The 137,060-nt window shown below is 45.3% G+C and overlaps 1 protein-coding gene across 3 annotated transcripts; it reads left to right on the forward strand.

The window, feature by feature from the left end:
• Positions 1–10,907: 10,907 nt before the first annotated feature.
• Positions 10,908–120,916, forward strand: SEC14L1 (SEC14 like lipid binding 1). Of its 3 annotated transcripts, XM_075903576.2 has the most exons (17): positions 10,908–11,057; positions 14,439–14,530; positions 77,964–78,113; positions 78,210–78,341; positions 85,437–85,565; positions 85,793–86,027; positions 89,129–89,238; positions 90,755–90,944; positions 102,262–102,350; positions 103,469–103,539; positions 105,242–105,413; positions 105,684–105,818; positions 111,518–111,652; positions 114,802–115,053; positions 115,178–115,356; positions 117,856–117,957; positions 120,369–120,916. In XM_075903576.2, exons 2-17 carry the CDS (start codon positions 14,468–14,470, stop codon positions 120,382–120,384), a joined length of 2,160 nt encoding a protein of 719 aa, XP_075759691.1. In that variant the 5' UTR covers positions 10,908–11,057; positions 14,439–14,467; the 3' UTR covers positions 120,385–120,916. The 3 variants fall into 3 exon arrangements, with proteins under 3 accessions (XP_075759691.1, XP_089628087.1, XP_075759692.1); XM_089771961.1 differs by having other exon boundaries at positions 117,856–120,916; XM_075903577.2 differs by lacking the exons at positions 10,908–11,057; positions 14,439–14,530 and adding an exon at positions 50,280–50,411.
• Positions 120,917–137,060: the final 16,144 nt, after the last annotated feature.

Below are 137,060 nucleotides of genomic sequence, written 5' to 3' on the forward strand. Positions count from 1 at the left end.
CTATAACCTCAGCTGTGCGGAATGCAATGCCATCCACAGCCTCAGAAACAACTCTGACATTATAATTAAAGAGGCTGATAAAGAAGGTCCTGTTGTCATCATGAATAGGTCTGACTACCAAAAGGAGGCTGCCAGACAACTCTCCAATACCACATTCTAGAGGCCACTTTCCTCAGATCGCACTGAGGAATACACTAAGGCTGTGTCGACACTGCACCCCTTTTCCAGAAAAGGGATGCAGATTAGACCAGTCGGAATTGCAAATCCATGGGGGATTTAAATATCCCCCGTGGCATTTGCATTTTCATGGCTGCCGCTTTTTTCCGGCTTGGGGATAAGCCGGAGAAAAGCGCCAGTCTAGACGTGATTCTCCAGAAAATAAACCCTTTTCCGGAGGATCTTTTATTCCTACTTGAATAGGAATAGACTGGCGCTTTTCTCCGGCTTATCCCCAAGTCAGAAAAAAGCGGCAGCCATGTAAATGCAAATGCCGCGAGGGATATTCAAGTCCCCCACAGATTTTGCTATTCCGATGTGTCTAATCTGCATCCCTTTTCCGGAAAAGGGGTGCAGTGTAGACACAGCCTAAGGGTACATCTACACTAGCCCCCTAGTTCGAACTAGGGAGGCTAATGAGGGCGACCGAAATTGCTAATGAAGTGCGGGATTTAAATATCCTGCGCTTGATTAGCATGTTCCCAGCCGGTCGTCATTTTGAAAATTTACTAGCCTGAAGTAACTGCCCGTGTCTACACACGGCAGAGAAGCACGATTCCAAGATAAACCCCTTAGTTTGAATTAACAGTTAAACCACGAAGCATAAGGAAGCGGTCAACAAAGGCGTTCCCTGTCGACTGATCTGCGTCTTGACTGCCGTGCTGTACTGACGATCAGCTGAGTCGGCACAGCACAGCGGCCATTTTTATTTTAATGAAGCCGGGGATATTTAAATCCCCGCTTCATTGACTATGTCAGGTAGCCTATTTTACATGCCTCTGTCGGCAGAGGCATGTAGTCTAGACATACCCTAAGGTGCCACAGGACTCCTTGTCACTTTTTCAACCACTGGTCTGCATTGAGGAGGAGAAACACAATTTGTGACCTGTGCTTGCAATATAGACTCTTGTTTTGTGATACAGACAGACAACACCCTCCCCCACCCACCTCCACCCTAGGAATCAGTACAATTTAGTTTAACCAGTTAAGGATCAACCTCCACTAAGAAGCTGTTTTAGCTGTTCTTGTGAGAGATCATATTAGAATACAGGTCTGTCTAGATAGTATCTAGATTTAGCAGCAATAAAATCCAGCTTTTAGAGGATGGCATTTCTGGGCTCCATGCAATTTAAGTAACTTCAGCCTGTTAGTGAAAATCTCCCATGTCTCTCATCCCATGCGGGAGACTCGATCTTGTTCAGTTCAGGGAGAGACTGGGCTAGACGTGGAACACAACAAGCCGTTCCAGACATAGGTTATATTTGGGTCACTTGTTTAGCACAGTGCCAAAATTACACAGAGGGAGGGCCCTGGTTTTATTTGCCTCACTGCAGTGTGGATGGAAGGAAGGAAGGAAGGAAGGAAGGAAGGAAGGAAGGAAGGAAGGAAATTAAACTCAACCCATGAAATCTGCTAAGCCAGCAAGTTGGGTATTTTCAGTGAGACATGATCAGACTTAATTTGACAATGATTTCTTAAATATTTTAACAGCTGCTGGAATAAACTGATCATTTCCAAGTAATGACCTAAATTCCACTAGCTGTAAACTTCATTAGAAAGTGTATTTGTGTGCCTGCCAGGAACAAGGCACTCTGTGATTTCATTGATCTGGCCAAGCCTGTATGCTCAATAAATGCTACCTTTGGCAAATTTTAAAGAGCACATCGCAGCACACTACTATCAGAGCCACATGGCTTTGTGTGTGTGGGGCGGGGTGTTTCTTTCCCCCTAGTAAGAATATATGATTTGTTCACTACCGTTATGTCTAAACTATGTTTTATTTTCGAAAGAGGATATGCAAATTCTGTGGGAATTTGTATATCTTCTTCTGATCTTACTTTTGAAAGCTGGTCTTTTGAAAGTGAAAGTAGTCTGGATGCATTTTGGGGGGGAGGGAACCCTTTTTGAAAAACTGCTCTTCCTTAAAAAATGAAGTTTATGCAGTTTTTCGAAAAAGTGTTGTGTTTTTTTTCCCGAAAAACATGCGTCCAGACTACTTTCACTTTCAAAAGACCCGCTTTTGAAAGTGAGATCAGAAGAAGATATACAAATTCCCACTGAATTTGCATATCCCCTTTCGAAAATAAAGTGTAGTTTAGGCGTACTCTAACTGTGCTGTGAAATAGAAGAGTTGAGCCATCCCACTGGCTCTGTGGACTGTGACACAACAGTCACAAAGATAAATGTAGCTTGTGATCATCTTAACCCAGTTGGAGACTCTTCTGTCCCATTCAAGTCGCTCTCCCTTTCTCTCAGACCTAGTGTTACAGGGACACAGGAGAGGTAGCCACAGTTCTCTGTAGGCTATCTGGTCGCACAGCTCTGAGACTTGACCATCAAGGTGCCTCAGGGCCTCTTCCTAGCCCAAAGGACATCTCTCCCGCCCCACACACCCCGCAGCATCATTTCTATTTCTCAGCCTAGGAATCATGGGACTCAGCCTTGCATCCACTGGTGATTACACCTTTCTGTGATCTCTGCCAGCTTCTGCAGCAGTCTGCACTTTTTTATCTAGATCTAGGCCAGGGGCAGGGAACCTAAGGTCCAGGGACCAGATGCAACCCCCAGGTTGCCTGTATTTGCCCCCTCAAAGCTCAGAGTCCTCCCCCCCAGCATCGAGGAGCCCATGCTGGTGTTCCAGCCTCCCCACCTCCCGCTACCCAACCATAGGGCTGGGGCATACAAGATCTACTAGGCTGGGTTCCCCCTAGGCTCTGGGGTGCAAGAGGAATGTGGAGAGTGTCTTTCAGTGAGGGGTTTTTTTGTTTGTTTTTTTTCTTTGCTTCATACTTGTGTGCAGCCCCCAACTGATTTTTCTATGGGTCAGAGGCCCCCAACCCATAAAAGGTTCCCAATCCCTGATCTAGGCCAGCATTTTCAGAAGTGGACTCTGATTTTGGGTGCCTTTATTTTTGAGCAGCCAGCTCAAGATACCTTCTTGGGCCTGATTTCCAGAAGCACTAGGATGCCCATAGTTCCCATTAACTGGAATGGTGGGTGTTCAGCACACCCAAGGTGTGGTTTTTATGTTATGAATGCCTGTGCACTGAAAGTTATTATGGAACCTACATTTCACACAGGCCTCCAAACAGTCTTCAGAAGAAGCTTGCTTTCTGTTACTCCTGAGCTGGGGTTTGAGGGAAAGGCTCTGGAATCCAGTGTGCTGACCAATGAGATTCTAGTGACAGTGAGATACAGAAACTAGAAATTCCATTTTGTTTTTGGTAACCTGTTTATGATTGTGATCTTCCCTATGTAGGGCAACCATTTTGTAGCAGAGAACACAAAATAGAGACATCGAGACAGAGCAATTAAGGGTCATCAGAACTAAAGAGCTCTGCCCTCCAATGGGTTGAATGGCTTTCTCTTCACAGAAGTTGATGGGAGAAAAAGCAGCTGGAGCCTGGATCATCCCCAGCTTGAAGCATATAGGAAAAGAGGACAGAGTCAGTATTAAAAAAGGTACAAGTCTAATCAAGGGAGGACTGTCTCTCACCATGTGTAGGAGACCAGGCCAAGAATGTAGGGAGAGTCCAGACCAAATCCAGGACTAACAGGAATGGTGAGCTCAGGCTTAGACAGACATGTTGAGGAGTTTGGTGTTTTCTATAAAGCTGTACTTCCCTCTTATGCTTTTTTTAGAATAAACTGTGAATAAGCAATTTCTGTGCTAAGCCTACATGCTTTGCTTTTCAATCACCTTGAAAAGTGGAACTAAAAAAACTAGAGTTTCCACAACCAGTTGGACTTGAAGGCAGTGGCAGATATAAGGCAGGGCGAGCGGGACAACTGCCCAGGGCCCCGCGCTGCAATAGGCCCCGTGCCAAGCCGCTGCACGGGGCCCAAACGGCCACTTGAGCTGTTTGCTCCCGTTCAGCGGCCCGGCTGAGCGACGCAGAACTCAATCGAATGCCACGGCGGGAGGCGAAGGGGGGCTGGGCAGTGATGTACACAGGCAGGGTGCAGGAGGTAAAGGGTGTGACAGAGGCTCCAGGTCCTGCTCCCTGGCTGTGTACATCACCGCCCCGCCTCCCTTCGTCTCCCACCGTGGCATTCGGTTGAGTTCTGCGCCGCTCAGCCAGGACGCCGTGTGGGGCCCAAACGGCCATTTCGGCTCCACGAGTAAGAGGCAGGAAGGGGAGGACTAAGGAGAAGAGAAAGAGAGAGTGAGGCAGGAGGAGAAGAGAAAGAGAAAGTGAGGCAGGAGAGGGAGGGGAAAAGAAAGAGAGAGTGAGGCAGGAGGGGGAGAAGACTTGAATACAAATGAATATTTTTAATTATTAATGCAGAATTTTGTTTAAGAATGACTTACAATACAATTAAAATAAAAATTATCCAACTAAATTAAGTTTCTATTAAATTTACCCAATTCACATTTAATATAAAAATAGCCTTCAAATTTGCGCATTTGACGCCTTTTTTCTATTTTTTCTCCAAAGGAGGCCCCCGCAAAATTGTGCTGCCCTAGGCCCCGCAAAACTCTCATCTGCCCCTGCTTGAAGGAAACCATCCCCATTCCAATGTGGGGCTAGGGAGGGCTGTGGTACTGGTTTCAGCTCCTAATTAGTTGGATTTTGGGGTTCCACTGCTCAAGAAGGATGCCAGACACAGCTTCTATAGTGGGAGTGTGCCCAAGAAACTCAAAGCTTGGGAAAGTGACCAGTTACTATGGCAGAAGAAATGCACAGGATTGAATCCAATCACAACGTAGTAGTGACCCCAGAGAGACTGGACTGGTTTAGGCTACCTCCAGCGTCCTAATCTCATTGCAGGAGCTCATATGAGGAGGACCCTTTCCAGTCAATCCAGTCTGTTGGGCTGTTGAACATATTACCCTGGTTCCTTTTATATTGTGACTTCTTAGGTACCCTCTGCCACCTTTTACATTCTTAGAAGTGTAATATTCCCATATCTATTATAAAGGCCTTTGAGAATCAATCTCTCTTTGTTCTAGGTGGATATAGCTCTCTTGTGCAGTTGGATTGAGGATAATGTGTTTCCTCTTCCCACCCTGAGGGTATGTCTACACTACCCTCCTAGTTCGAACTAGGAGGGTAATGTAGACATACCGCACTTGCAAATGAAGCCCGGGATTTGAATTTCCCGGGCTTCATTTGCATAAGCCGGGTGCCGCCATTTTTAAATCCCCGCTCGTTCGAACCCCGTGCCGCGCAGCTACACGCAGCATGAACTAGGTAGTTCGAACTAGGCTTCCTAGTTCGAACTACCGTTACTCCTCATTCCACGAGGAGTAACGGTAGTTCGAACTAGGAAGCCTAGTTCGAACTACCTAGTTCGTGCCGCATATAGCCGCGCGGCACGGGGTTCGAATGAGCGGGGATTTAAAAATGGCGGAGCCCCGCTTATGCAAATGAAGCCCGGGAAATTCAAATCCCGGGCTTCATTTGCAAGTGCGGTATGTCTACATTACCCTGCTAGTTCGAACTAGCGGGGTAGTGTAGACATACCCTGAGAGATGTTTGGCAGATGAGCCTGCCCACACATTCACATTGTTATTTCTATTACAGGAGTGTCTACAGTCCCTGATCTAACCTTGGACTCCTTGGGTAAGGGATATTACAAAGGCCAAATAATAGTCTCTGCCCTGAAAACTTTGCTATATGAATAAGTTGGTTGGCATGAAGTCTCTGTGCACAAATTACATGCAGCCTTGTAAGAAATCATTTGGCCAAAAATGGAAAAAATGCCATTAATTGCCTCAGTCTCATCATGATGGGCAGGCTAGCAGTTTTATGTCAGGGCTGATAAATTTTCATGAGAAATTCACAAGGCTAAATGAAAGGAAGACTACCAAAGCAGCAGCTTTTGTGCTCACTCTCTCATCTCCCAACTCAGAAACCCTGGCTATGTCTACACTGCAGGCTTCTTGCACAAGAACTGTTTTGCACAAGAGTTCATGCGCAAAAGGTCTTGCACAAGAGCGCGTCCACACTGCCATGTGCTTTTGTGAAGTTCTGGAACAGCCTTCCAAGGGAAGTAGCGGGGGCAAAAGATCTATCTGGCTTCAAGATTAAGGATCTAAACTCCATGAATCTATCTAGCTCTTTTTTGAACTCTGTTAAAGTCCTAGCCTTCATCGCATCCTCTTGCAAGGAGTTCCACAGGTTGACTATGTGCTGAGTGAAGAAAAACTTCCTTTTGTTTCTTTTAAACCTGCTGCTTATTAATTTCATTTGGTGACCCCTAGTTCTTTTATTGTGGGAATAAGTAAATAACTTTTCCTTCTTCTCTGTTCCTGTACCAGTCATTATTTTATAGACCTCTATCATATCCCCCCTTAGTCTCCTCTTTTCTAAGAAAAAAAGTCCAAGTCTTTTTTAATCTCTCTTCATATGAGACCCGTTCCAAACCCCTAATCATTTTTGTTGCCCTTTTTTGAACCTTTTCCAATGCCAATAAATCTTTTTTGAGATGAGGTAACCACATCTGTATGCAGTACTGAAGATGTGGGTCTACCATGGTTTTATATAGCGGCAATAAGATATTTTCTGTCTTATTCTCTATCCCTTTTTTAATGACTCCTAACATTCTATTTGCTTTTTTGACTGCCTCTGCACACTGAATGGATGTTTTCAGCGAACTATCCACAATGACTCCAAGATTGTTCTCTTAAGTAGCTGTAGCTAAATTAGTCCCCATCATATAGTATGTATAGTTGGGATAATTTTTTCCAGCATGCATTACTTTACATTTATCAACAGTAAATTTCATTTGCCATTTTGTTGTCCAATCACTTAGTATGGTGAGATCTTTTTGAAGCTCTTCACAGTCTGCTTTTGCCTTAACTATCTTGAGCAGTTTGGTATCATCTACAAATTTTGTCACCTCACTGTTTAGCCCTTTCTCTAGATCAGTGTTTCCCAATTTAATTTGGCCGAGGAACCCTTTTCAGCTTTTCAGAATTTCAAGGAACCCCTAGGTTTGTCAAGCAAAAAAAAAAAAAAAAGCATGAAAATCACATTCCTTCCCCAAGACCCCCACCCCCCTTCCTTGAGGCATCATCAGCTTTGTTCCCCTCCTTTCCATCACTTGCTATCCCCAGCCCTTATACACTCTCACTGGGTTGAGACAGGAAGTGAGGGGTGGGAATGAGGGATTTGGATGTGGGAAGGGGTAAGAAGTTCAAGCTCTGGGAGGGAATTTGGATGCAGGAGAAGGGGATGTTGGCTCGGGGAGGGGGCTCCAGGCTAGGGAGTGTTGGGTTCAGGTGGAAGGTTGGAGTGCTGAGCAAGCCATGGGCTTGTGGATGTGAGGGTGCTGGAGTTTGGGCTGGATATGTGAGGCACTCAGGGCAAGAAGGTTGTGAGTATGACGGGCTCAGGACACAGATTTGCCATATGTAGATGGTGCAGGAGTGTTGCAGCAGAAGACGGAGGATGGGGGGATGCAGGAGTTTTGGGGATGTAAGAGGCCCAGGACAGGGAGTTCCAGTGTATGATAGGCTCAGATTTGGGGTCAGGTGGTGCAGGAGTGTTATGATGCTGCAGTGAGATGGGGGTTTGGCCCCAATTGGGGGCTTGTTGGCCAGGCTTCATTTTTAACTAAAATATTATGTCAAACTCAAAAAGTTTTAGCATTGTCTTTATGAGAGGGGTGAGGAACCTGTTTTGAGTCAAGGGTCACTGACCCACAGAAAAGTCTGTTGGGGCCACACAAGTGAGATGCAAAAAAACCCCAACAACCCTCCAAAGACCCCCAAGCCTCACTAATGTGGTCCCAAATGTGCTGGTGGGAGCAGCGGACAGAGTTCTCATGTATGAAATCAGGGCTTCTTGCGCAAGAACTATGATGCTCGTGCTCAGGAATAAGCCCTTTTGTGCAACTGTTCTTGCGCAAGAGGGCAGTGTAGACAGGCAACATGAATTTCTTGCGCAAGAAAGCCCTATGGTTAAAATGGCCATTGGCATTTTCTCGGGCAAGAGAGCGTCCACACTGCCATAGATGCTCTTGTGCAAATGCACAGCTCGCACATGGCAGTGTGGACGTATTCTTGCACAAGAACTCTTGCGCAAGATGTTTTTGCGCAAGAAACCGCCAGTGTAGACATAGCCTAAGAGTTTCCTCGCATGAGCAAAATGAATTTTGTGTTGTGCACCAGTACTGAGTTCATATGGCTTGTTTGGATGTGCCACTGTGGCACCCAAGTTATTAATAAATATTTGTAAACCTTTACCTTTTCTTTCTGCTGTCATGTCTCCACCCCTTGTTCCATCAGTTCCCCTGGTGCCTGCTGCCTCCCAACTCCTCACCTTCCTCTGCTGTCCTGACTCCTGCCCTTCTCACAGCCCTCAGCTCTCCTGCAACCTACTCCCCCTCCATCAGCCCTTCTCTTCTCCCTGTGCCCACTCCTCCAGTAGCCCCATTCTGATCATGTGAGCTACCCCTCCTCATCCCCTCTTCTAACACCTCTTTCTACAAACCTGCCCTGCATCTCTCCTCTGGTTGTGGTCCCTCTCCTGCAGGTGTCTGCCCTTCTGCTTCACCCCCAGAATCCCCTGGCACTTGCACCTTCTCTTACACCTGCACCCTCCTGTTGCCTCCCGGGCCGTGACATTACATCACACCCGGGCATCTCCCCGCCTACTGGTTTGAGCACGCCGTGCAGGGCAGCAGCAACCAGCAAGGAGAAGCTCAGTGAAGGTTGCGCATGGCAGGGACGGGCACGGGGACAGGGGAGAGATGCTCTGGGACCGGGGTGGGAGGACACGTGGGGGGGCCGGGGCCCACTCCAGTTCCAAATATTGGTGGAGCATGGGCACCATGAGCCTATACAACTCGCTGCCCATGCCTCTGCTGGCTAGCCAGCTCTCTCTCTTTCAGAGGGGGTGGGGGAGTGCCAGCTCCTTGCGCCACCCCTAGTTTTGCTTCGCAGAACCCCAGGGTTCCCTGGAGCACCAATTGGGAAACACTGCTCTAGATCATTTATAAATAAGTTGAATAGGATGGGTCCCAGGACATACTGCTACACAGTGACATGGAAGCACAATAGTTCTATTCCAATCAATTTATAATTACCTAACTCCCAGTCCACTGAGACTAACTTCTTCATGGTGGCAGGAAGTGGGTTCTTTCTGCTGCTGTAGATTAACCGCACAGTGTGCCAGAAGAGGGCAGTGGGACTGGGTTAGAGCAGTTTGCTGAGCTCCTCCCTTGGTGAGTGTGGGAAGGGGAGCGACCCCTTCTGCTGCATTGTGCCAGGCTTCTCAATAGGATTGTTGAGACGGCTGCTGCCCCCCTCCCCCACTCTCCACACAGACACATTTGGCACCTGGGGTGGCTGCCCTATGAATGAGGCAGCTCTGTCTGAAGATCTAAAGTGAAGATTTGTGAATTTTCAGGTCTCATCAGTCCCAGTGCCTGTAATACAATTTACTCTGTTCTGAGGGTGGGATCAGGGCAGTTCCTCCAGGGACCCAGAGCAAGCTCCCCACCTCAGACCTTCTTCCTACCCTGTTCTGCCCACGCCTTATCTCCACTACTTCCAACCCACCCCCATCCACATTCCCAGCTCTTCTCAGCCCAGTTCAGCCTCGTCCCTACCCTTGATGAAGCCCCATTCTGCCAACAGCTGTGGATTACCTGGGCAGCCTGGCGGGGGGGAGGAGGGTCTGAGGGAGGCAACCTGGATCAGCTCCACCCACACTTAGGCTATGTCTACACTGGCGGTTTCTTGCACAAGAGTGCTTGTGCAAGAACTCTTGCGCAAGAACACATCCATACTGCCATGTGCCACATGTGCTTTTGCGCAAGAGCATCCATGGCAGTGTGGACGCTCTATGGCGCAACAAAGCTCTGATGGCCATTTTACACCTGTTAGAAAAGAGTGTAGCTCTTGCGCAAGAAGTCCTCTCTTGCCACGCTTTACTGTAGATCTTCTTGTGCAAGAGCGAGTGGGCAGTGTAGACGCTCTGCGGAAGAACCGCCCTTCTTGCGCAATAACCTGCTAGTATAGATATAGCCTTACTGTGGTGGAAAGAAGTTGAAAGCAGGCTGGGCCACTCTTCTTTGCACTGTCAGTAGAGTGGAGTGGAGTGACTTGGCTGGGAGTGGTGTTGGCTGCTGTGTGCATCACTCTCCTTCCCGGACTTCCGCTGCTGCACTGAGTGTGGGAGGAGGCGGGGGCGGGGGCGTGCAAGGAATACTCCTGCTGCCACCCTGTGTCAGTCAATCCTCTAGGCTGCCCTAAATCCTGCAGGCGCCCATCACTATGGGGGACCGTCCCAGTCAGGGGATGATATGGGTGGGAGCCATGGGGCTACCCCAAACCATCCTATGGACGGGATACCTCTGGATTGGGCTCACCCCTGTATTATTAGTATTCCTACAGTGTATTTACATGCTGGCTAATTATGGGGACACACACAGGGGTAGCCTGGGGGTGAGCCACTGGAGCGCGCCCTCCCTTCCGCTAGCACGGCTCAGCACTGCTGCATGTGCTTCCAGCCTAAGGCCTCAAGGCAGGAGAGAGACAACTGTAGCCTCCAGGAATCATACCAGCGCATGCGCAAGAGCTGATACCCGAGGTAAGATCGTCACTCAGCCTGGCTCGTTAGCTGCACACGCGCAAATATGCAAAAGCTGATAGCTCCGTCCCCTGCCTAGTTTGGCCTAGATCGCGCGTGCGCAGTACTTCAGAGGGGCTTCCCGAGGCTACGCATGCGCACGAGTTGGCAGGTGGCCAAGCTACTCCTTTTCCCCTGTCACTAGTAACAACAGGCGGCTACTGCCTCCCCTCCCCCCCCTCCACTCCGCCGGAACCGGCCGGCGGCGGCGGCGGCGCCGACATGAGACCAGAACCCAGGCGGCTTTTGTGACAGGAGGTGAGTAGGTGGCACTGAGCGGCGCTCCCCGAGTCGCCTTCCCTGTTGCTCGCCGTCTCCCTTCTCGCACCTCACCCCGACCCCGTCATCCTCGTCCCCCCGCGCTCCCTCATCCCTGTACCCCTCCCCCCCACATCCCATTCCGTCATCGGTCGCCCCCTTTCTTCCCGCATCGCCTCTACTCGTCCTGTGCCCCTGCCTCCCCCCCATACCCTTACATCTGCGCCCGCTGCTGCTTCCCAGACCCTGCCGACCCCCTTTTACTTTCCCGGTGCCCTGTTTTCTCCCCCCCCCGTCCCCTTTTTACTCCTTTACCCCCTTCATGCTGCTTCGCTCTGGTTGGATCCCTGAAATCTTATAGGTTTCTTACTGTACTTTCTGCCAGGCCCCCGCCCTGTTTATAACTTCCCCATACAATCTGTTTACTGCTTCCCCCTGCTTTCTTCTGTTCCCCAGTCCCTCTCAGCTTCCCCATTTATCCCCTGCTCTCTGTTATGCATTCATGCTGCTCTCTTGTGCTTCCATCTTCATTCTGTAAGGGAAACAAAGGTACACTCTCTCCCCTTCTTTTCTGATTGCTTCTGTCACTTCTTCCTCTCCTCTTTTTTTTCCTCTCCTGCCTTGTTTTGGGTAATCTCTTGCCTTCCTCCTTGCTCTACCATTGAACATTATAAACAAGAAACTTCTTTCTCCAGCTTTTTCTGTCTAGCTCTAGCAAGTGTTCTATCTCCCCCCTCCTGCTTCTGGAAGGGGGAAATATATCCACATCTACAGAAAACAGTCCCTGCCCAAGGGGGAAACATACTGATACCTTCACCAATTTAAAGATTATTCTTATCTTCCTTTTAAGAGAGCTTCTTCACTATACACAGAAGCACTAAAATGTCAGATATAAACTATTACTTTGAAAATCTTTCCAAGCTTTTGCTAAAATTGAGATACTTTTTTTCCTCTCTTGAGAGATTTTCAGTTTGATGGGAAAGTAGCTGTCTTTTGAAAAATTTATGTCTGTTGATTTATACCTACATTTTGTTTTGGAAAGGTGCTTTGATAAAGTCACAAAGACACTTTTCATTTAGGGCAATTTTTTCTCAAATGTCTATTTTGAGAATAGATGAAGAATCTTCCTCATCTGTGCAATTTATTTTACTGTTCTCTAGGTTTTGTGGCTTTCAGTCATTTGTCAAATAGTTAAGTGTCTTTTGTTTCAGGTGAAGCCCTCCCACAGATTCGTCTTCACGATCTTATCAAACATTTGCTAGTTTAAAACTTAAAAACTCTTGAAAGAGGCTGTTAACATTCCTTTGATATTTTGAAAGTGGTTCAGTGGAGAGGCAATGAATGATATATTTGAATTGTTAATTAAATCTATAACAATAGAAACTGTTTTCCATGGGCTTTAAAAGGTACTACTTTGAGAGTTATTATGTACATGAGATTGCCATGTTCGTTCTTTGAAAAACAGACTAAGAACTCTCTTAGCTGGTGTCCGGGAGACCTCTGTTTTATGTCTAGTCTCTATGGAGATTTGTAAATTTTGCCTTTTCTTTTAAATCTAGATATTAAGTCAGTTCAACTAATCAGGAAAACATATATTTTACAGAATTCCAATCTGTAATGTGAATTGGTACTGAAATTCTCCACAGAAAATGCATTTGTAATTAAGAGTTAAAAAATAAAATCTATTTATTAGTGCACTTTCAGATATTTTATTTTAAAATAAATCAAAATTCATCTCTTGAATAGAATCGTTTGCCAGACTTTCTCCTCATTTTTTTTTATCGTCTGTTGCTTCACATTTCTGTTAAGTGAGACTTCTGTCCTCTGTACTGTTACTTCCACAAACTCATCAACTTCAAATTAATATAATCACTGTAAGAGTGTATTGTTATTAAGGGCAAATGTGACTGTGTTTATTCAAATAAATTAAAATTGCATGTATGTCTTAAATCTGGCTGTCAGACAATATTTTCTTTCTTTAGTACTGAAACTAGTCTTTTTAATTACAAGTAATTTATTCAAGGAACAAAATGCAGGACAATGTAGCACTTTAAAGACTAACAAGATGGTTTATTAGATGATGAGCTTTCGTGGGCCAGACCCACTTCCTCAGATCAAATAGTGGAAGAAAGTAGTCACAACCATATATACCAAAGGATACAATGATTGTGACTACTTTCTTCCACTATTTGATCTGAGGAAGTGGGTCTGGCCCACGAAAGCTCATCATCTAATAAACCATCTTGTTAGTCTTTAAAGTGCTACATTGTCCTGCATTTTGCTTCAACTACCCCAGACTAACACGGCTACATTTCTATCATTATTCAAGGAAGAACTTGATGAACCAAATTCATTGCTGGTGTAAGTGGATGTAATTGGTTTTGTTTATGCCAGCAGTGAATTTGTCCATGTGTGTATTTAACATATCCATAGTTTACTTAAGATTTATTTCCTCTTACTTCATCAACAAATTGGTTGTTCCATCAGTGCTTTGTATTCCTTTCATGCCTGAAAATAATGAAGATTACACTAATTCTAGAAGCTTCAGGGGGTAGCCGAATTAGTCTGTACAGAAAAAAACAACAAATGGTCTGGTAGCACTTTATAGACTAACAAAACATGTAGATGGTATCATGAGCTTTCGTGGGCACAGCCCACTTCTTCAGATGATCAGTCATCTGAAGAAGTGGAATGTGCCCACAGAAGCTCATGATACCATCTACATGTTTTGTTAGTCTATAAAGTGCTACCAGACTATTTGTTCTTTTTTTAAACTAATTCTGTTTAGTCACAATACATTATTTCAGAGGAAAAAGCAGAAATTTGAAACTTTTGGGATTTTCAACATTATTAGTCTACGCAATTCAGGGCTTTGTTTCTTAATTGTTTTAAATTGTCCTTTCCAGTTATTGTCCTTTCATGTTATGAGATTTGCTGAGTTTTGTACAATGGTAGAGAACCGTATGACTAACCTGGACAGATCGTTTTGCATCTCATAGCATTTGCCTATATTCTCAATGCTTTGAAGAATATAGTGGTTTTTGAAGTGTCCCAACAGCATGTTGCTAAAATGGTAGAATGAGAATATACTAATTTGCTGCTTTTTTCAGGGACTGCTTAAAATATAGTATTTGTTGTTTAAATACATAGAGTTGCTCATACCCGACAGTATGGTTGGAAGTGAACTTGCATTTTACACTCTTATCAAATAATTTTATAGTGGCATATAAAATTTACTTCAGATATAAGCTCAGCAGAAAAGTTTTAGCTCAATACTGAACATGAGATGGGGTAAGAGACCTCTCCTGTAAGCTAAGAACATTGAACAGTAAAACTGGCCTCCCACATTTGACAATGACATTTCTAAAATTTGTTTTTCAGGTCTGACTAGGTCTTATTAGTCCGCAACCATGGTGCAGAAATATCAGTCACCTGTGCGGGTGTATAAGCACCCTTTTGAGTTAATTATGACTGTAAGTATCAATTCTTAAACTGTAATTTCTTAATTTGAATATTATTACTTGTATTGCTAAAATGCTGTCAAAGCTTCTTTTGATAGACCATATACATAATACAGAATCACTGACCTGAAGAACCTATAGCCAAAGAAGACAAGCTAAATATAAGTGGTAGGAGGGCGAGGAAAATGCCAAACATTCTTCCCCAAAGCCTAGCCCTAATTTTGCTAGTTATTTTAAGATTTGCAGCAGAGGTGTGTCTGGAGGAGCAGGTGTTTGTCAGGCTGCTACATGTGGAAGAAGATACAAATGTGTTTGCGAGAAGCTGAGATGAACTGTTGAGGCTGACATCTTTGGCAGAGAGAAGGGACAAAAAAACAATAAGCCATTAGCAGACAATAGAGGCAGAGCTGTGAAGAGCACTAAGTGAATATGAAAATTTTAAATTTGTTACAGTAGAAGAGGTTGATTCGGTCAGAACAGTAGGCAAGAAGTATTCTTTTAGCAATTCTGTTTTGAAATTATTAATAGAGATTGGGGCTAGAAGTGTAAAGGAAGGAAGGGAGGTGAAAAGAAACACTATATAAGCTCCAGAAGTGTATGGTCACTAATCTATGTGTAGTTTATACAAATGCAAACTATCAGCACTGAAGAGTGACTCTGACCAATGTTCCCACTTTAAAAGTAACGGAAGTAGATCTCTGATACTTCTGTATACACTTAGTCAAAACCACAGTTGTTCAAGTTCTCCTGAAATAGAAAAAGGATGTGAGGAACAGTTATGTCAACGTCTTCCCTCTTTGGCCCTATGAAAAAATAGTCATAAGAAAATCTAAATAAAGTGTACATTATCTCATAATCCACTGAAGACCTAATTTTTGCATGTTTGAAATGAACAATTTTAACCTGAATGATGTATTTAAGTATCTGTATTACAAACACTGTAATGATAATGCAAAGTTCCTTTAAGGAAGTTATTTAAATAGGTTGGCACCGCGTTGGCACCGCACAATGATGAGACAGTACAGGACTCTATTGTTTAACATGTAATAAACAGTAGTTATTGGATAGGAAAATTACAGAGTTGGGTGTGTTTTACTTTGCTCACATGAGTGGGCCATTACCTTCTTTGGATAGGTTCCTGGGAGTGATTTATATGTTGATACATTTTGATGGGAACCAATATATGCTTAGTAGCTTGTAATGCTATTTACATGAAATACCACAGCTATTCATGAAATGTTTTTTAACATTCTCTTAAACTCAGTAGTTATATATTTAATACTGAATGTGTTTTTTATCCAAATACACTTGTTCCTGTTTTAGACTTACATGTACAAGATGATTTTTCAGCCAAAATTCTATTGTGTACTTTGTCAGTTGAATTAAGGAGTTGTTACATTTCTAGTGTGCTGGGGGAATATGTTTGATCCCTCTAACACAGGGATGGGGAACCTCAGGCCCACGGGTCGAATGCAGCCTCCAGCTTGCCTGGATCTAGCCACCAACCCTCAGCATTGGGGAGCCCACACTGGTGCTGCAGCCCCTGTGCCACCCACTTGCAGGGCTGGAGCACACAAAATCTACTAGCCTGGGCCCCCATACACTCTGATGTGCAAAGGGGAATGTGTGGAGTGTCTTTTCCTTCTCAATCAGAGGCTCCACACTTGTATGCAGCCCCCAACTGACTTTTCTGTGGGTCAACGGCCCTCGACCCAAAAGATGTTCTCCACCTCTGGTCTAACATAATTCAGAAACGCTTTAAGTCAGAACAATTACCATCATCATATCTTGCCAACATTATTAAAACTGCTGTATTAAAATTAGCTTTATGCTTTCAAACTATTTTTTGTTTGTGGGGATATTTGTGTCTGAAGTATGCTGTTCTTTTTAAAAGCAAATTCCTCTAAGATCTTGCAACATCTAAGTTTTGGTTTTCTCGAGAAGAAAAAACTCACAGTATACAAGCAGTTGAAATAATAGTAGCTGGAGAATAAGAACTGTATGTGAACTAAAACATATAATATGAAATAATGAGTTGAACACAGTACATGTGACTCCAAATGTAGACTTGTGATTGCATACTTCATTTGTTTCAGGCATGAACTTCATTCATAGGGCAGTAATTTTTCAGAAGAGCTTTAATTGAATGGACAAAACACAAAAGCTCATGATACGATCTACATGTTTTGTTAAAATGCTACCAGACTATTTGGTTTTTTTTAGTTTATCTTGTACAGACTAACTTGGCTACCCCCTAAAGATTATACCTGTGCACCTTCAGCACCTTTTTAGTTATATCATTGGCTTTAAATGTGTTTACATCACTGGAAAATTGGTAAAGTCAAAAGGTAAAGAGAGGTGTTGTTGTAGGAAATGGTAAGTAGTGCTTTTTGTAAGTTAGAGTCTAATTCTTTGTAGATTCTTTTTCTGTCAGAGAGAAAATCTTTGGAATTCACCATCAGAGTTTGTGAATAATCGAATAAAGTTCGTGAGACTGTTCAGCATATTCCACTTTATGCTGAAATGAATATGTTCTGCACATGTTCATCACCCAACTTCCAAGTGGTAGCAACTATTTCAAAACAAAACGTCTTTTAAATATAGCAGCAAAACTGTTCCTCATTCCACACACAATTCTAGTATATGCCAAGTTTAAATTTCACCTCCTCCTCTCTCCCCCCTCCCCCCCGAAAACAGTTTTGTAAAGCCATATAAAATATGTTTTTTAGGCTTGCAGCCTTTTGCAACTTTTTGAAAAAAATTGCTGGGAATAGATCATGAGTGCCACAAGACACTCAGAAACACCCCCAAAATAATGAAGTAACAAAAGGTATCTAGAATAGAACAGCTTTTTCAGTGTGGCAGCATGCTATTTATTTCCAGGGGTTGATTATTTTAAAGAGGAAATAATGGAAACGTTGTGATCTTTGTAGTAAGGGCTCTTATACCATTGATATTTGAAAGTCGTCTGAAAACATTGAAAATCCCCAGCTTTTTCTTGCAAGGCATATATGAAACTGAGCTAAGTTCTGTTCATATTGAATAGTTGGGAACGGAGGATGGGACAGTGCAAGGTGCTAACTGGTGCATGTATTCCTGATTTGACTGCAGAAAGGTGTCTTCGTTGTAGTTCCACTCAAATATTCAAAATCTGTGGTGTCCAACATGCTAGTCACTAGCCACATGTGGCTATTTCACTGGTTGAATATGACTAGTTGGCTTGAACAATGTGGTTATTTGGCTGGTTGTGTGTGACTAGTTCACTATAGCATTAGCCATTAACACTATAGTGGCTACTGTTTCAGAACTACAGGCAGTCCCCGAGTTACGCAGATCCGACTTATGTCAGATCCGCAATTACGAACGGGGCCGTTCCTCTCCCTGGTCTCCAGCAGACCAGGGAGAGGAAGCAAAGCGGCGGAACACGTGGGCAGCGGACAGGGTTGTCCGCTGCCCACGCGCTCCGCGGCTTGGCTCTGCTTTGCTCTGCTTTGCCCCCCCCGTCCTCCTGGTCTGCAGACCGGGGGGGGGCAAAGCAGAGCCAAGCCGCGGAGCGCGCTGCCAGCTGACAGCCCAGACGCGTCTGGACTGTCCGCTGCCCGCGTGCTCCACGGCTTTGCTCTCCTTTGCCCCCCCCCCGTCCCCCTGGTCTGCAGACCAGGGGGACGGGGGGGCAAAGCAGAGCCAAGCTGCGGAGTGTGCGGTCAGCTGACAGCCCAGACACGTCTGGGCTGGCAGCTGGCAGCGCGCTCCGCGGCTTGGCTCTGCTTTGCCCCTCCCCCCCCGGTCTGCAGACCAGGGGGACGGGGGGGTAAAGCAGAGCAAAGCCGCGGAGCACGCAGGCAGCGGACAGCCCAGACGCGTCTGGGCTGTCCGCTGCCCGCGTGTTCCGCGGCTTTGCTCCCCATCCCCCTGGTCTGCAGACCAGGGGGACGCGGAGCAAAGCAGAGCAAAGCCACGAAGCCCAAGGGCAGCAGGACAGCCACGGCGTGTCTGGGCTGTCCCGCTGCCCCCGTGCTCCGTGGCTTTGCTCCGGACACCTGTGGTACAGCAGCTGGGGCGCTGCCAGTTGGTCCCGTAGCGCCGCTCTGGGCGCTACTGGACCAACCGGGCAGCACCCCAGCTGTTCTGCCCCAGGCGTCCTGATTCAGCCACTGCTGGTCAGATTCAGCAGCGGCTGAATCAGGACGCCTGGGGCAGAGCAGTTTGGGTGCTGCTGGGTTGGTCCCCTGCCCCGGGCTTCCTGGAATCAGCCGCTGATCAGTTTCAGCAGCAGCTGACTTGGGGATGCCTGGGGTTCTTAAGTTGAATCTGTATGTAAGTCAGAACTGGCATCCATATTCAGCCGCTGTTGAAACTGATCAGTTTCAGCAGCGGCTGAATCTAGACGCCAGTTCCGACTTACATACAGATTCAACTTAAGAACAAACCTACAGTCCCTATCTTGTACGTAACCCGGGGACTGCCTGTAGTTGGACACCACGGCTCTAAACCTAAGTATACAATGAAGGCCTACAGCTCTCCTTCTAACTGGAACTAGTTACATTAAGTCCTAATATCAGCTCCAGGATGGAGACACTACGTAGAACTTCTTTTCCACTGAAGCCACCTGAGTGAATGTTTTTTGTTGCATGATGAACTATTAATGTGAAAGCTTCCTATCCTCCCAACTTAAGTTACAAATAAATAATGGAAAGTGATAAGAAATATAGTGTGATAGTAGAATCATGTTCCCCTTAACACGATTCTGATACACCATAGTAAAATTTGCTTCTTTTACTGAGGTGCCTGAAACAATCACATCCAAAGAAATAAAAATAAAAATAAATAATTTTACTTTCCTTTGATCCAGGATTGGTATGGTAAGCTCTCACCAACACTATTGTGTGGCAAATACTCTGTCTTGGTAAATGAACAAATGTATTCTGTAATTAGAAAAGTATTAGGGATTGAAGTGGAGCAGGGTGGCTGCCCACTGACCCCTCCCCAAGTCCGCCAGGGAGACTAATGAGGCCCCAGCGATCAAAGGAGCCAGAAGCCTCCCATGTGCACCCAAAGGAGGAGCTGGACCCAGGAGAAGCTGAAGAATGGCCTGGGTTGCCGGGCCCACAACTGGACAATTGTCTGGAAGGACTGCTTCCCTAGCCAGAGGTTCTAGAGTGATGGAGCCCAGAGGACCTGTGTTGGACCCAAGTACAGTGTGAGGGAGAGTGTGGAAAGAGCCCAGTGGTAGCCGACCTTCATTTAGCTGGGCCAGAGCCAGGTCAGCATGTTGTGGTGCAGATCCGTGCTGACCCAGCAGCAGACTGCTCTGCTGCTACTAGGGACCTGGGCTGGGACTCAGTAGAGTGGGTGGGCAAGCTATGGATGTGAAGGGTAAGAAGAAAAGTTTCTATAGGCATGTTAGCAATAAGAGGGTGATTAGAGAGGGTTTGGGGCCCTTCTTGGATGAGGGAGGTAACCTAGTGACCGATGATGTGGGAAAAGCTGAAGTACTCAATGCTTTCTTTGCCTCTGTCTTCACAGACAAGGTCAGCTCCCAGACTACTGCACTAGGCAACACAGTATAGAAAGGAGGTGGGCAGTCCTTGGAGGAGAATGAACAGGTTAAGAACTATTTAGAAAAACTAAACATACACAAATCCGTGGGTCTGGATTTAATGCATCCGAGGGTACTGAGGGAGTTGGCAAATGTAATTGCAGAGCCTTTGGCCATTATCTTTGAAAACTTGTGGAAATCGGGAGAGATCCCGGATGATTGGAAAAAGGCAAATGTAATGCCCATCTTTAAAAAAAGAGAAGTACAATCCAGGGAACTACAGCCCAGTCAGCCTTACGTCAGTCCCCAGAAAAATCATGGAGGTGATCCTCAAGGAATCCATTTTGAAGCCCTTGGAAGAGAGGAAAGTAATCAGGAATAGTCAACATGGATTCACCAAGCACAAGTCATGCCTGACCAATCTGACTAGTTTCTATGATGAGGTAACTGGCTCTGTGGATATGGGAAAGTGGGTGGATGTGATATACTTTGACTTTAGCAAAGCTTTTGATACAGTCTCCCACAATATTTGTGCCAGCAAGTTAAGGAAGAATGGATTGGATAAATGGACTGTAAGATGGACAGGAAACTGGCTAGACTGTCAGGCCCAACAGGTAGTGATCAACGGCTCGATGTCAGGTTGGTGATCGGTTTCTACCAGAGCGTCCCAAGGATAAGTTTTAGGGCCGGTTTTGTTCAACATCTTTATTAATGACCTGGATGGGGGTGGACTGCACCTTCAGCAATTTTGCAGATGACACTAAGCTGGGGGAGAGGTAGATACACTGGAGGGCAGAGATAAGGTCCAGAGTGACCTAGACAGATCTGAGGATTGGGCCAAAAGCAATCTGATGAGGTTCAACAAGGACAAGTATAGAGTCTTGCACTTGGGACGGAAGAATTCCAAGCATTGTTACAGGCCGGGGACCGACTGGCTAAGTAGCAGTTCTGCAGAAAGGACCTGGGGATTATAGTGGATGAGAAGCTGGATATGAGTCAACAGAGTGCCCTTGTAGCCAAGAAGGCTAATGTCATGTTAGGTTGCATTAGGAGGAGCATTACCAGCAGATCTAGAGAAGTGATTATTCCCCTTTATTCGGCTCTGATGAGGCCACATCTGGAGTACTGTGTCCAGTTGTGGGCCCCCCACTATAGAAAGGATATGGACACATTGGAGAGGGTCCAGTGGAGGGCATCCAAAATGGTTACAGGGCTGGAGCACATGGCCTACAAGTAGAGACTGAGGTATTTGGGTTTGTTTAGACTGAAGAAGAGAATAGTGAGGGGGCTTTGATATCAGCCTTCAACTTCCTGAAGGGAGGTTCCAAAGAGGCTTGAGAGAGGCTGTTCTCAGTAGTGATGGATGGCAGAACAAGGAACAGTGGTCTCAAGCTACAGTGTGGGAGGTTTAGGTTGGATATTAGGAAAGACTAGGAGAGTGGTGAAGTACTGGAATGGGCTACCTAGGGAGATAGTGGAATCTCTGTCCCTCGACGTTTTTGAATCTTGGCTTTACAAGCCCTGGCTGGGTTGATTTAGTTGGGATTGGTCCTGCTTTGAGCAAGGGGCTAGACTAGATGACCTCCCGAGGTCTCTTCCAGCCCTATGATTCTATGATTCTGCGTCCCCCCTGCCACCTCACTCCTGGGGTACGTCTAGACTACATGCCTCTGGCGACAGAGGCATGTAGATTAGACTACCCGGCATAGGAAAATGAAGCGGCGATTTCAATAATCGCCGCTTAATTTAAATTCACATGGCTGCCGCGCTGAGCCGATCAGCTGTTTGTCGGCTCAGCGCGGTAGTCTGGACGTTCCGCGGTCGACATCAAAGGCATTTGTTGACCTCCCAGGTATGCCTCCTAGGATGAGCTGTGGCAGTCCGCTGAGGCACTCCCAGGTATGCCTCCTAGGATGAGGCATACCTGGGAGGTCGACAAATGCCTTTGATGTCGACCGCGGAACGTCCAGACTACCGCGCTGAGCCGACAAACAGCTGATCGGCTCAGCGCGGCAGCCATGTGAATTTAAATGAAGCGGTGATTATTGAAATCGCCGCTTCATTTTCCTATGCCGGGTAGTCTAATCTACATGCCTCTGTCGCCAGAGGCATGTAGTCTAGATGTACCCTTAGATGGCAGTCTTCCCCCTTGGCTGTTCCAGAGCAACTCGCATCTACTGGACTCCTGCCTGAGCAAGGGGATCTGGCTGGGTGTGCCAAGTAAGACTGTATGTGGCTCCCACTCTGAATAAGGGCTTGGGCTCTGAACTGTTTATTTGCCTGAGAACAGCTAGCTGAGACTAGCGGGCTGCCACAGCTAATTCTGTGAAAAGACTAAGCTGGGTGTAGTACGGTGGAGTGGCCACTCACTGACCCCAAAAGGGAGTAGCCCTTCCCTGAGCTCTACAGGGCTACACATGGTGGACAATGTGGGCATGACCCAACCCCTGACAAAATGTTATCCGTTACCCAGTAGAAGCGGGGCGGGAGTAAGAGAGGGAGACGTGGATCTTGAAAAAAATTTTAAATACTAGACTGAGAGTCAGCAGCAGCAACACCAGCAATTGATACAGCAGCTGGGTACACAAGATATTGATGTGAGAAATGGGCACCCAGCAGTAGCAGTTTCTACAAAGTCTGGCCACCCAACAACAGGAACTCCAGCTACAAGGATTCCAGCAGCTGGCCACCATTGGATACTAACCCAACGGACAATCAACTGGGGCTGCAGAAAACTCCGCAGTACCAGCCACACCTGAACAGCTCTCCAAGATGGGGCCGGACAGTGACCCCCAAAGCCTTTCTGGAGACATTCGAGCATGTTGTGGTGATGGTGGGATGGCTGTGAAGGCAGTGGGCCACTTTCCTGGCTCCGTACTTATCTGGGTGGGCCCAGATAGCCTATCAAGGAGGCCCAAGATTATGGATCGTTGATGGTGATCCTGGATGCCCTAGATATCACGCTAGAGACCTTCTGGCACTGGACTACAAATTATCCGACTGTGGTCCGATGTCGGACGGTAGCTCAGGAAGTTATGTTTCCCCCACCAGTGGCTTTGCCCAGAATGGAACTCCGCTGACAAATTGTTGAGCAGATCGCCCTGGTGCAATTCATTCAGGTCCTCCCATTGCAGAGCTGTGTGTGGGTCCTTCAGCATTGCCCGGTGACGCTCAATGCTGCCATCACCCTCATGGAGGACTATCTGGCAGCTGACAGGCCCATTGGGTTAGGGGTTCGTACCCCTCTCCCTCCGAGCAGGCCCATAGCCCCAGCAGCCTCTCAGAGGCCCTGCGAAAAACCTAACCATTGTTCTGATGCCCCAAGGCCTGGGATCTGAGCCCCAGAGGGGAGTCGCCTGACCAGCATCGAGGGACAGGGGGCTCTGGAGATGCCCTGACCGGGAAGTGGTGAGGGATGGTAGAACCGACATCTGGATTCAGATACCCGACCGGCCCGCTCAGAGCTTGGTCCCTGCTTTTCGTGTAGCAGGGATTGTTCTGACATGGACTGCATCTTTGGACAGGTGTGCACTGCGGAGTCTCGGGCCCGCATACCAGGCCCACCCAAGCTGACAGTACTAATGGAAGTGGGGACACGGGAAATGGTCACCCTTTTAGACTCTGGCTGTGGATAAACCCTTGTTATTCCAGTCTGGTGGTGACCAATGGGAAGCTCTGACTCTAGTTTATTCATGACGACGTAAAGGCCCACCCCCAGACTCGAGTGGCCCTGACCATAAACAGTGTGTAACATAGGATATGGTGGTGGGAGGGGCCCCATTCTAGCCTAACCTGTTATCCTTCACCGAGACTGGCTGGGGTTTACAGATCTCCTCCATGAAACCAGTCTCGGGAGCCCCGTCATGCAGGACATCCTGGAGGAAAGTGGGGCTAGCCGTAGCTGGTCTGCAGTCCGCGGCTGGAGGCTCACCACTGAAGGTGAAGAAGAAAAGGAGGGAACTGAAGGAGCAGAGGTGTGGAGCCAGTCTGATTGCTCCCCTGGGGAAGACTTAGGGACCGCCCTAAGATCAGCAGGAGGATCCGTCTTTGGCTGTCACCAACCCCATTTAGAGATGGTGTCGGATCACCTTTATCGTGTGGACCAGGACCCACAGACACTAGAAGTCTGGTCCCACCTAGTGATTCCCTCACTGTCACTGGAAAGCCATTGAGACTCACCCATGACATCACTGCCACGAGACACCTGGGCCAAGACAAGACCCTGGTGTGGGACCTGTCACGGTTCTTCTGGCCCAGTGTTTACCAAAAGGTAAAGGGCTATTGCTGCTCATGCCCTGAGTGCCAGTTAGCGGTCAATGCCAGGGTTCCGTGGGCCCTTCTGGTACCCATGCCAGTGGTCGGTACTCCATTTGAATGTGAATGTGGTGCGCCCCCTCCAGAGGAGCAAAGCAGGGTTCAAATACATCCTGGTCCTGGAAAACTATGCCACTTCCTTCCCGGAGGCTATCCCACTGCAGAATGCCATGGTCCATATCATCGCCTCTGAGTTAGTGAAGGTCTTTGCTAGAGTGGGCCTTCCCTGGGAGCTGCTCCCAGACCAAGGGACTAATTTTACCTCCTGGTTACTCTGGCAGGTTTGTGTGCTCCTGGGCATTCAGAAGCTCCAAACCTCAGTGTACCATCCTCAGACTGATGGCCTAGTGGAGCATTTTAATTGAACACTAAAGGGGATGTTGAGGACGTTTCCCCCCAGCCAAACTACAGCAGTGGGATCTGTTGCTTCCCCCCTCGTTGCAAGCCATCCGGGAGGTACCTCAATCATCGACCCAGTTCTCCCCATTTGAGTTCCTCTCAGAGGCTAATCTCAGAGGCTGTTGGACTTAATGCGGGAGACCTGGGAGAAGACTCTGTCAGCCTCCCAGGGGCTTCTCCACTATATTTTACAGTTACAGGAGCAACTGGATAGGGCCTGAGAGAACCTCCAGGCAGCTCAGGCTAACCAAGAACGGTATTATAACCAGGGAGCCCAGGAGAGGATTTTTGAGCCGGGAGACCGGGTACTCGTTCTCCTCCCTTCGGAGGAATCTAAACTCCTCATTTGGTGACAGGGCCCATATGAGGTCATATGCCTGGTGAGCCCAGTGACATATGAGGTACAGCAGCCCGACTGAAAGAAAAAGAAGATTTACCACCTAAATCTCCTGAAGCCTCTCCCCTTCTGCGGTAGGGGTTGATTCCTTATCTCCCATATCCAGAGCAGCGTAATGGTTCTCCATTACCATGGTGGGAGGGTTAGGAGCAGGGGTGGAGCACTACCTGGTGCCAGAAGTGGCCAGCTGCCAGTGTCCCTCCTCCTCTTCCCCGAGACATTTCCTCCTCCACCAGTGGTGTTTCAGCGGTCTTTTATAGTAGGATAGCTACCTCAGCCTCAGCTGTGCCCCCCCTTGAATATTCTCCAGGAACTGCTTGTGCATTCGTATACTCCTCAGCCTACTTACCTCCTCCTGTAGCTCTCCCACCTGCTTCCTGAGAGATTCCACCAGCAGGCACTTTACACATTGGACAATTCCCCCACCCTCCACCCCCCACCAGCCTGGATTTCAGTCAGTGGGAATTGCAAGCCACAGTCCCTGGAAAACCACACCAGAATCTGGGTAGAGACATCCATAGTCAGGCGGTCTGTCTGGCTGCAAGTGCAAGCAGAGGAGACAAGAGCAATGCTGGCAGTGGTGTTGCGGTTCTTCCTAACCATAGTAGTCCTCCTTTAAAACTTCCTCTTAAACTCTCCTGTCTGCAGCCCCCTGTGTACTTGATTCCCCTGGTTGCTCTGCCTCTGGCTTTTAAAGCCTGCTCACCTGGGTTGAAAAAGCTACTAAAAGGTTAAAAAACTACTGGGGGGAAGCTGTTCTAGATTTCATTTTAACAAATAGGAACTGGTTGAGAATTTGAAAGCGGAAGGAAGTTTGGGTGAAAGTGATCATGAAATCACAGAGTTGTAGAAGAGAGGGCAGCAAAATGGAGACAATGGATTTTAGGAAGGCAGATTTTGGTAAGCTCAGAGAGGTGAGGTCCCATGGGAAGCAAGACTAAGAGGAAAAACAACTGAAAAGAGTTGGCAGTTTTTCCAAGGGACATTGTTAAGGGCCCGAAACCAAACTATTCCGTTTCATAGGAAAGATAGAAACTATGGTAAGAGACCACCTTGGCTTAACCAGGAGATCTTGCATGATCTAAAAATCAAAAAGGAATCCTATAAAACTAGGACAAATTACAAAGGATGAATATAAGCAAACAATACAGGTATACAGGGCAAGATTAGAAAAGCAAAGGCATAAAACAAACTCAAACTAGCTACAGACATAAAGGGACAAAAAGACTTTCTATAAATATATTAGAAGCAAGAGGAAGACCAGGGACAGAGTAGGCCCATTGCTCAGTGAGGAAGGAGAAACACTAACAGGAAACTTGGGAATGGCAGAGGTGCTTAATAATTTTTGTTTCAGTCTTCACCAAGAAGTCTGATGATGAAGGAATGCCTAACATAGTGAATACTAGTGGGAATGGGGTAGGTTAGAAGATAAAATAAAAAAAGAACAAGTTAAAAATCACTTAGAAAAGTTAGATGTCTGCAAGTCACCAGGGCCTGATGAAATGGATCCTAGAATCCTCAAGGAGCTGATAGAGGAGGTATCTGAGCCTTTAGCTATCATCTTTGGAAAATCATGGAAGACAGGAGAGATTCCAGAAGACTGGAAAAGGGCAAATATAGTGCCCATCTATAAAAAGAGAAATAAGAACAACCCAGGAAACTACAGACCAGTCAGTTTAATTTCTGTGCCAGGAAAGATAATGGAGCAAGTAATTAAGGAATTTGTCTGCAAACACCTGTAAGATAATAAGGTGATAGGTAACAGCCAGCATGGATTTGTAAAGAACAAATCATGTCAAACCAATCTGATAGCTTTCTTTGATAGGATAATGAGTCTTGTGGATAAGGGAGAAATGGTGGATTTGGTATACCTAGACTTTAGTAAGGCATTTGATACATTCTCATATGATCTTATCAATAAATTAGGCAAATACAACTTAGATGGGGCTGCTATAAGGTGGGAGCGTAACTGGCTGGATAACCGGTCTCAGGGAGTAGTTTAAAACATTTCACAATCCTGCTGGAAGGGCATAACAAGTAGGGTTCTGCAGGGGTCTATTTCTGGGACCAGTTCTGTTCAATATCTTCATCAACGATTTAGATATTGGCATAGAGAGTACACTTATTAAGTTTCATATGATATGAAGCTGGGAGAGGTTGCAACTGCTTTTGAAGATAGGGTCATAATTCAAAATGATCAGGACAAACTGGAGATATGGTCCGATGAAGTTTAATAAGGACAAATGCAGAGTACTCAACTTAGGAAGGAAGGATCAATCAGTTTCACACATGCAGAATAGGAAACGACTGTCTAGGAAGAAGTACTGCAGAAAGGAATCTAGGGGTCATAGTGGACCTCAAGGTAAATATGAGCCAGCAGTGTGATGCTGTTGCAAAAAAAGCAAACGTGATTCTGGGACACGTTAACAGGAGTGTTGTGAGCAAGACGCGAGAAGTCATTCTTCCGCTCTACACTGTGCTGGTTAGGCCTCAGTTGGAGTATTGTGTCCTGTTCTGGGCACCACATTTCAAGAAAGATATGGAGAAATTGGAGACGGTCCAGAGAAGAGCAACAAGAATAATTAAAAGTCTAGAGAACATGATCTATGAGGGAAGACTGAGAGATTTGGGCTTGTGTAGTTTGGAAAGGTGAAGCCTGAGAGGGAATATGATAGTGGTTTTCAAGTATCTAAAAGGGTGTCACAAGGAGGAGGGAGAAAAATTGTTCTCCTCGGCCTCTGAGGATAGGACAAGAAGCAATGGGCTTAAACTGCAGCAAGAGAGGTTTAGGTTGGACATTAGGAAAAACTTCCTAATTGTCAGGGCGGTTAATCACTGGAATAGATTGCCTAGCGAGGTTGTGGAATCTCCATCTCTGGAGGTATTTAAGAGCAGGTTAGACAGACATCTGTCAGGGATGGTCTAGACGATACTGGTTCCTGCCCTGAGGACAGGGGACTGCAGTCTATGACCTCTCGAGGTCCCTTCCAGTTCTAAGTGTTCTATTATTCTAAGCCGTGGAGGGAATGCGAGGGGCTGATGATCATTCCATATGCACCAGAACCCAGGTGCCTGACCCAACAAGAGAAGAAAAACTGCAGCTGGGCAATACACTGACAGAGGATTAGCAAAAGCAAGCACATCAACTGTTGGAGGCCTTTCAGAATACCTTCATCACACTCCCCAGATGGACCGTGGCGGTATCGCACACGATTCAGACAACCCCTGGCCTGGTCTTCTGAGAGCTTAACCAGCCTCTATGGCAATAGATGTGGGGAACTGTAGAAAAAGAGGACCAGGAAATGCTAGAGTTCAAATGCATCAAGTGGTCAAAAACGGCGAAGTCCCGTCATACTTGTACCAAAGCTCGATGAGAGTATACTATTCTATATACTTTAGAAAAGTAAATGCCATATCAAAGTTTGATGCTTATTCGATGCCCTGAACTGTAGAACTCCTAGATCGCCTGGGAATTGCTAATTATATTACCACCCTCGATCTGACAAAGGGATATTGGCAAATTCCCCTAGACCCGGAGTCCCGGGAGAAAACGGCCTTCACCAAACCTCTCTAGGCTATTCTACTTCGTCCAGATACACTTTGGCCTCCATGGTGCCCCTGCGACATGATGGATGACCTCCTAAGCCTCCATACATAATACACTGCTGCCTGCCTGGATGATGACATCATTTACGGTTACAAATGGGAAGAACATCTCCTACAAGTGGCAGCGGTACTTTGAACTCTTTGGGAAGCGGGCCTAACTGCCAATCTGAAGAAGTGCCAAATTGGATGGCAGGAGACCACCTGCCTCAGATACCAGTTTGGACATGGCCTCATGTGCCCCCTTGTAGACAAGGTCCACGCCATTCAGAGCTACCCAGTACCTACGACAAAGCGGAAGGTGCGGCAGTTCCTTGGACTAGCCAGATATTACCACTGCTTCGTTCCCCAATTTGTGGTCATTGCTGCACTCCTCATTGCCTTCTTAACCAAAGACAGTCCACAATGCATGCGGTGGTTACCGGAGTGTGAGGCAGCATTCCAGAATCTTAAAGATTGCCTCTGTCGAGAACCGGTACTATTCAGTCTTAACTTTGACCACCACTTTGTGGTACAGAAAGATGCCTCAGAGGTAGGACTAGGGGCTGTTCTTTCCTAGACCATAGCTAAAGAGGAGCACCCACTCCTATATATCAGTAGAAAGTACGCATTCACGATTCATCACCACCTGGGAAAAGAGAATACCAATGCGGATTGTTTGTCGTGCATAGGAAAGGGTTAAGAGTCCAGCCCCGATAACTGGGAGCTGGAGTTGAGGAGGGGTGTGTGTAATGGGACAGTGTGGCTGCCCTCTGACCCCAAGGTAGAGGAGCCCCTCCCTGAGCCTTGGTGGGCAGCACCTGGCCCTAGCAACCCACCTGACTGGAAGCTTATCCCACTCTGTGATTGTCTGTCCCCTCGGCTGTTCCAGAATTACAGAATTGTTTGTTTATTTGCTCCTCCCTGAACCAAGGACCTGGACTAAGAACTGTTTATCTGCTTGCTGCCCTGCCCTGAGTTTGGGCTCTGAACTGTTTGCCTGATCTATGGATAGCAATGGATTCAGGCTGGGGAATATCCAGCCCCCTCTTCTTGCATATTTGGAGGCTCTCGTTGAAGAGAACTTATGGAGTAAGCTATGGGAAAGTCAGGCATCTTGTGGATCCTCTGACTTGAGTGGCCATAGAGCGAGGCTGTATAAAAATGATACATAAAGTACTCCTGACAATGGGATAGAATTAGTCTCTGTGGTGAATCTTTGATTTCTCCCAGCTCCAGACCTCTTTATATCTTCCCATTTCCTGGTCATGCTACTTGTTTTGGGGGCTGCATTTTCATTGTAATGTATTGCATTAGGCTTTAATTGAACTACTATGATCTCAAAGAATATTATTGTAAAGAGTCATAGATATTTTATTTAAAAGTTTTCTCTTTTGCTAACTCCAAATAATTATAGACGTCAAGATTTAAAATGATTGTTATAATCTATTCTGACCTTCAAACAGGCCAGAGAAATTTATCCAAAGATTTTTGTTTCTAGCACAATAACTTTTGGTTAAACCAGAGCATATTTAACATCAGCTTATTGAAAAGTAACATGAAGAGAAAGTCATATTCATCAAACCAAGTATGATTCTTCACCACCTCTGTATGTTGTTCTCCTCCTTCTCATGTCCCAATTTACATAATGCCAAAAGTAGCTGAAATGAGGGAAATTACTGGTTTTCAGCCTTTTTTCAAGTTAACAAAGAAAAAAACAGAAGAAGTTGCTTTCAAAACCCTTCTAGAATAATAATGCTCATTAGTAGATCTTTTGAAGTTGAAGAGTTAAATTTTCTTATGTAAGTTATGTACAGTATACAGCTTAGTCTTTATAATGACAACATTAGAATGATGGAGTCCTTCAAATATACTACTCTTGGCACATGAGGCTAAGAGATCAGTATTTAAGATGGAAAAATATAAGCTGTGATGCTGGCTAGATGACATGAGTTAGTGTTCCTTTGAGTTTAAATGCCAAATAAATTTAAACGTTATAAAAATAGCTGCTTCGTGATGGTTTGGGGGTTTACCGAGACTGGTAAAGGGTTGTCACTGGCTGCCCTGTAATCTTGTGTGAGTCTGTGCTGTGTATCTTTGGCTCAGAGCCCTGACAAACCAACAGCACACCTAGTACAGTGATCTCATTGAGGCTTGCACCAGTCTGGTGCAAGAATGAGACTCGCAGCCTCTCCAATCCCTAGCCAGTTTAAAACTGTGTCTTCTGCAGAGCTCATCAAACCCTCTCACTATAGCACTTTCAAAACCTTGTGTAGAAAAACAAGATATTGAAGTGTTACCAAGTAAAAGGATTTGGAATAGAAATGATTGCAAACACAAAAAAGTAGTTTTTTGTTCACGGTAATTTTCTTTCCCCAATTGTTCTTACAACATGGCCAGCTCTAATAGTGAGTTGGAGTGGTGTGCTAAGCTGGTCAGAGTCAATGCTAGGTACTGAGGACCATCTTGGCCTCGGGCATTGGGATGCTCTTAGCATCACATTTTGATATTCAGCAAATATTCTGCAGGATGAGTTTGTGCAGAAGGAAACATATGCCATGTTTTAAGGAAATTAATATTCTAGATTTCAACACCAAAGGTGCTGATTATTTAGAAAAATTATGGAAGTTTATTACATTTACATTCTGTCTATAAATATGTACCATTCACACTTCCAAATTTCATTTTAAAAATTAACTTTATATCCTAATTCGGTGGCTGTACATGATTAGTGTGCATCAGACCTACATTGGTACTGTATGTTAATATTGACTGTATATATTTTTACAAATTTATTATTTTTATGAAAACTGGATTGAGAACTAAAGGCTAGGTTTTCAAAAGTGCTGAGCACTTTTAAGTGGAAACAGGCGTTCAAAAGAAGTGTGCTCCTCTTTGGGCATCTAGATGAAGTGGACAGAGGTTCATAAGTGTTTGGTGTCCGTTGGTTCCCATTGATAACATTGAAGGCTGCTGAGTGTTGAGCACTTCAGAAAAATCTGCCTATAAACTCTTTCCACAGTCATTCAGTTTCAAGAATTAAATTACCATTCCCATTAATTGTTGAATGTTTTTAGTTTCTCTTAAAACAAAAATCAGAGTTCGTTTCATGACGCTTTAAGGATGAAATCCTTTCTAGCTGATAATAAATTGTAGTTGTGGCAAAAAAACCTCCTTTTAGCACAGTAGTCCGAAAGCACCTTAAAACTCATTGAGCATAAAACTGGACAAACTAATGGAGCAATGTTCAACTGCAACATTTTAGTAAATATGTGTGCATTTGAGTTTTCTGACAAGATGACTTGCCTGCTTTTCTTAGTTTATTTTTAATAGATCTGTGTTAGAGACTTTTGCCCATAAGGTTCTGAGTTTAAATGAATGAATTACAAAAGTGAAATAGAATTCCACAAAGTATAAATATACTTCCCTGTTAAAGTTCTCCATACCTATGTCTTCTCTTTTAGATTTGTAAACTAAAATATAATCCATGTTTGACAGTTCACCATCTCCCCATGGTTTATGAAATGGACTTAAATGTACATAGCTCACAGGTGCTTTGAGCAATTACTTCATGTAACCTATCAATCTTCATGTCTTAATCCACTGCATCTGTTTATCTTATATTGGTGTATGTATCATTCTTGTGTGTAAAATTAGACATATGGAGTAGGGAATACTTTATGGGTTTTAAATGTGTGAATGAAAGTCATCAAGGGAGGCCTGGGCAATCATATGCAAATAGCCTTTTGACCTTAAGTCTTGGCAGTGGTTGGTTTGGGGGAAGTCACATGTCCACCCAAACTGGTCATGTGACTTCCCATGCAAAAAGGGAATCTTTAAAAACAATAGGAAAGTAGGAGTCTTTTATCTTTGGCTGGCACAGCCAAAGGAAGGAACAAAAGATCCCAGGGTGAGAGAGAACCTTGGTTTTGAAGGCTTTGCTGGAAAAGAGACAGTTTTAGGGTGAGTTTGTAATGAGTTTGTGTTCTGAGGTTTCAGTGTTAGCGTTAGCTCAACATTTTCTGTTATTTTGAGTTTGTAAACTACTTTGCTCTGCCTGATCTTACTTATACCCACTTAAATCCTACTGCTTGTACTTAATAAAATCATTTTTACTTACTTTTCAAGCTCAGTGTAAATTACCTGGGGGAGCAATCGGTGTGTACATTTCCCCTTTTCATTTCTAACGTGGGCTAACACAAATAAGTCATTGGGGGGTTTTGATCCCATTTGGGGAATGGTATCCTGGGGAGATGGGCCGTAAACTGCACTTTGTTTGGACCTGAAGAGATTCAGTGTCTATACTGCTTCTAATGAGAATCTAAGGAGGGCGTTGATCTCAGCTTGCCTGTGGGAGACCAGGGAGCTGGCCCAGCAGGAAAGAGCAGGTAGGAGCCCCAGAGAGCAGGAAGGCGAGTGGCCTTGTCAGGATTCCGTGAGGCACCCCCAAAGGGTCTTCTGTGACCTCACCCTGTCACACCACAGTTCTGCAGTTGTATTGTTTTCCTATTCCTTTCTGGTTTGTCAGCAAATCATCCCTTTTCTTGTAAAGGAATATCAGTCAATTTGAAATATAGTTGATTTTAATTCATTTTTTTAAAGAAAAGTACTTGTGGGTATTATACCTGCCCTTAAATCCCATGCCAATTTTATTGTCTTAGTCATGTTTTCTTTTAAAAAATTGTTTTCACTGTTTTGTGAAATAGCCACTGAAAAGATGGAAACTGGTTAACAGATAATAAAAGGGAAACAGTAAAAATGGCCATACACAACATTATTTCATAGAATTATAGGGTTTGAAAAGACCTCACAAAGTCATTGAACCCAACCCCATGCTAAAAGCAGGGCCAATCCCAACTAAATTATCCCAACCAGGACGATGTCAGCTGGGATGATTCAGTTGGGGTTGGTCCTGCTTTGTACAGAGGTTTGGACTAAATGACCTCCCTTCCAACCCTATGGGTATGTCTACATTACAGCACTAATTCGAACAAACTTAGTTCGAATTAGTTAATTTGAACTAAGCTAATCGAATTAACGCATCTAGACTTAAAAACTAGTTCAAATTAGCGTTTTTCTAGTCCTGGCTTGGAGTGCCCTGAGTGCCCACACTCGACACATCAAAGCACTTGGCCATCAGCCCTGCTGCACTTGCCGCAGGCTGCCATCCGGAGGGGGGGGGGTCAATCAAGGGGCTTCAGGAGAGCTCCCACCCCAAGGAGCCCGCAGAGCCAGCCCAGTCCTCCCCATCGGGGGCTCGGACCCCATTCCTCCCTCACCTCCTTCCACTTACCCCTCCCTAGCCCCCCTTTCTTATGTACAAAATAAAGGACACGTGTGTTCAAAAATAGAAACTCTCTTTATTGAACAAAACTCGGGGAGACTGGGAAAAGGAGGTGGGAGAGGGGAAGAGAGAGGGTGGAAGAGGGGAGGGTAACTAAAATGATCAGGGGTTTGGAACAGGTCCCATATGAAGAGAGGCTAAAGAGACTGGGACTTTTCAGCTTAGAAAAGAGAAGACTGAGGGGGGATAAGATAGAGGTCTGTAAAAGCATGAGTGGTGTGGAGAGGGTGCATAAAGAAAAGTTCTTCATTAGTTCCCATAATATAAGGACTAAAGGACACCAAATGAAATGAATGGGTATCAGGCTTCAAACTAACAACAGAAAGTTCTTCTTCACAAAGCATATAGTCAACCTGTGGAACTCCTTGCTGCAGGAGGCTGTGAAGGCTAGAACTAGAACAGAGTTTAAAGAGAAGTGAGATAAAGTCTTGGAGGTTGGGTCCATGGAGTGGTATTAGCCAGGGGATAGAAATGGTGTCCCTCGCCTCTGTTTGTGGAAGGCTGGAGATGGATGGCACCAGACAAATGGCTTGGTCATTGTCTTCGGTCCATCCCCTCCAGGGTACCTAGTGTTGGCCGCTGTTGACAGAGAGGCTACTGGGCTAGATGGACCTTTGGTCTGACCCAGTGCGGCCATTCTAAGCTCAGGGCTCAGGGTCGGGGGGCCTCAGTGGACCACCTTGATTTTCATGCAAACCTGCTCCTGGGTGGCCAGGCTGGCAGCTCTCCTGCCCTAGACGGCCACTTTCCTGTTCCTAGAGCGGAGGTCGTGGATGAGGTCCACGATGTCTACACTAGACCAGGCGAGCGCCCGCCTCTTGCGGACCTGGGCAGGCTCCCGGGAGCCGCCAGCCTGGTCCCGGGAAGAGGCGGAGGGCTGGGTGGCAGCGGGTGGCTGGCTCTTGCCGTGCCAGGTGCAGGGTCTGCTGGCTGGGTGCTGGCAGGCTTGCACCTGGCACGGGCACCATAGCCAGCCCGTGCCCCTTTAAGGGCTCCGGGGCCGGGAGTGGGGCAGACGAGTTTCCCTGGTGGTGCCCAGAGTAGCCACCAGGGAAAGCTGGGGAGGGCTAGCCTCCCACTAGTTCGAATTAAGGGCTTTGTAGCCACTTGTGTAGCTACACAGCCCTTAATTCGAACTAGTTAATTCGAACTAGGCGTTAGTCCTCGTGGAATGAGGTTTACCTAGTTCGAATTAAGCGCTCCGCTAGTTCGAATTAAGTTTGAACTAGCGGTTCGCGTGTGTAGCGCCTATCAAAGTTAATTCAAACTAACGGCTGTTAGTTCGAATTAACTTTGTAGTGTAGATATACCCTATGGTTCTATGACTTGTAAGTCTTCCAAACTAGGGCTTTGTCAAGCCAAGACTTAAAAATCTCTAGGGATGGAGATTCCACCACCTCCCTAGGTAACCCATTCCAGTGCTTCACCACCCTCCAAGTGAAATCATTTTTCCTAATATCCAGCCTAGACCTCCACCACTGCAACTTGAGACCTTTGCTCCTCATTCTGTCACAACTGAGAACATCCTTATTCCATCCTCCCTGAAATCTCTCTTCAAGACGTTGAAGGCTGCTATCAAATCTTCCCCACCTCCTCTTCTCTTCTGTAGACTAAATAAGCCCAAATCCCTCAGCCTCTCCTTATAATTCATGTGTTCCAGCCCCTCATCATTTTTGTTGCCTTTCATTGGACTCTCTCCAATGCATCCACATCCTTCTTGTAATGTGGCCCCAGAATTGGATGCAATACTGCAGATATGGCCTCATTATGCTGCATAAAGAATAATAATCGCTTGCGTAGATCCCCACCCCAAGATTCTGTTAGCCTTCTTGGCTACAAGGGCACACTGTTGAGTCAAATCCAGCTTCTCGTTCATTGTAACACATAGGTCCTTTTCTGCAGAACTGTTGCTTAGGCAGTCAGTCCCCATCCTGTAACAGTGTATGTGATTCTTCCATCTCAAATGCAGGACTCTGCATTTGTCCTTGTTGAACATTGTCAGATTTCTTTTGGCCCAATCCTTATATTTGTCTTGGTCACTCTGGACCGTATCCCTACCTTCCAGCATATCTACTTCTCCCCCTAGCTTAGTGTCATATATGAACTTGCTGAGGGTGCAGTCTGTCCTCTCATCCAGGTCTTTCAAGTGCACAGACTAGATAGAGAAATAACTCATTCTCCAAATTCTGTTTTTCAGTCTGTTATAGTAATCTAGTATATAATTTGTAACAGTAGGTTTAAAAACATGTAAGTGTGGGTCCTTTTATTTAACTCTTTTATGAAATTGTGGTTTTTGTAATTTTTTTATTAAAAATATGGGCTTGACTACACAGGGAAATTTGCTATTAGAAATATTATAGTATTATACTTCCTCTTGTGGACAGTCTTTTTCTGGAGTAAAAATGTCTTTTTCTGGTTTAGCTTGTGTTTTTTTGGCAAGTCTACATTGGGGAGTTATTTCATGATAATCAACTTATTTCAAAATAACAAGGGAAACACCCATACTACCAAACCTGTTATTTTGAAGTAATGGGCTTGTTATTTTAAAATAATAACTCCTGCTTGTAAAGAGGAATAAGCTTGCTTCAAAATAGTTATTTCAGGAATTACTGTTTGGCTACGTCTAGACTGGCATGATTTTCCGGAAATGCTTTTAACGGAAAAGTTTTCCGTTAAAAGCATTTTTGGAAAAGAGCGTCTAGATTGGCACGGACGCTTTTCCGCAAAAGCACTTTTTGCGGAAAAGTGTCCGTGGCCAATCTAGACGTGCTTTTCCGCAAAAAAGCCCCGATCGCCATTTTCGCGATCGGGGCTTTTTTGCGGAAAACAAATCTGAGCTGTCTACTCTGGCCCTTTTGCGCAAAAGATTTGCACTTTTGCCGGAACGGAAGCAGCATAGTATTTCCGCAAAAAGCACTGATTTCTTACAGTAGGAAGTCACTGCTTTTGCGCAAATTCAAGTGTAGACAGCTGGCAAGTTTTTCCGGAAAAGTGGCTGATTTTCCAGAAAAACTGGCCAGTCTAGACACAGCCTTTCAAAATAACTTATTTCAGAATAACCCGGTAATGTGGACATAGACTTTGTGTTGTCGTTGATGGTTTCTCGCTTCACAAATGAGAAAATGCATTCTAAAAATAAATGAATAGCGTATTTTTAGTAACTTGTATAGAATGAACAGCAGTTAAAATATATGCGGATACTTGTAATTTTAGTGATGCAAAACAGCTGTAAACTGAGTTTGATTGGCTGGTATGTACTAGGTCTTCTGTGCTGCTCTGATGCAAAAGTGAATCTGCCCTTAAGGTTTTTTAATTTTTAAGTTAATACAACAGATTCAAATTAGTAGATGTATCCCATAGAAACAGGAGGGAATGCTTGAATTCCTTTCCCAAAGGTACCCCAAGCTCTTTTTCCACAAAAGAGCTTGAAAAAAAGGGGGGGGGGAACCAAGCTGCAGTCTCTATTAGCTGACTGCTCAGTCTAGGCAGGCAGACACATACAGACAGGCCTCCTGTTACTTTCCAGGACTCAAGAATCAAATCACCACCTTAAACAAGTGATTTTTATTACAAAACAGATGATGTCCTTGATAAAGCATACTTGATTGCTGGGTGTTGCAGAGCAACTAAGTAAAACAAATTAAAACACAGAGAAAATCTCTGGGAGCAGTTCTTATTATAGTGAATGGGGGAGGGGAGGCATGGATTCACACAGAGAAGTTCATGATAATCCTGCCTGGTCTTAAATCATTCTGGGAATGTCTACACTACAGAGTTAGTTCGAACTAACGGACGTTAGTTCGAACTAACTTTCCTAGGCGCTACACTAGCGCTCCGCTAGTTCGAACTTAATTCGAACTAGCGGAGCGCTTAGTTCGAACTAGGTAATCCTCATTTTACGAGGATTAAGCCTAGTTCGAACTAGCTAGTTCGAATTAAGGGGTGTGTAGCTCCTTAATTCGAACTAGTGGGAGGCTAGCCCTCCCCAGCTTTCCCTGGTGGCCACTCTGGTCAACACCAGGGAAACTCGTCTGCCCCCCTCCCGGCCCCGGAGCCCTTAAAGGGGCACGGGCTGGCTACAGTGCCCGTGCCAGGTGCAAGCCTGCCAGCACCCAGCCAGCAGACCCTGCACCTGGCACGGATCGAGCCAGCCACCCGATGCCCCCCAGCCCTCCCCCTCTTCCCGGGACCAGGCTGGCGGCTCCCGGGAGCTTGCCCGGGACCGCAAGAGGCGGGCACCCGCCTGGGCTAGTGCGGACATCGTGGACTTTGTCCATGATCTCCGCACTAGGCACAGGAAAGTGGCCGTCTAGGGCAGGAGAGCTGCCAGCCTGGCCACCCAAGAGCAGGTGTGCATGAAAATCAAGGAGGTCCACTGAGACCCCCGACCCTGAGCCCTGAGCTTACAATGGCCGTCCTGGGTCAGACCAAAGGTCCATCTAGCCCAGTAGCCTGTCTGCCGACAGCGGCCAACCCTAGGGACCCTGGAGGGGATGGACCGAAGACAGTGACCAAGCCATTTGTCTCGTGCCATCCATCTCCAGCCTTCCACAAACCTTGGGCAGGGACACCACTCCTACCCCCTGGCTAATAGCACTCCATGGACCCAACCTCCATGACTTGATCTCACGTCCCTTTAAACTCTGTTCCAGTTCTAGCCTTCACAGCCTCCTGCAGCAAGGAGTTCCACAGGTTGACTCTTTGCTTTGTGAAGAAGAACTTTCTGTTACTAGTTTGAAGCCTGCTACCCATTTCTTTCCTTTGGTGTCCTCTAGTCCTTCTTTATGGGAACTAATGAAGAACTTTTCTGTATGCACCCTTTCCACCCCACTCATGCTTTTAGAGACCTCTATCCTGTCCCCCCTTCGTCTCCTCTTTTCTAAGCTGAAAAGTCCCAGTCTCTGTAGCTTCTCTTCATATGGGACCTGTTCCCAACCCCTGATCATTGTAGTTACCCTCCCCTCTCCCAGCCTCTCTCTTCCCCTCTCCCACCTCCTTTTCCCAGTCTCCCCCAGTTTTGTTCAATAAAGCAGATTCCATTTTTGAACACAATTGTCCTTTATTTTGTACATCAAGAAAAGGGGCTAGGGAAGGGTAAATGGAAGGAGGTGAGGGAGGAATGGGGTACGAGCCCCCAATGGGGAGGACTGGGCTGGCTCTGCGGGCTTCTGGGTGTGGAAGCTCTCCTGCAGCCCCCCAATTGCCTCCTCTCCCCAGATGGCAGCCTGCAGTCTGATGGCCGAGTGCTGTGATGTGCCCAGTGTGGGCACTCCGGGCACTCCAAGCCAGGACTGGTTTTCAAGCGGGGCACCCCTGAGAACTGTCTGTCCGGGGTGGGGGTCGGGTCCCTTTAAGCACAGCCCTCGGCTAGCCTGAGACAGCATCTCCACGCTCTAAGTCCTCCTCTGATGCCCTGCCAGCACTGCTTCCGGCCATCCTTAAGCCCAGTTCAGGGTCCACTTAATGTGGACATGCTAGTTCGAATTAGCAAAACGCTAATTCGAACTAGTTTTTAGTTCTAGACGCGTTACTTCGAATTAGCTTAGTTCGAATTACCTAATTCGAACTAAGTAAGTTCGAATTAGCGCTGTAGTGTAGACATACCCTCTGTGTCTCTCAACTCCTGGTTTAAATCTCCCACACAAAGAAAACAGGCAAGGTATCTTATATGATTCAAATTTCATCACTCTATACCCATTGGTGGTTCTGGCTCCTTCCCAACATTCTTGCTAGCTACCTAACTTTAACCCCTTAGTCACCAGGTGCTGGCCAGCACTCCTCCTATCCATCACATGCCCCCCCCCCCCAAATCAAAGACAGTGCTGGACAGGCTGGCCCACATTGTCTATGATTTCTTCCTGGAGATCCAGGATAAAACATAGTTAATAAAGTATATGCATACTACATTAATACTGAGTACACAAAGAACTAAACATTATTCCCCAAATGTGTGAAATACAATGACTTGGATATAGGGAGAGATTTAACTGCTTTAGTCTAGGAAATTTTCACAGGAGAGTGTATCATCCATTTTGTTAGAAGCACCTGAGATGTGTTGTATGTCAAAGTCAAAGTCTTGGAGAGCCAATCTCTACCAAAGGACTTTCTTGTTAGTCTTTTTGACTGAATGAAACTACTGCAGAGCAGAATGGTCAGTCTGCAAATCAAAGTGTTGACCCCAAATATGGTCACAGCTTCTCTAGAACATACACAATGGCATAGCAGTCTTTCTCTGAGACAGACCAATGACTTTCCCTCTTAGTTTTTTGCTGAGAAACATGACAGGGTAATGTTTGGCCCTGTCTGCATCAGAACTGCTCCCAGACCATGCTTGGACATGTCTGTGGTGACGACGAAAAGCTTGTCATGGTCTGGGGCCCTTAGTACAGGGTTAGACATAAGGGCAGCCTTAAGCTATTTAAAAGCTTCCTGGGAGCGGCAATCTGACTGTAGTGTGGTACAAATCACCTGTAATATCTGGTCAAGCCTAAGAAGGGTTGGACCTGTTTCTTTGACTTAGGGATAGGTCAGTTTTGGATAGCTTCTACCTTATCCTGTTGGGGGCTGATAGTTCCTTGACCCACCTGGTGTCCAAAGTAAGTCACCCTGTTTAGTCCAATTTGACATTTTTTGGCCTTAACCGTTAGACCTGTTATGTGTTGGAAGACAGTTTGGAGGTGTTCTAGGTGTTCTGCTCATGAATCTGAGAATACAGCCACATCATCCAGATAAGCCACTGCAAATTCTCCAGATCTGGTTAGTAGATTATCCACAAGCCTTTGGAAGGTTGCAGGTACATTGCGCAGCCCAAAAGGGAGAACATTAAACTCATACAGCCCCATATGGAAAATGAAGGCTGAGCTTCCCTTAGCTGCTACAAGAGGTACCAGCCAGTACCCCTTGGTTAAGTCTAGGGTGGAGATGAACTGGGCATGCCCCACTTTCTCCAATAGCTCATCTGTGTGTGGCATTGGATAGTTGTTTGGGCGAGTTACAGCATTCAGCTTCCAGTAGTCCATGCAAAAGTGGATTTCTCCATCCAGTTTGGGGAATAGGAGTGCCAGAGAAGCCCATGTGCTCTTTGAAGGGCAAATTACACCCATTTCTAGCATGTCCTTGATCTCCTTCTCTTTAGCTGCTTTGGCCGAAGGAGCCGTTCGGTAGGGTTGGGGTCTCACTGGGTGAGCATCACCTGTGTCAATGGAGTAAAACACCTATTTGTTCCATCCCGGGGTGACTGAGAACATTGGGGTAAACCTGGTGCACAGCTCCAACGATATGCATTCTACTTCACCCTTGCCTTTTCCATTGTAGTAGGCTCCCTCGAGCCACTCTGCGTTTTCCTTCTCCTGGGTAGTAAACTGAAGAACCTTGAATTCTCAGGAATAAAAGGGCTTCAGAGAATTAACGTGATATATCTTAGGCTTAAGGTCAGGGTCAGGAAATGCTATGAGGTAATTAACTGCTCCTAGGTGCTCTTGGACTGTGAATGGTCTGTCCCATGATGCTTCGATCTTATTGGCCTAGGGCACCTTGAAGACCATGACTTGCTCACCTACCTTGAAGGATCGCTCTCTGGTATGTTTATCATACCAGGCCTTCTGCTCTTGCTGAGGATCCTGTAAGTTCTTTTGAGCGAGGGTTAGAGAGTCTCTAATATTTTGTAGATTGTGTACAAAATCCAAAATATTAGTTCCTGATGGAGGCAGCAAGGGGGAAGGGGCAACTAGTCAAGGGACTAGTTGACTAGTCGCTTACATGCCTAGCTTTTATATCCTATCCTTATTTTTGTAAAAGATGTTAATTATGTAAGATTTTAAAAAGTGTGTGTGCGTTAATGGCCTCTCAGATCTTTCAGAACTGTGGGAAGCATAGTGCAATGCTTACATTTGTTTGGGCCACAATAGGAGGGCAATGATTAGTTTCCTGACATGAATAGTTTGTTTTCCAAGTGATTTATTTTTCTTTATTCAGTGGAAAAGGTGAATGCCATCAATGTTGGATTAGGTTCAGAAACATCAGTCACCAATATCCTCAGATATTGCTTTTTAATGTACACAGCAAAAACATATAATTTTATAATTCATTGGGCTGTAGCTTAAAGCCCTCAATGCTGAATTCATGAAATTACATATTTCTGGAAAGATGTTTCATGATCTGCATAATGCAGAGATTGAATTCTGTTCATTATGTCAATGTGAACTGTTTCTTTTGAACTCATTTATTCTCTGTGTGACTAAATTGAGCCCACCTTTCTCTGAAAAAAACCATGAAGATTACATACAATTTTTTTTCACTGTTTTTTAAAAGTAAACCAAAGCTGAAGGAATGTTGAAAGTGTTACTTTTGAACTAACTTTGTACTAGGTATATTTCCTGTTTGTACATAAGGAAGGTAACAGACATAGAAGTTGCTACACATGATCAGATCAGTAGTCTGCTGGCATGCAGTTGGCAGCAGCTAGAACTTGATAAATATCCCATAACATACCTAAGTCATCTGTGTAGTCCAATACATATATGGAGAGGAATGGGTTAGGATTTCTTCCTACATTCTGATTGGCATTCTAATGTAGCATGAGATTGAATCCTCTTGTGACACTTTCTTAGCTTGCATAGCTAGCTGCATGTTAACTTCTGTGTAAGCCCTCCAGTATCTATTTTGCTCCATTCTCTTGCTGTTCCATTGAGACCAGTGGACTGGCAGGATTTAACTTGTATGTTCAGCTGCATACAAGTGTTCTACCTGGCACTTCTGACAGCAGTTGTAGGGACTAATGGTCAATTTCCTAGTCCTCTTTTTACAGTTTGTTTTGAATTTTTCCATTGACAATAGATTCTGTAAGTATACTATTTATAATGTAAATCAGTGGTTCTCAAACTTTTTGGGCTCTGGAGCTCTTTACATGTGTAAAAATTTATGTGGAGCCCCAGTGGGTCCACTGATTGTGTGTGTTGTACATATCGATGTTTCCAGTTTGTCAACCTCATGGAGCCCCTGGAGATGTCTCATGGAGCCCTGAGGCTCCACAGAGCACAGTTTGAGAAACACTGATGTAAATTATTGGTATTACAATAGCACTCATAGGCCTGTGCCTCTAAGCTAAATTTAGACCTATGTGCATGCGGTTCATTTTACTACTTTGTACTCTTCTTTCATTGACCCGCGTTTGGGGGAAGGGAGTGTAAATAAAGCAGGAGATTTTATTCTGTTTTCAACTCCACCAATGATTCTGATGCTTAATGTAAATCTCTTAACCTCTCTGAGCCAAACCACGTAAAATGGTTTTAATATTTACCTAAAAGGAATACATTGAGCCTTACCCTATAGCTGTCTTAGTAAATAATAAAAAAACAAATTAACAAATGATGACATTTTCACATACCGTCCTGTGATGGGGTGTACCAGCCCTGCCCTGAACTAACAGTGTTTAGCAAGGTTATCCAGGCTGAAGCAGTCCTGCCTTCACAGCCCTGCCAGGCATGCTCAGACTGTAGCCCAGGTTTAAAAGCCTGGGGAGAGGCTCAGTCTGGGCTGCCAGAGGAGAAGGACGTCAGGTTGGAGCTCCTGAACAGCAGCAGCCAGCCGCCCAAGGGGCAAGCTTTGGAGGCTCCAACACCTGTTGGAGCATAACCACTTCAGGCCATTAGGGAAATATGGCCCCGGAAGAGTCAGAAGACCCAGCTACCATGTGGGAAGTTGGCCCATTGGATCAGGTAGGAAGTGGCCCAGGGAGGGTGCAGGAGCAGCCTTTCTCACCCAGAGATCCTCGGCATGTTTCAGTTGGATTCCCAGTCGAGGGAGTGGTAGACCATTCTGCCACTCACAGGGCCCTGGGGTGGGACCTGGTGGGTAGGGTGGGTCCAATTCCCCCTACTGGGGCACAGCCCCCAGCCCTGTGACTCTGGCTATTGGGCCATCTGTCCCTGCCTTAAAGGGCCGGTGATTGACTTTGATACTGACTGGTCATTGGGCTACCCAGCCGTGCTTTACAGGGCCTACAAGTAACTGATTTATGGACTCCGGCCATTGGGCTATCCAACCCTGCTTTAAATGGCTGGCGAGCAACTTTGTTTTACTATCTCTGGTGGTTAGGCCATCTAGCCCCAAGGGGAGGGTCCAGATTATGGGTGGTTTACCGCTTACGCAGGGTGTGCCGTGGGCTCAGATAGCCCAGGGAGACGGGACCCTATACCCTGGGAAGGGGGAAGGAAGGACTGCCCTGCGACAAGTCCCAATGAGTTAATATAAAAGTTGATACATTCTAAAATAAACATGGATCAATAAATGTATTGTAAGAATCTTCCGTTCTAAAAGTGTGCCTCTGATCATCGCATATCAAACAGATTCTAGAAAATGCAATTTTAGAACTACTTAAAATTTTGACTAGTGATATAAATGTAGCCGTGTTAGTCTGGTGTAGCTGAAACAAAATACAGGACTATGTAGCACTTTAAAGACTAACAAGATGGTTTATTAGATGATGAGCTTTCGTGGGCCAGACCCACTTCCTTTGATCTGAGGAAGTGGGTCTGGCCCACGAAAGCTCATCATCTAATAAACCATCTTGTTAGTCTTTAAAGTGCTACATAGTCCTGTATTTTGTTAAAATTTTGAGTTAGCAGCACTAGATCAGCAAAGAGTATTTGATGTTTCCAAAAAATAGATTCCCCTGTGGACATAGAGTAGGATAATGGCTGAATTTTAAAATAGTTTTGTGACTGTAAAGATTCATGTCATAGGACATTCAACCCATGTTGCTTACAGCTCAGTTTAATGAAAAGGATGAGATAAATATCAAAGCTAACCTGTAAACAAATAATTGTTTTATGATAATGACAATGCCACAGTGTGAATTTCTTAGGAAGATGAATGTTGGCAATGCATAACATTGTGATTTTGTTTAACTTAAAAAATAGACAAGTAAAATAATTTCATGGGTTTCATGCCTTTAATTCAATACATGCAGTTTAAAATCACAGTGGGACTAAACATTGCTATATTACGTAAAAGTGGGTATGTCTACACTACCCCCCTAGTTCGAACTAGGGGGGTAATGTATGCATACCGAACTTACTAATGAAGCCCGGGATTTGAATTTCCCGGGCTTCATTAGCATAAAGCCGGTGCCGCCATTTTTAAAAGCCGGCTAGTGCGAACCCCGTGCCGCGTGTAGCGGGAGAAGGGGGTCGGGAGCGGGAGCGCCGGCCCCGGGCGCCCGGCGCTTGCCTGGGGAGCGCCGGTCCCGGGCGCGCGGCGCTTGGTGTGGGGAGCGCCGGCCCCAGATGCATGGCGCTTGGCGCGGGGAGTGCCCGCCCCCGGCGCGCGGCGCTTGGCAGGGGGAGCGCCGGTGCTTGCCTGGGGAGTGCCGGTCCCAGGCGCGCGGCGCTTGGCGCGGGGAGCACGCGCCCCCGGCGTGCGGCACTTGGTGGGGGGAGCGCCGGGGCGCGCGGCGCTTGCCTGGGGAGCACCGTGCGCCCGGGGCCGGCGCTCCCCGCGCCAAGCGCTGCGCGCCCGGGGCCGGCGCTCCCCGCGCCAAGCGCTGCGCGCCCGGGGCCGGCGCTCCCCAGCCAAGCGCTGCGCACCCGGGGCCGGCACTCCCCCCGCCAAGTGCGCGGGCTGGGCCCGGCCCCGGGGCCCCGGGCGCGGCGGGGGGAGCGCCGGCCCCGGGCGCGCGGCGTTTGGCGGGGGGAGCGCCGGCCCCGGGCGCGCGGCGTTTGGCGGGGGGAGCGCCGGCCCCGGGCGTGCGGCGTTTGGTGGGGGGAGCGCCGGCCCCGGGCGTGCGGCGTTTGGTGGGGGGAGCGCCGGCCCCGGGCGCGCGGCGTTTGGCGGGGGGAGCGCCGGCCCCGGGCACGTAGCCCTTGGAGGGGGCACCGGCCCTAGGCGCGTGGCTATGGGGGGGGGGCACCCCCGGGCGTGCAAGTGTCCCCGCCCCCTCTGGCGCCTGGCGGGAGAACGGCCACGCCCCCTGGTTCTGTAAGTGGGTGGGTAGAAAAGACCCCATCATGGCTCCAACAAGAAGAAGGAAATTTGAAGCCAGTTTCAAGCTGAAAGTTGTAAAGTTTGCCAAGGAACATAATAACTGTGCTGCTGCAAGGCAATATGGAGTAACAGAAAAGATGGTCCGAGACTGGAAAGCAAATGAAGATGCATTAAAGAGTATGTCAAGTAGTAAGTGTGCATTAAGAAGAGGTACCCCACATTGGTCAGAACTTGAAAAGCACATAGCAGACATGGTGCATGAGCATCATCAAAATGGTTATGTAGTGACACGAAACAAAATACGTATGTTTGCACTTCAGTGGGGCAAATCTAACCCAGATCACAGCAAAGGATTTAAGGCCACTGTATCCTGGTGTACTAGGTTCATGGAAAGGCATAATCTGGTACTGAGGCAAAAGACCAAAATTGCACAAAAATTACCTGCAGATCTCGACGGAAAAGTAAGTCTTTTCCATCGATATGTAATACAACAGCGCAAGAAACATGGCTATGCGTTAAGTCAGATCGGAAATATGGATGAAACTCCTATGAATTTTGATATGGTTGGAAATAAAACTGTTAATCCAAAAGGTGCAAAAACAGTGTTAATTAAAACAACAGGACATGAGAAATCCAGTTTTACAGTGGTACTAGCATGTACAGCTGATGGCGCCAAACTAAGACCAATGATTATTTTTAAAAGAAAAACAATGCCGAAAATCAAGTTCCCTGTTGGAGTTTTTGTACATGTGAATGAAAAAGGCTGGATGGATGAAGAAGGGGTAAAGCTATGGCTTGATAATGTATGGAGTAGGCCACCAGGTGGACTTCGTCAAGAACGTAGCCTACTGGTGTGGGATATGTTCAGGGCTCATTTAAGTACCAGCACAAAGAAAAGGCTGGCAAGAATAAACACAGATGTGGCAGTTATTCCTGCAGGATTGACATCATTGGTACAGCCACTGGATGTGTGCCTAAACAAGTCATTTAAAGATCGCATTCGAGAACAGTGGAATGAGTGGATGGTTAGCGGCGAAAAGTCATTCACAAAAGGAGGAAACATGCGTGCGCCACAATTGGATGTTTTGTGTTACTTTGTCATAAAAGCCTGGAATGATATTGGTGCAGAAACAGTAATCAAGTCTTTCAAGAAGTGTGGCATATCAAATTCTTTGGCTGGTATGGAGGACGACTTCTTGTGGCAAGATGAAGGGGAAGCCAAAGCTGAAGCCACACCATCCGATTCGGAATTAGATCCATATGATGACTGTCTTACAAATGTACCACAAGATGTCATTGATGAACTTATGATGTCAGAGGATGAACATGATGAGGATTTTGAAGGATTTTAAGTACCTGCAAGTCAAAACCATTTTAATTAAAATTATTTAAATCAAATCTGATGTTATTAAATGGTGTTGCCTCAGAAAGGGGGGTAGTCTTATACGGCGAGTATAGGCCAAAACCTATGTTTTAACTGGAAAATTAGGGGGTCGTCTTATACGCCCAGTCGTCTTATACGCCAGAAAATACGGTATATGATTCCCCAGAATGAGATGCCATTCTCAAAAATTATGTAGATGTTCAAGATATGACTGTGTGTACTCTCTGAGTGCCACTTGGCTCTTGCTATATGGAACTTGATTATGCTCATATAAATTCATGTAGGTTCCTTGGTCTACTACAATATACTACAGAACTGTGATCCTCCCTCTTTTTAATACATGAGGAATAAAATAGCTAATGGTGTTGGCATTTAAATTATCGTCACCAAGGCATCTGTGTTAATATTTTACAGATGAACACAGCTGTTAAAAGCCTCCTGGAGATACTGCTTCAGCTCTCTGCAGTCTTTCTTAGTAACTGCAGGACCATTCATTATTTAAGTTGTTTCTTAGTAGACCTATTTGCATCACTTACAGAAATGACCCAGCTGAAGAGAACTGTTGGTGCCTATCACACAGCAGAGCTAGGGATGTGGGTTTCCAGCCAATGGGAGTGTGGAGCTAGTATTCAGGGCAGTATGTCTATGTCCCCCTGAACTCCCCTGCTTAGCCGTGTGCTTCTAGGGCACATGATGTAAGAATAGATAGGGACTCCTCATTGGTTTTCAAAGTGCGGGTTGCAGCCCAGCTTTAGCTAGCCACCAGGGTTCCTGGGTGCTGAGCAAGGGGAACTAATGCTTTACATTCACAACACAAAGTTTAAAAATACTGACTTACAGTCAGCTCACAGTTTTTAGTGTTTTTTTTTAATAAACGTAATAGCTAGAGATTTATTTATTTCTCTTAAATAAAGGCTGAGATTCTGATGGATAAGAGTAATTTGAGAGATGTTATGTTATACCAGCTCAGTTTAAGTTCTCTCTTCATTGCACATTAGGAATGTGACTGTTTAACTGGTGCACCCAGCCAGAACTGCCTTTGTCTGTGGCAGGCCTGGGCACCTCCCATGCAGGGATTGCTGTAGGGTAGTTGGTACAGACCTTGCCTGCCCTGAGGGGCCACTACAGCGCCTCCCCCCTCCCTCCCCACCTACCTTCTCTTTAATTGGTTAAGTGGTTAAACAATATGTTAACTCGTAAACCCAGGTGCAGATGACCATTTTGCGGGGCCCAAGACAGCCCAATTTTGCGGGGGCCCCCCTTTGCCATGGCGCATGCATGGGGCTTCTTGAAGCACGGGGCCCGGGGCGGTGGCCCACTCACCCTGCCCTATATCCGCCCCTGCATAAACCAATTAATCAGGATTTTACATCCCTATTGCACATGCTTCGTGTATTCTGAACCCAGGAACACAAGAACAGATTACCTAAGTACAACACAATATAACTTGACTATAACAATATTCCCATTTGTTATATGAATCTAATAATTTGTTACAGTAGCATGTCCAGTCTTTTGTATGGTGGACACCGTTGCACAGACATTTTTTGAATCACACTCCTAGGGAGTGTCTACACAGCAAAGTTATTTCGGAATAACGGCCGTTTTTCTGAAATAACTATGTGAGTCACTACATAGCAATTCCATTATTTTGAAATAACAGATGGCTTATATTTTGATGTCTCTAAACCTCATTCTATAAAGAATAACACCTATTCCAAAATAGCTATTTCAAAATAAGGTGTGTGTAGACGCTCCACTTCTGCTATTTCAAAATAGCCCCTCACCAGCGCCATTCTAATTTATTCCTCCTGGGGCTCTAAAGTAAGATAGCATGTCTACATTAGGAAGCTTGCCTCAGACTAATTTTGAGACTTCCCTGCAGTGTAGACGTGCTATTTTGAAATATGTTTTTTCGGAATAACTATTCCGGAATAATTTATTCCAAAATAACTGTGCAGTGTAGACGTAGCCCTACAGACCAGGCCCTTATTTCCACTCTGAATATGACTGAAGCATGCAAGTGTGTTCCTAAGAGCTCTAAAGTGACTTCTTTTTGTTGTTGTTCTGAAAGTCAATATTCAATAAAGATGCAAGATTCATGGATTGAAAGGCTGAAGACTGTTCTCCACCAAGCAAGTATTATACAGACAGCAGCTTATAAATATATGGTAGTATCTTTTAAAAAGTATTTTTGAGAGATCTCAAATAAGTGCATGAAAGACCATTTCATTGAAAGTTTATGTAGGTTTCCTGCTGCTTTCATGATTATGAGTGACAAATGTGCTATGTAGGTGGATGGAAATCCCATATGAACATAAATGTAATTTTAATTTACATTTACATTTACAAAATAAATTGTATCTTCATCATAATGCTAAAGCTTGAGAGGTAGTTACTTCTGAGATAGCTTGAACCTATTATACTGCTTCTCTTTTTTGTGGTGGTACTTCCCCCCCCCCCCCCCCCCCCCTACAGTATTGCACAACTGTTAAATACTATATGGAATTTTTTAGTCATTATCTAGAATTTTCTGGTCCCGGAGGTCTAATCTGGTATAGAGATTGTGTTCTTAGGGTGCTTTTTTAAATATCTGCTATATCAGCTTTATCTTGATTTTTTTTTTTACTGTATTGTTTTTGTGTATTTTCATATTCCAGATGGTTCTTAGTGGTTACCTAGTAAAATATCGTATTTGCCTGCATTACACTGTACTGGTTCAAAGCTAGCTTACAAGAAGTAGATTGTATAACAACTATTTGTAGAGTTATTTAAAATTCCTAACTCTGCATTTTGGTCTGCTTTTTGTGACATATTTAGAACAGAATGTGGTCTACACGGTAACCATGGAAATGCTATAATTCTGAATCAGAGAAAGGAACAGAAATGCCAGTATTCTATATAAAAAAGACTGTTGAATTCGCTTAAAGAGAGATTGCTTCAACAGCAATGGTAGGTGCAAGTGAAACCTGCAGTTATTGTCTGAACAAAAGAATGGTAATGAGAGAGACGTTATGTAAAAAGAACTTTAATGGAACCTAAAACAATTAAATCCCAATTACAATCCTGTTCCTTTTATGGAATTGTCCTTGCAGGCTGTCTTTTAAAGAGGTGTTTGTTATTATCCCATTAGTTGGCTGTACAGATGAACCAATTATTTTTTGCCATAAATTTTGGAACTTAGTATTTAAACAGTTCTTTCACATTGACCAAAGGCTTACAAGGAATTAAATGGATACACAGTGTTCTGAGCTGTATTCAGGTATCACAATGTTCAGTCAGTTCAGTGATTACCATAGAAATATCAGTAAATAAAATACCAAGAGGTTTTATTGATGCCTTCTTTAATAGGGAATGCTGAGCTTGTTCAGTGTAGTAGTGAATGTACAGTTTCTGTTCTGAAAGGTTATTTTAATTTTCCTGTTTATTTAGATGTCCTACAATATCACTTTGCTCCTTCCATGTATATGAAAATTTAAATGGAATGATAATTCAAAAATAAATATTTAAGTTTTGGATATAGAGAGCTTTATGGAACTTGGTGTGGAGGTGCGTGTATGGGAGTGAACCCATATCCTACCTGGCATCTCCTCCTGCCTTCCCACTGTCCCCTCCCCCAGCACTCCTCCTGCTCCGGCCCTCCTCCTCCCCCATAATTATACTAGTGTATAATTCTGTTATAGCTATACCAATCAATGTATTATAACACATTGAAATCCTTGATATTTCAAGTGGAAAGGTGCTCCATAAATGTAGCTTGTTGATAGTCTACTTTACTTAATATCCTTTCAGTCTTGGCTTGTTTGCAGAGACTGGTAATTTTGCCATACATTTGCCATACCAAATGATTGGAGGATAGAAAATGTGATGCCAATGTTTAAAAAGGGCTCTAGAGGTCATCCTAAGAATTACAGACTGGTAAATCTAACTTCTGTACCAGGCAAATTAGTTGAAACTATAGTATAGAACAGAATTCTCAGGCACATAGATTAACATAATTTTTTTCAGAGGGGGATCAACATGGTTTCTGTAAAGGAAAATCATGCCTCACTTATCAACTAGAATTGTTTTTTTTTTGGGGGGGGGTGTCAACAAACATGTGGGCAAGGAGGAACCAGTAGATGTAGTGTAAATGATCTGGAGAAAGGGATAAACAGCAAGGTGGCAAAATTTGCAGATGATACTAAACTGCTCAAAGCAAACTGTGAAGCACTTCAAAAGGATCTCACAAAACCAGGTGACTGGGCAATAAAGTGGCAAATTAATTTTATTATTGATAAATGCAAAATAATGCATACTGGAAAACATAATCCCAACTGTATGTACAGTGTGAAGGGGACTACGTTAGCTATTTACCATTCAAGAGAGTGATCTTGGAGTCATTGTGGATAGTTCTCTGAAAACATCTGTCATGAATAGGAGATGCTAAGGAGAGTCTTAACTTACCTGGAGAGTGAGAAAAGAGTTAAGCAACTCTGGAGATGCACCTGAGGGTGGGAGCTTTGTGCATGAAGCCAATGAAATGCTGATAAGGAATTTCAAACTGAGAGAGGGGTTTCCACCCACTTTTTTTTTTGGGTCAGAGCAGTTTTTCACCAGGTAGCAGGGAGACAGGCTCTCCCAGGAACAGATTCCTTGAAATGTTTAAGTAGGGAGAAGTTTAGATAGTCCACCAAGTTGTTATTGTTTTCATTGTTTGGGGGTTTGGAAATCATGTCTGAGCTCCTTAATTGTTTTTCTTTTTTGTAACTAAGGATTATAGCCCAGGGATTCTCCCCGAGTCTATTTTCAATCCATGACTTTTAACACCCAGTTATTTACTATACTTGCAACAGTAGTCTTGTTTTAATAATAAAAGTGCTTTCTTTATGTTTTGGTTAACTGTGCGTGCATGCGTGCGCTTAAACCTACGTGCCTAAGTTACCTGGGAGAAGCAGAGCCCCATTGTTTACCTCAGCTTGTTCTCTCAACTCTAAGCAAATGGATGTTGGTCTAGGAGAGAGACTTTTGCCTCAGGGAGTGGAATCCAAGTGATCTTTTCCTTGGAAAAGGGCTTATTTTATATTTTTATTTACACTTGGTGGTGGCAGCAAACCAGTCATCTTTCTTTTTGGGTCTCAGGGAATCTGAGACCGGGCAAGTTTGCCTCTGGGGGTACATCTACACTATACTCTTATTTCGAACTAAGATATTCTGAGATAATTTATTTCAAAATAACACTTCTACACTTCAGGGAAGCCTCAAAATTAGTCTGAGCCAGGCTTCCCTAATGTAGACATGCTATCTTGATTTAGAGCCCCAGAGGTACTGGGGAAGAATAACTTAGAATGGCCCTGATGTGGGGCTATTTTGAAATAGCAGCAGTGGAACATCAACACATGCCTTATTTTGAAATAGCTATTATGGAATAGACATTATTCCTCATAGAATGAGGTTTACAGATTTCAGAATAAGCCATCTAGTATTTTGAAATTATTTTGAAATAACAGAATGGCTGTGTAGACTCTTGCATTGTTATTTTGAAATAATGCTAGTTATCTCAAAATAATGGTGCAGTGTAGATGCACCCTGAGATTTATAGAGACAGGTTCTTACAGAGTTTATTCTGCTAGCCAGCCCCCATATCTACACTCAAAGTGCCAGGTTGGGGAATTGAGCTGTGACATGACATCCATTCAATGTGCAGCAGACAAATCAAACAGAATGTTGGGAATCATTAAAAAGGGATAGAGAATAAGACAGAGAATATCTTATTGCCTCTATATAAATCCATGTTATGCCCACATCTTGAATACTGCATGCAGATGTGGTCACCTCATCTAAAAAAAAATAACTTGGCATTGGAAGAAGTTCATAAAAGGGCAACAAAAATTATTAAGGGTTTGAAACCGCTGCCATATGAGGAGAGAATAATAAGACTGGGACTTTTCATCTTAGAATAGAGATGACTAAGGGGGGCGGGGATATGATAGAGGTCTAGAAAATCGTGTCTGGTGTGGGGAAAGTAAGCAAGGAAAAGTTATTTACTTGTTCCCATAAAACAGTGACCAAATGAAATTAATAGGTAGTAGGTTTTAAACAAGAAAAGGAAGCATTTATTCAGTCATTGCACAGTCAACCTGTGGTACTCCTTGCCATAGCATGTTGTGAAGACCAGGACTTTAACAAAGTTCAAAAAAGAGTGAGATAAATTCATGGAAGATAGGTTCCATCGATGGCTATTAGCTAGGATGGGCAGGAACGGTGTCCTTAGCCTCAGTTTGTCAGAAGGTAGGCATGGGTGAGAGGGGTGGATCACTTGATGATTACCTGTTTTGTTCATTTCCTCTGGGACACCTGGCATTGGCCACTGTCAGAAGCTCTTCAAGGTGCTACTAGACTATTTGTTGTTTTTTAACTAACTCGGCTATCCCTCTGAAGCTTATCTACTCACTGTCTCTTTTTTCTTCCTTTCCTCCATTTTTTTCCTTCTTTCCTCCTCCCTCCTTGGATTTATTCTTGGATCTGGACTTCCAACATTCCAGTCATCTAAAGAAGTGGGTTGTGCCCACGAAAGCTCATGGTACATATTTTGTTAGTCTTTGAGGTGCTACCAGACTCTTTGTTGTTTTTTAAGATTTTCCTTTTACAGCCTAACTCGGCTGCCCCTCTGAAGTTTTAGCTTTTTATGTCATTAGGGTGTGGAATGTAGTGGCCTATCCAGTTAAAGTCTTTGTTTAAACCTCTATTCAAGGTGTCAGACTTGGAAATGAAACCAAGTTCTGCAGCTTCTCACTTTTGAAATTGCTTTGAAAAACTCCGATCATCTGAAGTAGTGGGCTGTGCCCACAAAAGCTCTTGATACCACGTACATGTTTTGTTAGTCTATAAAGTGCCATCAGATCATTTGTTATTTAAGTTTGAAATAATAGTCACTTTTAAGTGAGTGCCCAGGCAAGTTGAAATGTTTCCCACAGATTTCTGTGTGTTGCCATCTCAAAGACCTGATTTGTGTCCATTAGTCCTTTGTTGCAGAGACTGTCCAGTTTGGCCAATATATATGGCAGAGGTGCATTTCTGATACTTGATTGCATAGATCATATTGGTGGATGTGCAGTTATATGAGCTTCTGTTGTGGTGGCTTATGTGGTTAGGTCCTGAGATGATGTCTCTTGTATAGATGTATGAACAGAGTTGGCACCAGAGTTTATTTCAGGGGTGGATTCCTGGATGAGTATTATGGAGGTGTGCTGCATGGCTGCTGGAAAGAATTTTGTTTAAAGTTAAGGGGTTGTCTGTAGATGAGGATTGGCCTGTCCCCCCAAAGCCAATCCCTTCAGGAGTATTAGCTGTTTTTTAAGCTTTTTCAGTTACAGACTAACATGGACACCTTTCTAAAGAATTCCAGTGTGTCTAGAGCCCCTTTTGGAAACCATTACATTGCAGATGTCAAGTTCTTGAAGTTTAAAAATTTTGAATCATACAGACTGTTTGAACTTCTCAGGAATGTTGGCAGTTCAGTGCATGAACTGCACACTTTCTAGCTGTTTCTTCTGCTACTAATATGTGTCAAAAAATGTTAATTATACTTCAGTCAGCAAGTTGTAGATCTGAAATGTTTTATATACTTACATAGTAAACATAAGATATATAGCGTCTACAATGAGGCAGTTAGGAACTCTTGTCTTAGTACTTTTGTAGCACCTTTATCAGGTAGACAAATCTCATGCCTTACTTTCAGCGGCGGATTTAGGGCAAGGCAAGTGGGGCCGCTGCCCCGGGCCCCGCACTTCCCGAGGCCCCGCGCATGCGCCTTGGCAACACGGCGCATGCGCTGTGTCAAAGGGGGGGCCCCGCGAAATTTTGCTGCCCGGGGCATCCACCCCTGCTTACTTTGGTTAAATATTAAGAGCCAAATTCTACCCTGTCGTGTGGGGAAAGAGGGTGAATGGAACATGCCGATCCCTCAACTTGTTGTGCAACAGCATGCTAAAATTCTTATCTACTGTAGTAATTGAGAGTTCTAGAGGCAGAACAAACAGCAACGCCAACAGTTTCATTGTGGCACTGAAGGGAATACGGTTGGACTGTGTTGCCTACAAGATAGGTATTTGGACATGTCCCTGATATTCAGTATCTTGCCCTAGTAAGGGACAAGGTGCTCAATCATAGAATCCTAGGGCTGGAAGAGACCCCAAGAGGTCATCAAGTCCAGCTCCCACTGGCCAGAGCAGGACCAACCCTGAATGAACCATATTAGGGACCTGTCCCCATATATATTTGAGAGAGTTTGTCTGTATTTGAGTGAGTGTCTGTTTGTGAATGGCAAAACCTAGGACTACCAAATTTACTATGCAGTTTCTTTTTATAACTTAAACCAAGGTAAGGGTTTGGTTGTGCAAGGAAAAGTGGATGTCCCCAGAATAGGATTGCTTCTCATAAAATCATACAGAAAAAAAGACAGACTCACCAGGCAGATGAAAGGAGCTGGCTGGGGGTACCCCACCCCTGGAGTGCCTCAGCCCCAAGCCTCCCACCCTCCAGTCACCTTTTAGGAAGGGGGGGCAGAAGCTACCCCCCCATTTGCTGTTCCCCTTCATCAGGGAGCCAGAGGAAAGTGCGCAATTTGCCTCATTCCTCACTCTGGCTGGGCAGAGTAGGGGGGAGACAAATATGGACTTGCCCTGGCCATGGGATGTGTGCCCCCCCCCCCAGCTGTGTCTGCTGGAACTGTGGTGGCCATGGAGAATTGCTTCTCACCAGTTCCCAAGCAGCCTACATTCTGAACCCCGAGGCCCACCCTATAGCAATGATTCAAATGAAGCATGTACATTTTCATTTTATTTTCCAAAAAAAAACCCAAAAAAGTAAGGACTCTGCAATGTAGGGTAAATCTTCTACAGATTGTACCTCCATAAACTGAGACTCTTTGGTCTGGCAACATCCGTGGTCCAACAGGACCAGAGGCCAGTGGTGGGCAGGGGGCTCAGGCAACACAGGGAGCACAGCGCCAGAGGGCTCAGGCGGTATGGGGAATCCCACAATGTAGCCAGGAGCCCTGTGCCAGGAGACTTGGCCAGTGCGGGGAGCTTTGGTGCCCTAGCCAGGAGTGCTGCAGGGGCTCAGTACAGGAAGCTCTGCAGTGTGGCTAGGAGTCCTGTAACAGGGGGCTTAGTCAGCACAGCTGGGAGTCCCAGGGCTGAGGGGGCCAGCCAGGACCGGCAATACAGCTGGATGAAGACAGTAGGGGCCAGCTAGGGCCAGAAGCAGAGTCAGTGAGTGCCTGGACGGCTGGTGACAGGGGACCTTCCCTTGACTGGCAAATACCCTTGTTCAGACCAGTCAGATCCCAAGGGTGCTGGACAATAGAGGTCCAACCTGTAGTATAATATAAAAATATGGATGAGCCATGTATATTCCACTGTATGCCTGTCCTGAGACATCTATATGTTTCTTATAGCTAATCCTCTTTAAATATCTCTCTGCTCTTCACACCCAGCCCAAGCATACAATTTTACCATAACTGTTTCAATGTTGTTTAAAATATGTATTTTCAACCTCTTGGATTTGGTGACTAGAAATGAGACTTCTTCTTCGAGTGGTTGCTCATGTCAGTCTCACATAGGTGTGCACACGCTGTGCATATGTGTCATCCGAAGATTTTCCCTTAATATATCAGCTAATATATACCCCTGTTAACCCACCACCCCCTCAGTTTGTTTTTACCTCCCCTGAGGGTCACTGGAACATGCTTTGCTCTTGTTCTACAAGCACCTCTTAGCAGTTGTCTTAGTTGTTTAGTTAGTCATTGAAGTTTTCACAGTTCATTGTTCTTTATCTAGCAGTTGATAATCGTTAGTAGTTGTTAAGTGCAGTACTACCAGTACACAGTTTTAGGTGCAGGGCTTGCTTTGCATCTCCCCATGTGTCTGGCAGGACATGTCCAGGCCCCAAAGCTTAAAGCCCTGTGAGAAGTGCCAGGCTTTTATGCCCTGTGGGAACCCCACTGATCCTGCCTCTAGTGCCTTGACGAAGCTCATTTGTCTGAGGCCTGTAAGATCTGTAAAGGCTTCAAGCCACGCACTAAAGAAGATAGTCCCGTCTCAAGATCATCCTAATGGAGATGGCACTGCACCCAGCACCAGTGTCCAATCCAGCACCAGCGACACAAAGTGCACCAGCTTTAGTGCAGGAGGCACCTAGCCACTTACCACGCTTCTTTGGTGTCACGCAGGCCTTGGCACCGGCCTCAGTCCCTGGTGCCCCAGAAGAGGAGGAGACTTAGCCGGGGCAGGTCTTCTTTGAGGCATGTGCCCTCCATAAGCCCCCATGAGGGGCATGTGGCATGGGTGAGCTAGGCACCCGGACCATCGGGGTTGGGTCGACACTGCTGCAGCTCACACAGAGATCCCAGTCCAGTGGTGGATCTCCTAGACACTTTTGAGGCAGTGAGGTACTTGATTGAATTAACATCATCCCTGACCTCAGCACCGGGCTTGGCTAAAGAGCGGGACACCAGACAGCACCACACCTCCACAGCGGTGCCCAGAGCTCCAGCCCCAGAGGCAAGAGGGCACCACTACTCCACTGCAGCACTGTCCACTTCAACACCGGTGTCAGATGTGGCACCACCCTCGGTGTCAGGTGCGGCACCGCCCCCCACCTCTACTCGAGTGCTGGCACCAGCATGCAGTGCTGAGTGGCCCATCACCGCTCTTGGCCATGCCTCCCCCTTGGCACCAGGGGAAGCCCAAATTGACTGCCACCGCTACCGCACCGCCCTGGTCGATGTCTGAGTACTCGACCGATTCAGAGGCAGAATAAATTTGGTCTTTGCGGGGCTCCAGATCGAGGTCTCAGCATGGATCCTATTGCCACCACCGGTCCCGGCACTGCAATGCATCAGCACACCCTGCCCAGCAGCAGGACCAGCCTTGGCCACAACCCACCCTGGTACTGGGAGTGCACCTGTCTTGGCTCCCTCAGCTACAGGTACCTGTGCATTGGCCATTGTGGACTCCCTGGGCCTATCACCAAGGCCTCTGGGCCAGGGTTGGTCTACTCGGGCTTCCCCGTCGGTGACCCCACTCACCCACTCGGCAGTCTCTCCCTCCAGGGCAAGCCTTGCCAGGGCCATCAGTAGAGAGCGGTCCATCTGCTGCCCAACCCCCTACGGTGGCATTGTCTGTGGCTTCTCTGGCCCTATTGCAGGCACCTAGCTCAGGAGTTATGGGCATGAAGGGGTTGTCCTCCTCCTCGCCTAATGAGGCTCTCAGTGGGGCCCACCTATCCATGCCAGCTATGGACTCTAGGGCTACGTCTACACACTGGAGCTATTTTGGGATATCTCTGGTATCCCAAAATAGCTGTTCCACGTCTTTAAACATGCCCCCTTCAGCTCCCCAAAGTTGATGTGTAATAGGGAACAAATGTGTAAACGAAAACACATTTAAAGGACGTATTTTCACGTGTTCTATTTCATATTGTGATTTCAATAAAAGCATTCACTATGCACTTTTTGTTGATTCTTAGATAAACCTCAAGGAGTCTTCACTGTCTTGTAAATAATTGTTTGTGAAGACAGACTTATGGCTTCCTTTGTAAATTATTGTTTCAATACCATTTTGGCCATTGCTTACATCTTATAGGTTTGAAATGAATGTGGTTTTGCCCTCAAAAGCTTATGCCCAAATATATCTGTAAGGCTATGTCTAGACTGCAGGCTTCTTTCAGAAGAACCTTTTTTTGAAGAGATCTTCCGGAAGAACTTCTGAAAGAGAGCATCCACACACAAAAGTGCATCGAAAAAGCGATATGCTTTTTAAAAAGATAGTGTCCATTCAGTGTGGACGCTATCTTACATTTAAGCTGTGACTACTATGGACGGAGTGGCCACCAGAGCACCTGTGCTTTTTCCTCTTTCCTCTTCTTTCGAAAGAACTCCCTCTTCTCTGTCCACACACACCTTTTTCCGAAAGAGCTCTTTCAGAAAATGGCTTCTTCCTCATAGAAACAGGATTACCAACGCCAAAACCCCCCTCTGTTCTTTCGATTTACTTTCAGAAGAAAGCAATTGCAGTGTGGACATAACTCACTGCATGTTTTCCCAACAAAACTCTGTAGTGTAGACATACCCTTAGGCTACGTCTAGACTGCCCCCTCTTGCTCAAGAAAATATGAAAATGAGGCAAAGTGGTGAATATTGCTGTGCTTCATTTGCATACTTAATGAGCCGCCATTTTGCACAAAAAACCCCTCTGGCGCAAGAATCGTTCTGCTGCTTTTTTTCAGCCGTGTAGATGGCTCCTTTTTGCACAAAAGTCCCTTGTGCAAAATGGTGGCTCATTATGTATGCAAATGAGGGACAGTGATATTCACCACTCCACCTCATTTGCATATTTTTTGCGCAAGAGGGGGCAGTCTAGACTTAGCCTTAGTCTTTAAGCTGCCAGAGAACTCCTTGTTGTTTATTGTGGCTACTGACTAACACAGCTACTCCTCTGATACTTTCTGATGGGAGTTGAGTCACAAGCCTCTTATTTGGTTATCTTGCTGTGGTTTTCAGCTGGAAATTCATTGGTGACCTACATCATACCTCCCATTTTCTACTGCAAGTATTGATTCCAAATGGGAGGTATGATGTAGGTATGTTTTTCATACCTGGTTATTTTGACCTCATTCAGTCACAGCAAATTTTTGCCAAAGAAAGTTTCTCTGACAGAAGGCTTGGGACCTCTTTTATAAGACACAACATTTCTTTCTTGTTTATAATAAGAAAATCCTCTAGAAAGGATTCCTGTAATCTAGTTTTTTGGCGTAAAATATCAGTGAAACACCATATCACAATACTCTGGTACGTGGCCTCTTTAAATCTGATTAGTCATTCAGTTAGCCTGCTGTGATGCTTCATCGGGCAGATTAAGGCCTTCATTTTTTACCCTGGCTACCCAAAGTGTTTCTCATAAGAATTCTTTCCCATCCCTGAGGGCATAAAATTCTTGGTTCTTAGCCACAATCAGACACCATTTGTCTACCTCAATGTCATTAAAGTGGATTATTTCATTTGAATAAGAAAGTTCAAGAAGAAAATACAGAGATCAAACAGGCTTAATTTCTGTTTTTATAAGCAACAGCTGTGAAGATCTAATACTAATACTGAATAAGAGATATCATAGAGCTGGAAGACACCTCAGGAAGTCATCAACTCCAGCCCCCTGCCCAAGGTATTGATCAAGAGGGCAAGAGAGGGTGGGGGGGAAGGCATAGATTCACACACAGAAGTTGGAGTTGCTCAGCAGTGGGGGAAGAGGCAGCAGAACTGCTGCTGGCAGCTGCCCAGGCACATACAGTACTTTTACAGAGAACTTAGGGGCACTAATAGGAAGGGCTGCTGGTCCATCTTGGCTCCAAGCAAGGATAGGCAGCTTTTCCAGAAAATTCTGCAAGTAGTGAACATTATACGAAGCATGAGAACATAAGAACGGCCGTACTGGGTCAGACCAAAGGTCCATCTAGCCCAGTATCCTGTCTACCAACAGTGGCCAGCACCAGGTACCCCAGAGAGGGTTGACCGAAGACAATGATCAAGCGATTTGTCTCCTGCCATCCCTCTCCAGCCTCTGACAAACAGAGGCCAAGGACACCATTTTATCCCCTGGCTAATAGCCTTTTATGGACCTAACCTCCATGAATTTATCCAGCTTCTCTTTAAACTCTATTATAGTCCTAGCCTTCACCGCCTCCTCTGGCAAGGAGTTCCACAGGTTGACAACACGCTGTGTGAAGAAGAACTTCCTTTTATTAGTTTTAAACCTGCTACCCATTAATTTCATTTGGTGTACTCTAGTTCTTCTATTATGGGAACTAATAAATAACTTTTCTTTATCAGCCCTCTCCACACCACTCATGATTTTATAGACCTCTATCATATCCCCCCTCAGTCTCCTCTTTTCTAAACTGAAAAGTCCCAGTCTCTTTAGCCTCTCCTCATATGGGACCCGTTCCAAACGCCTAATCATTTTAGTTGCCCTTTCCTGAACCCTTTCCAAGGCCAAAATATCTTTTTTGAGGTGAGGAGACCGCATCTGTACACAGTATTCAAGATGTGGGCGTACCATAGTTTTATACAGGGGCAGTAAGATGTTCTGGGTCTTATTTTCTATCCCTTTCCTAATAATTCCTAGCATCCTATTTGCCTTTTTGACCGCCGCTGCACACTGTGTGGAAGTTTTCAGAGAACTGTCCACAATAACTCCAAGATCTCTTTCCTGATTTGTCGTAGCCAAATTAGCCCCCATCATACTGTACGTATAGTTGGGGTTATTTTTCCCGATGTGCATTACTTTACACTTATCCACATTAAATTTCATTTGCCATTTTGTTGCCCAATCACTCAGTTTGGTGCGATCTTCTTGGAGTCCCTCACAGTCTGCTTCTGTCTTGACTATCCTAAACAGTTTGGTATCATCTGCAAACTTTACTACGTCACTGCTTACCCCTTTCTCCAGATCATTTATGAATACGTTGAAAAGGATTGGTCCCAGGACTGACCCTTGGGGTACACCACTAGTTACCCCTCTCCAATCTGAAAATTTACCATTTATTCCTACCCTTTGTTTCCTGTCTTTTAGCCAGTTCTCAATCCAAGAAATGACCTTCCCTCTTATCCCATGGCCATGTAATTTACACAAGAGCCTTTGGTGAGGGACCTTGTCAAAGGCTTTCTGAAAATCCAAGTATACTATATCTACTGGATCCCCCTTGTCCGCATGTTTGTTAACCCCTTCAAAGAACTCTAATAGATTAGTAAGACAGGATTTCCCTTTACAGAAACCATGTTGACTTTTGTCCAACAAATTATGATCTTCTACATGATTCACAATTTTATTCTTTACTATTGTTTCGACTAATTTGCCCGGTACTGAAGTTAGACTTACCGGTCTGTAATTGCCAGGATCGCCTCTAGAGCCCTTTTTAAATATTGGTGTCACGTTGGCTACCTTCCAGTCATTAGGTACGGAAGCCGATTTAAAGGATAGGTTACAAACCACAGATAATAGCTCAGCAATTTCCCATCTGAGTTCTTTTAGAACCCTTGGATGAATGCCATCCGGTCCCGGAGATTTGTTAACATTAAGTTTTTCTATTTGTTCCAAAACCTCCTCCAATGACACTTCAATCCGGGACAGTTCCTCAGATTCATCACCCACAAAGGACGGTGCAGATTTGGGAATCTCCCCAACATCCTCAGCCGTGAAGACTGAAGCAAAGAAATCATTTAGTTTCTCCGCAATGGCTTTATTGTCCTTGATTGCTCCTTTTATAGCTCGATCATCTAGGGGACCCACAGGCTTTTTAGCAGGCTTCCTGCTTCTAATGTACTTAAAAAACATTTTGTTATTTCTTTTTGAGTTTTTGGCTAGCTGTTTCTCAAAATCTTTTTTTGCTTTTCTTATTACATGTTTACACTTGATTTGACAGTGTTTATGTTCCTTTCTATTTATCTCACTAGGATTGGACTTCCACTTCTTAAAAGATACCTTTTTGTCCCTCACTGCTTCTTTTACATGGTGGTTAAGCCACGGTGACTCTTTTTTAGGTCTCTTGCTATGTTTTTTAATTTGGGGTATACATTTAAGTTGGGCCTCTATTATGGTGTCTTTAAAAAGTTTCCATGCAGCTTTCAGGGATTTGGCTCTAGTCACTGTGCCTTTTAATTTCTGTTTAACAAACCTCCTCATTTTTGTGTAATTCCCCTTTTTGAAATTAAATGCCAGGATGCTGGACTGCTGAGGGGTTCTTCCCACCACAGGAATGTTGAATGTTGTTATATTATGGTCACTGTTCCCAAGCGGTCCTGTAACGGTTATATCCTGGACCTGATCCTGCACTCCACCCAGGACTAAATCGAGAATTGCCTCTCCCCTTGTGGGTTCCTGCACTAGCTGCTCCAAGAAGCAGTCATTTAAGCCATTGAGAAATTTTATCTCCGCTTCTCTTCCTGAGGTGACATGTATACAGTCAATATGGGGGTAATTAAAATCCCCCATTATTATAGAGTTCTCTATTTTGGTAGCCTCTCTAATCTCCCTCAGCATTTCTATGTCAGTATCGCTGTCCTGGTCAGGTGGTCGGTAATATATCCCTACTGCTAATTTCTTATTATTGGAGCATTGAATTTCTATCCATAGCGATTCTATGGAACATGTTGATTCACTTAATATTTTTATTTCATTTGATTCTACATTATCTTTCACATACAGTGCCACTCCGCCACCCACCCGGCCTGCTCTATCCTTTCTATATATTTTATATCCCGGTATGATTGTGTCCCACAGATTTTCGTCATTCCACCAGGTTTCAGTGATGCCTATTATGTCAATCTCCTCATTTAATACGAGGTACTCTAGTTCACCCATCTTATTAGTCAGACTCCTAGCACATTATGCCAGTGCTCCAGAAGCTGCACTGTCTTCCGGTATGTTTCTGGGCACAATTCAAGGTCTTGGTAATGACTTATAAAGTCCTAAATGGGTTGAGACTGGGGTATTTGAAGGACCATCCTCTCCCATACAAACCCGCCTAGGGATTGAGGTGAGCTGGGGAGGCTCTGCCCCATGTTCTTCCACTTATGGAGATAAAGTTGACATCTAATTCACTCCCCTGGAACATTTTCCTGACGCCAACACTAACATTGTTTTGGCACTAGGCCAAAGCTACCCTTTCTAGCCTGCTTTATTGGCGGGGGAGTGAGAGAGTGAGAGAGCGCGAGTTTTCTGTCCCCTATTTGGGGACCTGTATTTTACTTAGTGTTTTTTAAATATTTGAGGCGGCTTACAAAATATTTTAATAAAGAGGTGAGGTAAAAATATTTTAAATAAATAAAGTAGGAGGCCTGAGATGGATAGGAGAAGTTCTGGCTAGCACTCAGTGACTAAAGGGATAAACTAGCTAGCAAAGGTGTTGGCAGCAGGCCCAAAGAACCAATGAATCTGTCCCGCCCCCCCCGCCCAGACCCCCACGAGTACCCTGCCCCCTGCCCAAGCACCCTGCCTCAGCCCCCACCAGCACCCTGCCTTAGTACCCTGCCTCAACCCCCACCAGCACCCTGCTCCTGCCTCCCGTCAGACCCCCACCAGCACACCACCTTAGCACCCTGCCTCAGGCCCCCCCCTTTCCCTATCCCCAGCCAGACCCCCACCAGCACCCTGCTCCTGCCCCCTGACCAAATCCCCACCAGCACTTTGCCTCTGCAGCGCAACTGGCAAATCACGACTTCGACAATTATGCTAAACTGGTCCCTCTATTTGAACTTTTGCCGGACTCTAAATGCCAGATTTTGAAGGCGGTGATACAAGAGGGTTACACCATTGCCAGGACGGCATTGCAGATAGCGCTTGACACGGCTGATGCAGCTTCTCGAGCTACGGCTACAGCCATAGTCATGCGCCAAGCGTCATGGTTGCACCAGGCTGTGGTCCCAAAAGACATGCAGTCTAAGGTGGAGGACCTACCATTTGATCGGCTGTCACTTTTTGCTCAATTCACCGATCAGGTCTTCCACTCAGGCAAGGACATGTGCACGACTTTGAGAACGCTGGGCATGTACACGCCTCCTTATAAACACAAGAGATACACGCCCTATAACAAGCAAAGACTATTTTCTTATTCTACACCTCGGTCCAGACCTTTTGAACAGCAACAACAAGAAAGACCTAGACAGCGCCCACAAAAGCGTCGACAACGCTCTAACAGGGCGCCTGTTCAGCAACAAGGTCGGCAGCAAGTTTGATGGGTTGGTCGAGGGACTCTGCACCATCCCCTTGTTAGAGACTCCACACAACTTGCAAGGCTTTGTTCCATCACCGCCTGAGACCTTATCAACATCGTTGGTCTTGTATATCCACCGACCAGTGGGTCTTCGACATAGTTGCCACAGGATACCTCATTCCCTTCAACTCCTTCCCCCCTTTTCCTCCCCCACCCTTTTCAGGGACCCCTCTCACGAGAACCTGTTACGACAGGAGGTTTTCCATCTGCTCTCGTTAGGAGCGGTGGAGAGGGTACCAGCCCAGTATCGCGGGAGAGGGTTTTACTCCCGTTATTTCCTCACCCGGAAGAAGTCAGGGGGTTGGAGGCCTATCCTGGACCTACGTCAGCTCATTCGTTACCTGCGGAAGCAGAGATTCAAAATGGTTACATTGTCTTCCATCATTCCGGCTCTCGAAGAGGGGGATTGGTTCGCTTCCCTTGACCTCCAGGATGCCTATTTCCACATAACAATTCATCTGGCTCACAGGCGATTCCTTCGGTTTGTGGTAGGAGTCGACCACTACCAATACCGAGTACTACCCTTCGGCCTCTCAGTGGCTCCACAAGTTTTTTCCAAGACCCTTGGGCTGTGTCTACATTGGCCCCTATTCCATAATAGGGATGCAAATGTAGAACTTTGGAATAGGCAAATCTGCGGGGGATTTAAATATCCCCCGCGGCATTTGCATTAACATGGCTGCCGCTTTTTTCCGGCTTGTAGATAAGCCGGAGAAAAGCGCCAGTCTGGACGCGATCCTCCGGAAAATAAGCTCTTTTCCGGAGGATCTCTTATTCCTACTTTCAATAATTTTAATATTTCAAGTAGGAATAAGAGATCCTCCGGAAAAGAGCTTATTTTCCGGAGGATCGCGTCTAGACTGGCGCTTTTCTCCGGCTTATCTACAAGCCGGAAAAAAGCGGCAGCCATGTTAATGCAAATGCCGCGGAGGATATTTAAATCCCCCGCGGATTTGCCTATTCCAAAGTTCTACATTTGCATCCCTATTACGGAATAGGGGTCAATGTAGACACAGCCTTGCAGTGGTGGCTGCTTATCTTCGCAGTTTTGACATTACCATCTTCCCGTACCTGGACGACTGTCTACTAAAGGCCCTCACCTTCGACGAAGCTATGTGGGCGGTCACCACTACTACCATGATATTCAAATCTCTCGGTCTCGTAATCAACGCCGAGAAGTTTTTTCTCATTCCGAATCAAGATCTGGAGTTCATTGGAGCGAGGCTCGATTCCTCAACTGCAAGAGCATACTTGCCCATGAAAAGGTTCCAACTGATTCAAGATTTGGTACAGACTATTTCAATTTCCCCCAAATCTCGAATACTTACCTGCCTGCAGCTCCTAGGGCATATGGCGGCTACCACATCTGTAGTTCCTCATTCAAGGCTTCATCTCCGTGGTCTCCAACATTGGCTATTCACAGTGTACACCCCAGGCATACACAGCACAAACAGGTCAGTCACTATCCCGAACCAGGTCAGGACCTCACTGATATGGTGGGGCGATGCCAAGAACATGTTGCTAGTAGTTCCCTTCCATGCTCAGAGATCATCCCTGCAAATCACAATGGACGCATCTCTGCTCGGCTGGGGTGCTCATTTACAGGACAGCCAAGCGCAAGGCCTCAGGACTCCCCAAGAATCACTGCAACACATAAACTTTCTCGAGCTTCGAGCGGTCTTCAACGCTTGCAGGAATTTTGTCCACGTCATTCGCGGTCAATCAGTACAGATCCTCACTGACAGCATCTGCATGGTGTATTACATCAATCGGCAAGGGGGTGCACGTTCCCGCTCCCTCTGCGCAGAGGCAGTCCGCCTCTGGAATTGGGCAATCCGTCATGGTGTCACCCTGACGGCAGCTTACCTTCCTGGCAAGGACAACGTCCAGGCCGACGCTCTCAGCAGGAATTTCTTCTCCCAGCACGAATGGGAGCTACACACGGAGGTCACCCGCAACCTCTTCCAACGATGGGGCTTCCAAAGATAGATCTCTTTGCCACTCACAGCAACAGGAAATGTCATCGGTACTGTTCTCGAGTGGGCGCTGGAGCAGGCTCCTTGGGAGATGCCTTCCTGCTGGACTGGAGTCGTCACCAGTTGTACGCATTTCCCCCTCTCCCGCTTATCCCGAGGGTGCTGGAGAAAGTAGCGGCAGACCAGGCAACAATAATTTTAATAGCACCCTTCTGGCCCCGACAGACGTGGCTAACTCAGTTGTCAAGGATGTCAGTCGTCGAACCGATATGGCTACCGGTACTGTTCAATTTGCTATCTCAACAGCACGGCACGATGATCCACCCGTGCATCGACCGCATGCACCTGATGGCGTGGCTCCTAGCTGGCACCAAGGGTTGGAGTTCATGTGTTCTAATTAACAGCAGACGCCACACCAAGCGCAAAACTTACCTGCAGACATGGTGTCGCTTTCAAGCTTGGTGTGTGGCATGGGATCTCAGCCCTCTCTCGCTGCCTATCCAGCAGGTATTGGATTATATTTTGTACCTGAAGACGGGTACCTGAAGAGGGTTGGCATGTTATTCTCTTAGAGTGCACTTAGCGGCAATCTCCGCTTTCCTTCTGCCCATCGGCGGTTATTCACTGTGTGCACACCCTCTCACCAAGAGGTTTTTTTAAGGGCCTGGACAACCTATATCCAGCTCATAGGATTCCTCCGGAGCCATGGGACTTGGCGTTAGTATTGGACGCTATCACTCGCTCTCCTTTCAAACCTTTAGCATCGACTGATTTACGGATGCTTACAATGAAAGTGGTGTTCCTCCTGGCTATTACATCCGCGCGGCGAGTGAGTGAATTAGCAGCTCTCTCGGCAGACCCGCTGTACACACAGTTTTCCAGTGATGCCATGGTACTTCGTGTACATCCGGCCTTTCTGCCAAAGATCAATTCTGCTTTTCATATAAATGAACCCATGTGTTTTACAACGTTCTTCCCAAAGCCTCATTCTTCTCCCGTCTGTATACTCTAGATGTTAGACGAGCGCTGGCTTTTTATCTCGAAAGGACGCGTAGTTTTCGAAAATCTCAACGACTATTCCTGTCTACAGCTGAACGTTGCAAGGGCAAACAGCTTTCTGCACAGCGCATATCAGGCTTGATTGTCTCCTGCGTTAGACGTTGTTATGCTTTACGGAACAAACCCCTGCCTGACCGAACTCGAGCTCACTCTACTAGGGGCATAGCAGCATCCACTGCCTATCTTCGCGGAGTACCATTACAGGACATATGCCGAGCAGCTACCTGGTCCTCTAATCTTACCTTTGCTAAACATTACGCTCTTGTAAACTCTCTGAAGACTGACTCAGCAGTAGCTCACGCGGTCTTGTCTGCAGCGCAGAATCGATGATTCCGAAGCACGCATTTGTCATCGGACCACTGCTGTGGACTCACCTCGAGTGGAGCACCCATTGGGGACACTACTCGATGAAGAAGAGAGAGTTACTCACCTTGTGCAGTAATGTCTCTTCTTCGAGATGTGTGTCCCCATGGGTGCTCCACGTCCCACCCTCCTCCCTGCTTCGAAGTTATATTTCTGTATTTTTCAGATGCTTCCGGTTGGGAGGAAACTGACTAGCCGGACCGCGTTCAACTGAGAGGCGCGAAACAGCGGTCACGCATGCTGCGCGGTCTGGTGGGGGGGCTACTGCTACTGAAGATCCTCTGGTTTGCGGCGCCAGGACAAGCCCAACACCTCGAGTGGAGCACCCATGGGGATACACATCTCGAAGAACAGACGTTACTGCACAAGGTGAGTAACTCTCTCTTCTCCGATGACTCTGAGTCCCGTTCCCTCCTCTCAATGGATGAGGGAGAGGTTTTAGCTGTTTTTTCACCTAAGCCATATACAGAAGGGTCAGTAATATCAAATTATCAGATTTTGTCAGAGCACAAATGGCTCCCTGGGCTCCTTACCTCTGGATGCCACCGCCTATGCCTTACCCCTCACACTGGCCTGAGCAACATAGGAGGCCATTAAAAACCAAACATATGGCGAAACCTCGCTCACCCGTGACACAATCACCCCATATGTCCATGGGGAGAAATGAGAGTGAAAACCAATATTCCCCAATTTCAACTTCAGCAATTTCAGCCCACGCAAATTCAATTTCAGGCATGAAGGAAGCAATCCTACCACCATCCTCTAATAACACAGATGAGGTTTCCTCTTTTCAAGATCTCTTTAAAAGAGTCGCAAATGATTTGAATATCCCTATGGAGAAAGTTGAGGACTCTCATCATGAACTCACCAACATCCTCCAGTTGATGTCATCTGCAAAGATAGCATTACTTATGAATCCAACCTTGCTTGAACCCTCTAAAACTTTGTGGCAAACACCTGCCTCCATCCCATCTACATGCAAACATCATGAAATCAGAAATACTGTGTCCCCCTCAAGAGCTCTGAATTTCTTTTTACACACTCTCCACCCAATTCCTTTATAGTGGATGCTGCACAGCAGAGAAATAAACAACAGAACAGATCCACTCCATCAGAGAAGGACAATAAAAGATTAGACTCATTCGGCAAAAAGGTTTACGCTTCGGCTACACTTCAAATGAGAGTAGTTGTCGAAGCAAATGCCTTACTTAGTTTACATGGCTAAACAGACAGTTTTATTGGCCAATAAAAGCAAAGTGAGCCAAACGTGGTCCCAGCAAAGTCGGGCCCAGTAAGGCTGGCTAATACAATTAATCCTAGTATTTTATACCCTTAACCAAACAAGTTTGACGTCAGGGCAAGAAATCAAAGAGAACTTCAAAGAGGAATTATTATTAGCATAGAAAGAAACAGGTTAAAAAGGAGTTCCAGCTTCAGCTCAAAATAGTTTAACAACACATTCCAACAGCGCATCCCTCTGGTCTCTCCCCATCTCGGTGAAGGCCAGTTCACTCCCTCGTGCAGACACAAGAAACTGAAATGGCTTTTGTTATACAGAATGGCTTCTAGCTAAATATAAAATGGTTTTTACATAGTGAATTGCGCTACTTAACTCAGCAAATATGATTTTATCAGCTAGGCAAAACTTAACACTTTAGCTGAAGGTATCCCCAAAAATAAAAAGACACAATTCAAAGCTATTATCTCGGAAGGGCAAACGGTATCATACATAGCATTGCAAGCCACACGTAACGTAGCAGATGCAGCCACGAGGACAATGGCCACAGCTGTGTCTGAGATGAGCCTCATGGTTTAAATCTTCTGCTTTTCCCTGCCAAGTCCAACCATCGATGGAAGATCTCCCGTTCAATGGTGAGAAGGTACCCACAACCCATTTATCATTACCAGCCATACCAACAGCGCAGGCGAAATAGACAACAAAGACGACGTCCTCAGAATCACAACCCCCAGCCACTGGTCCCAACCCACTAAGCAAATATGAAACAGCAGTCGAGAGACCGAAAACCACATCACCCACCTCAGAAGTTCATAATGTACCAAACTATTCCACTTTCGTTTGTTACCATTTCTGCAAGACTGGAAAACTATTACCTCTGACAAGTGGATAATACAAACTATCTCCTTAGGTTACACTATCCCTTTCCTCTTCCTCCATCCACCCACCCCTTCCCTTTTCAGGGACTCCTTTCAGTAGACCATATTACAACAAGGTGTAGCTCATCTGCTCCACTAGGTGATCTACCCCTTGTTGTAATATGGTCTAGTGAAAGGGTGCCATAGAACCAGTTTCCCCAGAGTTCCACAGAACTGGTTTTTACTCTCACTGTTTCCTCATAGAAAAGAAGACAGGCAGGTGGAGACCAAACCTTGATCTTAGATTGCTAAACAAATATATAAGAAAACAGAGATTCAAAATGGTCACTCTGGCCACCAGTATCCCAGCTCTGGAGATTGGCAGCTGGTTTTCCATGAGGGCACGGGACTGGACTCGATGACCTCACGAGGTTCCTTCCAGTCCTAGTATTCTCTGATTCTATGATCTGTTACCCTATGGTTAGCATTTGAAGCATGGAAAGCAGAAAGACGGGAGTAGCCAGGATCAGACTGAAATGGAGTACAATCTGGCACGCTACCACAGTGTCCTGCTAGGTTGTGAATCCTTAGATTGCCTGGAAGATGCCAGCACTTCAATCTGCATGGGCACAGAGTGAGAGAACACATGATGAACTGTTTTGTATATGCAAATTGAAGATGTGAGCTTGCACATGTGGTCCTGTGTTGCAAGTGTGTCTTAAGTTTTATCTTGAATGTTCCTAAAGAGTATAGTGTTCTTGCAGTTTTAAGTCCCTCTCTCCATTTGAAGCCAAAAAAGTCTCTCTTGATTTAGAATGAATTTAGAATACATTGTCTGTTTTTTTTATTTCTAAAGAAACAGTCAGTTTCCCAGTTTCACTTTCATATATTCACATTTAGCTACCATAGTGATGATTACAGTGTAACTTCTTATCAAACTTTGTCACAGATTTCCTGCATGTGCATAAATTACTTGATATCCACTGATGGAAGGCCTTGTATAAAATAGATTGTAGGAAAGAGATTGGAAAAAGGTAATAAAACCAATATAATTTTGTAGCATATTTAATTTGTCTGTGCTAGGGCCATTTTCTCTTTGGACTTAGCAAATGGCTAATCCTCTCAAGTTTTTTAGAGCATTCATTTAATATCAGGTCTGGTTTTGAGAAGCTCTAAACAAAAAGAGAATCACATCATTGGTATTCAAGTTGTAGCCACATGTTTTGAAATATTTTGTTAGCATTTGTATTATAAAAGATAGTGCCTCCCAGTTTATCACCTGCCACTGATGCCTTCTTAAGTTTTTTTCTTTTAGTCATTCCCCAGGATTTGGAAAAATAGTGGTATGTGTTTAAAACTAGTGTTGTAGCTTAGGAAACATTTGTATATTTAGTGTTGAAACACTAGCAAAGTTGGAGGTGAAGTACCTGTAGTCCCTTTGACTTGTACTGTAGATGTGAATTGGCAAGGGAAGCATTTGGGGAAGAGGTACCTTAATACTATATTTTTTGGTCTAAATTATTCTTATCACAGAATTTTGTATCTTTCTTGCCATTAACATTCTTTAGATATGTTTAAAGAGTAATTTAACAAGACCATTACATTTCAAGTTCAAGCTGCTTCACCATATTATGTTTGTTCCATCAACTAAAATGCCACCTCTCAATATGTCAGAATATACAAATGTTCTCCAGAGGCTAGTAGGAAATTATAAAGTACAGATTCAATGAGCAACAAAATTCCAGATTTAAAACTTCTTTGAAGGATGTGTAGATGTATGGTTGTGTCTTTTAGCCAGAACGCTGTTGCTTGATTTTTAGAATCATAGAGTTGAAAGAGACCTCAGGATGTCAAGTCCAACCACTTGCTAAAAGCAGGACCACTTGCTGAAAGCATGCCCTGTTGACACCCTGGCCCTGGCAAAGCAGAATGGCTCAGGAGGCCCTGGGAAGTTTCTGTCAACGCCCTGGCAGCACTGCCCTCGTTGCAGGGGACAGCCCTGAGGACCTGCCGCTCCACCCTTCCCATCCTGGGCTGGCCCCAGGTAGAAGGTTTTTTTGGGGGGGGGGGTTCACCTCTTTACCCTTGTGCATTGCCACATGTCAACACTTGTGTGCAGTGTTTTCCCAAATATTCACCTCAAGCCATCTTTTAAAAGATTGCATGCAGCTAGCTCTTTTTGTAAATTGCACTAGTGACTTAAAGGCCCCCAGGTAGAAGCTGACAGGCAGCCAATGTGACTGACCACTTTCCTCCAGCCTAGGCCAGCCCTGGGGAAAAGCTGATATCCCCCACACAAGGCTGGCTTGTAAAGTGAAATTCTGACAAGAAAATATGCAACAATTAACTTAATTAGTAAAGATTAATTTTCTACCTTATAGGTGTAACTTAACTGTGCTATCTTGTGCTGTATTTATATTGACTCTGTTTATCAGAATAATGAAACATATGCGCACAAACCTGGCTCAAATCACCACGAAACACTAGGAAAAACTATACCTAATAGATTTTTAGTAAAAAGGCTGTATTTTTTATTTATTTTCTCCTGTTTTCCTCTAATGGTATCTCCCTTTTTGTGTCTTCCAAACTCTTGTAATCTTGGCCTCCTATTTTAACCAGACATATATTTTGATTATCCTTTTGGCTGGATTTTGATGTAGTTATGCTCTGCCCCAGGCGTCCCAAGTCAGCCGCTGCTGAAACTGACCAGTGGCTGACTACAGGAAGTCCCTGCCCGGGGCTTCCTGGAATCAGCCGCTGATCAGTTTCAGCAGCAGCTGACTTGGGGATGCCTGGGGTTCTTAAGTTGAATCTGTATGTAAGTCAGAACTGGCGTCCAGATTCAGCCACTGTTGAAACCGATCAGTTTCAGCAGCGGCTGAATCTGGACGCCAGTTCCGACTTACATACAGATTCAACTTAAGAACAAACCTACAGTCCCTATCTTGTACGTAACCCGGGGACTGCCTGTAATATTAAATATTTTGTGTGGTTTGCCAATTAATACTTTGTTCCTAAGAGAGGGCTGTGTTGTTGCCATGTAATACAGAAGGACTACTCAACACGCGGCACACGGCCCATTTGTTTGCAGCCTGCGATGTCATTTGCGTTTACGTGAGGCTCAACATGCAGCCCGCGGGTGAGACCTTTGAACATGGTCTCCACTGGGAACATGCGCCACAATAGCAAGGTGTCTCCCAGGTGGAATGAGCATTGAAAGACACAAGTGGACAGGCTGGCTGGAACAGAAGGATACAGGATGTCAGTGTTTCTAGCCCATAGGAAGCAGGTGCTAGGAGCGCCAGGGCATTGTGCGAAGTGAAGTGCTGGCTGCTTAGTCTTGCGGGCAGTGCCTCAGAGGTGATAGAGGTGATGACTGGCTCACACTGGCCATGTTTGGGTCCAGCGCCATGGCTGGGCAGCCCTGCCTCTGTCCCTCATGGACCGATGGACTCCCGAGTGAGGACATCAGCCCTGTGGGAATCCAGGATGAGGCTCACAGGCCCCTGTCCTTTTTTGCCTCTTGTGTCTGGCCTGACTCACCCAGCTCCCCAACTGCCACTGGTTGGAGCTCTCTGGCTTGGAAACTTTTCTTTTTACAGTAAAATCACTCCAAAAAATGTACAACTTGAAGCTTCAAGCTAAACACCCAAAACACTGGTATACAATTTTCTTTTGAATAAGAAGCATTAAAAATGGCAACAAAGAAGAGATGTCTGTTGGATGAACACCAGGTTGTCAAACCTGTTTGGGAGATGGAATTCACTTTTGCAGAGATAAATAGAAATGGAGATAAGTGTGAAAGACTCTATTTGCATATATTTGCATGTCTGTGTAACTATAATTAAGTTGCGGCCCTTGGCATGTGTTGTGAGTATAATTGTGGCCCCCAGGGCTTCAAAAGTTGAATAGCCCTGTATTAAAGAAATACATTGGATGTTGTATATAATTTAAAGCAATGAAAATACCCTAAATGGATAAATGGACTGCAAGGAAAATAGAAAGCTGGCTAGATTGTCGGGCCCAATGGTAGTGATCAACGGCTCAACATCAGGTTGGCGGTCGGGTTGACAGTCGGTTTCAAGTAGAGTGCCCCAAGGATCAGTTCTAGGGCCAGTTTTGTTCAACATCTTTATTAATGGATGAAGGGATGGATTGCACTCTCAGCATGTTTGTGGATGATACTAAGCTAGGGGGAGAGGTAGATACATTGGAGGGCAGGGATAGGGTACAGAGTGACCTAGACAGAATAGAGGATTGGCCCAAAAGGAATCTGATGAGGTTCACAGAAGAATCCCAAGCATTGTTACAGGCTGGGGGCCAATTGGCTAAGTAGGAGTTCGGCAGAAAAGGACCTGGGGATTACAGTGGGTGAGAAGCTGGATATGAGTCAACAGTGTGCCCTTGTAGCCAAGAAGGCGAAGGGAATATTAGGTTGCATTAGAAGGAGTATTGCCAGCAGATCTAGAGAAGTGATTGTTCCCATTTATGTAGCACTGGTGAGGCCACATCTGGAGTATTGCATCCAGTTCTGGGTCCCCCACTACAGAAAGGATGTGGACGCATTGGAGAGTGTCCAGCGGAGGACAACCAAAATGATTAGGGGGCTGGAGCACATGACCTGTGAGGAGAGGCTGAGGGATTTCGGCTTATTTAGTCTGCAGAAGAGAAGAGTGAGGGGGAATGTGATAGCAGCCTTCAGCTTCCTGAAGGGAGGTTCCAAAGAGGATGGAGAGAGGCTGTTCTCAGATGGCAGAACAAGGAACAATGGTCTCAAGTTACAGTGGGGGAGGTCTAGTTTGGATATAGGAAATAGTATCTTACTAGGAGGGTGATGAAGCACTGGAATACGTTACCTAGGGAGGTGCTGGAATCTCCATCCCTAGAGGTTTTTAAGTCTTGGCTTGACAAATCCCTGGCTGGGATGATTTAGTTGGAATTGGTCCTGCTTTGGGCGGGAGGTTGGACTCAATGACCTCCTGAGGTCTCTTCCAGCCCTATGATTTTATGATTCTATAAACAAAAATGACTAAGAACAATCCGTAGTAGTGTGTCTGTACATTCCTTACAAAAGAAAGTATCCTTTGTTACTGTTAATCTGTCTGAAGCCTGTGAGTGTTCTGTTCTTGTTAGCACTCAGCTTGCCAACTCCAGGAACTGATTATTTTGTTCCTTTCCAAATTGAATAAAGTCATTTAGTTCAGTCTTCATTTTCAGTAGAAGTAGAACAAATACTCATCAGCGAATCTCTTTGCTTGCCATTCAGTAAAACTTTGGAACATCAAAGCAAATAATACTGAAATTTTCTGGTGTTGAACACACAATGCAAAAGGAAAGAAAGGTTGCCTTAAGGGATGAAGTCAGAAATTAACATGATGCAGCAAAGAGGCCCAGAAGTAAAAGTGCTTTAAACCTAATTAGTGGAACATAATAGATTTAAAATAAACTGAAGAGATGAAACAGTAGAAAAATAGTTTTCTGTATAAATTTGCAATTTACAATAATGTAACAGGGAATTTATGAAAGAAGCAATACAAAAAGATGGTAAATGTTTATCAACTTATTTTGAAGGCTATTTACTCTTCTTGGTATTGGGCAGCATTCAGCCCCGCTTATAACTGAGTAACACTAATGACCAATTACAAAAAACAATTGTTTGGCAAAAGCAAAGACTCACAGCTAACTAAAATGTACAGGGTCTTCTGTACAAAGGTGTAACAGGCTCAAGTAGATAAGGGTAATGACTTGTTAAGGCATGGTAACCCATTTACCATTGTGATGGTACCCATTTACACGATGGCTGTGTCTACACTGGGCCACTTATTCCGGAAAATCAGCCGCTTTTCCGGAATAAGCTGCGAGCTGTCTACACTGGCCCCTGAATTTCCGGAATAGCAACGATGCTCTACTGTACAAAATCAGCCGCTATTCCGGAAAAACCATTCTGCTCCTGCTCAGGCATAAGTCCTTATTCCGGAACACTGTTCCGGAAAAGGGCCAGTGTAGACAGCCCAGTAGTCTTTTCCGGAAAAGCATGTCTACATTGGCCACAGATGCTTTTCTGGAAAAAGGGCTTTTCTGGAAAAGCAGCCTGCCAATGTAGACGCTCCTTTTCCGGAAAAACTGAAAACGGAATAGTATTCCATTTTAAGCAGTTCCGGAAATTCATGCCAGTGTAGACACAGCTGATATGTGTACTACTGTATTGCCCTGAGGATGTCACATGGTCCTCAAGTGTTTTTGATAGGGTCGCAAGTGTGCTGTGAGTTGAGCCACTCATTCAGTTAGAGAAACTTTCTTTGGAAAATATTTGCAATAGCAGAAGGCTTGACATATCCCTTTGTGTAAGCCAAAAATAAGTCATAATATTTCTTTCCTGTTTTCTTTCTTTATATTAGTGTTTCCTTGTCTCTGGTCTTCTAGCAAGAGCACATTGGTAAATAGGTGGGCCTTGGAAGACAGCTACACTTCGACTCAAATGGAAATGGAAGTCAACAATCTGAAAATAGGGATATGGGAGGAAGGAAAACTATCTAAAGTATACTTTTAAAATAGTTAAAAATTGCATAGGGAGTAAGGTCGAAGAAGCTTCATCTCAGCAACAAAAATGTAAATTGAAAGCATCTGTGCAAAGTGTTTCCTTGTTTAAAAGGCACCCTTCTGAACCTGGAGGGTGTATTATTTATCTTGTAAAATAAACTCCTGGCCAGCCCAAACTTGCAAGATTAGCAAAAGTTAAATAGGTATGTAAATATGCTGATATGGAAAGTGTTCAGGTATTCTTATGATAACAGAGTCTCGTAAAGACTTGATGTTCCTATTGCTAAAGGAAGAGCGATCAATGCTCATTGTCATCCTCTTCCCTGAAAAAAATGCTTCCTGTGTTCTGTGTAAGTCAAAATTTACCATGCATTGCAAGCAGAACAATACATGAAACGCTCTAATACTTGATATGCTATGAAACTTGCTGTCTTGAAACCAATCTGTTTCTTGGCAGTGCCAGCTCTGGTAGTAATTGCAAAAAAGTGGAGATGAAAGACTCCTGCTGTTCTTACCAAAAGAATGAAATCAGTATGATGGCTGGCCGGCATTTGTAAACACAGTAGTGTCCAAAGAAAAAGCTTGCAGGAGTAACAGAATTTGTACAGTCCGTAGAATTATTCTTGATTAAGCTTTTGTTCTTTCTTCCTTTCTATCTTTGTAGGCATATGAAAGAAGATTTCCCACATGTCCTCTAATCCCAATGTTTGTAGCTAGTGATATTGTGAATGAATTCAAGAGTGAAGATGGAGCTATTCATGTGATCGAAAGGCGTTGTAAACTGGATATAGATGCACCACGATTATTGAAAAGGGTAACTAAATAATTTTAAAATGGTTTTTATAATTATTTTTTATACCAACCCACAAAAATTGAAATCTTTAACAAAATCTGTGGTAATCTTTCTCAGATTGCAGGAGTAGATTATGTTTACTTTGTCCAGAAGAACTCCTTGAACAGACAAGATCGAACTTTGCACATAGAGGCCTACAATGAAACCTTTTCTAACAGAGTCATCATTAATGAGCACTGCTGTTACACAGTGAGTAACAGAGAAAATCTAACAGTTCTATAGATTGGGTCTGGTTGGCATTGACATTCAGCACTAATAACCAGAAGATGGATTATTTTTGGCTCCTCCTAAAAATCAGCATTATTATTGTGCCTGTGCTATGGGCACTGCTGCTAGTGTTAAAAGTAATCAGCATTTGAAAACCCTGATGCAGATTTGGTTTCCTGTCGGTTGGACATATTCCCACATTATAGAGAACAGACATTTGACAGATTCTGATTATGAGAAGCTCAAGTCCATACATATGCTCTTCACAATTTTGCATATTGCGGGTCTCTCTTATCCCCCAATGCATCCCATCACCCAGCCTAAGAGGGGACACAGCTCCGGGGGAGGTAGGCCTGTTGCCTCCCCCCACATTGACAGTGGCAGCTGGAAGATTCTAGGAGCTCACCGTGACTCCTGCCCCTGCGGTTGCTGACAGCCATGGTGAGTTTGGGAGCTGCAGGGAGCTCATCTCGGGGATGGGAGCCACGGTGAGCTCACCGTTGCAGCCAGGAGCCACTGCTTCCAGTATTCATGGATTTCGCCATTTGCGGTGGTGCCAGGAATGCATCCACCACGAATGGCGAGGGTTTGCTGTAATAGCACATTTAAAACAAATCCCTTTTAAGTAGGGCTGTGGATTAATCACAATTAATGCATATGATTAACTAAAATAAATTAATTGTGATTATTCACAGTTTTTATCACACTGTCAACAAAAGAATATCAATTGAAATTTAATAAATATTTTGGATAGTTTTCTACATTTTATAATATAGTAATTTTTGTTACAACACAGAATACAAAGTGTATGCTTCACACTTTATTTTTTATTACAAATCTTTGCACTCAGTCAATTGCTAAAACAAAATAATTTGTTTAGAGGAGATAATGCTGCCCACTTCTTATTTCTTTACAGTGTCGCAGGAATAGGTATTTGTATGGGACTTTTGTAGCTGGTATTGCAAACCTTTTAGATGTCAGGTATTCTTAAACATCCGTATACCCCTGCATGGTCCAGCCACCATTCTAGAGGACATGCTTCACTTTCATTGCAGATTGACAGAATGCAAAGAGAGTACTGATAAAAGCTTTTTAAAGATAGCTATAGCACTGAACCCAAGGTTTAAGAATCTGAAATGCCTTCCAAAATTTGAGGGACAAGGTGTGAAGCATGCTTCTAGAAATCTTTAAAGAGAAACACTCCCATGCAGAAACAACAAACTCCAAACCAAATCCCAAACTGCCAAAAAAATAAAATCAACTTTTCTGCTGGCATCTGACTCAGATAATGAAAATGAACATGTATTGGTCTGCACTACTTTGGATTGTTACAGAGCAGAACCCATCATCTGCAAGAGGTGGTTAAATCCTGAAGGGACATAAGAATCTTCAGTGCATCTGGCATGTAAAATATCTTGCGACGCCAGCTACAACAGTTCCATGCAAACACTTTTTCTGACTTGTAAGGTAACATTGTAAACAAGAAGCGGGCAGCATTATCTTCTGCAAATGTAAAAAAAAAAACTTAATTGGCTGAACAAGAAACTGGACTGAGCGGACTTTTAGTCTCTAAATTTTTTTCATAGAATACTAGAACAGAAAGAGATCTCAAGAGGTCATCAAGTCCAATCCTCTGCACTCACGGCAGGATCAAACACCGTCTAGTTCGCCCCTGACAGAAGTTTATTTAGCCTGCTCTTAAAAATCCCCAGGTGATGGAGATTCCACACCCTCCCTAGGCAAATTATTCCAGCGCTTAACCAGCTTACAGTTAAGAAGTTTTTCCTAATGTCCAACCTAAACTTCCTTTGCTGCAATTTAAGCCCATTGCTTTTTTATCCTATCCTCAGTGGTTAAGGAAAATAACAGCTCCTCCTTGTAACATCCATTTAGGTATTTGAAAGCTATTATCATGCCCCTTCTGAGTCTTCTCTTTTGTAGCTAAACAACCCCAGTTCTTTCAGTCATCACTCACAGATTATGTTTTCTAGACTTTTAATAATTTTTGTTGCTCCTCTCTGGAACTTCTCCAATTTCTTCACATCTTTCCTGAAGAAACACAATTCTCCAGTTGAGGCCTAATCAGCATACTTTAGAGTGGAAGAATTATTACTTGTTTCTTGATTGCAATACTCCTTTTAATTCAGCCCAAAATGATGATAAAACTTTTTATCTCTTTCAGCATGTAAAAGTCATTAGTCAGGGCTCACAGAGGGGCTCCTCCCCTTCTGCATCAGTGGGCGGCTACTGCACCTCAGTCCAAGGAGCACCTTTAAGTCCTGGGTCTCATGCCGATGATCAGCTCAGTTCAGTGGGGTAATAAAGCAGTTCAGGTAGTTAGATGCCCAGGTCCTGATTCAAGACGGTACAGCAACAAACAATCAATAGCCCGAGCTCTGGTTCAAGGCAGGCAGCAAGTGAATAGTAAGGCCCGAGCTCTGGCTCAGGGCGGGGCAGCAAAGCAAACAAACCATCAGAATCCAGTGGCCCAGGCCCTGGGTCAGGATGGAGCAGCAAAGCAAGCAAATAGTCGGGAATCCTTGCTTGGGCAAAGATCCAGCAATCTCAGATAGTTGGCCTGAAGTGGGGGAGAGAGAAGACTGACACTTGGGTGGCTGGGGGACGCAGAACCGCCCACTCCACTGCGTCTCAGCCCAAGGCCCTAACAACAGCAGAATGGTCTGCTGCTCAGTCAGCAGGGATCCAGATCGCAACATGCTGATCCCAGCTCTGGCTCAGCCAAACTGTGGTCAGCTATCCCTGGATCACTTCTGTTCTCTCCCTCTGTGCATACTTGGTTCTCCAGCAGGTTCACTGGGTGTTGGGGACTGGCTCCATGATCTTACCCTAGGTAGGACAGAGTGTCCACGTTGGCATTCTTCTTTCCCGACCTGTGCTGGATGGTGAAGACATATTGTTGCAGGGTCAGGTACCATCTCATTATACAGGCATTTGTGTTCCTCATGTTATGTAGTCACTTTAGAGGGGCATGGTCTGTGATCAAAATAAAAGAGTCTCCAAGGAGATAGTAGCACAGTGCCTTGATGCTCCATTTTATGGCCAAAGTCTCTTTCTCAATAACCAAGTACTTCTGCTCTTGGGGAAACAACTCCCGGCTAATGTAGAGAATGGGGGTGTTCTTCCCCATCTATCTCTTGTGAGAGCACCACTCCTAACCCCATGTCTGAGGCATTTGTATGGACCATAAAGGCCAGTCAAAGTTGGAGCTAAATAGGACAGGCTCCCTACATAAGGCATTCTTGAGGGTCTGGAATGCTATCTTGCACTCCATCGACCATCAGATATAACCTTTGTGGGTTATATTTGGCGAGGAGAGCAATGAGAGGGAGCAGTGATAGCTGCAAACTGCAGGTACCTGGCTACCTGGCTAGTTGTAGGAACTGCCACACCTCTTCCTCTTAGTGGTGGGTACTGGATACATCTGGATGGCTTCAACTTTCCCCACCAGGGGACAGATGAGGCGCTATTCCAAATGGTAGCCTAGATACGTGGTCTCTTGCCATCCAGTCTGGCACTTTTTCGGATTGGCTGTGAGGCCTGCATCTTGGAAGGTCCGCAGGACCACTGCTACTTGTAATAAATGTTCTTCCCAATTCCAGCTATAAATAAATTACATCATTAATGTAGGCTGCAGCATATTCCATGTGGGCAGAAAGCAGATGATCCATCATCCGCTGGAAGGTTGCGGGAGCCCCATGACAGCCAAAGGGCATCCTGACAAATTGGAATAGTCCCGAGGGGGTAATAAACACTGTCTTCTCCCACGACCCTGGATTCAGGGGAATCTACCAGTAACCCTTTGTGAGATCAAGGATTATGATAAAATGGTCAGTCCTCAGGCACTCTAGAAGTTCTTCCGTTTGAGGCATTGGATATACATTGAATTTGGAGATGGTGTTCTCTTTCCAGAAGTCTATGCAGAACTGGATGCTCCCATCTGGCTTCAGCACAAGCACCAGGGGCTCTGTGAACATTTGATTACCCTGAGCTCCACTATTGTTTCTACTTCTTGCTCAACTACTTCCCTCCTGTGTCATGGGAGGGGGCAATTACTTTCCCGGACCACCTGGCCTGAAATGATCTGGATGGTATGGGACACCACCGGAATCCAGCCAGAGCATGTTGTCATGGTTTTCTGGAATGCTTCCACAAGACACCGAGCATGCTTCTGCTGGCTCTCGGATAACATATCCCCAAGATGTGGTCCTCTGTCATCCATGAAATCGGGTATCTGTGGGCTTGCGCCAATCCACCTGCCATGATTCAAATAGTGCCCTGCAACACAGCAGTTTTCCTTCCTAAATAGTCACATTGTATGTGTGAAACTATTCCTTCCTAAAGTGGAATACTTTGAATTTATCCTTGTTGAATACATTTATGCTTTTTACCTCAGACCATTTCTCCAGTTTGTCCAGATCATTTTGAATTATGACCCTATTTTCCAAAACATTTGCAACCTCTCCCAGCTTGGCATCATCTGCAGACTTTATAAATGGTCTTTCTATGCCATCATCTAAATTGTAGATTAAGATATTGAACAGAACAAATCCCAAAACTGTTCTCTGTGGAACTCCACTTGTGATGCCCTTATTGCATGACTGTGAACCATTGATAACTCTCTGAGAACGGTTATCCAACCATTTATGCACCCACCTTATAGTAGCCCCACCTAGGTTATATTTCCCTAGTTTATCTGTTACACGGTCATGTGAGACCATATCAAATGCTTTACTAGAGTCTAGGTATACTATATCTATCACTTCCCTCATTTCCATAAGGCTGTCAGGTTGTTTTGACATGATTTGTTCTTGACAAATACATGCTGATGATTACTAATCACCTTCTTATCCTCTAGATGTTTGTAGATGGATTCCTTAATTATTTGCTCCATTCCTTCCTGGCACAAAAGTTAAACTGACTGCTTTGTAGTATCCTGGGTTGTTCTTATTTCCCTTTTTATCGATGGGCACTATGTTTACCCTTTTCCAGTCTTCCAGAATCTCTCCCGTCTTTCATGATTTTTCAAAGAGCAGGCACCTCCTCAAACAGCTTCTTGAGCATTCTAGAATGCATTTCATCGGGCCTTAGAGTCTTGAAGACATCTAACTTTTCTGAGTAACTTTTAACTTGTTCTTTTTCTATTTTAACTGTTGAACCTACCTCCCTTTCTCCAGCATTCACTATTTTAGGCATCACCACCGCCTTTTTAGTGAAAACCGAAATAAATAAGTCATTAAACACTCTGCCATTTCCACATTTTCTGTATTGTTTTTTCCTCTCTTCACTGAGCAATAGGCTGACTCTGTCCTTGGTCTTCCTTTTGTTTCCAATATATTTGTTTTACATTGTTTTATTTTTGAATGAGGTTATTTTTGTCCATAATTCTATATTTGTAAGTTCACTTTTCATGATAGAGATTGTGCTGCAATACTTTTATTAGTTGAATTGAAAATACTATTTATAGTATGCTGTTTAATTAGCTAACAGCAAGTGTGGAGGTGGTCATAGCATCCTGGTTGGAGCAGCCCTTGCCTGCAGGGTGCCTAGGCCCACCTCCAGCAGGGAGTGCTCCAGATAACCTTAACTGGTAACCCTCACCTGGTAAGGGTGAGACTTATCGGTTAACTGGTTAAATCTTCACATCCCTAGTAGAAAACATCCAAAATATTTTAATAAATCTTATTTTATAATGGTTTAACAGTGCAATTAAGCATGATTAAATTTTAATCACATGATTAATTACATTTTTTAATTGTTTGACAGCCCTATTTTAAGATAACATGTCTCTTTAAAAATCAGTTAGATTGATTTAGCTGTGTAAATAAAGCATACTTTCAGCATGCTTCTGTGCTTCTTATTAGCATGTTTTATGTTTGTATGGGATGCCCAAGCTATTTAACATCAGATTTCTTATTTTATGAACATAAGAGAGAACACAATTTTATAGCCAAATCATTATGAAACCTATTATACTGTGGAATATCTTCCAAAGGAAGAGTTGGAACCTCCATTGTTTGAAACATTAAGCATTAAACTGGATTAAGTGCTGGAATAACCTTCCTCTGGAATAACCTTTAGTTCAGCCAGGGTTAAACTAAATGATCTTTATAGGTCTTTCCTCTTGCAAGCATGGAATATTACCCAATAGAGATGTGAAAAAATAGCCATGTACATGGTTAACTGATGAGCCTGGGCTCATTGGTTATCCTTCATGGTTACATGCAAGCTCCTGATATGCGCAGGGAGCCACCTACCCCACTCCCACGCTGCTGCCTCTGTATCGGGGGACAGGCAGGCAGGAGCCAGTATATGCAGGGAGCTGGCTTAAGAGCCGGGTATGTGCAGGGAGCCGGTTTAAAAGCCTACTCACCATGCACACCAGCTCGTGGGCTGCTGCCATGCCTCCTCTGCGCTGCTGCCCCTGTGTTAGAGGCAGCAGTGCGGAGGGACGGGGACAGATGGTGACCCGGTTAATTAAATACCTTTTAACATCCCTGTTACCCAAACCAAAAATTTATGATGAAAGAAGAGAGGACAATCAGGAACGTCTTTGAAGTTTGAAAGACGGGGGAGGAAAAGGCATTCTGCTCGGTGTAAACTCTGACTCATTCTGACTGGCAACCCCCGTAGAGGTTATACTCTTTTCTGTAGCATTTACACAGAAGGACCAAGTACAAACTCTTTTTTATCCAGAAAAGATTATGCAACTTCCTTGGTAGTAAGTGGTGCTAATGTGTTGCAGTTTTATCTGCAGTAAATAATCCAAGCGGGTTGAAGGACAGGGTTTTTTCCACCTAGTTATTGTTAAGAGAAAATATGCCATGATGGGTTTTATAGAGCCCATATGAAGGCTTTCTCTTTTCTTTTTGTTGTTGACTAACTTTTACCTTTTTCAATCTGGATTTTGCAAATGGGACCAGAGGTTTCAAATTCCATTTAGATGACAGTTGACATGCTTAAATATGGAACTTTGACTATCCAAGTATTTATATGAGAAAGTGTACCTTGTGCAAAGAGTAACCAAACCATGTGGACTCTGCTGTCCTCCACCAATAGGTTCACCCGGATAATGAAGACTGGACCTGTTTTGAACAGTCAGCAAGCCTAGATATCAAGTCTTTCTTTGGCTTTGAAAGCACAGTGGAAAAGATTGCCATGAAACAATACACAAGCAATATAAAAAAGGTGAGCACATGGGCACGATGTAGATGTCTGACTAGTTAGATTTAAACGCTAAAAACGTAGCTGTTGTCTCTTAACAGATTAATTGTGCTTGTAGTGCAGGATATTGTGAAGAGTGTGTAGAAAGAGATCTGTGGGTTCTCTTTTGGGATGCCTTTTATTGCATTTCTAAACAAGTCCTGTTTTTATCTAAGACATTTTATTGGCTAAAACATAATTTTGTTTCAAAGGGGAAGGAAATAATAGAATATTACCTGAAGCAGATGGAAGAAGAAGGGATAACATTTGTTCCTCGTTGGACGATTCCTGTTATGTATAAATTAGAAAACAGCACATTCCACATTGCACAGCCAAGTTCTCCTGTTATCAGCGTACCAGATACTGCCATCAAGGAGGGACAAAACAATAAGGAAGTGCTCAACACCTCCAGCAGCCCATCAGACCCCACAGCAGGAACACCTGATGGTATATTTGGCATCTCCTCTGTGGACTGTTTGAATTCTCATTTTTAGTTGGTTTATTTGAAATGCTTGTAGAAAGAAGCTCTGCTTCTTTGAAGACCCTCATATTAGTCTCTGTTTCATTAGTACAGGTTGACCTCTGTGATCCAGTACTCTGGTCCTGCTGGACCCAGGATGTTGCTTGATCAAAGATCCTCGGCCACAGGTTGTGAGTGGCTGGGAGCTCAGCCAGTAGGCAGTCTGGAGGGCCAATGGCCTGGGGGCAGGAAGCCTAGCCAGCAGCCGGGGCAGGACCAGACAAGGACCCCTGTCAACCAAGAGAAAAGCTCCACCAGCAAGGAAAAAGAGCCTCCCTGCTGGCTGGAGGCATGGATCCACTGCCAGCTGGGGGAAAGGAGCTCCTGCAGCTGGAGGCACAAAGCCTCCACTGGCTGGGAAGCCCTCGCTGGCTGGGGATAGGGAAGTCTCTGTTATCCAGGGAAGCAAAGCTGGCGCCGGCAGCCTGAGGCAGGGAACCCCGCTGGCCAGAGTGATGCAGCAGCTGGGAGTGAAGCCCCACAACCATCTGGGGGCAGTACATTGGTCGGGCTGTGGTCTGGAGGGAAGCCCCGGGAGAACCCTATGCCTGACCTCCCATGGTCCAGCAAACTACCTTCTTTGGGACCACTCAGGTCCTGAGAGTGCTGGACCATGGAGCTCCAACCTGTACTCATGTTGGTGCTGACCAGTTCTGGGAATCCTCACATACACACACACTTACCACATTTAATGTCTATCTGGAACCTGGGTAAGTGTGTTGGTAGCTGACTCTGTGATTAAGTAATGGCCAGCATTAAAAAAAAAGAAAAAAATCACACTGAAGACCAGTGGAGAGCAATAGTTTAGATTCCCAGGGAAGAAAGCAGAGAGCTCTGCAAAAATCAGCCTATTATCTTGCAAATGGTTAGCCCTCCAGAACCAAAACTGGGAGCTTTTCACCGTCAATAGATTAGAGACCAAAATCACAGTTTGTTAGCATTTCCAACAGAAGAGGGCCCCTCTGTTCTTTGACTATGCTAAAAAAACCAACAAAACTAAATTCCAAATGTATCTGGAAAATACTTAATTCTTCCTAATGTGTAGTTTCAATTCTTCCTTAACTGTGGATGGAGAATATTCATATACTCCATCTACATGTTCACTTAAATTTAATTCTATTACATCTCAGCTGGGAAGATTTTGTGCAAAAGCAAATGCTTTTGCGCAAAATCTTGCTGCCTGTCTACACTGGCCGCGAGTATTTGCGCAAGAACACTGACTTTGTACTGTACAAAATCAGTGGTTCTTGCGCAAATACTCCGCCGCTCCCACTCAGGGATAAGCCCTCTTGCACAAGTATTCTTGTGCAAGAAAGCTCAATGGCACGGATGCTTTTCATAGAATCATAGAATCATAGGACTGGAAGGGACCTCGAGAGGTCATCGAGTCCAGCCCCCCGCCCTCAAGGCAGGATCAAGCTCCGTCTACACCATCCCTGACAGATGTCTATCTAACCTGTTCTTAAATATCTCCAGAGAGGGAGATTCCACCACCTCCCTTGGCAATTTATTCCAATATTTGACCACCCTGACAGTTAGGAATTTTTTCCTAATGTCCAATCTAAACCTCCCCTGCTGCACTTTAAGCCCATTACTCCTTGTCCTATCCTCAGAAACCAAGAGGAACAAATTTTCTCCTTCCTCCTTATGACACCCTTTTAGATATTTGAAAGCCGCTATCATGTCCCCCTTTAATCTTCTTTTTTCCAAACTAAACAAGCCCAGTTCATGAAGCCTGGCTTCATAGGTCATGTTCTCTAAACCTTTAATCATTCTTGTCGCTCTTCTCTGTACCCTTTCCAATTTCTCCACATCTTTCTTGAAATGTGGCGCCCAGAACTGGACACAGTACTCCAGCTGAGGCCTAACTAGTGCAGAGTAGAGTGGCAGAATGACTTCACGAGTTTTGCTTACAACACACCTGTTAATACAACCTAGAATAAATCTTTTGCACAAAGGCACATGCCAGCATAGACGCTCTCTTGCGCAAATACTTTTAACAGAAAAACTTTTCCATTAAAAGTATTTGCGCAAAATCATGCTAGTCTAGACGCAGCCCTCTGGTATATTCAATGATAATGCACAGAGAGTAGTGGATTAGTCGACAACTTGTATTCTCCTCCCCACCCATCCTTTGCTGCCTCTATATCAAAGGCAGTAAGGGTGTGGGGGGAGGAATCAGTTTCCCCTCAGCATTGTCTCTGCTCCTCTCCATCTACCCCCCGTTGGGCTACTGCCATCTGGGCAATTAGCCCCTCTCAGTCCTGGCTTGTGCTGGGACCAAACCCCACTGCAGCTCTGCAATTTAAAAGGCAGCCTGTGCCCTGGCTCCTACTGCATTTTAAATTTCAGATCTGCAGCTTTGGTCACTGACCCAGCGTGAGCAGGGACTGAGCTGTACTGCCTGCCCACCCAGCTCCTACTAAATTTAGGAGTTGGGCTGGCAGGCAGCCTGGTTCAGTCCCTGCTCGCTCTAGGTCAGGGACAAAAGCTGCGGCTCTGCAATTTAAAAGGTATTAGGAGTGGGGTGGAGGGGTGGGGGGAAGCAGGCGCCTCGGCTCCTAATGCCTTTTAAATTCTAGAGCTGCAGTGGGGTTTGGTCCCAGCATGAGTCAGGACTGAACGGGGCTGTCTTCCGCTATTGAGTAATCAAGTAGTCGATAAAAATTCTATCAAAGTAACCTAAATTTAACATCCCTAGATTATACCAAAGGAAAAAGTCTGACCTTCAGAGATTAAAAGAAACTAATTCAATTACCATTTTGGTCATATTCCGAGTATAGCAAAATCTTGGATGAATGCCAAGCGCAGAGGAAAGGCAACTCACTTGTAAGATATTAGCTAAGGTGTTCATTTATTTTTTCTTAAACTCAACAATTCAGAAATTATCATTTTAATTCAATTGAATGTAATTAAAGCTGACAAGTATGAGCCATGTTGACTGAAAATAAGAACATGGGTTCTTCCATATCAAATAATTGACCTAGTAATTAATAATTGCTGTAACAATGTGTAAATACCATTTCAGACAAACTTGATGCAGACTACATAAAGCGGTATCTGGGTGACTTGACACCATTGCAGGAAAGCTGCCTCATTCGGCTTCGACAGTGGCTCCAGGAAACACACAAGGGCAAAGTAAGAAGCTAGTCACCATTTTTAGCTTTTTGCGTTTCAGAAAAGTACACAATACACAAGATGAACGTCACTGAATTAACAGAATATTAATAATCCATCCCATGGAATTGACAGCCAAGCAGTTTCAGATGTCTGCCTTGTATGACATGACCTCATTTCTTATATCTAGTTATTGTGGAGTGACTATGTCTGATCCTCAAATCTGCTTCCAATGATTGGTTGTTTAATCCAGTTATTTTTAGATAGGACAGAGAAAGCATGAGCAGTCCTCATATTCTGTATGATTGTCAAAGGTATGAAATACAATGTTGCCAGTGTCTTCTATTCTTCCTGCAGAAACATATTTTATTGTAGAAGGGTTTTATAACCAAGAGGGATCTAACCATACATTTATATGATAGTATTGTGTTACACACAGAAGCTTCAGAGGGGTGGCCTAGTTAGTCTGTATCAGGAAAAACTTAAAAAACAACAAATAGTCTAATAGCACCTTAAAGACTAACAAAACATGTAGATGTTATCATGAGCTTTCGTGAGCACAAGCCATTTCTTCAGATGTACACTTTGGTCATTTGTTACACACAAACGGTCAAAATTTTCCCACGTTAAGATCTCACAAATATTTGCTTTGGATGAATTAAAGAAGCGTGATCATCTTGGTTTTTTTGCAACCTTAAAACTCGTTATTCCACAGAGTGCATGGGAGGATCCTAGAATAAATGCTTGAACAGAAAATTTTTGCTAATTTCAATTCTTGTCTGGAACAAGAAATGAATAAGTCATGATACAGTTCAAAAACTAAGAAGGCCTAGTGATTGTGCAAACAATGCACTTATCTTCCCCGTGGGAGATTGCAGTTCTGTAACAATGGAGCTAAAAGAAGTGGATTGTGCCCATGAAAGCTCATGATACCATCTACATTTTTTTTGTTAGTCTCTAAGGTGCCTCCCTTGACATTCAAATCAAGAGAAGAAAGTGGGGATGGCGAGGCCACATTCTCAGAAAACCATCTTCCAGTATAGTCCAACAAGCTCTCACATGGAACCCACAAGGAAAACGCAAAAGAGGAAGACCTTGGATAATGTGGAGAAGATCTACTGAGATTGATGGAAGACAAATGGGGTACTCCTGGAGTCAGCTAGAAGTTTTGTCTCGAGACAGAGTAAAGTGGACGAGACTTGTAGGGGACCTATGCTCCACTTGGAGTACAAGGGTTTAGTAGTAGTAGTAGTAAGGTGCTGCAAGACTATTCGTTATTTTTAAAAAAATTCAGTTACAGACTAGCACTGCTACCCCTCTGAAACTTCTAAACCAAAGAGGCACTTTTCTTTCTTTACTCTTTTTTTCCTGTCCTCTTAAAAAAAAAATCCCTAAAGTGATGTTCTGATAAGTTTGCAATTGTCTTCCTTTAATTAGTAGTAAAATTCAATCTGTATATTTGCATTCAAGTTTCTGTAAATTGGCTGATTTTAAATGTCAAAGTTTCAGACCTTAATCAGTAATTGTTTTCCCATAGATCCCAAAAGATGAACACATTTTACGATTCTTGCGTGCCCGGGACTTCAATATTGACAAAGCCAGAGAGATCCTTTGCCAATCACTAACATGGCGTAAACAGCACCAGGTGGACTATATTCTGGATACCTGGAACCCACCACAAGTATTGCAAGATTATTATGCAGGAGGTTGGCATCACCATGACAAAGGTACATTTTAGATACTGATGACCACTTTATAATCAGAATTAAATAACTTTGTTGAACATTCATCAGATATATGCTGGGAGAGTGTGGGCAGTACTTGCAAACCACACTAACTTAATTGCTTTTAAGTGAAATGTAGTATGAAAGCGAGAGTAGGCAAACTAACAGGACTCCTGATTCCTTGTTCTTAGCTCTGACGCTAATTTTGATCAAATCATTTAGGTTTTTTGAGACGTTTGTAAAAAATGGTAAATGTTCTCCATTGAGCTGTTGTGAGAGTTATTAATCCCATTTATACAGCATTCTGAATTACGTGGGTGAAAGAAGCTATAAAATGCTGAGTATAAATTATTATCCTGTTTAGTGATTAAAATATATATGTAAATAAACATACTTCTTCGAGTGGTTGCTCTTGTCCATTCAAATTAGGTGTGCGCACCACGTGCATCGCGTCTTCCAGAGTGTTTTCCCTAGCGGTACCCGTAGCGCTGGCAGGGCGCCCCCTGGAGTGGCGCCACCATGGCAGGGCATAAATACCCCTGCCTCCATGAGGAGAAGCTGCCCCACCTCAGTTCCTTCTTACCGCCTGTGACGGTTGTTGGAGTGTGTCTTTCTCTTAGATCAGTTAATGGTTCCCATTTCTCTTAGTATTGTAGATAGTTCTAAATAGTTCACTTAGATAGTTAGTGTCTTTTTGTTTTCCTTCTCCCCCTTCAGGGGTGAGGAATGCCAGGGCCGCAAGGCTTTAAGGTGTGCGCTGTCTGCACAAAGTTCATGCCCAAAGGAGACCCTCACGACAGTTGTCTGAAGTATCTGGTTGAGGGCCATCTTACGGACACCTGTAAGATCTGCAAGTCTTTTAAGCCACGCACTAAGAGGGAGAGAGACTCTCGTCTAAAACTTCTCCTCATGGAGGCAGCTTTACAGCTTTACACTGTGCGGTGCACAGTGCACCGGCGTCCACGTAGGATGGTCCATCCCAAGGCCGGGCCTCAGCATCGAGGGCCTGGCACCGGTCTCGCTCTCCGGCACCGAGGAGGTCAAGAACGTCTCGTGGTAGGTCTCCGAGCTGAGTATCCAAGTCAGGCCTACATCACGGTGCCGAGTCACCAGTGCACAAGTCATCATCCTTCACAGTGTGGCGTAAGCAAGCGGGACGTCCGTTTAGTCCAGGGCAATTACCCTTGCACCACCCTTCCATGCCGGACACCTTTGAGGCGGCGCAAAACCTCATTAGTCTCACTACCTTCCTTCCGTCATCGGTTGAGGTGGAAGGGTCGAGGTCGCCTACGCCGGAGGCCGTGCTGGCTCCGGCTTCGCCTCCGCACCAGCATGACCCGGACGCCTCTGGCCACTTTTGCAGTGTGACCGTCCCCGGTGGGACCAGTACCGCTTGCTTCCTCATCGGTGCCAGTCTCGACGCAGGCCGCCAGGCTTCACCCGGCGCCCGACTGGGCCCGACCATCCTCTGTGCTGGGACCTCTCCCAGACTCCATCTTGGCTGCACCGGTGCCATACCACTCTAGCCATGTGGCAACGTCTACGGCACCGTCATCCTCGACGCCGGCGATGAGCAGCTTTCCAGCGGTGCCGTTCCAGCCGTCGGCACCGGGCCCTTCAGCATCAGCTTCTTCAGCACCGATGCACTCGTTGGCACCATCGCAGGCACTGGCATTGACCTTATGGACCTTGCCAGTACCGCCATCGACAGTGACATCAGCTTCTTTGGGGTTCGTCTTGCAACCGGTACCGGCTTCGGCACCGCAGCCTTGCTCCGTGTTGGCACCGCAACCAGCTTCGGTACCGGGACCGGTCCTCCCGGTGCCACAACCGACTCCATCCCGGGCACTGGGGCTTGTCCCTCCGGCACTTACTCCACCCCCCCGGCATCAGTATCGGGGATCCCGGTACCGCAACAGGCACCGTTAACGGCACCAGGACCGGTCTTCCTGGTGCCGGCATGCCCTCATTGGGCACACGCGGGCAAACCCGAGTCCATGGCCAGTTTGCTCCTCCTTTGGTGACAGGACATTCGTCATCTGCTCCTCCTTGGCCGGAGTCCGACTACTCGTCAGATTCTGATGCGGCATCGTTCAGATCGGAGTCCTTGGGAGCTTCCTCAGCTCATAGATCTCATTCCCGGCACTGATGTGATCGTTTGCGGGTGCAGCAGACTTGGCCACCTCAACCGCAGTTGCCTTTCTGGACACCGTGGGCTTACCACCAGTGGCAGGAGCCTGTGCCCTCCTCTGTGGTGTCAGGAGCCCCAGGCCGCCGAACACAACCATCGGCATCGCTGTCGTGATTCCCTCCTTCCCCCCAGAGGTCGCTTGCCTCGGATGCCGCGGCTGAGCCACAGGCCTCGGTACCGGAGCCACTTCCGCAAGCGGTACCACCTGCCCAACCAGCGCCTCAACTGGTTCCTACGCCAGTCCCGGCACCGATCCAGGAGTCGTCGTCGTCATCATCTCCTGATGAAGCCTTGGCAGATCCTGCACCGGCACTGCCTACTATGGATGCCCGAGCGCATCAGGAGCTGCTTAGGTGTCTGGCCTCCAATCTGGATGTCCCTGTGGAGCCAGTAGTGGAGGACACGGATCCCATGATTGACATCCTCTCGGAGGATGCGCCCGCCCATTTGGCTTTGCCACTTAATAAGACCGTGGCCAAAATTACCAATGCCTTAAAAGGAGTCGAGAGGCGCTATTACATTCCCCAGTTGGGGCACGAACACCTGTACTCCCAACCTGTCCCCGGGTCGTTGGTTGTTAAGGCTGCGGCCCAAAGGGAGAAACATCCCCAGCCGGGGCTGTCCCTAAAAGCTGGGGAGCCCAAGCGTCTTGACCTGATAGGCCGTAACGTGTATGCCACCAGTGAGGTGCAACTCCGCATTGCTAATCAGCAAGTGATGCTGAGTCGTTATGCTTTTAATACCTGGCAGGCCGTGGATAAGTTTAAGGACAGGCTGCCTGTCGAGACCCGTCAGGAGTTTGCGGCCATGACCTCTGAGGGTAAAAACATCGCACGCATGGCCCTCCAGGTTTCCCTGGACGCTGTCGACTCTGCAGCCCGCACCATGGCATCAGGTGTGGTTATGCGCCGTGGTGCCTGGGTGCAGGTGTCTGGAATACCTCCTGATGTCCAGACTACTATTCAGGATCTGCCTTTTGACGGCAAGGCGTTATTCTCGGAGCATACGGACTCGAGGCTCCATACGCTCAAGGACACGAGATCTATTCTCCGGTCCTTGGGGATCCACACGCTGGCTCCTCAGCATCGTCAGCTGCCCTACAGACAGCAGGGGAGACCGCAGTCCCAGGTCCCCCGTGGGGATTACTGGAGACGCCGTCCTCGTGCTCCTAGTGGGGGTGCAGGGGCGGCTGCGGGCCCCTCGTCCTCAAGGGGTCGTCGACATTGCCCGAGAGGGGACAACCCCCGTGGGGTTGGTCAAGGTCCCTCCCAGCAGCACAAGCACCAATTTTGACGGGCCGCTAGAGAGTCGCGCACCAGCCTCCCACCCTGGCACCCCGTTTGGGGCCAGGTTATCCCGGTTTGCTTAGGCCTGGGCAGAAATCACGACCAACGCCTGGGTCATAAGGATAGTCAGGAGTGGCTATACCATCCCTTTTCTGGGTTCGCCCCCTTCCAACCCGCCCATCCCGTCCCTCTTCAGGGACACCTCTCACAAAGACACCCTCCTCCAAAAGGGAGCCGTGGAGAGGGTCCCTTTACATCTGGAGGGCAAGAGGTTATTTCATTGTCCTGAAACCCAAGGGCAGGGTTCGTCCCATCTTAGATCTCAGGGACCTCAACAAGGCAGTCGTGAAATCCAAGTTCAGAATGGTAACCCTGGCTTCTGTCATTTCGGTTCTCCAGTTAGGAGACTGGTACGCAACTCTCGATCTCAAGGATGCTTACTTCCATGTGGCAATAAGACCCAGCCACAGGAGGTTCCTCCATTTTATTGTTTCCCGATGCCACTTCCAATTTACAGTGTTCCCATTTGGCCTTTCAACAGCACCAAGGGTCTTTACAAAATGCATGGCAGTTTTAGCGGCGTTCCTCCGCAAAAAAGGGGTACATGTGTTTCCGTACCTGGACGACTGGCTAATTCACGGTCGTTCCTACGAACAAGTTGAGGCCCATGTGTCCCTCACAAGGGCCCTCTTCGTAAGGCTGGGACTCATGCTAAATGAGGAAAAGTCATTGTTGACTCCCTCTCGGCACTTTGAATTCGTACGTGCCCTCCTGGACACCAGGGTGGCGAGGGCACTTCTCCCCAGAACCAGGTTCCTGTCCATAGTGGAGCTGGTCTCCGAATTAACTCGGTTCCCTATCACGACCACTTGGGTCTGCTCGAGGCTGCTGGGTCACATGGCGGCGTGTACGTATGTGGTACGCCATGCTCGAATGAGGCTCAAGCCTCTGCAGACCTGGTTGGCAAAGGCATTCAATCAGTCCACGGTTCTCACAGTGCCTCCGGAGGTGATAGCCTCCTTACAATGGTGGACTCAGGAGGAGGTGGTGTGCAGCTGGGTTCCCTTCACCGTACCTCCCCCCTTGCTTACACTGGTCACAGATGCCTCAGACCTGGGTTGGGGAGCACACCTGGGGTGTCACAGGACCCAGGGTGTCTCGTCCCCTGAAGAGCGGGCTCTGCACATAAATGTCTGGGAGCTCAGGGCAGTCAGGAGAGCGTGCAAGACCTTCCTGTCGAAGCTCTCTCACTGTTCTATCCTGGTCCACATGGATAACACGGTGGCTGTTTTTTACCTCAGCAGGCAGGGGGAGCCTGGTCGCCTCCCCTCTGTCGCGAGTCTCTGTGCCTCTGGGACCTGTGTGTAGAGCACAACATAGTTTTGCAGGCAGAGTACCTGCCGGGGTGCAAAAACCTGCTGGCCGATGCTCTGAGCAGGTCCTTTGGAGCCCATGAGTGGTCTCTCAGGGACTCGGCTCGTCGTCAGATCTTCCACAGGTGGGGTTGTCCCTTATTAAACCTGTTTGCCTCGGCATGCAATACCAAGTGTCAGAGTTACTGCTCCCTGTTGGGGCTGGGGGAACACTCCTGGGGGGATGCCATGACGGTGACATGGCCGGCAGGCATCCTCTATGTGTTCCCTCCATTTCCCCTAATTCCCAGGGTTCTGACCAGGGTCAAGACCTTCAGGTCCACGGTCATCCTGATAACCCCTCGGTGGCCCAGACAATTCTGGTTCCTTATACTGGTGGACATGCTCAGCGAGGAGCCTATAACGCTCCTGCCAGCTCGGGATCTCCTGACCCAACCTTGGGACAGAGGGACCATGGTTCACCCGAATCTCAGCTCTCCCCCCCGATGGCCTGGTTTATCCGTGGCTGACTCAACCAGAAAGGGAATGTTCCCAGGAGGTACAGATGGTGCTCCTAAGTAGTAGGAAACCGTCTACCAGGTGGTCGTACACGGCCAAGTGGTGGCACTTCTCATCTTGGGTGTCCAGAAGGGGAGTGCACCCATCCTGTGCACCTGTTCTGTCCATTCTGGACTACCTTTTTGAACTTAGGTCCAGTGGCCACTCTACCTCCTCTGTCAAAGTCCATGTGGCATCTCTCTCCGCCTTCCATGTTGGTTTGGCCGGAGTTTCCCTGTTTTCTGACCCTATGGTCAAAAGGTTCCTTAAGGGTTTAGATAAGTTGTATCCCTCGGTTAGACCCCCTCTCCCTGCTTGGGACCTCAACCTCGTGTTGTCTAGGCTTATGTCGCCCCCTTTTGAGCCGCTGGCCACATGTTCTTTGAAGCACCTCTCTATGAAGGTTGCATTCATTGTGGCCATTACATCGGCTCGCAGGGTCTCCAAGTTGATGGTGCTAACTGTAAACCCGCCCTACCTAGTGTTTTCTGACAATAATATGAGGCTCCACCCTCATCCGGCTTTTCTCCCAAAGGCGATGTCACCGTTCCATTTGTCCCAAGAAATTTACCTCCTGGTTTTCTTTCCAAAGCCCCACGCCTCCCCTAAGGAGCAAGTGCTCCATTCCCTGGATGCTAGATGTGCGCTAGCTCTCTATATTGATAGGACTAAACCCTTTCGCAAATCCACACAATTGTTTATCGCTGTCACTGACAGGATGAAAGGGCTCCCCATATCGACCCAGAGGTTGTCCAATTGGGTCGCAGGTTGTATTAGGGAGTGTTATGCCTTGACCGGGAAAGTCCCGCCCCGGGTACAGCACATTCCACCAGGGCTCAGGCATCCTCTGTAGCTTTTGGGGCACAGGTTCGAATCACTGAAATCTGCAGGGCGGCCACATGATCGTCGCTCCATACCTTTACGGCGCACTATGCACTGGCACAGCAGGCCAGGGAGGACACAGGAGTGGGCTCTGCAGTCCTCAGCTCTGTATTGTAAATATGTATGGTTTATCAGTATCACATTGCACTTTATGCAGTTTTTCTGTGTTCGCTTGGTTGAATAAATTTGTTTGGATTGTTCAGCTTTCGTGGACTTCTCTTTCTGAGTGCTCCGACCCCTCCTCCTTGAAGTGGGGTTGGCTTGGAAGTCACCTAATTCGAATGGACATGAGCAACCACTCGAAGAAGAAAAGAACGGTTACTTACCTGTAACTGTTTTTCTTCGAGATGTGTTGCTCATGTCCATTCGACTGCCCCCCTACCTCTCCTTCATCGGAGCATCCGGCAAGAAGGAACTGAGGTGGGGCAGCGCCAGCAGGTGTACTTATGCCCCCCCATGGTGGTGCCACTCCAGGGGGCCCCCTGCCAGCGCTACAGGTACCTCTAGGGAAAACGCTCCGGAAGACACAGTGCATGCGGTGCGCACACCTAATTCGAATGGACATGAGCAACACATTTCGAAGAACAACAGTTACAGGTAAGTAACCATTCTTTTTTATAATCAACCATCTTATTTCTGTTTTCAGAAACACTTGCTTATGGTGTTGCCAATATTTGACATTGCAGATCAGTTACAGGAACACAAAATAGAGCATGTTCATTAAGAAAACAGCTTCTTATTTATTCTATGTATAATGGGCTATGGTCACATCCCCAGAACTTAAGGATTCAGGTCCAGCTGGTGAAAGATACCACCTAACTTGCCTCTACTGTGCACTGGTCTTGTTGAAAAGTTATGGAAAGGGTATGTGAGGGAGGATTTCCACTCTGCTGTTCATCGTAGAAAGGGACCAATCCGACTTGCAAGTTTTGGAAGGAAATTGGAGATGTGTTCTAGATTTTAAGGGAGAGGCTTGGTTTCCTGTTTCCCTCTTCCATACATATAGGTGCCCACCAATAACAAGAAAGGAAACAGATACAAGTCTGAAGGCTGTTAGTAGACTATAGTATCTGACAACTTTCCTGAGTGGGGCAAAAGGTCTACAACCTTGTATTTTGAATTCTTAATCCTGTCCTTGAATTCCCTTTGCTGTCTTGTAATTCCTCTTGTGGCATGTCAACAGACTATTGTTTAGGTGTTTTTAGCTGAAATATTGTTTGCCAACATGTAAATTCTTCAGAGAATTCCTCAGTTTGAGATCTGTTAATGTTCTACCACCTTAAAGCCCCTCTTTCCTCTTGTACGTGCAAAATGTGATCCAAACCTCAGCTGAGTGAATTCTTTAGTTGCAGTGTTGTAGTCATGTTGGTCCACTCCCAAGATTTTAGAAAGGGTGAGGCTATATCTTTTACTGGGCCAACTTCAGGTGGTGAAAGAGGCAAACTTTTGAGCTTACCCAAAGCTCTTCTTCAAGTCAAGACACTTTTAATAACACAGGCAAGCCATAGGGTATGTCTACACTGCACACTTATTTCGAAATAGCACTTCTACACTGCAGGGAAGCCTCAAAATTAGTCCAAGGCAGGCTTTCTTAATGTAGACATGCTATATCAATTTTAAGGCCAAGGAGGCATTGGGGAGGAATAACTTAGAATGGCCCTGGTGAGGGGCTATTTTAAAATAGCAGCAGTGGAGTGGTCTACACATGCCTTATTTTGAAATGTCTATTTTGGACATAGAGTGAGGTTTACGCATTTTGGAGTAAGCCAGCCATTATTTCAATATTATTTCAAAATAACGGAATGGCTGTGTAGATGCTCATATTGTTATTTTGAAATAACTCTAGTTATCTCGAAATAACGGTGCAGTGTAGAGAGCAGTAGCTATAAAACATGCTCTCTGGCATAGGTCTGTTAACACTAATGAATGAAAGCTATCCCTTTTACTTGAGCATAAATTGTTAAACACTCATACAATCAATATGGCTCTTCTATGCTTTTAAGTAGTTCTTATTTTGATAAGAACCCAAGTCAAAGAATTGTTAAACAACAAAACCCTTGTGACTTTAAAATGTTGATGTAATGTTAAGAATAAAATACTCCCAGTTATACAGCCTTTCCTCATGCATCATTTGGGTGGGGTAGGTTAGTAAATTGTTAGAAGTTAGGTTTTTTTGTAGTTCTTTTATTAACGATTTTTTTTGCATAGTGCTTCAAAATCTGCATACTGCATTTCAGAATAATGTGTGAATTCTGCTTTAAGTGAAAATTCTATTTTAACGCTGAATTTTGTAAACTCTGCAAGTAGGTTAGAATCTTTTAAAACTGAATATTGAAAAATGTTACTGCTGTATCTGCAGACTAAACAGGTTGGGTGCGTCTAGACTGGTAAGATTTTGCGCAAAAGCAGGTGCTTTTGCGCAAAAACTTGCCGCCTGTCTACACTGGCCACAAGAATTTGTGCACGAACACTGACTTTGTAATGTACAAAATCAGTGCTTCTTGCGCAAATACTTTGATGCTCCTGATCAGGCATAAGGATACTTGCGCAAGAGGGCCAGTGTAGACAGGAACGTTAATTTCTTGTGCAAGAAAGCCCGATGGCTAAAATGGCCATCGGAGCTTTCTTGCGCAAGACAGAATCTATACTGGGCATGGATGCTACAAAGGCACATGCCAGTATAGACGCTCTCTTGCGCAAATACTTTTAACGGAAAAACGTTTCCGTTAAAAGAATTTGCTCAAAATCTTGCCAGTCTAGATGCAGCCATTGAGTTTTAGTTCTACAACTTATTTTTTTTAATCTTGCAAACTGATAAATATCCACACTGAAAAATTTAATATTAAATTTAAGGGCATGGTTCAACAATATTTCTCTCTCCATAATGTCCTACAGGAAATCATGCGTAAATAAAGATGACATATACCTCTTGAAGCTTAGATGAACATGAATTTGCCAAATTAAACTGCCAAAAATGTATTGTACCCTATGAAGAGACAGGAACATAGGGTCAACATATAGGTACTTCCATGAAAAAAATGGCCAAAGCTTCTCTTCCAAAGAATCAAGTGGTCAAAACTTTCATCATGAATAATATAATGAAAGCTTGTCCCTCCCCCATTACCCTTCTTTGCCTTCCACCGCCAGAAGTACCCACCTGCTCTTAATACTTATACTTCCAGGCTACGTCTACACTGGCGTGATCTTGCACAAAAACTGTTTAGCGCAAGAGTTCTTAAGTTAAAGTAGTTGCACAATAGAGCATCTATACTGGTATGTGCTTTTGCGCAAGAGATGTGCTTTTGCATAAGAGCGTCCTTGCCAGTATAGACACTCTCTTGTGCAAGAAAGCTCTGATGGCCATTTTAACCATAGGGCTTTCTTGCACAAGAAATTCATGTTGCCTGTCTACACTAGCCTCTTGTGCAAGAACAGTTGTGCAAAAGGGCTTATTCCTAAGTGGGAGCGTCAGAGTTCTGGAGCAAGAAGTCCTGATTTCATACATTAGAACGTCATTTTACTTGTGCAAGAACACACAGCTAGTGTAGATAGGCAGCAAGTTTTTGCGCAAGAGCAGCTGCTTTTGCGCAAGATCGCGCCAGTGTAGACACAGCCCCAAAGTGTTTCATGCTGCATTGGCTGTCTCAGTCAGTTTGCACTGAGAGGAAGAATCGTACAGACTCATTTATAAGGGAGACTTTTTTCAGCAATTGCTGTTTGTGACTCCAGGGCTACGTCTACACTGGCCCCTTTTCCGAAAGGGGCATGCTAATTTCACAGGTCGTAATAGGGAAATCCGCGGGGGATTTAAATATCCCCCGCGGCATTTAAATAAAAATGTCCGTCGCTTTTTTCCAGTTTTTAGAAAAGCCGGAAAAGAGCGCCTACACTGACCCCAATCCTCCGGAAAAAAGCCCTTTTCCGGAAGAGCTCTTATTCCTACTTCAAAGTAGGAACAAACCCAAATCCCTCAGTCTCTACTCATAGGCCATGTGCTCCAGCCCTCTAATAATTTTGGTCACCCTCCGCTGGACCCTCTCCAATGCATCCACATCCTTTTTATAGTGGGAGGCCCAGAACTGGACACAATACTCCAGATGTAACCTCACCAGAGCCAAATAAAGGGGAATAATCACTTCTCTGGATCTGCTGGCAATGCTTCTCCTAATGTACCCTATTATTCCCTTCACCTTCTTGGCTACAAGAGCACGCTGTTGACTCATATCCAGCTCAAATCAAAACATTTGGGAACAAGGCTGTCTGTCATGGTATATTACAGCATCAAAAATGGCAATTTATGCTTGTGTACTGGAATAGCTTAAGACAGAGTTAAAATCCATCCCATAAAGAAGATAAATATGTTATTCCTAAAATATAGCTCCATTAGGATACTGTAAAGGGCCAAAAATGTCAATTATGACCCTCAAAAATCCGAGAATTCTGGTATTTCACATTTCTAAGAAGAGGCAGTTCCTTGAGTGTAAGGATGCCATTTGAACCTTATCTCTGGGACAGACTTGCCCTCCTGAGACCTAACCGGCACTTATGAGGTTGTGTGCCAGCTCCATATAACATGTGGGGAATAGCTACTTAAGGGCCCAAAAATGATACAAGCCATTATTTCAGCAAATAGGGCATTGATCCAGAGAGTACTGTTCCTCACTTTAATGCACTAATCTTTTCAAAGGCTTGTTAGGGGCAACCCAGAATAGTGTTATTGTTAGAGAATGATTTAGGGCACAGAACTTGACCAGAGATCTGCGATACCAGGAAAGATATTGGGTCAAAAATCTATCCTTCACTTGGCTTAGACTGGAGGCAGATTTTGTCCACAATCTTGTTAAGCACAACTAAATGTCTTAGTTCAACAAAATTACAAAGTCACTTTGTCTTCTCTGTCAAAAAGGTTTGTCTTCACTGGAATTTAACAGAAATCTAGTTAAACTGGGTTATCTATTGTACTGTAAAAACAAACCTTTTTGGCTCTAAAGACACAGACTAGATTTAAAACTTTAACACAAAATACTAATTTACCTTCTCTTGCTCTTCAGATGGGCGCCCTCTGTATGTGTTGAGGTTGGGACAGATGGATACCAAAGGCTTAGTGCGAGCTCTTGGGGAGGAAGCCTTGCTTCGATATGTAAGTGCTTAAGAGATTACTTGTTTATTGCTAACAAATTTATTCTAATTTTGCAATTTCTTGCCACACCAGAATGATGGGCACATAGATATTTTTCTGCATGCTTTAGCAATCTGTTCTCAGTTTGAACACATCGAATCTTCCTAAACAGTTCACTTTAGTGTTCTTTCAAGCTATAGACTGATGGCAGAAAGTCAGTTGTATGACAGTTACTGTAGTTCTGAGCTGACAGTTAAAACAGCTTGTGTAGTTTGTATAGTTCCTGATGCTTTTATATGTGCAGAGTGGGGAAAAAATGCCTTCCTAGGAATTGTATGAGTATCCTATTTTAAAAAAATAAAATACACCCAGACTGTAGCCTTAGATGCAGTATTTATTTTAAAAGGAAAATTGACTATAATTCATTTTCTTTGAAAATCCCATAGTGGTGCATTCAGTGTTGGTGTACCCAGCTTTCAAGCAGAACAAGCATACTCTACAGAAGCATAATAGGAACAGCCAATACTTTGCCTTGGTCACAAGCCAATCTCATGGTTGCAGACTTTCTGTTTCTGGTGGAGCTATATTTGTGCTTAAGGCTTTTTTTTTTTCAATCTTTTTTGGTAATTATCTTAACTTTTCTGAGGGGAGCCTTTGAAGGTTCAAAGGATAGAAGTTGGAGGTTTAGGGATGAGCTTAGGGAGTTTTTGTCATGCCAAAAATCTGAGACCCAGAAGTGAAAATCATGCACACTAGTGTCTTCATAATTTGTTGACTCTGAATAACTGAAGAGACAAGTTCTACTCCACAAAATATACTGAATGCCTTTCTGATGTTCATTTGCCAGAAGAAAAGGGTGGCCCCTAAGGTTTTGTCCAGAATTCTTCACCATAGTATCCAAGAACTAAAATGTGGTGCATATGTTTTTAATTTTCTTCTTGTAAATTGCCTAAAAGTTTCTGCATTCATTGCTCCTCCTAAATCCACTATTACATGTCTTCACTAAATATCCTTTTATACTAGTCTGAGGTTACCTTGAAGGTCTAAGGCTCAGGTTATGAAGATTCAAGTTTCTCCCCAGTCCCAGCAATCCCAACCATTTTAGAACATTCTCTAAAACAGTACTCTCTCTTTTGTAGGTTCTTTCTATAAATGAAGAAGGATTGAGGCGATGTGAAGAGAATACAAAAGTATTCGGCAGGCCTATAAGGTGAAACATCAGAATTTTTGTTATTTTTCAGAAATAACATGAGGTATGGATTTTTGTGGGGCAGTGTTCAAGTTAGACCACAGAGTTGCGGATCAGCTGATTGTTGGCACAGCATGGCGGCCATTTTTATTTTAATGAAGCGGTGGTTATTTAAATCCCCGCTTCATTGACTGTGTCGAGTAAATTACTTTACATGGCTCCGTTTATGGAGCCATGTAGTCTAGACGCACCCCAAAAGTTTACTAGTGCATGGCATGCCCATTCTCATAGTCTGACTACAAAGAACTCCCAGTCCCAGCCGGATTGAGTGAGAAGCTAAGTATAAGACTTGGGTCTCCTATGTACTGCTATGGTCTTGTGTTGCCCCTGGGGGTTTACATGTAAAGGTCAAAGAAGTGAAATATACACGATCCACTTACTAAAAAAATTCACTTTGATTCATATGATGTCTTTGGGAGTCATTCCAATGGTCTAGAATCAGTACAACATAACTGAGCATACAAGAATGAGTTCTGAATTCATACCCCTTCATCTGGGCCTGATTTTGGAAAGTACTGAAACACATACTTCAGTCTCACTGACATGTGTTTAAATTCTGTCCTTTATAGGCAATGTTATCCCAAATTGAGTCCTAAATGCGAAAATGCAGTCTTAAAATGCAATGACATTTTTAAAACACACACTTGTGTTAAGGAACAGGCATGCTGAATTTTAAATTCCCAATGTAGAACCAGTACTCTCACCCCACACTAAAGGCAGTGATTTATTAGGCACTATTCTGGTGTTTTGTTAGCTAGTAGTAAATTGTGACATAGTGGGGATTGGGTTCACTGTTTGCTTTGTTGTGTTGTATGTGATTCTACTGTCCTATGCTGCCCTGTAGTAACTCTGTGTGTGTGTATGCCTCAGTTTCCTTGGGCACTGCAACACTATCTGGATGAGGAGGGGAAGGCTGGGCACCACTCACTATGGAAGTATGTTCAGTCTCTCAAGCCTGAGGACCAGATGACAGCAGATAACATCTTGGGCCAGGGAAAGGGAACAAAGGGAGAGGCAGGTCTAACACCAAGCCAGGGACTAGGGCCTGGGGGGGATGAGTCAGTCTCCATTAATTTAGGATGAGAGAGGACGCTTAGAGCAGGAAGGAGGCGGGAAAAGGGCCTGGGGTCCCTTCTTCCGGAGAGAAATGGCACTGAATGCTCCTGGTTCCTGTGTTAACAATGATCTTGTGCTATGCTGAGACTCTGCGAATCAATAAACCTTCTGTTCTACCTGCTGGCTGAGAGTCACATCGGACTGCAGACTGGGGTGCAGGGCCCAGTGACTCCCACGCACCCTGTGACATAAGCATTAGGAAGAGATTGAAATGGTTGTTTATCCTTTTCTCACATGCCCATCCTATATCAGAATGAGCACCGTGATCATTATATACAGAGCCATAAGCATGGCACTTTATAGCTAAGAAAAATTTCCTTCTTCCAAGATCTTAGTCTCCTACATCTACAGGCAGCACAAAATATGAAGAAGAGGTGGGATGAGATGTACTGTGTACAGAAGGAAGTGTGGGGCAACTGAAAAACCAACCAAAATTGTAGATCTATGATACAAAATTGAGTGCTCATGTCTCAAATGATCAAATGCAGTGGTGTGAATAATGAAATATGATTCCAGCGAGATTCTTAAATCTTTTTATAATTAATAGCTCTTGGACTTGTTTGGTGGATTTGGAGGGCTTGAATATGCGACATTTATGGAGACCTGGCGTCAAAGCATTACTAAGAATCATTGAAGTGGTTGAAGCCAATTACCCTGAAACATTGGGCCGCCTTCTTATCTTGCGTGCTCCCAGAGTATTTCCAGTCCTCTGGACACTGGTACGTTTGCACTTCTAGTATCTGCGCCTGGATATGCACTTTTCATGTACATGCTGTCATGAAACCTTTATTGTGCTATTAGCAGTAAATGTTACCATCTGGAAACCCCATTTTTGTAAGACATTTTATTTCTGGAATTACAACAAAAATTCTTAAGAAGAAAAATATGTTTATGTAGCCAGATGAATAATTCACTCATTTACTCTATATACTTTACATAACATGAAATAAAACAAAATAGAACCTGATCAATTCCATTTTTCTTTGTAGGTTAGTCCTTTCATTGATGATAACACCAGAAAGAAATTCCTTATTTATGCAGGAAATGACTACCAAGGTCCTGGAGGGCTGCTGGATTACATTGATAAAGAAATTATCCCAGATTTCCTTAGTGGAGAGTGCATGGTAGGAACTTAAACTATTGAATATTACAATTTATTTGTTTTTTCACTCTTGTATTTAAAAAAATAAATAAACCTCAAAAATGAAGATTGCTAAGTATCTTCTTTAAGTGTGGTTTTAGTCTGCTAAAAAGCATTTTCATACTAGTTCCTATGAATGACTCAGGTTGGAGGAACTGAGTGATTCCTTATAGAAGCAGCCTTTGCAATCGACCCTGAAAAGAGGAATAGACTGTTCGTGAAACAGATCACAAATCACTAACAGAATACTCTGCACCCATAAATAAATGCATTTTAAAAATTGTCTTCCCCATTATGTCCCAAGACTGAAGTTCAAGCTGGTAACATTGTGTCACATAACTGCTTAGCCCAGGCAGGAATCATAGAATCATAGAATAGTAGGACTGGAAGGGATCTCGGGAGGTCATCAAATCCAGTCCTCTGCCCCCATGGCAGGACCAAATACTGTCTAGACCATCCCTGATAGACATTTATCTAACCTACTCTTAAATATCTCCACAGATGGGGATTCCACAACCTCCCTGGGCAATTTATTCCAGTGTTTGGCAACCCTGACAGTTAGGAAGTTTTTCCTAATGTCCAACCTAAACCTCTCTTGCTGCAGTTTAAGCCCATTGCTTCTCGTTCTATCCTCAGAGGCCAAGATGAACAAGTTTTCTCCCTCCTCCTTATGACACCCTTTTAGATATCTGAAAACTGCTATCATGTCCCCCCTCAATCTTCTCTTTTCTAAACTAAACAAACCTAATTCCTTCAGCCTTCCCTCATAGGTCATGTTCTCTAGACCTTTAATCAATCTTGTTACTCTTCTCTGGACCCTCTCCAATTTCTCCACATCTTTCTTGAATTGTGGTGCCCAGAACAGGACACAATACTTCAACTAAGGCCTAACCAGCTCAGTGTAGAGCAGAAGAATGACTTCTTGTTTCTTGCTCACAACACACCTGTTAATGCATCCCAGAATCATGTTTGCTTTCTTTGCAACGGCATCACGCTGCTGACTCATATTCAGCTTGTGGTCCACTATAACCCCTAGATCCCTTTCTGCAGTACTCCTTCCCAGACAGTCGCTTCCCATTCTGTATGTATGAAACTGATTGTTCCTTCCTAAGTAGAGCACTTTGCATATGTCTTTATTAAACTTCATCCTATTTACCTCAGACCATTTCTCCAATTTGTCCAGGTCATTTTGAATTATGACCCTATCCTGCAGCTTAGTCGCAACCCCTCCCAACTTGGTATCATCTGCAAACTTAATAAGCGTACTTTCTACTCCAATATCTAAATCGTTGATGAAGATATTGAACAGAGCTGGTCCCAAAACAGATCCCTTCAGAACCCCCCTTTCCAGCAGGATTGTGAACTGTTAATAACTACTCTCTGAGTACGGTTATCCAGTCAGTTATGCACCCCCCTTATAGTAGCCCCATCCAAGTTGTATTTACCTAGTTTATTGATAAGAATATCATGCGAGACTGTATCAAACACCTTACTAAAGTCTAGGTATACCACATCCACTGCTTCTCCCTTATCCACAAAACCCGTTATCCTATTAAAGAAAGATTGGTTTGACATGATTTGTTCTTTACAAATCCATGCTGGCTGTTGCCTATCACCTTGCCACCTTCCAAGTGTTTACAGACGATTTCCTTAATTACTTATTCCATTATCTTGCCTGGCGCAGAAGTTAAACTAACTGGTCTGTAGTTTCCTGGGTTGTTCTTATAAATGTTCTTTTATATAAATGGGCACTATCTTTGCCCTTTTCTAGTCTTCTGGAATCTCTCTTGTCTCCCATGATTTTCCAAAGATGATAGCTAGAGGCTCATCTTTCAGCTCCTTGAGTATTCTAGGAGTATTCCTCACACAGTTTAAAAGTCTGAGGGGGTATGTGTACACTACCCCGCTAGTTCGAACTGGTTCCACGAGGTGTACCGCTAGTTCCACGAGGTGTACCGGTAGTTCGGAATAGGAATCCTAGTTTGAACTACCTAGTTCGAGCCCCGTGTAGCCGCGCTGCACGGGGTTCGAACCAGCGGGGTTTTAAAAATGGCGGCTCCCCGCTTATGCAAATGAAGCCCGGGAAATTCAAATCCCGGGCTTCATTTGCAAGTGCGGTATGCCTACATTACCCCGCTAGTTCGAACTAGTGGGGTAGTGTAGACATACCCCAAGGTGCTTCAGGAACATTGTTGTTTTTTAAGTTTTCCTCCCACTGTTTTTAGGTTCATAGAGCCATATACAGGCAGTCCCCGACTTACGCGGATCCGACTTATGTCGGATCCGCACTTATGAACAGGGCTTTTCTCGCCCTGTGTCCTCCGGGGCGAGAAAAGCTTCTCCCGGTCTCCCTGGTCTGCTGTGGGGGGGTCCATCAAAGCCGCTGGACCCCCGCAGCAGACCAGGGACATCCGAGCAAAGCCGCCCAGGCGGCGGGAGTCCCGCTGCCTGGGCGGCTTTGCTCGTTTGCCCCGGAGCAAAGCCGCCCAGGCAGCGGGACTCCCCCCGCCTGGGGGGCTTTGCTCCTGTCCCCCTGGTTTGCTTGGGGGGGGTCCAGCAAAGCCTCTGGACCGCCCCAGCAGACCAGGGACACCCAAGCAAAGCCGCCTAGGCGGCAGGAGTCCCCCCACCTGGGCGGCTTTGCATCTGTCCCCCTGGTATGCTGGGGTGGGTCCAGCAAAGCCGCTGGACCCCCCCAGCAGACCAGAGACACCTGAGCAAAGCCGCCCAGGCGGGGGAAGTCCCGCTGCCCGGGCGGCTTTGCTCATTTGCCCCTGAGCAAAGCCGCCCAGGCAGCGGGACTCCCCCCGCCTGGGCGGCTTTGCTCCTGTCCCCCTGGTCTGCTGGGGGGGTCCAGCAAAGCCACTGGACCCCCCCCCAGCAGACCAGGGACACCTGAGCAAAGACGCCGCCTAGGCGGCTTTGCTCCCAGGCAAATGAGCAAAGCCGCCCAGACGGCGGCTTTGCTCTGATGTCCCTGGTCTGCTGGAGGGGTCCAGCGGCTTTGCTGGACCCCCCCAGCAGACCAGGGGAACAGGAGCAAAGCCACGGAGCATGCCCGCAGCGGGCATGTCCTGCTGTGGGCGTGCTCCAAGGCTTTGCTCCCCGTCTCCCTGCAGACCAGGGAGACGGAGAACAAAGCTGCTGAGCACGCCCGCAGGGGGACAGCCCAGGCACGCTTGGGCTGTCCCGCTGCGGGCGTGCTCCGCGGCTTTGCTCCTGTCCCCCTGGTCTGCTGGGGGAGGGGGTGCAGCTAGTGCCCCCCCCCCCAGCAGACCAGGCTTTTCTTGCCTACCCCTGGGGTAGAGCAGCTGGGGGCTGCCGGGTTGGTCCCGCAGCGCCACTCCGGACCAACCCGGCAGCACCCCAGCTGCTCTGCCCCAGGCGCCCTGATTCAGCCTCTGCTGGTCAGTTTCAGCAGCGGCTGAATCAGGACGCCTGGGGCAGAGCAGCTGGGGTGCTGCCGGGTTGCTCCAGTAGAGCCGAGGAGCCGCACTACTGGAGCAACCCAGCAGCACCCCAGCTGCTCTGCCCCAGGCGTCCCCAAGTCAGCCGCTGCTGAAACTGACCAGCGGCTCACTACAGGAAGCCCCAAGCAGAGTTGCTCTGCCCCAGGCTTCCTGGAACCAGCCGCTGATCAGTTTCAGCAGCAGCTGACTTGGGGACGCCTGGGTTTCTTAAGTTGAATCTGTATGTAAGTCAGAACTGGCATCCAGATTCAGCCGCGGTTGAAACTGATCAGTTTCAGCAGCGGCTGACGCCAGTTCCGACTTACATACAGATTCAACTTAAGAACAAACCTACAGTCCCTATCTTGTACTTAACCCGGGGACTGCCTGTAGATTGAAGGCCAGAAGGGACAATTATCACAGGGTTCGACTTCCTGCATAACAGCGGCCAAAGACCTCACATGCAGTAGTTTCTGCAATTTTTACGTTCCCCGCTATTGCTAGAGAAACAGATTATTAGGGGCCTGAACTTGTTTTTGAAAAGTCTTTTAAAATGGGAATGTTTGTGTACATAGGTAATGAGTGTCTTAATGATTTAGGTTTTCTATCATCTTCTCTCTCTTTTTTTTTTTTTAAGAAAATTATCGTTGATCATCTATAAAGATGAAAGTTTACACCTTTGAGTTATGGTATCTGAAGACCATTTTGTCATAGTCCTCTACACATCCTAGCTTGCTCCCAATTGAGATATCTGGAGGCTGTAGTTGAAAACCAGAACCTAATCATGAGCCACAACTGCATGAGGGAGGTGGAGAGAACAAAGATGAGACCAAAGTTAGCATTTCCAGATCTCTCCAACTCATTATTTGTCTTATGAAACATATCCTTTGTCTCTCCTGTCCCTCCTTCAAATCCCCATTGGAATAGCAGGTCCCTTTTAATATAACAACTTGTATTTCTGTAGCTTCAAAGAGGTGGCCAAGTTAGTCTGTAACTGGAAAAACTTAAAAAACAACAAATAGTACTGGCAGCACTTTAAAGACTTACAAAACATGTAGATGGTGTCATGAGCTTTCATGGGCACAACCCACTTCTTCAGATGCACTCTTCCCCTATGAATCTTAGGCCAATATATATAGTCCTTAATGCCTTGAGATATCAAATGCAGTAGGGAAGCATTTCTTCCCATTTTATAGCTGGAAAAACTGAGGCCACATACATAGCAATCGGCACCTTACCAGCTTAGCCAAGTATTGAACCTAGAACAAACAGTTCTCAGTCCTTCCTTTCCTTTCTGCTCATGGGAATCTCATTTATTGTCTCTCCTAAAAAGGTGGTTGGATTTTCTTAGTATATTGCTGTGACATCACACAGTGAATTTGTCTTTACGTGGATTACCGTGTGTTTAATAGGCACTCGCTCTCACCCCAATGTTTTTCTATAAAACTCATCACAATAGCATGTTAAGTGCTGGAATTGGATTAATCAGTTGTGCAAAATGTTTCCCTTTTAGGCTTACTTTATAAAAGTGGTTATTAACTTACTCCTCTACCTTTCATGGAAGTTCTTTTGAGCTGCTCTGGTCCTCCATTTAAAGACACACATACTAGGTATTTTGGACCAGTGTTTATTTTCAAGTGGCTGCTACTTATAGTAACAGTAGCTTTCAATGAAAGGAGTCTGTTCAATGTAATTTAGAACTGTGCAAGTCATTTATGAACCTGGAAAAATCCAATATTTAAATAAGCAAAAGTGACTTACCAGAAGATAGAACAAAATATTGAATGCTTCCTGTCTATTTCAGGCAACAATGCAATAATTTCTTTATTCTGGTTAGTTCTGGATGATATCTGAATGCTTTAAGAACATACATAAACACAGGAGCTTCAGAGCTGTTTTCTATATTACACTGTTGCATGTTTATTTTGATTTCTTTACCTGTTTCTGATATGATACTTACAAATTAGCAGAGACCAATTCAAGTAGTGAATTTACTGAAGAATATCTTTGTATTGATAACTGTAAGATGACTTGTATGGCCAAGCTCAAGTTGGGTCAGGCTAAAATATTACTCATCTCTCTGTTCTCCAGGAATGCCATACAGCATTGGTGTTATTTCTGGGGGTGCCAGTATAGGAATATAGCTTTTTTAGGACATTTAAATTTTGAAAAGTGTGAGGGAGGTGAGGCCTTGTAGTGTTGCTTTCATGATTTTCTTTTTTTAAATCTCCAGTGTGAAGTTCCTGAGGGTGGGCTAGTTCCTAAGTCTCTATATCGGACTGCTGAAGAATTGGAAAATGAAGACATAAAACTGTTGACTGAAACCATTTATCAGTCTGCAAGTGTCTTCAAGGGAGCTCCACATGAGGTACAGCTGCAATCCTCACTCCTCTTCTTTCACTTGGTCTTTGCTCCTATAAAATGAAAGCAGATTAGAATCTGGTCACTCAGGGTACGTCTACACTTGCACCCTAGTTCGAACTAGGGATGCAGATGTAGGTGACCGAAATTGCTAATAAAGCGGGGATTTAAATATCCTGCGTTTCATTAGCATGATCTCGCCGGCGCATTACTCCACTCAACAGCTGTTTCGAAAGTGAAACTGCGCACTGACATGTTAGTTAGAACCAAACCCCTTGGTTATTCCTCATTTTTTGAGGAGTAACGTTAGTTCGAACCAAGGGGTTTGGTTCAAGCTAACACGTCCCAGCACGCACTTTCACTTTCGAAACAGCTATTGAGCAGAGTAACGTGCCAGCGAGATCATGCTAATGAAGCGTGGGATATTTAAATCCCCGCTTCATTAGCAATTTCGGTGTCCTACATTTGTATCCCTGATTCTAGGGTGCAATTTTAAAGCAGGTATTTGGGTTCCCTAAATACTCAGAATGAAAAAGCTTCTGATTTCTCCTTGAAGCCATGAGTATTGCAAGCCAAAATCAGGATCTGGGAAGTTTGTAAAGAAGTAAGTGTTAGCATTTTTAAGATACTCCTTCTCTTCTGTGGAGGAGGTAGGCTGACTGCCTACTCCGTTGGATTCCCTGACCAGAGCACAGGAACTACATTATTAGCTTATAAAAATGCTACTGACTCTATCCATTTAATGAATAAGATGACTTTTTCATGCAATATTGATTTAAAAAACTCAGAACTAAACAAGTTACTCCATTTCTTTTCAAGATCTTTAAAGAGCCAAGCACTCTAGATGGCCTGAGCTGAGTTTCACTAAGGGCATTTCTACACAGCAGGGTGAAAGTTGAATTAAGATACGCAATTTGAGCTACGTCAATTGTGTAGCTGAACTCGAAATAGCTTAATTTGGCTTTTGGCACTGTCTACGCAGCAGGAAGTCCAAGAAAGAACTCTCTTCCTTCGACTTCCCTTATTTCTCGTGAAATGAGGGATACAGGAGTTGGAGTAAGAAGTCCTCCATCTTGACATTATTTCGAAATAATGGTTTGCTGTGTAGATGTGCCTTAACTAAACTAATATTTTTAATATGACTTACAAATAAAAAGCAGATATTTATACCCTCTCTTAGTGATTCAATATGTATAAATGAGTCTGAAAGGTTTTTAAGTCTCATTTTAACCTTAAAAATATCAGGGATATTAATATAACTTTTCCTGTTTTCTTAAAGATCTTTATTGGAAGTTAAAGAAGAAATGGAATGTAGTCTTATTGGGGTTGGCAACATTCCAGAAGTGTCATGCTAAGATTTAACACACTCACTTCTATTTATGGATCCATGTGCCCCTAGACCGAGTCCCACTGGGTACAAAGCCCTAAAGGGCCCCGAGCCCTCACCTGCATCCTGAATGTGCAGGGTCCTCAGCTTCAGTGCCGCCTCTTCCCACCACCTCTTAGCACAGCTTAGCCTAACCTGCTGCCAGGGAAGGGGGAAGGCGCTGGTTGGTTGCACACCATGAGAGCCCCTCCCATCTGGGCACCACGCAGCCCAATCTGCAGCCTTCCCTATGGGTGCAACCGAGGCAGACACCCAGCAGTGGGCAGGACTTTTCCATGGAGGAAGGAGACAGAGCTCCTCCATGTGTAGTTGTGCAGCCCATGCCGGGGGGCAGTGAGTTTGCTTTCTTCGTCTCCCACCTGCCCCCCCACAGTGCCAGCCACAAGGCTCCAGTGGCAGCATGGGCTCCCTGCATGCCAGTCAAAATGATCTTACATGCCACTTATGTCACACATGCTGTGCTCTGCCAGTCCCTGTCTTAGACTTTAATAGAAAGGACATGGATAGTTTTATCTTCTGCAGAAGAGTTTTTACTTCAGCAGTTTGTTCAGGTTAATTAAATACTAATTAATCACTAATTAATTTACTTCAGCAGTTTGTTCAGATTAATTAAATACTAATTAATCAAAGCATTGTGGAAATGGTCTGAATAAATCACTTCACCTTTCAGTTAGGTTTCTCTTATGCATATCCTCTTCTTGAAGGCTCTCAAAATGTGATGAAAAGGGGGGAGATAATTTTGTACATGAAAACCAGCAAGAAAGCACAAACCCTTTTTTTAGCTTTTGCGGGTCACTTTAACATGCCTAACTAAGTGCAAGCATGAGAGCTCTGATGATATCAGGACTCTTGTTAGTGAAACTGCTACCTTTTATCCCATTTCCTAAAAGTCGTCTTTACTATAGGAGGGGCATGGACATCACTTTTGACCTGCTTATGAGTATGCTAGAAGATTTAACTGGCATTGCTTGGGTCCCTCAGGGTAGGGGACTGAGGATGTGGGGAGTGCAGAAGTCAGAACAGAGACTTGAGGATGTAGTGGGCTCAGGGCAGGAGGCTGTGGACGTGTGTGAGGGAGTGCAGGAGTGAGAGTTGGGGGTGAAGGGCTCAGGACTGGGGTTTTGGGGGTGCAAGAGTTGGAAGAGGCTACACTGTCTGGATGGCAGGCAGGAAGCTTACCTCCATTTCTGCCCCCTTCTGGTCCAATAGAGTGTTAGCTGTCCTAGTCCCCATTTCAGGCCCTTTGCTTGCCCCCTGTGGTCATTACACAGTATAACTGTCCATGCTAGCCGCCCTCCCTTTCCATGTTGTGGAAAACAGTTGCATTCCAGGCCCATTCCACTGACCTGGTACAACCAAGCCCTTGCTTTGCTTTAAGTTATGATAAGAGGAAACTGCATACCAAATTTGGTTGTCCTAGCTCTTACCATTTATGAAGAGTTCTTGAAAAAACGTACACATAGACTTGGCTTGCTTGCTCACAGACAAACAAATTCTCTCAAATATATAGTAGATAGCTTTAGAAAAAAATGACTAAAGCTTTTAATAAAGGCCACAAAGAGAGAGAGGTTCTGTCATTGAAAACTCTCTCGTTCCTATCTCAAAGCAAGTAATATGATAAATGAGAGAATGAATTTGTATCTATTATAGAGCACTCTCAATAGTCATCATAAATTGAGAGTTCACCTGTAGCAACTCTTTTTCCTAGTAAGAATTTCAGCCTTTAATGAGCATATTGCTATTGTTTAATTTAAATTTTCTCTCCCTAGATTCTTATTCAGATTGTAGATGCCTCATCTGTGATCACGTGGGATTTCGATGTATGCAAAGGTGACATTGTTTTTAACATCTATCATTCCAAGAGAGCACCACAACCTCCTAAAAAGGACTCTTTGGGCAGCCACAGCATTACATCTCCTGGAGGGAACAATATACAGCTAATAGACAAAGTCTGGCAGTTAGGGCGTGATTACAGTATGGTGGAGTCCCCACTTATCTGCAGGGAAGGGGAGAGTGTGCAGGTAAGATCATTAATTCGACTGTCAGCAAGACTGTATCTTTCTTAATTTTATGTTTTGTTCCCAGCAGATACCTTATTGTAACAATGCAGACAAGTTTATTTCCATTTGTTGTTGTTGCTTCCAGGGGTCACATGTGACCAGATGGCCTGGCTTCTATATTCTTCAATGGAAATTTCATAGTATGCCTGCCTGTGCTACAACCAGCCTGCCTCGTGTGGATGATGTACTGGCGTCTCTACAGGTCTCCTCACATAAGTGTAAAGTGATGTACTATACAGAAGTGTTAGGATCAGAAGATTTCAGGTATGTCCTCTAATTTTTTCCATCCATGGGCAGAATTCATTTTGTTATGCACACCAAGGAAAGTGCAGATGTGAACCACCAATAGAATCGCATGCTGTGGGTACTCTGCTAATCAGCTGACCAGTACTTGACTCTCTCCTTGGCAGTTGCCCATGCACTCAGCTTACAGGGAAAACTGATGTACAATAAAGGCTCAATGTCAAACATTCTTTTTGTGGCCAGCTTACATTTTGCTTTGTAGCTTGGTACTGCCTTGGTACAAAATACCAAAAGCCAAATCCACTAAAGAAAAATCAAAATACTTTGGTGTAGTTGCCTTGGTTAGAAAGCAAGCTGTGTGGACTTGTACTTTACTTAAAGAATCTATAAAATTGCAAATAAAGCCTCATAACAATATATCGAAGATAGTGCTGAAAAATAACTAGCATTGTGATCAATGTTCCCCCTAACTTTTTCCATCTACATGCAGAATGAATTTTGTTATGTGTACTAAAGCATGTGTAAATGTGCACCACCAATAGAAGCACATGCTGCCAGCTGTGGGCACTCTACTAATCAGCTGGGCAGCATTTGAATCTCTCCTGGGTGGTTGCTCAAGCGCTCATCTTACAGAGAATACTGATTGTGGTGGATTACACCGGAAGAGAAAGTGAATTGATTAATCTCATTTTAGGCCTTGTCTACACTAAATGGAAGATTGCCACTGCTGCAATCGGTCTTCTGGAGTTCAATACAGCAAGAATAGTTAAATCAGATTCAGAGGGTGCTCCCCCAAGCGTACACCTGCTTTTGCGAGAAGTAAGGGAAGCCAATGGGAGCATTTGTTCCCATTGACCTCCCACTGTGAGGACACCACCAAGCTCATCTTAAGGTAAACTGACTCTAGCTAAGTATTCTGCGTAGCTGGAGTTATGTATCTTAAGTCGAGCTGCCAGGTTTAGCATAGACCCAGCTGTTGCTAATGGAGATTTAGCCTGTATTACAAAAACACTACAGGTTGAGCCTCTCTAGTCTGGCATTCTCTGCTCTGGCAACAGCTATGTTCTGGCATGATTTTTACTTAGACAGATGTCTATTTATCATGGATGTGGCCAAGTTTCCTCTGGTCCCATAAAGTTTGTTTAAAGCCACCAGTCCTGACTCTGTGTTCTGGGTTGTTATTTAGCTAAAATTTACTGCTAAATGTCTTCTGACATTTCAGTAAGCAGTGGAAGTGTTGGTAATGCTGCTGTATAATGACTACTTCTAAGTCTCACTTTCAAGTGCATCAGATTTCTCTGAAAATGGATAAGCGTTCTCAGAGAGTAGTTATTAATGGTTCACAGTCATGCTGGAAGAGCATAATAAGTTGGGTTTCACAGGGGCCTGTTTTGGTTCCGGTTCTGTTCAATAACTTCATCAACGATTTAGATGATGGCATAGAAAGTACGATTATTAATTTTGCAGATGATACCAAGCTGGGAGGGGTTTCAATTGCTTTGGAGTATAGGGTCAAAATGATCTGGACAAACTAGAGAAATGGTCTGAGGTAAACAGGATGAAGTTTAATAAGGACAAATGCAAAGTATTCCACGTAGGAAACAATCAGTTTCACACATACAGAATGGGAAGTGACTGTCTAGGAAGGAGTACTGCTGAAAGGGTGATAGTGGACCACAAGCTAAATGAGTCAATGGTGTGACACTTGCAAAAAAAGCAAACATGATTCTGGGACGCATTAACAGAAGTGTTGTGAGCAAGACACGAGAAGTTGTTCTTCTGCTCTACTCTGCGCTGATTAGGCTTCAGTTGGAGTATTGTGTCCAGTTCTGGGCACCACATTTCAAGAAAGATGTGGAGAAATTGGAGAAGGTCCAGAGAAGAGCAACAAAAATGATTGAAGGTCTGGAAAACTTGACCTATGAGGGAAGACTGGAAGAATTGGACTTGTTTAGCTCAGAAAAGAAAAGACTGAGAGGGGGCATGATAGCGGTTTTCAAGTTTCTAAAAGGGTGTTACAAGGAGGAGGGAGAAAACTTGTTCATCTTGGCCTCAGATGATAGGACAAGAAGCATTGGACTTAAATTGCAGCAAGGGAGGTTTAGGTTGGACATTAGGAAAAACTTCCTAGCGGTCAGGTTGGTTAAACACTGGAATAAATTGCCTAAAGAGGTTGTGGAATCTCCATCACTGGAGATATTTAAGAGCAGGTTGAATAGACATCTGTCAGGGATGATCTGTACAGTGTTGGTTCTGCTGTGAGGGCACGGGACTGGACTTGATGACCTCTCGAAGTCCCTTCCAATTCTAGTGTTCTATGATTCTATATATCTGTGGTGCCCAAAGATGGTATTTTTTCTTGTTACACACAAGAACCATTACATGTTGACACTAAGGTTATACAAGGCTCTTTAGGTTTAGTTGGTGTAGTGAAGCTGAATAGTAAATAGAACTTAAACAAAGGTACATAGTAGAATTTCAGTTTCCTCTTCTGAAACCTAATACTTTGTCTTATTACAGAGGATCTATGACCAGCCTTGAATCAAGTCACAGTGGATTCTCCCAGCTCAGCGCTGCCACAACCTCTTCCAGCCAGTCCCACTCCAGCTCCATGATTTCCAGGTAGTGCTACTGCAAATGAAAAGCAAATGGATAACATGGCTGGACCCTCATCTGCGACAGCTGACTGCAATACAGCATATTTAAGTGGCATTGCAAAAAACAAAACCCTTTTGTTAGATAGTAAAGTAGCAGTTTGAATTTTAAATGTAGTGTTTCTGTTCAAGTTAGTTCGGACAGCTAGTCTCTTTAACTTTTACCCCTTTCCCCTAACTCAGCCATAGATTTTTGTAAGCATGCTTGCACAAATCCTCACCCTTAAAATACAAGGGCTGTTTTGGAAGGAAAAGAATAACGCGCTGATTAAGAATTATTTTTTAAGAATGGGAAAAAGCAAAAAGCAGTCCTACCAAAAATATTCCATGGTGCATTAGAAAGCAAACAGAATTCTCCTGCCTTCTCGCCACATTATGGAATACCCTGTGATCTTCCAGCTGCTGCAAGCTCTCTTGCCACTGCCACCCACTCACACTGCTGTTCAAGAGAAAGCAGTTCCTGTGCAAGTGGAAAGTAGTTACAGCAGAGTTGTGGGTAAGCCATTAACACTAATATCTATTGCATGAGCACATTGTTGGGGATTCCCAACTCTGAATGTTTAGGGTAAATCTTCACAGGGATAAAAGACTTGTGGCTGAATTGCTGTGCTGGTGTTTGGGCTCAAGCAAGAGCCTAAGCTCTGGGACCCTGGGTGAGTGGAGGGTGCCAGCACTTGGGCCCAAGACCAAGTTCACTGATGTGCCACCAGCTGAAATATTTTATCCCCATGTAGACATACTCTTAGGGGTTAAAAGCAAGTTTAGCTCTTTCCTTGAACTTTTATTTTAAGCCATGAATGTGGTATGGAGAGGGGCAGAGAACAAGCTTTCCTTCACCATGATGACCCAAAGGCTGGTCCAGATTGGGTCCATAGTCTATGTCTCACTTTGTTCTGGAGTTACTTTTTACCCACTCCACTTACCTGCTATACTCCACAAGCACTCATTTTACAGGGGTTTACTTGATGCTATGAGTGTAGATGTACGCATTCCGCAAAGCAGAATTCGGCTTGCTCCTTAAATCTGTTAGGAGTCAGCATAGCTACATCAATTAACTTTCCTATACTTGCTCCTCCTCAAATTCTCCTTGCAGGCATCATGTGGACTCAGAAAAAACAAAACTTCATAGTGTCCACTGGAGGTAAATAATGTAAAGTGGACAGTAGGATCTTTACACCATACAAAAACAAATATGGTTAGATGACACATCAAATCCTGCCTAAGCTACTGCATTCATTATTACAATCATGAGTGGTGAAGTTCTTTTCTGGATTATTATTTAACATATGTAGTTCCCAAGCTGTCCTGCTTTGTCAGGGACTAACCTGATGTCATCTCAGGTTCTACCCTCTCCTCCGTCCCCAGCAATTAGCTATTGAATCTCTCAGGCAAACAAAAGATGTTAAGTAAACACTTTTTTGGTAAGTGGAGTGAAAACATGGCATTCAGAATGTTAATATGTGATATGCCACCTGGCATTAATTACAGCTTGGAGCCCAGCACAAGTTGCTTATTTAGACCACTGGTTGAAGGTTTTTCCCCTACTAGAGAACTAAATTGTTCATCCAGATGGAATAAGTTGCTATATTGCTACAAACGTTAATAGCTAACTGGATAGGATCTTAGGCTTGCAATAGCCTTGATTTGCTCATGAGGAAAAACTGCTGAAGTATTGCATGTTAAGAACAATGGTTTACTTAAGATAACAGGTTGCCCAGCTTGAAGAATGCTGAGTCCTGAGAAATTCAGAGTAAATATTTAAAACATGTGTAATACTTGTACATCCCAGTTCAGAAAAACAAAACTGATGTGCAGCATGTGAAGCCCAACATTTGTAAGTCAATGCTAGCATGTAGTCTTGCTTATAAAGATGCTAAAATTTGGAATTAATAAATAAGAATAGCTATGCTGAAAATCACACCCTACTGCACTTTATCAACTGTATCAGGCACCTTCGACTTTTAATTTGCTTTAATATCAAAGACGGAGGCAGGGCTCTCACACTGGCTGCCAAGAATATTGGCAAACTAATGCTGGGGCAAAAGAATAGACTTTAGTGCCCTGGTGTTAAGCAGGTTCACAACCAGAGTATGTAGATGTAATGGACAATACTCCTTCTCCTTTGTATGAACTACCCACAATCCTGCTTACTGATATTTTCTCTGAAGAGAGGTAATTTGATACTTGACCCACAGGAGCCAGTGTTCTACACAGAGGAGCTAATGCCATAGAAGGCACTATACCGTTAACTTGGTGACATTTGTGCCTCTTTCCAAAGGGGAGTTCCCCTTTCCCAGGTTCTAAGGGCTCTCCCTTGAAGATGGTGTCCCCCCCTCCTCTCTCTCTCTCTCTCTCTCTCTCTCTCTTTTTTTCTCTCAGATGGCGATTTTGCTGACAGCTGTAAAGAAACTGCTCCATTCAACAGTCCACATCTACCCTGAGGTGTCTGGCTTTGTACAACTTTGAGTTACAGCCACTTTTCAAGGCTCTTGAGTTTTTTGGTTTTTTAGTTAGCTCAAAACTGGCACTTTGGATTTGCCCTGAAAAGTCTATTGCATTTAAGAACACAAATCACATGACTGCACAAACAGTTGAGAGGTTAATACACAAGAAAAGCAAGATGTAAAGTGCTATTGCACATAGGACTGAATTATGCAGTTTGAGATAGACTGGATTAATTTTAATACCATTGGCCTCCTCTTTTTCATGTGATATTGCTGTTATTACTCACTCTTCCTTTTTGTCAACCATTCTGTTGACTCTTCTCTCTCTATTACCAATGTCCTTTTTGTCCATATTCATGAATTGCATATCCAATTCTGTAAATGTTTTGTAAACATATTACCTCACGGTTGGTAATAAGAAAGACAGTCTTTAAAAGATTTTTTTATTGTTAACAATAATAAATGTGAACCGTTTGAAAAAAATTCAGACTCTTCATACCTAATTCCAAAGATTGAAGTTGCTACAATGTTCAGTGGAAACTACTGCATGGTTTAAGTGTCCCCCAGCTCCCAGTGGGATTCCACAGTGCTACTGGGGGACTGGCAGAAAGAGTACTCTTTAACTCTCACAGTGGTTGACCTTTCCTATTTTACGATGTATCTTGGTCGTTGCGAACCAATGGGCTTTTCCAAGCAGAGCACAGGACTATGAGAGCAAGAACAAAGTCTAGTGGAAAGGAAGAGGGTATGTCTACACTTGCACCCTCTTTAGAGAGAGGGATACAAATGAAGACATTTGAAATTGCAGCTGAGGCCAGGAGGGATAGCTCAGTGGTTTGGGCATTGACCTGCTAAACTTAGGGTTGAGTTCCATCCTTGAGGGGGCCATTAAGGGATGGGGCAAATCTGTCAGGGACGGTACATGGTCCTGTCGTGAGGGCAGGGGACTGGACTCAATGACCTCCCAAGGTCCCTTCCAGTTCTATGAGATAGGTATATCTCCATATATTTTTATTATAATTGCGTTATGGTGCTATTTCAAAATATCAGACGCTGTTAAGATGCAGTATGAGGAATAAAGGTTATTTCGAGAGAAGGGTTTTCTCTCAAAATAACTGCATCTTAACCGTGTCTGTTATTTCGAAACCGCGCCATAACATGATTATGCAAATGAAGCACGGGATATTTAAATCTCAGCTTCATTTGCAATTTCGAATGTCTTCATTTGCATCTCTCTCTTGAAAGAGGGTGCAAGTGTAGACATACCTGAAGAGTTGCCTTTTCCAAAAGAAAATTTTGCTGCTAGAAGGAATTATCCCACAGTCCATCTTTGACTGGTATTGCAAACTCTAGCTACACTATGGATTGCCAAAAGGAACAATGGTGATTAAAGCTAGATATTTTATAACATCTTGGAAAACAATGCCAATACATCTCAGACACTGTATAAAGAAACCACTTCTGTGCTTTTGACAGAGAAAAAATGGCTTCTAAATCCTTTGATCCAGGTTTCAAGAGATAGCTTCTCTACCAGCAGATCCAATGTACTGCAATATTGTCTGTTTCTGATTGAACAGATGTTTATCATAAAAGGTTTCTTTGAGCTAGAGTCCATTCAAGAAACAGAACTAAGTACAAAATGGTCATGTGTACTTGAATTCAACTGACTTATCGCAAACTAAAATGGTTAGCCACGTGAACAATTTTGATAAGAGGGTTTTCTTCCATTCGCTATCCAGCACTTTTTTGGCCCAAAAGTGACTTAAAAATGTGTGACTCATCAATTATAATGACAAGTCTTCTGGAAAAGCCGAGGTAAATTTAAATAAAGCTTCTATAGCAAAGAATACAGCTTGTCTGGCATCCATGAGTGGTCTGTTTTACCAAAACTTGGGATAGAGAGTGATCTTTTTTTCTAACTAAAATGCTTATGCTGATGTAAAGATAACTTACACCAGTGTAGTCGTTTGCCTTGTGCTGTGAGGGCATGGCGACTCTAGTAAATTATTTCAGAATAACTTATTTTGAAATAACTCCCAAAATAATTATTTTGAAATAGCATGTCCATACTTCAGGGAAGTCTCAAAATTAGTCTGAGGCAGGCTCCCTTAATATGGGCACACTACCTCAACTTAGAGCTCCAGGAAGCACTGGGGAGTAATTAATTTGAATGACTCTGGGGAGTAGTTATTTCGAAATAGCAACAATGGAAAGTCCACATTAGGGATGTAAGCAATTAGTCAACTACCGGATAAGCCTAGGTGTATTGGGAAGTTGCGTCACTACTCAACTAATAACACCATAACGCAATTCGAACTAAGCTAATTCGAACTAACGCATCTAGAACTAAAAACTAGTTCGAATTAGCGTTTTGCTAATTCGAACTAGCATGTCCACATTAAGTGGACCCTGAACAGGGGTTAAGGATGGCCGGAAGCAGTGCCGGCAGGGCATCAGAGGAGGACTTAGGGCGTGGAGATGCTGTCTCAGGCTAGCCAAGGGCTGTGCTTAAAGGGACCCGACCCCCACCCCGGACAGACAGTTCTCAGGGGTGCCCCACTTGCAAACCAGTCCTGGCTTGGAGTGCCCGGAGTACCCACACTGGGCACATCACACCACTCGGCCATCAGACCGGCTGCACTTGCCGCAGGCTGCCATCTGGAGAGAGGGGGCAATTGGGGGGCTGCAGGAGAGCTTCCACCCCCAGAATCCCACAGAGCCAGCCCAGTCCTCCCCATCGGGGGCTCGTACCCCATTCCTCCCTCACCTCCTTCCACTTACCCTTCCCTAGCCCCTTTTCTTGATGTACAAAATAAAGAACAATTGTGTTCAAAAATGGAATCTGCTTTATTGAACAAAACTGGGGGAGACTGGGAAAAGGAGGTGGAAGAGGGGAAGAGAGAGGCTGGGAGAGGGGAGGACAACTACAATGATCAGGGGTTGGGAACAGGTCCCATATGAAGAGAGGCTATAGAGACTGGGACTTTTCAGCTTAGAAAAGAAGAGACGGAGGGGGGACAGGATAGAGGTCTCTAAAAGCATGAGTGGGGTGGAGAGGGTGCATACAGAAAAGTTCTTCATTAGTTCCCATAAAGGAGGACTAGAAGACACCAAAGGAAAGGAATGGGTAGCAGGCTTCAAACTAGTAACAGAAAGTTCTTCTTCACAAAGCAAAGAGTCAACCTGTGGAACTCCTTGCTGCAGGAGGCTGTGAAGGCTAGAACTAGAACAGAGTTTAAAGGGACGTGAGATCAAGTCATGGAGGTTGGGTCCATGGAGTGCTATTAGCCAGGGGGTAGGAGTGGTGTCCCTGCCCAAGGTTTGTGGAAGGCTGGAGAGGGATGGCACGAGACAAATGGCTTGGTCACTGTCTTCGGTCCATCCCCTCCAGGGTTCCTAGGGTTGGCCGCTGTTGGCAGACAGGCTACTGGGCTAGATGGAGCTTTGGTCTGACCCAGGATGGCCATTGTAAGCTCAGGGCTCAGGGTCGGGGGTCTTAGTGGACCCCCTTGATTTTCATGCACACCTGCTCCTGGGTGGCCAGGCTGGCAGCTCTCCTGCCCTAGACGGCCACTTTCCTGTGCCTAGTGCGGAGATTGTGGACGAAGTCCACGATGTCCGCACTAGCCCAGGCGGGTGCCCGCCTCTTGCGGTCCCGGGCAAGCTCCCGGGAGCCGCCAGCCTGGTCCCGGGAAGAGGGGGAGGGCTGGGGGGCATCGGGTGGCTGACTCGATCCGTGCCAGGTGCAGGGTCTGCTGGCTGGGTGCTGGCAGGCTTGCACCTGGCACGGGCACTGTAGCCAGCCCGTGCCCCTTTAAGGGGTCTGAGGCCGGGAGGGGGGTAGACGAGTTTCCCTGGTGTTGGCCAGAGTGGCCACCAGGGAAAGCTGGGGAGGGCTAGCCTCCCACTAGTTCGAATTAAGGGGCTACACACCCCTTAATTCGAACTAGCTAGTTCGAACTAGGCTTAGTCCTCGTACAATGAGGTTTACCTAGTTCGAACTAAGCGCTCCGCTAGTTCGAATTAAGTTCGAACTAGCGGAGCGCTAGTGTAGTGCCTATGAAAGTTAGTTCGAACTAACGTCCATTAGTTCGAACTAACTCTGTAGTGTAGACATACCCCCAGTCTCCCCCCACCCTTGCTGCCTCTCATACAGAGGCAGCAAGGTGGGAGAGCAGGAGCTGGTGCCTCCCCTGGACCGTCTCCGCTGGCGAACAGGGGAGGCACAGCAGGGGAAACAGCACGAGCGGCCAGATCCCAACTGCTGCACCTGTGCCCCTGCTGGGCTCTTGTTACATTTAAAAGGCAGAGAGGCACAGCAGTCAGGACCTGTCGTGAGAGCGGACTGCTTGAGTCCCCGCTTGCCCTGGGTTCCTTGCTGCACCTCTGCCTTTTAAAAGCAGCTCTTGCTACCTTTAAAAGGCAGAGATACAGCGGGGTTAGTGAGCACACACACCCTTATTGATTAATTGAGTAATTGATGGAAATTCCATCAACTACTTGATAGCTAATTGAAATTTAACATTCCTAGTCCATACAACTACTATTTTGAAATAATTGCAGAAGACCCCCGACTTGCAACATGATTGGTTCCACGGGAAGCATCACAAGTCGGGCACGTCATAACTCAAACCCACATTTACGATAGGTGCTGTGTACCATTGTAAATGCGGGTCGAGAAAGTAAGTCGAGGGTTTCCGGACCATTCCACACTTACAAAAAATGGTTGTATGTGCAAGGGGTTGGAACTTGGGCAGGTCACAGGTCGGGAGCCTGCTGTATATCAAAATAAGCATTATTCCTTGTGGAAAGCAAAAGTTATTTCAAAATAACGGGCTTGGTAGCGTGGATACTCCATTTGTTGTTTCAAAATAAGGGGAGTTATTTCAAAATAACTCCATAGTAGACCAGGGCTGAGCATGCTATAAATCAGGCCTACAGCTTTTACTCACTGTTAGCCTTATAGCTGTAGGAGAGTAAAGTGAAAGCCAAAGTGGCCTATACAGCCACACACTTGCTAATGAAGTTCCGCCTGCTGCTCATGCATAAGCAAGAGGTAACCTAGACTTCCACAGTCAGCTACAGAGCTGCCAAGCTGTAATAAACATCTTGGTACATTGTCAGAGCACATTGCCAAGTCACTAAAAAGTGAAACTCCACATTGTTTTTTAAAATATCATTTTTGGTGAAGACCTGTGTGTAGATGCCAATGTCCATTTATTTTCAGGCTTTGAGATTTTTATACAACCCATACAGCTTCTTAAACAGCATCTTTAAGAGTTGTAAATTCTATTAGCTAAAACAAAGAGGGTTGCCTGGCCTATTTAAAGTGTAACCAAGATTTTTATGCAAGCTGCGATAGGGCTACCAGAAAGTAATAAAACACAGATACATTAGCCGTAGGCTGAACAAATCCCTGTTACCATAGCAACCGAATTGTTCCAGGTTAATGAAGACACCAGAAGGCAATCTAGAACCTGCTAGAACCAGCTGAGATAAGTTTGAACCGATCAAGGACCAGCTGAAACTAATTAAAAGCATTCCTGTTAGTCAATTTAATGGTGTTGTGGGAGAAGGATGTGCTGCTGCAGAGCAGGTAGTATAGAGATGCTGTCAGGTACCAGGAGGAAAACCTTCAGGTACGGAGCCAAGGAGTGAGGAAAATATTGAGATAAGAAATCTAGTTTGTTGCTTCAACATCTGGAGCGGCCACTAGAAACTAAGACATTTTCCCCCTCTATGCTGACAATTGGAGTGGCTGCTGAAGTAGAGGCATTAGATCAGGGCTGGTCAAGATGCGGTCTGGGGACTGGATTCGGCCCATGGACTGCATCTGGCTGTTTTCTATTTATATCCTGCTGTCCATGCCACCAAATTTCCAGGTAGTAGGATCCTATTTCAATGGCTCATGGCTCACCATCACGGCAGGAGCTGGAGCCGTGAGCCCTTTAAATAGAAGCAGCAACCATGAGCAGGTCATGGGGCCACAGCAGCTTATCCATGAGTCGCTGGAATGTTGCTGGGGCCCTGTGGAGGCCAAACGGGAGTACTGTGTACTGAAATAGACCTTCCGGGTGGAGAATGCCATTTTTCTTTAGCGTCTTCTGCAAGGGGATTTTCCAGTATCACTTTGTCAGGTCTAATGTGGTCAGGTATCGGGCATCAGCTAGCCGGTCCACTAATTCATCGATGCGGGGAATAGGATAGGCATCGAAGTGGGAGATCTCATTCAGTCGTCTGAAGTAGTTGCAGAAACAGGTGGTGCCATCAGGATTTCGAACTAGAACTCTTGGGTTTGACCACTGGCTGTGGGATTCCTCTATAATCCTCATCGCCAGCATCTTTTCCACTTCTGCTCTGATCTCTTCTCTTTTTGAGGCAGGGACCCGATAGGGTCTCAGCATCGCTCGGGTCCTGGGGCTGGTGGTGATATGGTGGACGGCTTCTGATGTTCGGCCTGGTTTCATGGAAAACACATCTTGGTTTCTGAGAATCATTTCCATTACTTCCTTCTTTTGCTTGGGTGACAACTCAGGGTCCATTTTAACTGGTCCTGGGGGCCACCTCCTGTCAGGAGGACTAGATCTCTCTGAGCAACCACACAAGCCTCACGCTCTTGCCAGGGCTTCAGCAGGTTTATGTGATAAATTTGTTCTTGCTTCCAGCACCCTGGTTGCCAGACTTTAATATTTACGTCTCCTATTGCTTTGATCATCTCTTATGGACCTTGCCACTGAGCTAATAATCTACTTTCCGTAGTGGACACTAGCACCATGACCCGGTCCCCTGGCTGGAATCGCCAAACTTTGGCCTGGCAATTATAGCATGGGTGTTGGGCTTCTTGTGCCTTCTCCATGTGCTCCCTCACAATTGGGGTGACTCAGGCTATGCATTCCGTCATTTGCAGTACACAGTCCACTATGTTCTTCCCCTCAGCTGATTCTTTTTCTCAGCCCTCTTTGGCAATATCAGTCTTGGGCTGGAATTATGGAGGAACCAGTCTAAGGAGAGGGCTGGAATCCAGGGGCCTAGGGACCCCATCTCAAGGGGTCTGAGGTATACTGACCCAGACTCCTGTAAACACATCACGTCTATGCTTTGCTATATCCTGGAGAAGCAATAAACCTCCTTTAGTCTACCGGCTGGTGGAGTCTGTTCTTGCTGCTATAGGGGTGCAGGATTGGGGGAACCCCAACTCGCCGTCACACCAATGTGCACAAGGTCTGGACATGCAGCAGAGAACACAAGTCCTTCATTAGCTTGAAAGTGAAAGGAGTCCCTTGGTCAGTAAGGATCTCCTTTGGGAGCCCCACCCGGGTAAAAATTGCCATCAGCTCTTTTGCGATCGTCCGGGAGGCCATGTTCCATAGTAGAACAGCCGCTGGATATCTAGTAGTGTAGTTGAGGACAACCAGTATGTATTCAAGTATCAGAGGGGTAGCCGTGTTAGTCTGGATCTGCAAAAGCGACAAGGAGTCCTGTAGCACCTTATAGACGAACAGATGTATTGGAGGGAATGCATAGCTTTCATGGGCAAAGACCCACTTCGTCAGATGCCTGGGTCTTCGTCAGAAATGGGTCTTTGCCCACGAAAGCTTATGCTCCAATATATCTATTAGTCTATAGGGGTATGTTCCTGGGCGCTGCCATTTTTAAATGCCCCGTAGTTCGAACTACCTGCCTGCGGCTACACACGGCACGAACTAGGTTGTTCGAATTAAAGCTCCTAATTTGAACTACCGTTATTCCTCCCAGGGCTGGCTTTAGGAAATGCGGGGCCCAATTCGAACCGTTTTGATTTCACTAGGTAAAACCTCACCACATTGAACTGCCCTTTTAACACATTGCCTGCATGTTGAGTCCAAGGTCAGTCTACACAAGATTTTATCAATGATTTTTGCTCAAGCGATCACTGAGATAAGACAAGGACTCTCAATTGATTCTAGTCAGCTCTGCCTTTAAACACTGGATGTAAAGGGTCAGATATAATTGAAGACTCCCAAATAGACTCTACACCACCAGAAATAAAACCTGTTTCCATCTTCTGTAACTTTCGGTTAGATGTGACTCACTATCCTCTGCTTAGTGTTCAAGTTATGATAGACCCTAAGCCAGGTCATATCAAGTTCAGGTCTTTTACCTTTTAATCATACAATATGGATAACAACATTTCATTCTCCCAGCTCCAAGTCTTAAGTGAATTTCAACCCAAAAGAGACAAAATTGATCACCTTGACACAGCAAGTGTGTCTACTGATCTCTGTGGCAAAGTAGGTTGTCTATATAAATAAGGTCTGCTTGTGAAGCCTTTTCCTACAGTTGATTAACAGATGGCAGTAGAGAGCTCATTCAAACCACTGGCTGATAATAATTAGTCACCCTGACCAGTCATTAACCAGAGTCATGGACTCACCCTACTCTCCATTGTCTCTATAATTCTCTGATGACCTGTGACAAAAAGGAGGGTGGAAAAGGAAACTGAAGGGAGAGACCTCTCTAAATTCAGCAATCAAAGAGCAGTATTTCCAACCCAAAAATCACAAGGAACGCCTACACAAAGTTATGAGACTGGTCTACAAATCAAAAGTTTTATTAAAAATAAAACATGTTGGATTTTTATTGGCCTTTTGTTTCTTGAGTATTTAGGGTTCATGTTTCCTCCTTAGTTGTAAGACCCAGAAGTATAGAGAACTTTTTTTAAATGAACGCTGAGATTCCTACAAAATCAATTGACTCCAGGCCTTTAGAAAAACACCAAGGCTGTGTCTAGACAGGCAAGTTTTTCCACAAAAGCAGATTTTGCAGAAAAACTTGCCAGCTGTCTACACTGGCTTCTTGAATTTCCGCAAGAACACTGACGATCTCATGTAAGAAATCAGTGCTTCTTGCGGAAATACTATGCTGCTCCCGTTCGGGCAAAAGTCCTTTTGCGCAAAGCTTTTGCGCAGAAGGGCCAGCGTAAACAGCTCAGATTTGTTTTGTGCAAAAAAGCCCCGATCGCGAAAATGGCGATTGGGGCTTTTTTGCACAAAATCGTGTCTAGATTGGCACGCACGCTTTTCCACAAAAAGTGCTTTTGCGGAAAAGCGTCTGTGCCAATCTAGATACTCTTTTCCGCAAATGCTTTTAACAGAAAACTTTTCCGTTAAAAGCATTTGCAGAAAATCATGCCAGTCTAGACCTAGCCCAAATGGTTTGAGACTCATGGTAAAACAATGGAGGCATTCTTGTGAGCCCATGCTTTGCCCACAGTATAAATAAAAAAACCCAATATCTTCTCCACTAAACATCCTAATGAGATACTGCAAATGAGGAACTGAATTCAACAGCTCCTGCTATGAATAGGTATCAACTTAGTTTTTCATATTTGAGATGGGTTTCCAGGAATCATACATGACAATCTGAAATCTTTCCACTCTCAAGTCAGCATATTCACAAAGCACCTATAATTTTGATCCATGCATTTATTGGATAGTGAAAGAGAAAGGAGATAAATGTTCAAATTTAAAAAAAACAGCCTGAAGGAATTAGGACTGGGCTCCTACATCTCTCATTCAGAACTGACTAGGACACTTCTGACCAGATTTTCAAAGGTGTGGAAAGATCAGATAGATATCTTTGAAGATCCGAGTTGGCAACTATCTCTTTAGGAACTTAATTACCTTTGAAAATCTGAGCTTAGATTTCCAAGTCCAATTTTCAAAAATGACTTTAGTCGCTCAAGTGCTTTTGAAAATTTTAACTGGGGACCTAAAGAGACAAAAATAGACAAAAGCAGGAGATATGGTATTCCTTTTAAAAATGTGTGACATCTATTTTTAACTACATTTTATATTATTTTTCTCCCAGGGGCAACTGACCCCTCCGACCTCCAACCCCCTCACTACGCCATTGCCCCCCCCTCCTGCAGATCTATCGTCTTATGCATGGGCAAGATCTGTGAGAGCTGTCCCATGACTCTGCAGTTAGTGTCTGTGGCGCCTGCTTCTGGGTGGTGTCTCAATGCTGCCACATTCACCTCCAGAGAGGGGGCTTCCCAAAGCAGGCCCTTGCTGCTGACCCCCAAGGCATCCACAGGTCCAGTCTCCTTTCAATGGGCCCACTTCCCAGGGCTCATTGATCTTGGATCTGGCTTCCATCCCCTCTCCAACCTTTGCAACTGCCCAGAGGTGCTCGCCTTCCACCTTATCCATTCCCACCTCGTTTGCCCCACAGGGACAGTCTCTGCCTCACGTGTCCTATTCTACCAAGATGTAATACAAAGTTTCCATGTAAAAGGACTCACTACAAAGCTTCAATGAGAGAATGATTAATACAGAGACGTGTCCACGTCTGCTGCAGGGAGACACCTCTGCCTGCTTCCACCCCTCTTCCCCCAGAGTCTACAGCCCCATTGCAAAGCGGGGGAGTGGAAGGAAAGAGGCTGAGGCCTATCAATGGGACTGAAGCAGTCATGAGCAAGCCATGCCCGGGAGCCATTCTCCTGTCCATTTCTGGGGCTGTGCTGCTTCAGGCACGCTGAAATGCAGTCACCTCTAGGGTGGGCTGGACAGATGTTTAACACATGCACAAGGTTTCAGGAAGGGGGCAGTGCAGGCTGCCTTCCTGCAAAGCCACCATCAGAACTACTGTGCCCTCCTGGCTTAGGAAAAGAATAAACAGGAGAATTGGAAATTAACCTGCCCTGTCTCACGTCCCTTAGGCAGGGAATGAGCCATCTACATTAGGCCCCAGCTGGAGTATCATGTCCAGTTCTGGGCTCCACATTTCAGGAAACATGGAGAAACTGAAGAAAGTCCAGAGAAGATCAACACAAATGATGAAAGGTCTAGAGAACATGAGATAAGAGGCAAGGCTGAAGAAATTGGTCTTGTTTACTTTGGAAAAGAGAAGACTGAAAAGGGACATAAGAGCAGCTTTCAAGTATCTAAAAGAGAAGCATAAGGAGGAGGAAGAAAAATTGTTCTCCTTGGCCTCTGAGGTTAGGATGAGAAGCAATGGGCTTAAATTGCAGCAAGGGAGGTTTAGGTTGGGCATTAGAAAAAAAATTCCTGCCTGTCAGGGTGGTTAAAAACTGGAATAAATTGCTTAGTGAGATTGTGCAATTTCCATCACTGGAGATATTTAAGACCAGGTTAGACAGACACCTGTCAGGGATGAGCTAGGGCAACTCAACTTTGGAAGCCCCAGGGGCCACACTGATACTTACAGAACATGCTGAGGGCCTCAACTTAAGTGTGGTTGCATATCCAAGGAAATATATACAAATAGCTTCTCTCACACTGACAGACATGAACACAAAGGCTGAGTCTACACTGGCATGAATTTCCGGAAATGCTTAAAACGGAATACTATTCCGTTTTCAGTTTTTCCGGAAAAGGAGTGTCTACATTGGCAGCATCTACATACACAGACCAATCAGCGGTTCAGGCCCTGCCCAGGCACGTCTTTTGAGACTGCCTATTGGCGGAGGCTCTTCTGCTGCCTTAAAGCAACAGCTGCTCTCTCCTTTTTGCTACACTGGATCCTCTGCTATCGGCTGTGGATCTGCTCAGCTGGATCAGGATCTGGACCTGGACCTTCCTGCTGCCTTTCGACCTCCCCCTGCCTCCTGCTCCTGCTTCTTGGGACCTGCTCCTGCCTCCTGAGATCAGCTCCTACCTCCTGAGACCTCCTCTGGACCTGCTCCTGCAACCTACTCCGGACCTGCTCCTGCCTCCTGGGACCTGCTCCTACCTCCTACCTTTGCTCTGCATCTGCCTGGTCTCCTGGGGGCCCCCCCTCTGGTCTGCTGCCCCACCAGCACACCAGGGAGACGCGGACCAAAGCCACAGGGAGAAAAGCCGCTCCGCGTCTCCCTGGAACCCCCAGCGGACCAGGGAGACATGGAGCGGTGTTTCTCGCCGCAGCTTTGCTCCGCATCTCCCTGGTCTCCTGTGGGAGGTTTTATCAAAGGAAGCGTTGGCAAGCCACCGCTTTTTTTCATTTAAATCTTTGTTTCTTTTTTTTTCAATCAAGAAAGGGAGAGCAGAGGCAGAGGCAGAAAAACTGCGGGGAGAGGGGGCGGAGCCCGCATACAGATGAGCCCGGGGGCTGGCGGAGGCTGCCGGGAAGGGAGGAAGGAAGGCGGGAGGGAGGGAGGCAAGCGGGGCGCTGCCCAGAGGACCCCCGGCGCCCCACCACCACCCAGGCGTCCCTGCTGCGAGGGAGGGGAAGCTGGAGGAGGCGCGCGGGGTGGGTGAGTCGGTCGGTCTCGGTGCGGTAGCCATGACCGAGGACAGGGCGGCAGGAGATGAGCGAGCGGGCGGGACTTAGAAAATTTCTATTCCCTGTGCTGGGGGACGTCTTGGGAGGGGGAGAGTACATCTGTGTGCGCCGTGAGGTGAGGTGAGCTCGAGTGTAGTATCGGGCCCGGGTTCCTTTTTTGAAGATTGCCTGATTAAGCAACCGCCGTGGGATCAAATCCTTTGCTCTGCGGGACCCGATCGGATCCAGCCTTTTTTAGGGCTTCTGACACCAAGACTCTGCAATCAACAGCCTTGTTTCTAGGCACCTCAGAAACCGCTCCGGAGCCGAAAAGCCTCCGGTTGTGTGCGGTTTCTTTTTTAGCCTGGAAGGGATTTCAACCCCTAGCGCGGTTTTTCTGCCGGCCGCTCTACAGCTGATCTGCAATCAGCTGTTCAGGCCCCACCCAGGCACTTCTTTTGAGACTGCCTATTGGCGGAGGCTCTTCTGCTGCCTTAAAGCAACAGCTGCTCTCTCCTTTTTCCTACACTGGATCCTCTGCTATCGGCTGTGCATCTGCTCCGCTGGATCTGGATCTGGATCTGGATCTGGATCTGGACCTGGACCTGGACCTTCCTGCTGCCTTTGGACCTGCCCCTGCCTCCTGCTCCTGCTTCCTGGGACTGCTCTGGACCTGCTCCTGCCCCCTGCTCCTGGGTCCTGCTCCTGCCTCCTGAGACTTGCTCCTACCTCCTGAGACTTGCTCCGGACCTGCTCCTGCAACCTGCTCCGGACCTGCTCCTGCCTCCTGGGACCTGCCCCTACCTCCTACCTTTGCTCCGCATCTGCCTGGTCTGCTGGCCCTCCGCCCGCTCAGCCCCCCCAGTAGACCAGGGAGACGCGGAGCAAAGGTGCGGGGAGCAAAGCCACTCTGCGTCTCCCTGGTCCGCTTGGGGGATCCCCAGTGGACCAGGGAGACGCGGAGCGGCTTTTCTTGCCGCGGCCTTGCTCCGCCTCTCCCTAGTCTCCTGGGGGAGGTTTTTTCAAAGGCACCGTTGTCAAGCCACCGCTTTTTTCATTTTAATTTTCTGTTTATTTTTTTTTAAATCAAGAAATTGAGTCAGGGCTCGGAAGAGTAGAGGCAGAAAGACTGCGGGGAGAGGGGGCGGAGCCCGCATACAGATGAGCCCGGGGGCTGGCGGAGGCTGCCGGGAAGGGAGGAAGGAAGGCGAGAGAGAGGGAGGCGAGCGGGGAACCGCCCAGAGGGTCCCCGGCGCCCCACCACCAACCGGGCCTCCCTGCTGTGAGGGAGGGGAAGCCAGAGGAGGCGCGCAGAATGGGTGAGTCGATCGGTCTCGGTGCGGTCGCCGTGAGCGAGGACAGGGCGGCGGGCGGTGAGCGAGCGGGCGGGACTTAGAAAATTTCTATTCCCCTGCACTGGGGGACGTCTTGGGAGGAGGAGAGTACGTCTGTGTGTGCCGTGAGGTGAGGTGAGCTCGAGTGTAGTATCTGGCCCGGGTTCCTGTTTGAAGATTGTCTGATTAAGCAACCGCCGTGGGATCGAATCCTTTGCTCCGTGGGACCCGATCGGATCCAGCCCTTTTTAGGGCTTCTGAGACCAAGATTCTGCAATCAACAGCCTTGTTTCTAGGCACCTCGGAAACCACTCCGGAGCCGAAAAGCCTCCGGTTGTGTGCGGTTTATTTTTTTTTTAGCCTGGAAGGGATTTCAACCCCTAGCGCGGTTTTTCTGCCGGCCGCTCTACAGCTGATCTGCAATCAGCTCTTCAGGCCCCGCCCAGGCACGTCTTTTGAGACTGCCTATTGGCGGAGGCTCTTCTGCTGCCTTAAAGCAACAGCTGCTCTCTCCTTTTTCCTACACTGGATCCTCTGCTATCGGCTGCGCATCTGCTCCGCTGGATCTGGGGGATCTGGATCTGGATCTGGCCCTCCGGCCCGCCCCCTCCCCCCCGCTTAGCCCCCTCAGGAGATCGGGGAGACGCGGAGCAAAAGCGCAGGGAGCAAAGACACTCCGCGTCTCCCTGGTCTCCTTGGGGAAACCCCCGGTGGACCAGAGAGATGCCGAGCGGCTTTTCTTGTGGCAGCCTTACTCCGCCTCTCCCTGGTCTCCTGGGGGAGGTATTTTAAAAGGCAGCGTTGGCAAGCCACCGCTTTTTTCATTTTAATTTTCTGAGGGGTTTGGAGCTCTTCTGACAATGTTCTCGTTCATTTCAGTGTAAAATCTGGTTGCAGTGCTTGAAAACACTTTTGTGGAGATAGCAAATCTTTTGCTTAACTGGGATCCAAATTAATGGGAGCCAATACATCTTTAACTTAAAATGCCTGTAACTACAAACCCACTGGAGGGGAATGGTGAGATAAGTGTATGGAGCTAGTTACTGGGTTTTGAAGCCCATTCGAGGATCGAAAGGAAAGCTTCTGCAAAAAATGTCTCCAACAGAGGAGTTTGCAGCTCTTCTGACCACTTCCTCGTTCATTTAAGTGTAAAAAGTTCTTTACAATTTTTGAATGCACATTCGTGGAGCTAGCAAATCTTTTGCTGAATTGGGATCGCCATACATCATTGAATTTAAAACACTGTAACTACAAACCTACTGCAGAGGAAGGGTGATTAATGGGAGCCAATACATCTTTGGCTTAAAAGGGAGTAACTACAATCCCACTGGAGGGGAATGCTGAGATAAGTGTCTGGAGCTATTTATTAGTTTTTGAAGCCCATTCGAGAAAAAAAAGGAACGCTTCTGCCGAAAACGCATCCGACTGAGGGGTTTTAAGTTATTCTCAAAACGTTCTCATTCAGTTCAGTATAAAAAGCTGGTTACACTGCTTAAAAACACTTTGCTGGAGATAGCAAATCTTTCGCTAAACTGGGATCCCAATTAATGGGAGTCAATATATCTTTGGCTTAAAATGCCTGTAACTACAAACCCATAATGGTGACATAAATGTATGTTGCTAGTTACTGGGTTTTAAAGCCCATTCGAGGAAAAAAAGGAAAACTTCTGCCGAACATTTCGCCAACTGAGGGGTTTGCAGCTCTTCTGACAACCTCCTAGTTCATTTAAGTGTAAAAAGCTCTTTACAGAGTTTGAAAGCACATTCGTGGAGCTACCAAATCTTTTCCTGAATTGGGATCCCTATACATCTTTGGCTTTAAACCACTGTAACTATAAACCTACTGCAGAGGAATGGTGTGATAAGTGTATGGAGCTAGTTACTGTGTTTTGACGCCCATTAGAAGAAAGAAAGGAAAGCTTCTGCCGAAAATGTGGCTAACTGAGGGGTTTGCAGCTCTTCTGACAACTTTCTCGTTCAATTAAGTATAAAAAGCTGATTACAGTGCATGAAAACACTTTCGTGGAGATAGCAAATCTTTCGCTGAACTGGGATCCCAAATAATGGGAAACAATACATCGTTTCCTAAAAACGCTTTAAATACAAACCCACTGCAGAGGAATGGTGAGATAAATGTATGGAGATATTTACAGTGTTTTGAAGCCCATTCGAGGAAAAAAAGGAGCACTTCTGCAGAAAAGTCTCCAACAGAGGGGATTGCAGCTCTTCCCACAACTTTCTCGTTCATTTTAGAGTAAAAAGCTCTTTACAGAGCTTGAATGCACATTCGTGGAGCTAGCAAATCTTTTGCTGCTTTGGGCTCCCTATACATGTTTCGCTTTAAAATACTGTAACTTCAAACATACTGCATAGGGATGTAGAGATAAGTGTATGGAGCTAGTTATCTGCTTTGAAGCCTATTCGAGCAATGAAAGGAAATCTTCTGCCGAAAATGTCTCCAACAGAGGCGTTTGCAGCTCTTCTGACAACGTTCTCATTCATTTCAGTGTAAAAAGCTGGGTACAGTGCTTGAAAACACTTTTCTGGAGGTAGCAAATCTTTCGCTGAACTGCGTTCCCAATTAATGGCAGCCACGACACGTTTGGCTTAAAAAGCCTGTAACTAAAACCCCCCTGGAGGGGAATAGTGAGATAAGTGTATGGAGCTAGTGTTTTGAAGCCAATTCGAGGGACGAAAAGAACGCTTCTGCCGAAAATGTCTGCAACAGAGGGGTTTGCAGCTCTTCTGACAACGTTCTCGTTTATTTCAGTGTAAAAAGCTTGACACAGAGTTTGAATGCACATTCGTGTAGATATGAAATCTTTTGCTCACCCGGGATCCCAATTAGCGGGAGACTATACATCTTTTGCTTTAATATACAGTAACTAGAAACCCATTGGAGGAGAATGGTGAGTTACGTGTATGGAGCTAGTTACTCGGTTTTGAAGCCCATTCGAGGGACGAAAGGAAAGCTTCTGCCGAAAATGTCTCAAACAGTGGGGTTTGCAGCTCTTCTGAGAACGTTCTCGTTCAATTAAGTGTAAAAA

Source organism: Pelodiscus sinensis, chromosome 20, assembly GCF_052426305.1.
Source record: "Pelodiscus sinensis isolate ZL-2025 chromosome 20, ASM5242630v1, whole genome shotgun sequence".
Lineage (NCBI taxonomy): Eukaryota > Metazoa > Chordata > Testudines > Trionychidae > Pelodiscus > Pelodiscus sinensis.

Coding starts and splice junctions, on each gene's coding strand:
- SEC14L1 (XM_075903576.2), top strand. CDS start 14,468: ATGGTGCAGAAATATCAGTCACCTGTGCGGGTGTATAAGCACCCTTTT. Junction 103,540..105,241: donor GTATTCGGCAGGCCTATAAG/GTGAAACATCAG, acceptor TATAATTAATAG/CTCTTGGACTTGTTTGGTGG. Junction 115,054..115,177: donor GGGAAGGGGAGAGTGTGCAG/GTAAGATCATTA, acceptor TGTTGCTTCCAG/GGGTCACATGTGACCAGATG.